General features: G+C 39.1%; 1 protein-coding gene across 8 annotated transcripts; it reads right to left on the minus strand.

Moving 5' to 3' along the window:
- Positions 1-7545: 7545 nt before the first annotated feature.
- On the minus strand, positions 7546-117148 carry LOC135262957 (NALCN channel auxiliary factor 2-like). Of its 8 annotated transcripts, none has more exons than XR_010332359.1 (4): positions 115964-116104; positions 68092-68161; positions 67925-67977; positions 64312-65317 (listed from the first exon to the last, which is right to left on the minus strand). XR_010332359.1 is itself a non-coding variant. In XM_064350429.1 (3 exons), the coding sequence occupies exons 1-3, from the start codon at positions 116678-116680 to the stop codon at positions 10889-10891; spliced, it is 1182 nt and encodes a 393-aa protein (XP_064206499.1). In that variant the 5' UTR covers positions 116681-117148; the 3' UTR covers positions 7546-10888. The 8 variants fall into 8 exon arrangements, 1 of the variants encoding a protein (XP_064206499.1); XR_010332361.1 differs by lacking the exon at positions 115964-116104 and adding an exon at positions 69914-70191; XR_010332360.1 differs by lacking the exon at positions 115964-116104 and adding an exon at positions 68271-68377.
- Between the last annotated feature and the right edge of the window lie 27031 nt (positions 117149-144179).

A 144179-nucleotide genomic window follows, 5' to 3' on the forward strand; every position in this document is an offset into this window, starting at 1 on the left:
GGACACTGATGATAACAGGTAAACTATAGGGCCCTGGTGAGCAGCTAGGGGACACTGATGATAACAGGTAACTATAGGGCCCTGGAGAGCAGCTAGGGGGCACTGATGCAGCAGTAACTGAACCTTACTGAATGTAGCCCATTCTGCACCATTGGAATGAAACTAATCACTCCACAGCCATGAATAATCCTGATGATTGATGGCTAATTGCATCGTTAGGACTAGGCTTGAAGCCTCTGCTTTGCCATCAGGAGTGCAAAATATTATTTGTTTTATGTAATATTACTTTTAAGTTAAAATTTTTTTTGTGATCATCAGAACTCTATTTATTTTTTATTTTAAAACAGATATTTTGTGATTTGTATTTATGCTTCTATACACACATCGTCCATATTCATTTTTAACTAAATTAGCACATATTGATTAAATTAGCACACCAAGACACATGAGTGGCCAATATGTTTATAATAATAATGAGCTCACACGTGAACACATTGTTTCTGTGTAATTGAATGTTTTCTCAAGTCATGTTCATGATTTCACTTTCCAAATGTCCCTGATTCTTCCATTTCTTTTATGACTAACTAGTTACATGCTATCTGAGATCATGTCTCCAGCTGAAGAAATACCAACACTTTTAACACCATATGGGACTTTACATCTTTAAAACATCTGAATTAAAAGCATTAAAGCATGATGCTGACACATGTAGCTCAATATGTTTGCATGTGGTCTGTTCTGTCACTTAAAAGAAAGAGACATATGTGAATCATATGTCAAATAACTTAATGATACACAAATACACACAATGAAGATCTCTTTACAGGCAAATAAATTTCACAGGACTCTCACCATAAATGATGATCGTAACTCCTGACAGAGACTTGCTCTATCGCATGTAATGTCATAAGAGGCGTGTAATTTTATTGTTGATGTATTTGAACCATGTGTGCCATTCAGACACATGGGCCAAGTTGTTTGGACTCTGAGAAATCTATTATCTATCTTCAAATTATGACACTGAATGAGGATTGCTGACTTTTCAAAATAGCTGATGTGCTGTGACTCAGAACTTTCAGTCAAGGCATAATAATGTTTCATCTCCAATATATTGTACTGAGTCAATATTATGGACCTTTCTTTTAAACTCTATGGGGAGGTTGCAGCAGTATGCTCTGTTTGAAACTAGCCTCATACCTTCCACTATGAAATTTATCATATTTTTAAGTACCCAACAGGGAATACATACCACAAGACATACTATTTTTGTGTGTGTATTGCATGTTTATTATTTCAATAGCTGCACACTTGAATTTAACACAAACAGATGCCCACTAAGATCACATTAAGTGCCACTTGCTGAGTGATCACACTGTCTGAGTGACTGAAACTGTAACCCCACACTTTAAGAAGTCATCTCTCTCAGATACTGAAGTCTCACAACTGTTGTATGTCAATTGCATGCTGATAAAGATATACTCTTCCAAAGTGAGATGATTCTGGATTGCAGCACGAGACCTCTTGGAGGGGGGTGGGGGGTGGGGGTGAGAGAAGAAGCCATGGCCACTTTTTCGTTCACATGTGCTGAGCCATTCCTCCGTAGTCCTCAAAGTGTCAAGCTTCCTTTGAAACAACGGGATCTGTCAGCACTTGGCACAGCTCACTCCTGTCTGTGCATCTGTCACAAGGCTGGGAGACTTTAATATCACGGAATGTGTTCGGGGATAAATTGGAAAAGTATGATTAAAATAGAGGGGACTAATAATTTCCTCATGTTTCTTAAAGAAATAAATAAAAAATAAAAAAAAAACTTTTATGGTTTGCCCGTCTGAACCCGCACTTCTGAGGCATTCCCTAAGAGGCTCCTGGCACACACATTGGCAGCCCATTGTCTGCTCCACACTCTTGTGGCCTTAATTATCCAATTGGATAAGCACCGCAAACAAACCAGTGGTGATAACGATCACATTTATGTGCACATATTTATGTTGTTTCCTTCTCTCTGGGAGTGGTAGCTGGTTTACTACTCAGGGCCGCTCCGGCCAACATGCTGCTCTCTTGGCTGTCACCATCTGGCTGAGAGAGGCGTGTGTTTGTTTGTGCGTCCTCAGTGGCCCAATGGGCTCATTAAAACCAGCACAACCAGGGCCAGCCCCTCCTACCGTGTCCAGCTTGAGGGAAAAATGTTTTCCCAAACCGTTACTTTCTAAGAGTATCTGGACAGCACGTTATTCACGGCACTGACTCCCTCCCTGTCTGCCAGCCAAGCTGAATATACGACCAGATGAATCAGCTTTGTGTCCTGCTTCCTGCCAAACAGGCTTTGGCTTTAGGGTTAGGTTTAGAGGAAACTCGCAAAACCCCATTTACCCAACTGCTGCATTACTTGCTTTGTAAAAACACTTACAATATACTCTGAGATGCCAATCCCGGTTTTGGGCTGGAATGACCGGTTTTCAAATCATTTGCCCATTTGAAAAATTGATTGAAATCTGATCGGTAATTTGTAATGAATTTCTTCCGAGTCCATTGTTACAATTTTTTAAATACAGCTATGTTACATAGCCTAGGTATGTGCTTCCTCTGTAACATTAATTGAAAATGAGCATAATTTAAATGAGACTGTAATAATTACTGCATAATTGGTAATTGATATTTGACCCAGGCTATGGTCCGAATGGCTGTCTTTAATTTATGGAAGATCTAGGGTCAATACTCTGCCACACACACAAGAGATTAGAACCATCAGGAGAGCATGGGGACATGTTAGTTTAGCCCTGTGTGATTGTCTGCTAAGGCTACTACTTTTAACATGGAATGCATTAAGTCATTTTCATAAATGAATTGGCATGTCTGTGAAACAAACATTAGTTGAATTGTATATCTTGTTGTGCAGTGAGGCCGTACTTTGAAACTTTGCATTAGACAGCAGGTGTAAGCCTGCCTCTGACCGCACACATCCTCCCATGATGAGTCCCTGGCAAGCTGTCCAACAGATGTACAGCGCCATCCTCTATCTACTCCCTTAAAGCATGGTCCTCTGAAGGGACTCACTGAAGCTGAACCATTCCAAGGGCAATAAAAATGATCTTAATACAAATTTTATCACTTTCCAATACTGAGCATGGAACTTGGTTTCAATTGTTTTGTTTTTTTTTTCTTTTCCCAAGAGAAGTTGTTTAAAGATGTTTAAGCTCTAAGAAGCTGCTCTGATTCACAATACAACAACGGGCAGCGCGTGCGTGCATGCATGCATACGTTTATACTGTGTGAGGACAGACATTAGAAGACATTCCACAAAGATGTGTGGCACACTACACACATTCCTTGGGAATAATTCAACACCCAGAAACCACAGACCTGTTCCAAAGATTTACTAAAGTTGTCAGTGACTTGCTCATGTCCATTATGCGATCGCTTTCTTCATTAACATAACTGTCATATGATGTGCCAGTTTGAAAGAATAAGAGATGTATGCAAGAAAATAATCAAATGAAAACTCACAAAAGAATAAACTACTTGATCTTTTTGTCTGTGGGTAAGAAGTCATTCAAATCACTGTGAGAATAAACAAGGAGAAGAGGAATGATAATTTAATTCACTTGTTCTACAAACAAAACGTGAACATTTGGACATGATCAGAAACAAACTGTAGATCTGGTAACTATGATACAACACAAACTTACTGACATGGGTACTGTGGAGGAAATTTAGTTCCATAACGTCAGGTGTCCTCTGCTCTAGCCTTCATCAATGGTGCCCTCTGCTGGCAAAGTGACACTTATGTAACTACAAAACTTTAGTTTTTACAGTATAAGACGTCTATATAATGTCCTTTTGTCAATTGATCTACTATTGTGTAAGTGCTCTGTGCACGATTCACGACAGGTGACTGAAATAACTCAGGAACCACATTGCCTCATGGTGCATGCACAGCCTCACCACAGCGACTTACCACTGGTCAAAGAGAATGCAACAGGTTGCAAACCACTTGCAGGCTTTTGAAAGTGGTTCATCTGTCTGTCGAAATCTCCAAAACAAGATTTCATCTGGCAAATTAAATGGATGAAATGTTATTTATTGTGAGCAGAAAGGTATCTTTAAACTGCTTTGTAGAATTCACATTCACATGTAAGTCACATTCATCTGATTACTACTACACCAGCTGGCCAACATGTAGTACCATGTACCCTGTTCAATTGTGTGTTTCTATACATACTTTACATATACATACTCTACACATACTGTGAGGGAGTCCAGCGGCAGCTGGAGCAGCAAAAGAGTGGCAGGAGACAAAAACTTCTGTTCACCCAGGTTCAAACCCAGAACCGGTGCAGGTGACGACATGACAATATATATATACAACAAATACCATAAACAAAATAAAACAAAACAAAACAAAACAAAAAAGAGTAGGCCCTACTTGTTGGAGTAAGCTGTGGGTCTAGTATGACCACCCAGCACACACAGAAAATAAAAATCCCACCTCAGGAGGACTTTTCCTCTGGTTTATATAGCCCAAGCCCCTCCCCGGCAATCCTATTACAAAAAAAAATAAAGTTTCTTCCCTATATCGTTATGTCTTATTTTACATTTACATTTCAAGAACAAACAATAAATAATTACTATGCATAAACAAATGAATGTGAATAATGAATTTCCCATTACGGAAAACAAAAGCAAATGTATTCATCCTCCCCCCTTGGGATTTCACACATGACGTGTCCCAAACACCCCCATGAAAAAGCCCTATGGCATGGCCCGCGCTTCCTTGGAAGGCTTCCAGAAAAACCGGCTGTACGTTTGGTTGGTGTTTGCTAACTTTTAATATAATGCAAAATAAAACAGCGTTTAACATGAATGTTACATTTTACCTTCAATAATTGAACTTTTTTACCCCTACAAATTTACGACAAACAACGGTACCGCTACCAATTTCATTTAACAGAAATTGCGGTCGTTTAAAAAAAAAAAAACTATTTTAAATTCGCGGTAAAACGAACATTGTTTCTTTTTTGCCATATTTTCTCGTTCTCGTTCATTTATAATTCACCTTCGGAACACACAAACAATGGTAAGTACATTTTCCCCTCCTTCCTTCGCGTTACTTTATATGGTTGTTACGTTGCGCGCAATTAAAAAGAACACGAGCGGGTCTAAATGCATTCGACCATATGCGCATGCTTGGAACTGTAAATATCCACAGGTCATGGTTTCACTCCATGACACATACATTACATTACATTCACCTCCATTTTACCATTAGGCACAGAAGGCCCATTTATGATAGCAAAACTAAACAATAATTAGTCTTGAAAAAAAAGTGAATACCAGTGCACAGCTAACCTATCTTCATACTGCAATGTCTATAACATTATTATCCAAAAAGGAAAATAGGAAAAAAAGAAGGCCACCAATGAGTGACCAGAACAGACAGGAGACATGAGCAGGAAATAATAATTAACAGTAACCTATTAGTGTAAGTAGATTTACTCAAGTTTAGCAACCAGTTGGCCTTTGCTTAAACATGGAATTCTTTTTTTTTTCCCCAGAAAATATTGAAACACTAGGTGGCACAGTTTCTCTCAATGTGCATATACCTGTTGGCCATGACCTGCACCACAATGCAGAACCACTAGGTGGTGAATTATCTCTTTCAGCGTTTATAAAGTTGTTTGCCATAACATGCACTGATTCTGTGAGGTGCCATACACATTTTTGCCAGTTTCCTGTTTTAGTGTGGAGAGCTTATGGGGGTAAAGTTCTCTCACACACACACACACAGATTTAGAGACTGGGTGTACCACATTACAAGGTTCAATTTAATATTTTTTGGTGAATTGCCATGATATACTGAGGAGAGTAACATCATTATATCTTGAGTCGACCACCCTTATTTATACAGAGGATTTAATTCAAGGAGAAAGCATTTAATTTATTTAAAAGCAACATAACAGCTGCTGCAGCTGCATTCATAAGCATTTACCCTTTTCTATTTTCATTTTGCTAGAAATAACCTTTGTGTGCGCACACGTGCGTGTCCGTGTCAATATGTCGTGGCTGTTGGGCTAAAGTCTATGAGTTCCAGCTGAAGGAATCATTCAACATTATTTTCAACTGTAGAGTCTCTCCTGTGAAACCACCTTCTAAAGGTCAAATGTGTGAAGTTATTTGGGAGCAGGTGTTTTCACAAATTTTTACTTTGAGTGGCATAAAACACAGTCCTAATAAAGAGAACGTTCTCTTCAAAACCAGGAAGGAACAAATCTTACCCCAAACCCCTGGTTAATTTACTGTTTTTACATGACACTGTGTGTTTGAATATATTGCATTGCATTATATTCCTTCCACTTATTCAGAGTTCAGATTTATATTTATTAAGTGAGTCGATGAAGTTAAGAAGAACTTCATTCCTCATAATATACATGCCCTATGAAGGCTGCAATGTAATGATCTGAAAAGTAATCTGAAAATGTAAAAACTTCTTTAGAGCTGAATCAATGGCAATTTGTCAATATATTTTATGTATAGTATCATCACCAGCTATACCATTTAAAACAGTTTACTATTATTGCATTCAATTGGTTGTTGCATTCAAAAATGTGCGGGAAGATGGGGCATTATTAAAGTAAAAATGTATCTCTTTGTTATAGTGATATATGGGGATGCACTCAGCAGTTCAAAAAAACAAAACAAAATGGGACTGTCAGAAATTGAATATTTCGAGATCACAGTGAGTGGGAACCACAGCTTAACATCTTGTCACACCGCACAAATTATGTACTGTATGCATGTACGCATAATATACTTATACGTAACATACACTACATGTGGACATCTGACATCCAACATCTCATCCATAATTATGGGCATGGAGTTGGTCCACCTTTTGCTGCTAAAACAGCCTTCAATCTGCTGGGAACGCTTTATACTAGACTAGGCCAGGCACTGATTTGGTGATTAGGCCTGGCTCACAGTTGGCTTTCTAATTGATCCCAAAGGTGTTGGATGGGGTTGAGGTCAGGGATCTGTGCAGGCCAGTCAAGTTCTCCCACACCGTTCTTGACAAAACCATTTCTATATGGACCTCACTGTGTGCCTGGGGAGATTGTCATGCTGAAACAGGACAGATTGTTGCCACAAAGACAGAAGCACAGAATCATCTAAAATATCATTGCGTTAAGATTTGCCTTCACTGGAACTAGGGGCCATGAGAAACAGCCCCAGACCAAGGGGTGTCCAGATACTTCAGTTCATATAGTGTATATCCTGACATTGTTCACACTGAAACCTGACATAGTGATCTGACAAATTCTCTAGGCAGGTGGTATGCCACATCTCTTTTGCAAACAAATTTTATTCTCAATTAAACAATATTATTTTAAATAAAGATGATTTCCTTAAGTATACCTCCCTCTAAAAAATTAATATTGTTAGGTTCCAAGCTGGCTCGAAGTGTTTCTTTGCAAGGATTTGTTATATCAAGACCCAAAGTCACAAACTGTTGACACATGCCACATGCAAACAGAGACGACAGTAGAGGAGTCATTCTCATTCTAATTTTATTTCTAAATAAAAAGACTTTCAGAGCATTTGGATTTAATAGTGATATAAACAGGTAAAGTATAAACAGTAAAACATAGTTGAGCGTTTTCATCTTCTTTTTTCCTCGTCCTTTCACAAAACAAGAGGCTGCAGGTTAAGACAGAACGCTTGTATGTCTTTATTGGGGTTAAACATTGAGCAGGAACGGTTCTGCTCAAAATACAACAGAAACGGTAAAACATTACAGATACAGGTTAAGACTAGAAACACAGATATGATATAATATTTGTTATACAACTGAATTATATAGCACAGTTTCCAAACCATCTCCGAAAATAAATGTTATTAGAACTAGTGCAAAAAGTTCTAAACATTAAAGCACAGTGTATAAAATGGCATAAGAAGTATTCTCTTCAAAGAATACAGGCTTAGCAGAGATGTCTAAGTTTGTATCATTCTTGTCCCCTTAAGGTAGGCGTAACCCACTAGTTTTCTTATAAAGAAGGCTCTGCTATGCCATAGAATGAGTGACGCCTCTCAGTGACATACGAGAAAGCAGAGGGTACAACTGGCCTTTTGTAGCTGGAAAATACCCCAAGGAACAGCGCATACTGAAGGTAGCCATGCTCACATCTTTATCGTTTAGTTATGGGCGTGCTAATATCCGTCAGAGCAGTGCATTCAAAATTCATCTGTCTTTCTTGAAAATATGAAATTAACTTATTTCCAGTTACCAGTGGATGAAATTGAGGTCAAGGGATTTTTTTCTCCTATTGCTTAAAAAGGGTTATAACTCCTAGATTTGAGCAGCATTTCACTGCACTTATTTAATTATTTAATCATATAAAAATTGCAAATGTTATGAAGATAATTTCCCCTCAAGTCTGAATCGTGTGTGAATGGAATTATCCAAAATATTCTAAAATATTCATCTAACAACTTTCCACAACAAAAAGATATTCCAAAGACTCATTCGCTTATTTGGACTCATTCACATTTTTAACATTTCAAATTAGAGCTCTATGAAATTATAAACTCTTAAAAGACATAATGGTTTAAAAAAAAATCTAAACAAGAAAATCATACTTGCTCACTGAGCATAAATGCAGCATGGATAATTTCTTAAGAAATAACTCTCTTCATGTTTAATAAAACATGAAACCAGTCTGTTCACATAAAAACCCAGCCCTATAACTAACATAATAAAAGGCTCGTTTTGGAGTTTGTATGTGTGCATTTTAATTTTTGTATTGTTTGACACAAATTCCCAGTCGAGGGCATTGCTCAATGGAAATTCCACATTCGTATCTTGAGATTGTTCATTATGTGCATCACGCAATACAGATGTGAATTGTGTTGCGCTGCCAGACTGGATATATTTGGTATGAAGCAGTCCTTGGCACGAGGGAGGATATTCATCTGTATAAAAGATTGTAGGTTGTAAGTTTATAGCTTGTACATTTATTACCATTTATGAATTATAACATAATTTAATATATCAAATAAGCAAATGTAATGGACAGGTATGGATACTGGGTGGAAATTTAATTTGCCTATATCAAAGGGAATCTTTTGACCTTGTAACTGGACAAAAAATCGTGTTCATGTGTGACCTGGACATTTCCCTGTTTAATGAGGATCAGCAAGATATTTGTAGAACATCAGAGTGAACCACTGTGTGAAGCATGTTCATTACACGGCTTGACATCAGAAACAAGAAAATATTCTGTGACCTCATCCTTTCATATTGTGACTGGTGAAACTGTCACATTGATACTGGTGGTAACAGAGCAAAGTTCCTGTTGAGCTTAATCAAAATAATCAAAATTTTAATTATTCTTAGTTTTAATTATGCCTAGGTAAAGAATTTGAAAGAGGAGCGTGTAAGACATTTGCATATGACTGGCAGATTTAGAGACTGGAAACTTTTGTGAAATATGGATGGAATGAAGAGAATCAAAAAGTATGAAAGGACATAATAATAATATAACAAACATAATATTGAAGCCATTATTTTTAAGTATGGCATACTACTGATAATAATCATCATCATCATCCTCATCATCATAATCATTTTGTAACTGCAGCAGCTTCATGTCATGGCATTAGCTTTAATGACAATACAGATTATATCTGTATATTTAGAATGTATGAAACATTTAATCTTAAAGCAAAAGGAACCTGAAAATGCCAATAGAAGGTTGATTTGATTAATTTAAAATTCAGTCTGGGTATTATTTGTGATGGGAGGTATTTCTGCACTCACTTCAAACCCAATCTGAACGGGTCATGTCAGTAATAGAATAACAAACAGATCTCTAATGCATCATATTTCAGTTTCTAGAGGGAAAAACCTCCTTTGATCAGATTATTTAAATATCGGATTATTTCTGTGGGGGTGTTAATTTCATTCATTTGGAAGACAGCTTTTGGTTTTGTTCTCTTTTAACCAATCCATATGTCTGTCAGTCATATCACTGCTGGCAGCAAAAACAAACAAACAAAAAAACAGTCAAGTAAAACATTAGCTTTGTGGTATGAGAATATCAAAATGCATAACCTGCCATGCAGAAAAAAAGAAAAAAGAAAATGGATAAAATAATGCACGTCTGATTTTCAAGCTCTACTTTCCAATTATGAACCACTTCAACCGCGTAGTGTTTCATGCTACTTAACAATTTTGTATTTACCATGAAATCACATTATTCATTTTTTTAGTAAAATTATTTTGATTATCAGAGAACTTTGCCCTTTTCTTATGAGGCACACATTCAAACGGTTTCAATTCAGTTGCAAATTAATGGAGCTCCATTTGTTTAATATAACAATATCAGTGATAAATTGATGAAACTGAAATGATTGGATACTGTGAGTTTGAAAGTCTTCTTATCTGACCATGATGCAGGGAAGTAGGCAGAGAATTGGTATTCCTAAGTATAAATTCATATTTAAATATAATTCACTAGTATTACTGTGTATTGAAATATAATCCAATTGCAAAAAGGCATTCCACATCTCTGCCCTGCTTCACAGAGAGACCCTCACAACAATGTGGAATGTGATAAAGGCCAATTGTACCCAAACCTTTCCCGGAAGAAACACACGACACCTCTGCAGAGAGAAAAAATACAACTCTGGGGGCGAACAGGAAGTAGGACTTCCTCACTTCCTTTTTCTGTCCCTCCCCCTCCCCTCTCCCTATTTGACCACAAAGTCCGAACTGCTGGCTGGCAGGGGAGGGCGAGGGGGGCACGCACTTTGCCTCTTCCTTCCTATTATGACCACCTCAGCAGATTTATTGTATTTTATACTTTTTTTTTTTTTTGGGTGGAGAGATTCTGATTCACTCCTCTCTGGTGGAGGCCTCCTCCATAGGGGTGATGGTCTCCAGGGTCATCCCCCCACTGTTTTGTACCGTAGAAAAAGTGACGACAGTGTGCAGGAGGATGAGAACCAGCACACACAGTTTGAGTCTGCTGCTGTTGCAGAGCCGGGAGGCGGCCGACACGGGCCACGCCGAGGAGCCGGGGGGTTTGGCGGACGCGTTGCAGGCGCCCTCCGACGCTGGCTCGCAGCTGCTCCATCTCACATCGCAACATTCTGGCTCTACATTGGTTAAATGGTTTTCTAGTAGCCCTGCAGCACAGAGAGAGAGAGTGAGAGAGAGCGCAAGAAAGTAAAAGAAAACATAGGGAGTGAGAAAGAAGGTGTGAGAGAGAGAGAGAGAACATAATTCCCTCTCCACCTCAGCTGATGTGAAAGTTTTGGCACAAAATGGCTGGAATGGCTGGCTGCTCTATTTTTGTGGTGGCTGACGTGCACCTGGAAATTGTTAGACTCACATGTTAGATGAGTAACGTGTAAATTGCACTCTGTGCTTTTCTTCAAAACATATGCAAGCAATGCAAATAAAAAATAAAATAATAAAATAAAATAAATAAATGACACATGACATACATGCATTTATGCTTTCAAATCTATGTATGCATTTCTTTTGATCAGGTATTCAAACACTGAAAAAAAAAAGCATTAAGCATTAGTACTGTATATATTTGAAGTGCCATGTTGAACGATATACAGTGGACCTGTGTGTAGTAAAGATGTAAAGAGCTAACATAACAGGACGAGGAACGCAAAAACAAAGAAGACAGGAGAGGAAAGTCCTGATTGCCACATGTGCAGACAAAAAAAAATGCTGGTTGCCAGGAATCTCATTGTGCAGATAAGAAAAATATTGCCTTGACTTTTTTTTTTTAAACATTCTCCCTTGATAACCAAAGCTATAATGCAAGCTGTTCCTTTGTGCCAGCACTCTCTGTTGTAAACAGATAAGAGTGTGGAGGGAGCAGATGAGAAGAGAAGGATTTAATTGAATTAGGTACCTCTCCCTTCTCTCTGTTATTTCGCCAAAGGCCACCTGGGGGCTCATTTACCACACTTGATACACTTAATTGAAAACTGCTCCCCAAATGAGCTGATATCCTGCTTACACTGATAGTGTTAAGAAAGGTATTCCTCTTCCGGGTTTCTGCCTTCCAGTAAATCTGATGCATATTCTTTGAAAGCAATGAAAACAGCCCTACTCTTCATTTTGCATATTGTGGGTCTCCTTCGGTTGCCATGGATGAAACACAGGCTGACATACCGCAAACCGTGGTAGTGAATGATAACCTGGTGAGTTGCCAAGGGAAATAATGTATCATGCAACAGAAACAGCAATGTATCTACTGCACATCTGGCACAGTAACACTAGAGGACCACTTCATCATTTTCCTTCAGACTGTTTAAGGATTTAAATGCAAAACTTCTGGAGATTTGAATCAAGAAACAAAATAATAATAATAATTCAGTGAGTTGAGAGAGGGTATTGGAGATGAAAGTAATGTATAGTATTATATGTGCAAATTAAAAACATGTGTCTATGTATTAGCCTATGTAAAGAGACTCACTTTACCCTCAAAAAGAATAATATAAGGGAGTTTTGCCAGCCATGTTTCACTGTAAGCCTTCAGATGCTATGCATCTATGCCTTCCATTTGGTTTTCTGTGGTTATTGCTACTAGCAAAATTTTCCCTTTATTTTATAGGTAAACTCAGTTGAGTTATTCACCAGGATAACTACGTCCAACGTTTTCCTTAATGTGGCAGCAAGATCTCCAAGGAGCTTGAAAGTTGCATGCTGTATGCACATTTTTCTCACACAAAAGACCTCTGAAAAGCGATTGTAATGTAACAGACGAGCCTTGAACACACGTGAACAGAAATGGACTTCTCAAACTACAGTGAAGTAGTATGGAATATACAGGCACACTAAGCTGTCCAACCTACAATTGTCTATGTTACACCCATTCAAAATGAAGGAGACATGTTGATATCCTTGTCAAGTTGCAAGGTTATTAAACTAGAAAAGGAATCGACTTAAAATCCTCATTGAAAAAAAAAATCATGTTTCATGTTTAAACAATTTATATATATTCTTTATGTCTGGAATCAGTGACAGTACACCACATATCCTATTTGCCCTGGTTGTACATACAGATTTAATTGTATTTTCGGATTTCCAAGATGGTTTAGACGAGCCTTAAATTAACTGACCTATTGCATGCGAGAGAGCCATTTTTTGGATATACTTCTTAGAAAATATAATTTGGTGACGAACAAAATCTGTAATTTATTATGCTAAAATATATATTCTTTCTATAAAACTTGCTTAAAATGTGCAGTGCATCTTTAACACATATCCAAATTAAATGCATGCTGATGATTTACTGCACATTGCTTCTTCTCTGAAAATTGTATTCAAAATCATAATGTTATGCTCCTGAACATTTAGCCATCAGTCATATTTTCATGATTACAGAACCATGTCTCTAGGTAGACCTTCATCATTTGCAATGGTGCAAGAGAAAGATCTATTGATTGGTCACTGGTTACCTGTTTAATCCCTCTCATGCGCTCTTGAGTCCATTATATCAATTAGTCTCCTAACGTGCAACTAATCTAAAGGTCAGGGGGGATGATGCAGACAGAGTGATAACCTCTTTTATTGAGAAGGAAAGCCACTCACCTGTACAGATGAAGCTGGATAACCCCCCGTAGACCAAGTCGTCATTGTCTGGTAACACAAACGGGCATCTGGTCTGGACCTCCAGACAGTATTGCTTGCAGGGAATCCTGTAGTGACACTGGCTCTGGGTAGCATTGAAATATTCTGAGCATAACCAGGCTTTGTAGACTGACTGCAAAGAAGAGGAGAAAAATTGACATCAGACATCTGACCTAAATGTAACAGAGAGAGGCACTGCCGCAGCGCTCCCCTGTGAATACCATTGACCTTAACCAGCTTTGCCAGCAGGCCCCAGACCTGACCACAGAATTGGCTGGCAGTAGGAGTAGCATTCAGGGACGTGGATCCAGAGTTAAGTGGTTCCAGGTCTCAGTCCTGAGCATTGCACTGCTGTTGCTGCGTTTACTCAGCATAGTGTTTAAATCAAATTTTGCCTGTGAATTTCCCATTATACTGACGCATGTCACATTTTGTGAAAAATCTTTGGCCTTCGGTAAGGGCATCTACATTGCTTAAAAAGATAAAATCAACAATTCATAGAAGAGACTGCGTAGCAAACAGTTGCTTTTTGCACAGCAGATTCACCTTTCTCCTAGCTGTTATTAAACGCACATTATGTACACACTCGCAGGTCACTGAATTAGTTCCTCGAAGCAGGCCGTGTGTGTCAATAAGTGCCTCAAGCGTCTCGTGGCATACATCCTAAAGTGGCTGCCTGTGGTCCTGCCCTGCACTTCATTAAGGCGCAATGCTGCCTCTGAGCAAGACAAATACTGCCTTCCTCCTAGCTCCTGTCTGCTGTGATACATCGCTTGGGCTCGCGCGTCAGTACGGCCATGACGGGTTCACTCCGAACGTCATGCTTCTAAACGCGGGGAGCCAGTAGGGCGAGAACGGCCGTCGACGGCACGCTTCGATCAAATGGCGGTTGAATTTTACGTTGCGCCCCGATGCGGGCCAGGTGCTAGTCTGACTTCAGAATTCATCAGCTTCGTCTGAGCTGTGGCCCTCGACTGGACAAGGACGGATTGATGCAGGTTTGTTTTTGGCAGCGCGAAAGGCCCTTCAATACGGAATTTGCACGAGATGAGTGCCTGGCAGCTGAAATGCACCAGGGAGAAAGAAGGGGGAAAAAACCCATTCATTCAGTTCCCTGCAGAAACAAATGGTATGAAACGTAACATATGGAGCGTTATCAACGCTTTCAGTGTCGGGATGAGGAACCAGAGGAACACCTTGGGCTGGATTTGCACGAGCGCCTGCATGAGAACCTCAGATTGTGACATGGTGCAAGGAGGGGCTCGACGTCACCACACCACCGGGGCGTGCCTTAGCCTTAGCTGGGACACATCTAAAGACGCTCTCTCCTCGCGGCCACACACCATCACCTGGGGCCTGCCGTTCCATTTAGACAATTTCTTTACAAATTCCATTTTGCAAAACTGTCGGTCTGTATTACATCACCTGCATTTTAAATGCCTTTTTCTTTTTAAAAAAAGATCTGCATCCTAACGCTTTTGTCAGGACTGCTTACATCAGAATCGAAATAAGATCATAGAAGAACAGCTTTAAACTTCCAACAAAAATAAGCATATTCATAGTGTTAAATATTATTTACCACAAAATGCTAAACAGCAAATAATGAGCTCATAACTAATGGATTAGCAGCCTGTCCTGGGCTAAGCACCTTAATGCTCAGAGACAAACAGCCTCTCTGCCTCTCACCCCCTTGTCCATTCGTAAAGTGCCTACTCCCCTGACATCCATCAACCTGTAGAAGCTCGACTGTAAATACACGTTGCTGTAATGATAATGGCTCTGTAGCCTATAATGAAGTGATTACTAAACCATTCCTTTGGCTGCTCTAGAAGGCACACATTCTTTCCAATTAGAAGACTAGAACTAGCATATAATTTGCAGCTGTCTTTGTGTTATGTCATACACATGGTTTTGTATTTGTATTCCTGTTGATTGATGTACAACATTGGTATATTACTACACCTGTTATAATGGTTGTTATAACTAATAATATACCAATGTTATATAAACAGTATAATAGGTAAAACATGAAACTAGAACTCACAGGGGCCTGTTTTCAAACCTTCTATACATCTATTTATCTGCTTCCCTGCTTGTCAGTCTGTCTGTCTCTCAGTCACCCAGGAATAATAAAGTGCTAAAAGATTACCGATGGATTGATCATGCAGGCAAATTTCATCCCATTCATACTAAAATGAAACATAATTCACATTTTATGCAAAGCTCCTTCCACCACATTCACCGCCAAATCTTCTCAGGATGTTCAAATGTAAAATTAAGTTCAATCTTCAAAAAAGTCATCATGGTAAAAAAAATGGACAGATCAGAATGTTAACATAAAATGGGGGACAGCACGCATGTGAAAACAGAGGCTGCCGCAGATGTCTGCCTTATCCATTAAGTCAACAAGTAATGTTGAGATGTAGAGCCATGTATTAAAATGCTGCATGGGCTTGGGTACCTATAATTATGGCCAGCTTGGCTGCAAGAACAGACTAAGTGACTCTGAAAAAGGGGTGATGGGGCATGTTTAGAACTAAGGATATGAATGCCAGATCACCACAAATTTCAATCCAGGTAAACAATTAGTAGTTTGAATTAAACGAGAGGTGGACCAGCACCCTAAATGACTTTATTTTGGTGTTTTCATTTTTTTAAATGAGACAAAGCATCTTACTTATTTTAAAGAATACGCTTTCACTAGTTATTTTTATTTTTACATTTGTAATGCCAGTCTGTAGGCATTTCACATTTCTGAACTTTGCTCCTTCCTTCGCAGATCAGAGAACATGGAACCTGAAACCCATGCAGCTAAATGAAAATTACAGACTAACAGTATGGCTTACAGGAACCAGCCGATCATAAACAGATGTCACATGACATGCCCACAGTGAATGCCTTGGGAGGATTCATTTCTGGTGACAGCACTGCAAATGTATGTTTAGTACATATTTTGACATGACCTATTCATTATAAAAGTTAAAAGAATAGCACCAAATCATTGTTTATGCTCAGTCTTCCGAAATCATTGTGACATTTTTGATTAAACACATGAATCTTAAATAAAAAAATAAAAAAAATTATATAGAGATGCCTGTGATAATCAACATTATGATGATTATCATCATCATCATCAATCATTCTTATCATGAGTCGTCAGCTAGTACAGTTTTTATAATGCAGATGGGACTTTGATCTAGTGAAGGATCCCACTCTTTGAAGAGTTTATAAATGGCAGCAACAGAATCAGATATGAATACGAGTTCATTTGAAAGCTTCTCCGTCCCACCCTCACAGAGGAAACAATTTAAAATGTAAATTCACCTCTATAAAGCATAACCAGTAAATATTAAATTGGGATGGCAGGTATGCCATCCCGCCAAGTTACGCCTTGGCGGGGGCATGCCCCATACCTATACAGCACCGAGACTTTGGCACTTTTCAGGGTTCCCCACAGAAATAACCACAACAGCCACAGACACTCAGCCCTTAAAAACATTAAATTCTGTTCATTCTGACCCCATTTCAACAGACAGAATTCATAAACAACTTCACATGTCCACACAATAAAGCCCCAAACTAAGGGGATTTTGCGTTTTCTCCTTCTTCTTCTTCTTCTTCTTCTCTTTCTTCTTCTCATTCTTATTTTTCCTGCCGCCTATCCCACTAACAACATGTCTCCCCATTGGGCATTTCACTGACACCAGCCAAATCTGCACCTACACGACCCAATCAAAAATGCGCATACACACGCAAAATACCCATACATTTTTACTCTGAAACATTTCCCGTTCAAACAGCTAGTCCGCCTGTGGCCTAGTGGGTAAGGATACAGTCTTGGGAACAAGGGGTCGTACGTTCAAACCCAGCTTGGAACACGTTTCTTTAACCTGCTTCAACCCTCACTAATAATTGTCTACTAGCCTACTTATCAATTATTGCTTTTGCACCATATTTACCCGCCGTTCACCTTTCAGTTATTAACCGGCTACAATATTGCTAAGCCACATGGATTCAACGGGAGCTCTTCTGTGCTTACTGGCCTGTGTTCTTTAAAACCACCGGCAGGTTTGCTAATGATATTTCACGCATTGCATAGCTATGGCATGGTGCTGCACTAACGAAGTCACAGACTGGTAAACCTCCGGTACAAGGCTTGAACCCCGACTCGCCCTCAGGCAGAAAATTTCCTCTTTTACACTAACGTTTCTTACGCCTATATTTGCTTTACCAAAACTCACTCACGACCACCCATATGCATTTCATCACGGCAAATGTATTCCTTTTATTAAAAAGTTACACCAGTTCACCACTGTGCCATTTCTACTAACTATATTTCTTCACTTGGCTACGTACAAAACTTTCATATCAGCAAACGCCACTTTTCTATTTCTACATTCATGTTACCTCGCTCTGTTCTCTATCTAGCCACATACGCTACAAACAATTACTACTTCTCTACATTCTGCAACTCCGCAGTTTGAACAGCTAATCCGACCGTGGCCTAGTGGGTAAGGTTACAGGCTTGGGAACACTGGGTCGTATGTTCAAGCCCAGTTTGGAACACGTTTCTTTTACTTGCTTCGACCCTCACTAATAATTGTCTACTACTTCTTAATTATTGCTTTTGCACCATATCTACCCGCCGTTCACCGTTTAGTTATTAACCGGCTACAATATTGCTAAGATATATGCATTATGACTTACCGTCTGTACGTTCAGTTATTGACCGGCTACAATATTGCTAAGCCATATGGACTCAACGGAAGCTCTTCTGTGCTTACTGGCTTGTGTTCTTCTTTAAAACCACCGACAGGTTCGCTAATGATATTTCACGCATTGCATAGCTATGGCATTAGCTAACGAAGTCACAGACTGGTAAACCTCACTCACTCACGGCCACCCATATGCATTTCATGACGCAAATGTATTCATTTTATTTAAAAGTTACACCAGTTCACCACTGTGCCATTTCTACTAACTATATTTCTTCACTTGGCTACCGTACAAAACCTTAATATCAGCAAACGCCACGTTTCTACATTCATGTTACCTCGCCCTGTTCTCTATCTAGCCACATAGGCTACACACAATTACTACGTATGTACGTTCTGCAGCTCCGCATTAAAACATTACATTTAAAATCATGATTCACTCATAAGTATAACTACTAGCACTGAACATGAGAAAAACACATTCGTGCAATAGATTATATTACAGTACAGGCAAATAATGAGTGCAATGTTATTTAACCCTCCACTTCAACAACTAATGTTCAATACCGACTGTTATATATACCATTTGATAAGGAATATAAGCTCGCTCATGGCCACTCCATTTACTTCGCACTATACTCCGTGATCATGTCAGCCTTCACCTACATGCCCATTCTGCTAAAAACATATTGTTTCAACTACGGAATTTCGTAATTTCATTTTAATTTCTCTCACACTGTTGTTTTCTCTCATATGCAAAGCCTGCTGGGACATATGCGTCTGCTCCTACTCTCCACTATCATGTTTTCCGGTTCTCGTTTAGCAAAACAGCGAAGAGGATTCCTACCTGCAGATAAGCCTATCAAAATGCCTTATAAACCTTACAAACACTAAAAGTGCATCTCCACGAAATAACAGACAATGGACCAGGACAGAAAGATAAACCTTACAAACACTAAAAGTGCATCTCCACCAAATAACAGAAAACGGAGCAGGACAGAAGGCTACACAAGTTGCGACCTAGGGAGTTATAATTCTACGGGCGTGTTGATTATTTTGTCAGTCAAGGCTCGTTGGATGGACGTCAAATCCGTGAGTACATACCATATTCCATCTGCGTTCCTGATGCGTTTACGCTTACGCCACTGCATCCTTTCTCACAGCCACTGTTTTACATATATAGCAAACCGAAACTGCTGAACGGTACACGCTCATCAGACTGTACAGATTCAACAACGATAGCCATAATCCACAACCGTTTCTTGCAGGGTCGCATTTCTCACTCTCATAATAAAACGCTTTGCAAAAAGAACTGATATCTCATAAAAAACACGTTTTCAACGTACAAAAATGCCAAGTTACTAAAAAGTATTGATATCAAAATGACGCCAAGTTACGATACTACAAACAATATAGGCTATCTTGCCTCACCGAAATGACATAAGATGTATCTCAAAGCAATGCTACCCAATATTTCCTCAGTTCTTTCAAGTCACTTGGCCCTGTGTTTTCTAATCTTACCATTTCACAATGTCATGCAAACTTTCTGTCAGATCAAAGAGACAAATATTTCGAATTGCCTCATGGAACACATTGAACAGTGTACATTGAAATTAATGTATAAATTCATTAATGTACAGAACTGCTGCTGAGCAACGACAGGAAGCACATTTCTCCAGAAAACATGTTTATACTTGCTTCTGAACTGAATTTGAGTACATGTGCAAGTTATTGTATATTTGCTACGTACAATAAATACTGCATGTAAAACACATATTGTACATACATACATAGAGAACTTATTTATCCGCATGGGGACATTTCCCTGGCAACATCTTACATTCACATTCACGAACACACTTGTACCAAGAAACATACTATCATTCACGCAACAGAAAGCCTGGGCAGCGAAATACATAGGCCTACATACCAATACAAATTGGACATACACACACCTATTCAATCAATCTTGACTGTGAGAGAGCCATCCACACATATGTTTGGCCTGTCCATGTAGTGCATGCTTATACACAGGGCCAAGTGACTTGAAAGAACTGAGGAAATATTGGGTAGCATTGCTTTGAGATACATCTTATGTCATTTCGGTGAGGCAAGATAGCCTATATTGTTTGTAGTATCGTAACTTGGCGTCATTTTGATATCAATACTTTTTAGTAACTTGGCATTTTTGTACGTTGAAAACGTGTTTTTTATGAGATTATGATTACAATGCATGCTAATTTGGGACACATTGATTAACAGTAGGCTTACAACCAGAATTGTAAGATCAGGAACTACTCAAATGGACATGATGATTTAATTACTTTAGTGCTACCGAAACTGGTCTAATTAATAGCCGTCATAGATTTATCGCCACAATCTCTGTATTTACTTGTGTATCGGTCTTGTTCAAAGCTTACAATCTGTATCTATATCTAAAGTCATTTTGGTTTAAAAAGTATGAAAACCAACACATTTCTGGCTATGTTTGTTCACCTTATATTTCCTGACAGGCTTAGTGCCTCACTCAGCTCTTCAACAAACCGGCATATCTGACCAGCGCTCTTTCTGAACTTCATGAACAGCAACAAGGCTGTCTATAGTGTCAAAACCTTTTTCACAGGTTGAAGTTCACAGGTTGCACGATAATGCGCACAATGACAAGTGGCCCATTATGTGTGCAAACAATGTGTGTAGAGGGCTATTGGCTTCTGGGTGTGTACACATGCTTATCTAACATATCTTGCATTTGGGTTTTTTGGATTTCAGCGGGGAAATTCAATGCCCAGGTGTTTTACTGACCATACCTCAGCTGTTCTCATGACATCATGGCTCTGGTGGAGTATTATTGTGGCTATGAAAAGCCTCCCATTGGCATACTCAAGTTTACTGAATACATTTTTTTTGTAAACCCCCCTTTTTTTTTTTTTAAAGAAAACTGTCACAAATACACTTTACAGTAACTGAGCAAAAAGGGCGAAAAAATTTCCAGTTGCAAAAAAAAACCCCACAAACGGTAACACGAAAAAAATCCTCAATGGGAAGAAATCTTGGGAGGAACCTGGCTATCGAGGGGGAGCCTACCCTCTGCTGGCTGGCTCAGTGTAAAGGTAGAATGAATGTAATGGAAATAAATATCTGTAACCCCATAAATAGCTGAATCATTTCCTTCACTATCACATCCTCAAAAAATAAAAATAAAATAAATTTAAAAAAACTATTGATGTCTGGATGCTATCAAATACTAAAAGATTGTCGGCATACTGCTGTATACATACATCATTTTTAAAGCCTTACATGAAGTTCAAAGGATTTTACCATGTGAGAAAAACACTAGTAGTTTACAGAATGAGCACCAGTCCTGGCTTTTTTCACTTTGAAGGGAGCTTGGAAAAAGTAAATGCAACTTCACACTAACTTGAATGATTAGGAAATTATATCAGTCTTTTCCCGTTGTAGATTTAAATGATTTTGTACAATAGTGAGTGAGCTATGAATCATAATTTTACTGTATTCATTTAAGTAGCAGCACATGCTACTTAATTCATAGTGTTGAAATTCTTGCAGTTTTCTCACCAGCAGAGGTCATGATTCTCACACGAATTGCATGCACTTGATAGAGCGACAATGAGAGCAAGGGCAAGAGAGAGAGACTTTGATTTTTCTTCTTCTTTATTGCATAAAAACAGAAGAAAGAAAACTGGCATATTTACATATTACAGCAATACAAAAATATCCACTCACATTCACCCAGAGGAAGGAAACATACATGATCCCAAAATCCTGAAATAACCCCTCCAGTAAATTGAACAAACCTGTCATCCTTTGACACTGTACAAATAAGTGATGTAACCTTTGTGTAAATACAACCCTCCTCAACACTAGAGTCTATGTGTCTCACATTTCTGTTAATAGCTATTGTCCCATGCACAATCCTCCACTGGAGGTCAGCCATCCGATTGTCAACAGGGGGCTAGTACAAGGACCACCAACTGCCTTTTGGAGAATCTGGACCAAAATATGCAGTTCACCTGGACACCTTCAACCTTGCCAGAGAGCATAAGTGTCACGCTTTAACACTGGTGTGATAAAGAGCTTTCTTCCCAAGACCCTAACCTCTCCCAGCTCAGGGGTTATGAGAGACAGGAAGCCCCCCTGTTCCCCCCACCACTCCCCTACAGCAGGAGGGACAGTCAGAGAGGGGAAAGCATACTCACAATCATCATCCCATTGGTCAGACAGGAGTACGGTTTCCAGCAAACACTATGAGGGGCCCTGGCAGGGAAGCACAGACTGTGCACACCGGGAGACCAGATATCTGTCATCTCCCCCAGCCTTGACATAGATGTTTCCATCAAGTGCCTAAGTTTGACACAGCCTGCCTGCCGCAGGCTAGCCCTAAAGCTGGGAGCGGACAAACAGTTAGTTCTTATAAAATCGCTGAACTGCGATGGCTCGTCAAAGAACCACATGCCTAGTTCTGCCGTAGGGCCCCGCTGAACTTTAAAGATCCGCCACGGCTATAAAACTGACTGGTAAAATGGTGTGAGCTCTGACCAGTCAACATCTTCATACCGAAGCAGAAACAGCTGCTTGTCATAAGTGAGGCTAGCAGCCTTCAGCAACAGTTGAGCCGTATCCCACCAGTTTCGACCACAGCAGTAGAGCAGCCCGTGCGCAGCCTGAAGCTTGAAGGCTATGCTCCTGGCTGGAATGTCCACAAGGTCTTGCCCTCACTCCAGCACTGGTAGGTACAGTGCAGGTGCCCTCACCCAGTCCTTCCAGACCAAAATAAGTTCACAATCATCTGCTGCACCTGATTTACTAGGCCCCTTGGTGGAGGTAGAACAGTTAATTTGTGCCATAACATCAAGGCGACCGAGTTAATGGTATCCAGTACACTTCCCCTATAGAACAGGTGGTGTCGCAAACGTTTACATTTAAACAATCTGGCGGACACCTTCTCTACTGCACTCACACAATTCTGCTACTTAAATTCCTCAGTGTCATCCCTCTGCCCCCTACCTCAGACCCCCAGGCAGACTGGGAGCTGCCCCCTCCCACCCCTGCCCAGCACGCTCCATAGCCCCCAAGTGAGACAGGCCCTGGACTAGTTCCTTCTGTACACTCACTTGGTTGCAGTCCTCCACCCCATAGAGGGCGGTATGAATATACACTGAATGTCTCCTCATCTCAGCTGGCTCATCAGTCACCCAGCCAACAGGGAGCGAAAACAGGCCATCTGGTTCCTTTCGAAAACCACCTTCTCCTGATTAAAAAAGTAGGCACTAAGTGCATCCATGTCCCCAATGGCCTCACTATGGCCCCCTTCACCCTTTCCTGCAAAAGCAAACTTTGCTCATTCCTTTTCTCCTGCAGTAGTCTCTGCCCGGAATCACCAGGAGTTACCAAGTTGTCTTTAATATCTTGAGTCTCCTGCTCCAGCTTGTCCACTGTGGCTCTAACCCTGGCTGTTGAGTGGGAGGTGTATTGCTCACAAAAATACAAATCTGTGTCTTTCCAACCTCCCAACGCCAACTCCAAGAATCGCACTCTGCCCTTCTGCTCCTCCATACCTCCCAAAAGGCTTTAAACCTTTTTCAAAAACATTTTCCTGTAACAGTTTAATGTGGAAATGCCAGTATGAATTACATCTCATGCTAGGTGAAAGATATAAATCAATGGTGGCTAGACAATGAACCTGTGAAACCTATAGGATGAATAAACCTCCTCGCTAACTTTATGCTAAAAACCCGTGATATTTAAATCCTATCTAACCTTGCAGTGACCCTACCATCTGATACTCAAACCCATGTGTACTGCCTAACCTAACTCTCAGTGTTTAAAACTTCCATGTGTCTATTAAGTCTAGTAGGGTCATTATTCTGGACAAAATAATAGATGACTGCAGGTGTAGTTCTGTCAAATACAAACTGTACAGTGCAATTACAATCACCTCCTGATATTATACAATCTCTGTGATCACCCTGTGTTAAAGTGTACCTCAATCTCCTAAAGACCTCCACCCACTCTGAACCCTCATTAGGAACATAGATATTTTAAAAACAAAAAATGATTTCTCCTATTTGAGCGTTTAATAAGTGCACCCTACCCTGCACTATCTCTGTGGTGGATAAAATATTCATGCTTAAACCTGGAGAGCAAGGAATGGCTACCCCTGCGCTAACATTGTTCCTATGGCAAAGAAAGTACTGGCCCCTCCACCACAAGCCCCAGTCCACCACATCAGTTACATCGGAGTGTTTCCTGAAGAAAAACAATATCTAAGACTTTCGGCTTAAAGAGTTCTGACACCATCCTCTTCTGCCCATCCCTTCCACAGTCAATGTTTAAAGACCTAACCCTTAAAACTTGCATAAATAAATTAAAAGTAGATTTAGAAAAACACTAGAAAACAGACAGAAGAGGAGAGACATCCTGTGGTTCACATTCAGCCGCATTATTTAATGGTAATCAGTTTACATTTAGTTAAATTTTTTAGGCAATGGCTATTCTCAAAGCAGTAACTAGTGTTTTTTTTTTTTTTACTGATACATACAGATTTTTATAAAACCAAAACAGTTTTAATAACATTTTCAGTATTAGGCAAATAATCGTTTACTTTAACAGATTTTCCAAATGTTTTGTCAAGAGAAATTATTTATCTCATGCAGTGTATACACATCACCCCTCAGAGACGTACCATCCAAATTGAATTCACACTTCATTTCATCATCCTCCTCGTTTCTCTGGCTCTCTGTAACAGGCAGCTCGGCCCCCGCCCTCTCCCTGCTGGCCTGTTCATCCTGTCTGGCTTCAGTTACACCTATGACCAGACATACTTTGCTTGCAACCCACTATCAACAGCATCCTCACTTGAGGCTGCAGGTTTAACAAACTTTATCTGATTGTTGTTCTGAGACAACACTAATTACATTTGGGGAGGGTGCATTTTTAGAATTTTCCCTTTCGCTCTATCTACTTGTACTGTACCTTGTCCATCCTTAATATGCATCCTCATATTTAACCCTGAAAGAAATTCCCAAGGTCTGCGTAGGTGAATTCAAAAACAAGTAAAAACATGCTATTTATTCCAAAACACAAGCTCTCCTGATTTGGGATGAACAAGGGGACACCAAAAATCATTATCCTAGTTGAAGAAGCAATTACAGTAGTGGTGAGACATGAATAAAAATATCATCAAGATAAATGCCGCTCTCAATTCTGGAGGCATAAGTCAGGTTATCATGGCCAGTCTGAGAGAGAGAGAGAGAGAGAGAGAGAGAGAATTCTACAGTCATGGATAACAAGCTCATTCAGAGACTGATCACCTGATCACTCTAAATATGTCATTGTTCATTCACTCACAGAATTATTCAGCTATCCTAACACCTACTGATGGTTCATTTAGTTTTCAAACACACTTTCGCTATAAAAACTCAAACAATAAAACACTGAAATGGTGCCAACACCCTGAGTGCCAATAAACGTCCAGAGTGTAACTAAAATAAGCCTGATGCATGCTGATCACAAAAAAGAGCAAACGGCATTACAACACCACTACCATCACTTCGATTGCAAATAACGATTCAATAAAAATAGCTGGCACACATATTTAGCAGCATTTTGTAACAATGTCTTTTATCACAATGCTTTTCTTGTCCTGGTTAAACAAGGTTTATGAATGAATCAAGGGAGATATCTGACAGTAGAACATTAGTGTAATTACAGAGGACGGTAGCTTTATTTCAAAGCAAATGACATGACTGGCACAGCTATTCCTTACAGAAGGACTACTTCGCAACAGTCAGATGTTGTTGAAAACCAACCGAGAAAATTATCATAAGAATATTCCATGATCTGTATTATGCAGATAATAGACAAAGTCTTCCCAATACCCTGCGTGGCACTTATATAAAAAGAGATAAATACACACATAAGTGGACTAAAAAAATGAAAAAGACCTGTAGGGTAGAGCAGATTATCTGGCATTGAAAAGAAACGGGGACCCTGGGTCAGGCCTCCAAGGGCTGTAGCTGTTCATGACTTGGCAGCTAGGTCAGGCAGGGTCGAGCTTCCTTCGCTCGCTCCGACGAGGGAATTTCCAGCCACGCTTGGCTGAGAGATGAGCATGTGAAGTCCCAGACGCCGCTCTCCTCTAATTCCGGAGCTTTCCGGCGGCTCAGTCCTCGAGCCAGCACCTGAGGAGAGCTCACCGCACGGCATGCTGTGCTCTATGTTCTGCGCCAGAGCCAGGCTTTGCGACTAAAAGCGGTTCGATGGATTCATTACCAGAGAAAGAGGGAGGGAGCTCTTGAGTTTTAACAAAAATACATGAAATGCATGCCGCTAGTCTCAAACAGTCAGCCGCCAGGTTAGCCAGAGCCCCTAGTAGTAGCAAAAATAACAATAAAAAACATTAAATAAGCAACAAAAGCAAGACATAAAAACAAAAAACAAACAAACAAAAAAAAAATGAATTGAACAAAGCAAATAATGTAAACATTGACAAAATTATGACCTTTGACTTTGAATACATTCCTAATTTTTCATTTTTTGCATCTGAATCTTGGAGGACCAATGGACCTGCTGTATAGCTTCTTGCTGCAGATAATGCTAGTTTTTCTGCACACTTTGTCAAATGGAACATAAGGAACAACACCATGCCATTTCAAATGCAGAGTTGATTCAAGGTGTTTACACACATGCTGTGTAAGAAAATAATATGGGCCATTACTTGGGGTATAGAACAGAACTTAAAGTTCATTGTAACAGGTTCTGCAGTCTGTCTCCCACACAATCCTCAGTTCTGGGATGCACACGGGTTTTATTGTGTGCTGGTTACCTAAACACCGGTACACAAACAAAACACACGGTAAGGAAGGGGATTACACAGCACGTCTCTCCCATGTGCGTCTCCAATTTCAGCGCCCCGGTCTCACTGCAGGCAGAACATATAAACAATTACCAATCAATTGTAATTGCAAACAGCCGTGGTTGCCGACCAGCTAAACCGCTCCCTCTCCACCTGCAGATGGCGCCCTAACCACACCACCCCTCCACATTCATCCTATATTTAAGACATTGATTAAGTACCTATACTGTGAAGCCATCCATCATGAAAATCAAATGATAAGAAACTTTGCCAATCCATTGTTTTATTGAGCCTACATTCTGATCATGCATGCAGTCAGCAGTACTGTTGATCTGACAATGATAAACAATAGCTGCACAGCTGTTCTGATTTTGGCTTTAGCTTTCAGCTTTCTTCAGAAAGCTTGGGAAAAAATACAAACACTATCAAGGACAACACACGACTCTCAAACATCAAGTCCTATGGATACATGTAAATCTTTGGAGCCAGGCAAAAGTTAAATTGAACTCGAAATACACTGTTGACTTACAATTGAATGACATTAATTAGCCATTCCCTAGCGTTAGCCAAGTCTGATTACTTTTCTGTTTCAGAAAATGGCACGAAACAAAAAACGCTACATCATATCATGCATCAACAACAGAAGAAGAAAAAAAGACACAATTTCGGTTATGACATTAAACAAGAATACTTTATAACACGACTGCACCAGTTTTACATTTTATTGCAACTTGTCACCTTGGAGACTGCTAAAGTATGGTCTCCATCTGTAAAACTATGCCAATGGCAAACATGCTTGAACATGCAAAAGTTTTGTTTGGCAATCCAGCATTATAGCCAAATTGATATTGCTTATAGATACAGTATCTACTATGTCATATAGATATCTCTTATCTTTGGGATTCTGGAGGACAAACTAGTCCCAATATTTAACAAAATTTCACATTTTTACATAATTAGAATTTTGAAATTTAGGTAAATTATATATTTTATCTTCAGGAATGCAATTCTGGTATTAACTCAATTTTGACGAGAAAGTGTTTTTTTTTATGTTTCTCGCCTCGCCTGAGAAACGGTAGAGTGTGAGACGTGCATCAAGCTCTTGTTGGGTCACAATTAAGATATAACCATTCATCACCCCATCATCTTAGAATGCGGGTAAATGCTAATTCTTCTCTCTCCAGTCTACACACAGACTCCCCATGACAACACTTACCCTGAAATACCCCTAGGTCATGCAGTCTACATCAGCACTCAAAGAAACTCATAGAAACTCTTGACGTGACTAGAGACTGGAAACACAAGGGGGCTTGGGGGCATGGTCCCCCATGACAGACATTTTTCAAAAATCACTCATGAAATGGTTCGTTCTCATGACTTCTGACAGTTGAAAATGACTTTGTTCAACTATTACAAAACCAAGGATTGATGCATTTTCCCAGCCTTAAAACATATAAGTGACTGAAGACCTGTACACTAAAATGTCCTGGAATGATAAAAATTTATTTTATTTATTCAAACTGCTCAAAAATGTACATTTTCTTTTGCCATCCATTGTCCTTGACATAGCTAGCTAATTAATGTCAGCCAACTAATTTCAGTTTACTTAAAATAACTAATTCATGGAAATTAATAAAAATAAACATTAAATAACAAACTGCTGCTGTCTCCATAAAGCTGTCCATGGTCTGTCTTAATTATGTCTGAGTCAGTATGTTTGTTCAGATCAATTAATTGCACTTAGGTTTACAGTAACATAGCTATGCAAGAAACACAAAGACATAATCCAGTTTTCCCACAGGATTTTGGAAAACTGTGATGGGGGGAATCAAACCCTCTTTGGGGATCTGGGGGCCTGGCCCCCAAGGATAACATTTTGCACATTTAACCAGCTGATCACATCAATCTGGTGCATTTTGAGAGGAAAATTAAGAGGCTAGATCTGTGATGAATTCTGTACTTTTATATAAAAAAAAAAAAAAATCGGATCATGAACCTATGCAACTGCATGCTACGTCACATTTACAGATCACATTCAACTAAAATCGGGATGGAGAATGAAAGTTAACATCAAATAAAACATTCTTACACCAAAAAGACCCGTTTTTCTACTTTTTCAAACAACTAAAATGTTTAATCAACAGGTTTCAAGTAGAGATTCTCTTGATGGGAGATATTTGACTACATAAACATCTGTCATTACAATTCAACTTACAACAGTACTTGAACTTGATTAACACTCATCAGCTTTGAATAAATTTATGTAATTGTCACAATGTTTCATATCACAGTTGGAATACAGCTTTGCTAACATGATGCTGGAAATAATGTTGCCTACTAGTACAGTATAAGTGTATTCCTAACTTCGTTGTTTTAACTTGACAGACCATTGTAATCACATTCTTCACACTGATGTAAATGTAGTGAGAATTACCACAGAGAATAGGCTACTGTATCATACTTAGCCAGCCGCTAATAATTCATATCACAGTGCAAATATTCACAGTATTACTCCTTCACACAACAGACATAACAATAGGCTTTAAAGTTGGATACAGATGGCTTTGCTAACTTGATGCTGGAAATAATGTTTTAAGCCACTATAATCACATTCACATCAATATAGCTAGCGAATAATAACATACAGGCAATAAGTAACATAATTTTTTGATAGATGTGCCGCTCTCTCTTTCTCTCTCGCACCCTATCACTCTCTCACAATTATAATCCTTCTCAAATTTCTCCCCAGTCACACCGCACCCCCTAGCAAAGCTACCAACATAGCAAACTCATCCTTGCCACATTTTAAGATATAGGTTACTACATGTAGCATGCATGCAGGTAATTGCCAAATCCCAGACATATTTCTATGTAACCCCTCTTTCAACTCCAAGCTACAATGAATACTAGAGCAGCTGCTTTATTCAGGTAAGAACGTTCCCTTTTGCAGAATACATGCATTTCCGTGCATTCCCTCACGTTCAATGACATTTCTAACCCTGCCTCCGTTTCATCTGCAGTAGCAGGTCCCCACAGAAGTCTGCAAAACTGATCCCCAGTGCCTATGTCCCCATTGTCCCTCTCCCGCAATACCCTCAAGTAGTGTCTGTGGTCAAGGGACTCCCATACAGCTACAGCATCTGACCAGCCACCTGCGTTGACCTCATGCCCAGCTTTTCAACCACCCAGCCTCCTCAAGTTTGCTCCCTGCCAGCTCAACCAGGTGCCCTGGTTCATGTCTCATGAAATACAACCTTTTTATGATTTATGATTTAATGGTAGTTTATGTCTTCCTGTCTAATGAAAGATTGATAGTTTTATAAAACTTACTTGTACCTTACCAATAATTCTTACTCTGGATCAGTTTCCACCATTTAGTAGATGTTGATACATACAAGTGACACTGATCTGACCACAACCACCTACCACCACGCTCTTAGCAGACCTTTGTAGAAAGTGGCACATCATTAAGTGACAACACTCCGCGAAACCCAGTGATAACCTCCCCAGAAAAAAAAAGGAATCTTAGCTAACAGGCCAGCAGGTGGCACTAAACATTCTAACCCAAGCCATTGTTCTGAGGCCACTAGGCTCAGATTTGGATTTATTTGAAAACATTGTTGCATAAAATATGAATTAAGATGCTTTTTACAAGTTGATGAGGACCGCTTTGGCATAAGAACTAAAGGCTGTTTACAATGAGGGCATGCACTCTATGAGGCATGAATGTAACCAGTTTCACCTGTTTAAACAATCCTGGACAGCCTCCAGGACTCCCTCTCAGTTCTTCTGCATTACAGAGTCATTCCCCAGGCACATCCCCAGGTACTTGAGCCCTTCCATTTTCCACTTTCAGTTGCCTGGCAGCTAAGTCTCCCCATCAACCCATGTCCTCGTCACAGTTCCTGCTGTGGCTCGGCACCAACTTTGTCTCCCTTTGTTGCACGTCTGCTTCCTTTTGCTGTCATCTTTGATAATTGGCTTATTAGATTACTACTGCTTTGTAGCGTGACTTGTTTAGTTATTAGCTTTGCCTGTTTTGTTTGTCATTGTTGCATTAGTATTTACATTATCTTGCTCCTTGTGTCTCATTTAGTTTATTGATTTCACTTGTGCTTTTGCGCATCTAAGCTCTGTGTTCTCAGTTATTCAGTGCTTGGTATTTGTGTTTGTTTCACGTTTACCTCAGCTGTAGTTTCTCAGTGTCTAGTTATCATGTGGCTTCTCTTGTGCTTCTTCGGTTATTATGTTTGCTCTGTATGGTCATTTTGTACTGCACTTGGGTCCAACTGCATTTGACTTATTACAGTCCCCCAATGCTTTACATTTTGCAGAGTTCACCATTGCTGAGGACATCACTGCACTGTCTCACATTAAAACACTGTGTCCACATCTTTCTGTGTATCAGTCATGATAATCACATTGTGTGCATACGCTGATGGACAAACCCTATTTACTTAAAAACTCCCAATCCACTTTCAGTTCCTGCAGCCTATTCCTTCCCTGACATACAATTAATTCAATAGCCAAACAGTACAGCATCCCACAGAGTGACAGCCGCCTTGCCTGATACCTTCTTCAGTACACTCTCAAGGCCCCTATATCGTACCATAGCCACAAAAACAGGGCAGAAACCAAACACCTCAAATGTCTGCCGCCGAGATGTATTCAGCGCAGTCAAAGGCTTTCACCTGGTGATAGAAATAAAATACGTATTTAAACCCAATACCCCAGAGACATCAATGACATCACAATTAAAGAATATATGCATTCTCAACCTGCCGGGGACACAGTATGACTGTTCCCACACCTTCCTTAGTCTGTTAGCCAGCATTTTAGAAAAGATAATATAATCTGTGCACAGCAAAGCCACCGACCTCCAGTTCCTGATGTCCTGAAAATCTCCCTTCTTTAGAAGTAGGGTGTGAACTGCCCACCTTCAACTCAGTGGCCACAGCCAGACTTTGATTGAACTCTGCCAGGAGATCAGCATCCCACACCCCCCAAAATACCTTGAATAAATCCACAGGCAGGCCATCTATACCAAGAGCACGGCCATTCGCCTTACTCTGCAGCATGGTAGAGAGCTCTGTCAGAGCCAGTGGTTACTTCAGCTCTCTTTTAATCTCCACAGACACCTCTAATGGACCCTCATAGAACTGTTGTGCCACCTCATTAACTTCTTTATGCTCACAATCATAGAATTCCATATAGAACTCTATAGCCCTTCTCTGGATGGCAGTGGAGTTCATGAGCTCTTGACCAGTGGTTGAATGGAGGCTATAAATGCTTTTTCTTCTCCAGGCTAAAGAAATATCTGGTCTATGTATCCATTTCAGAAATACTCTGTGAAATCTGGATCTCGCAAACGCCTCCCTTCCCCCTTCCCTGCGCCTTAATGTCCAGCAGGTCTGCCAATGCAGCCTCTTTATCTTTGAGAGCACGAAAGCACTCTCTGTCTCCAGTACGAGCTTGGAGCTCCACAACATCTGTCTCTAGACCTGGAAATCTTTCTAGACACATTAAATGTGTACTGATTACAAAACTGTTGGATCTCTACCTTCCCCACATTCCACTACTGCTGGAAGAAAGCAAACTGGGCCTTTCCAAAAAAAGAAAAAGAAAAAAAAAAACATTTCTAAAATGAACATCATTCAACAATGTGTTGTTAAAATGCCAATAAGCATTTTCAGGTTCCACATTATTTATAAATGTGTTGGCTAACAGCAGACAATGGTTGGAAAAAGCCACTGGTACAATTATGCACGTTTTAATCTGTGAGTGATGCTTAAATGCTTGAATCCTATCCAACCTGGACTGAGAAATGTGCCCGTACATTGCCTGAAGCACCCGTGTACATCGCGCCAAACATCAACGGTTTATGAGTTTCAATCAATCTTGAAAAAATACAATGTAACATAATTTACATGATTCCTGTCTAATTCACTGGCTGTACAATTAAAATTGCCCCCACAATAAACAAGTACACATTCATATCACCTCTGAGAGTTTGTCAAGAAAAAGGTTTCACTCAGTTACTACCCCAGGTGCATAAACATGTATACACACAATCAAACTTAGCTGTTACTTTAAGGAGCTTCTCCTCAACCAGCTCTTCCACTTTATAAGAAAAGCATTTAAAACACTTAGAAAATAATATAGCTGCTCTTTCACGAGTGGAACTTTTATGGCTGAGGATAACATTCCACCCACTTACTCTGCCACTCTACAGCATTAGCTACATTACTATGCATTTCTTGGGCATCACATACAGTACAGATCTGTTTGAGCTGAAGAAACAAATAAAAACAATTCTGTTGGGGAATGTCAGATATGTAGCTTTTAGATTATTGCCTTTGAGAAAGTGACAACTTGCTCTGTGACCATAGGAAAGTGTTTGTCACTAACCCTGATACCCCTCCACAAACATCAAATGAAGCCTCCTAGTGACAATTACAGTCATGCTCCGTGGTCTGTATTTCCTCCCCTCCTTGTGACATACAAATCTGGAGTGTCCCAGAGTTTTCTCTCCCTTGAAAGTTTAATGACGTTATTCATTTCTTGAGGGAACACGGAGCACCTGTTCCTTTCAATTTAACGTTTGAATGCTATCTGAGATACTCAATTGAAATCACTGATTGAAAATATTAATTTATATATAGATAATGGTTGTCAAGGCCTGATAACTGAAATCAACGTTTTTTGGATTAATTGCAGCGTCAAGTGGAAACTAACGTGATGCGATTTGTTTTTGTTACATGGAAAATATTTTGACTTAAGCTGAAGATTATAACTGGCTGGCAAAATGATTTGTTGACAAACATCGCATCTATTGTTGGAAGCAGAAGTAAACGTCTTCTTTTTTTAGACATTCAGTAGCTGAGATTACCTCCTAACACATTCATGTTTGGTCTCTCTATAAACATGAATCTTTTGATAATAATATAATAATTCTGAGCCCTGCTCCCAACAACATAAGGCAACTTTAATACATAAATGTATTTACTGTCAGATAAAACAGCTCTCCACTTGTGTTTGGTATTCAGTGCTGGACATTAAAGAGGGTGTTAGCAGTTAAAACGGCTGGATTCAGAACATCAGAGATATTTTACTTGGTCCTCACTTCCCCAACAGGAAAAAAAAATCAATCATTTATCTTTCCTTTAGACAAATCACTTTCAGTGTCTGAAGATGCCCTATCGAACTCCTCAGACAGAGGAGCAGTGGCCCTTTTGCTTTTACAAGCCCTACTACTGTGCCTACCTCTTTGTCTCTTCACTGCTGGTGCTTTTAAAAGAGCATTGTCATTTTCAAAGTTATTTTCATCTCCAACAGTCTCTGTCGCCGCAGTCATGGTTTCCTAAGTCAAACACTCAGCCTCATCCGCAGCTGTGTGAGCTACTGATACTGAGGAGGGCGGCTGATCCCTGCCCTCTTCCCCTGCCTCAGGAGCCTTCTCTCCGCTAGCCTTTTCAGAGCACTGCAACATTGGTTCATTAAACACTGGTGTGTTTTATTTGTCTCTACTGGTCTGACCGCTAGTCTGCTCTGGACAGGCATGCACGTAACATCCCTCCTTCCCACAAAAAAACACTTCATAGACTAAGCAGTTACATGAACAGTGTAATCAAAATGATCAATCCTAAACACAAGCCTAAAATATAGTTGTGAACCACCCTGCATAATCAGCAGAACCTGACTCCTAAAAGAGACAACATGCTTCATTCTAGGATTTTTTGCGCAAGGATTTATTTTTTAAACCCCAAAACTATCTGCCCATTGCATTAAATCTCTCTTTCCAGTGCTTTGTCTCTCAAAAATGGAGGGGCATTTGAAATGATAACTTTCTTAGGATTGACTAAGGGGGAAATGTGCAATATCATGCAGCACAAAACCCCGCTTAACCAATGTATTGACCTTTTCCACCTAGTCGAGAGAGTACTATGGCACTATTCATTCTTGATGCTGATTTAATACTCGCATTGGCACACTATGTCTCCAACAGCCAAGACATACTCCAGAGAGTAGGCCACGACCATGGCAGCCATCACCCCGTGCCACCTAGCGAGCCATACAAACCCTGTATTCACTCCCTGAGCCCTCCCAGCCAGCAAAAGACACAGGCAGATGCCTGTTTCCCCACCGTAATTTCTATTAGTCTGCCTCTAAACCAAGAAATCCATGAAAGAGTGCTACAAAACAACAGAAAAAATTAAGTGAAATAACTCTCACCCAATCATGCGGGAAATAGATTGAAGGAACAAAGCTTAATGGGGAAACAGAAACTAGAACAGAATTCAAAATATGCCACTCTCACTCCACACCGCACATCACCTGTGCTCCCAGCATGCAGCACACCAATTTTAAAAACTCCCTTTATTTAACTAGTGTCAGGGCACGACATACACTCCCAACCAACCAATAAATAATGTACTAATTACAAAAATAACAATACAAACATAAACAAAATAAATAATAATGATAAAGAGTTTAACGGCAAAACAAAAAATGCTGTAGGAGTCACACAAAAGCATTCGTAAACATTAGCTTGCCATCCATGTCTGAGCATATTGCCTCTTGGTAGCACCAAATATGCAAAATCAGCTGATTCTACTCTGCACTATCCTTTTTAAATTTTAAATTGCCACTGCCTCTTGCTCTGCTCTCTGCTTCATTGTATTTTCTGGCTTGGCCCAAAATAAAATTAATTAGTTGACAGATGTTCTTTCTTTTGGTCCTTTGTTTGGGAAAAACCCAAGACAAAAACTTCTATTGAAAACACCTCCCTGACAAAAACAAAAAAAACAAAAACAACAAAACAAAAACATGAAATCCCTTTGATTACAAAATGGACTATCAGAGCTCACATCAGTGTTTATGACATAAACAATCACATTTACTGCCACTGTCCCATGGATATATCCTCCACTGCAAATCGCCAGCTTTTTATAGTCAATGGTGATTTATACAGAGCTCTCCATGCAGGTCTAGCACACTCTTGCACCTCCAACCTAGCCCTAAATGGAGAATCTGTCCTGCCGTTCAGCCTCTCTTTATTTAGCCCTTTGACCATCATCCTTTACAAAACCTTGCTATTCACACTGCACAAACCAATTCGCTAGCAAATAATTTCCCAACAGCATCCAGAAAGGCCAGTAAAACTCCGGAGTAAGCCCATCTATGCCAGGGGCCTTCACAAACTCTATGCCTAGCAGGGCAGTGTAGAGTTCTGTTAATGACAATGCGCCCTCAAGCACCTCTCTGGGCTCATCCGTGAGCTGAGGCAGGCCATGGAAACAAGCCGTTGCCACATCCTCTGCCTCCCCATACTCACTCTCATACAGCTCTGTATAAAACTCAGCTGCTCTTGTGGATCTCAGCAGGATTTGTGAGTTCCATCCCTACGGCAGAGTGAAGTGAGTGAATAAACATACTTTGGTATGTTTTCCTTTCCAGGCTGAAACAGAACTTAGATAGGGCATCCACCTGCGGAAAGCTATGGAAACGCCAACAGACCAGTGCCCCTTGTGTTTTTGTATGCAATAAATCTGCCGACACTGCTTTTTTGACTGGATCACTTCACTCTGTGCTCGATCTCCTGTGGCTTCCACCAAATTTTGGATGCCACCTATGTTGGTCTCCAGAGCTTCCATAGACCTAGTGATGTCTTTCGTGATATTAACAGTGTACTGCTGGCATAAAAGCTTTATTTGTATTTTGCCCACATCCCACTATTGTTGGAGTGACCAAAAAGAAGCCTTCTCTGATCAGAACCATTCCCATAAAAAACTGAAAATCTCTTTAAAATGAGCATCACCCAGCGCTGTGTTAAAATGCCAATATGCACTCCCCAGTTTCACTGTCTGGATCAAGACTGCACAAGACACCAGGCAAGGATCAGGAAAACTTACAGGAATCATACTGCATAATTTGACAGTGTTAGCATGGTCTAAAGCTATACAACCCATCCAACCTGGCCATAGAGATGAAACTATTTCCCTATAAACCCTTGCATGTGTCCAAGTGTACTGTCACCCTTCTGAGAGGCTATGTGAGGTTCTACATGGTTCATATCCAGCCAATATTTACCAGTGCAATTAAAGTCCCCTCCAATGAAAAGATTTCTGCTGATTGCCTCCATCTACCTGTGGTTCTACAAAAGTTCTGCTGCAGCTGAAGAAAAGACCATATCATGCCAAGCAGACTTTTGTGACTGGACCCTACATGTTGCTACATCCCCATATTATTGTAGTGCGGGTGGATTTTGGGACATACTGTAACAGTGAGAACAATAGCCATGAATGTAATTCAGTTTAGCAATATATAATCTGATTTTATGGAACCTGCAATACATATAAAACTGGCGGAAAAAACAGTGAGAGAAACTTACTCATGCAGGTACGACAGGCAATTTCACATGCACACTCCGCTCTCACTCGTGCACTCAGAGAGAGAGACCCTGCCACTGAGGGATTCCCATTAAAATGAGATACCAGATAACACAGCATCGTATTCCTTTTTAATCTCCTTCATCCATCTTTGCTGCGCCCACCACATTCCTAGAAGGCTGCGGCTTCACTTCTAAAAAGGAAACAAGACCAGGCCAAAACCTAGTACATGGCTGGACCGGCTGACCAATGGTGTGACGTCATAAGTCGGCCGGCCAATGGTGTAACTTCATCACTGGCTCAGTCACTCAGTCAGTCACAGACATTTGCATTTGTAGGCCTGGCCCCGCTGTTGCGGTCCACCCAATAGAAGAAGGGGGAAGAGACACAAGCCGATGCAAGTGTGCAGCATGGAGTGAATAAGCACTCCCCCCTCCCTCACAAAAGCAGCTTTATGAACCACGGCTCTGCATACGCCGATTCTGTGATAAACCTGCCCAGATAAGGTCACCCTTACTCGTTGATGTCTGAAGCAGGTGTTATCACCTTCGCCGGGCAATGTAGGTCAAGCAAATGGTACATTTAGTTCTGCCTCACAATTATATCAGGGATGCCACCGAGTAGGTTTTAAAAAAAAATAATAATCCTTATGCTTTTTCTCCTTTTTTTCTCTCACATTGCAAAGCTCATCACAACATCAGATATCGATTAGGGAGACTGCAAATAACCATGTGCCCTGGAGCAGGAAATTCTACCCACTGCTTCTCATCACACAGTAGTTCACAAGTTGGGGTCACACAGACATTCTGACGGAGTGACATGTTTCATGTGCAGCTTTGCAGGTAGACTTGTTAAAACATATAGTGTCATTTTTTTAAATTTAAAAAATAATTTTTAAGTGTAACAGCTTAATTGCTAATAGGATCACGCTGCTGGTGTTCACAGAACAATGGACTGGCCACCCCAGAGTCCATATCCCAACATTGAACATGTTTGGGATTACTCGGATTGAGAGAGGCAGAAAATGCAACCAGTCAAAAGGAGTGAACGAAGGCATTGTACAAGAAGCATGGAAAAAATATCTCTGCAAATTTCTTTAAAAAACACAAAGCAAGTCACACAAATTTAATGGAAGCTGTAATAAAGGCAAATGGACCACACTAAATACTGAAAGATTTGATATTTTATATAGTTGTGGAGGCTTTTGGTTAATTAAAGGGTCACTGCAAATGAATACAAAGTTATTCTGAGTGATCACCTTTATCCTGTGATGAAGAGTTCAATCTCATGGAAGTAGTATCTTCTAGAATGATAATGGTCTCATCCACAGGCAACGAGGGGTCACTGAATGGTTTAATGAGTAGGGAAATGCTGTGAGTCATATGCTATGGCCTTTACAGTCTCCAGATCTCAACCCAATTGAATACCCATGTAGTATGGATATGTTAGTCAGTGTTTTCCATCACCATCAACAAAACCCCTCCAGCAGAGTTCCAAATACTTGTTTTGAGTATTGAGTATCAGAGGTAAGGGATCCATTTACAATTGAAAGAATATGACCATCAAGGAGGTAGAACCTCCTTAAAAAAACTTTATTGGTATGGGATCAAGTAAGCAGGTCGAAGGCTTGGAGAACATTATCCATTTGTAGAGAGTTTCAGGGGAGACAGATTAAAAGATTCAGATGTGCTTCCCTGATAACCCTTGAGCCATGAGAGCATTTGGGCAGCCAGATAAATTAAACTTGTTAAGTACTGCGTCATCTTTCCTGATCTTGATATAGTATATCCTGTTTCTGCGAGAGAGACTATAGGAAACAAGATACCTATGATTCCAGGCCACACTTAACAAATAAATAAATAAATACATAAATAAAAACTACTGTTGAGAGCAGAACTCACTAAAGAATGCATAAGAAACAACCAAGGTGGTGATGGCACAGAGACAGAATTGTCTGATTTTGTGCAGTAACAGTATATACAACCACAGGCTATAATTGAATGTACTGTAAATGCCTGTGAAAACCACCTGCGATTGTAAACCTGTGTCAGTTGAACTCCCCTATATGAGATAACTATAACACCTTTTTCTGTGTCACTCGAATGCATAAACATTTTAGGAAGTGGAACAAGCACAAAGCAATTTCAGGAATTACAATTGAGACAGCCGATGTGTAATGGGAGTCAGTTTGGAGCTGAACTCCTTAAAATGATCCGATAGGACCACTACACTGCACAGCATTTCTTATTCAGATCCAGGCTAGGTCCAAGGCCAAAATATAGTGTCAGCAACATGCAGCCCCAGAGATCCATAATCCACTCAGAGTATTGGCATGAAGGCAGCTGGGGAGTTTTAGAAGTCATTCTCTTTTTCAACAAAACATTTTCAGTAGGGATGCATTTCCCACAGTAGTGCTGGCATCTGAAAGGATACACTCGAGCCAAGCGTTGCTATTTCTGTTTCGTCCCACGTACACACATTCATTATATATAGTCTACTATAAGTATACACAGTGTGTACATCTGATACAGATCTGCCTCCATATACCAACACACACAAGCCTTTATAGATGTTTTGAACACCATGGGACTGTCAAAGAGTACAAACATTTTTTAAAAGGAAAAATAAAACAACATTGACACCTCTGGGGCCTTGGCTTATTTTCTTCTCCCAAACATTGACTTCCATCGTTCCATCTAACAGATTCTCCCAGAAACTGGGGAAAAAATATCAAAGGCTGAATAGGGTACGGCAAGGACTTTGCTTGCTTGCGGCTATGCTCTCCAAAACATAATGCACAGCCTTTTGGTAAATTTCTAATTTAGACAAACATGCAAACTGAAAAAATAAAATAAGATCACGCTGCATCATAATGCAATACATTTGTAAAGGCTATATTTTTTAGAATGGTGGTCCTGCATTTTGAATAGACCTACTACATTCAGCCTGCCTTACATACATCTCGTGACATTTGTGCACTTGAGATAAATAGGCATTAACTTCCTTTAATTACACGGAGAATCATTACCTCTTAACCACTCGTCCTTTATGCAATGAGCGATACCTGTTGTGTGCCAACTGAGAAGGTGAATCACCCACTTACTCTGATCGGCTGACGACACTTGTGCATATACTATCTCAGTCAAGAGAAGCAGATAGATAAAAGCAGAAGATTGTGACTCTAATGACATGGGTCCAGTTCTTCATTGCCTAAATCCTTTGCATGTACTTACGTAATTCACTTTGGATAACTATTAAATGGCTAAATGTAAATGTGATGCAGGTATTTTAAATTCCTAAGTGTAAATGCAATGTGCATATGTTAAATGCCTAAATTAAAATGTATGGTAGATATGTTAACACTAGAAAGGCCGGAGCCAGTAAAATGTAAAAATTTACAGGATTTAACTTTTGTCTAAACACTGTCAAAGTCATGTAGAATAATGACAATAACTCATGTTATGCCCATCCAAAATAAAAGGATTTCACAATTAAACAGAATTGATACATTTTTTTTCCCGGCTGGTTTTTCAGTGGCGCCATTGTGCTGTTTTCTACTGGTTTTTATTTTTTACAGTGTAGTATGTAGTTGAGAGCTAATAATTCGCTGGAAAACAATACTGCACGCATGAGCAATGACTACCCACTTCTACACGGTGAGAGAGAAATGTTTACACTGCCAGAAACCTCAAACTGATTTATTTATTTATTTTTGCAGATAGACAGGGTCTTGAATTACTGTGACACTCTACGGTGTCAGAGTGAGAGGTGCAAAGCCTTTGGAAGCTGACCTGTCTCACTTACTCTGAGTGACTTCCTCCAAATCTCAGGTCTCTCACCTGTCAAGATGTATTATGGTTAAAGTTACACCAGGAGTGATCACTCTCTCTCTCCTCCACAATTTGGGGCAGAGCCCAACACCCGGTTTGGCACTTGTCCCATTCACAATTGGAAGACAATGTATTACTTACAATTCCCAATTAAGGCTTCAACTACAAGAGATAACTGTATTCACTGTTTTCATTAAAGGTGAGGCTTCCAGTTGGATGGTCTTCACTGATTAGTGTGTGTTCCCCGGTCCTGAAAGCAACACCATTAATTCTGCAGCAAGGGTGTCAAGCTCAATCCTGGAGGGCAACAGTTTCTGCGGGCATTTGTGGTTCCCATTCAATCATCAGCCAATTATGGCTGTGAGAACAAGAAGTGTGGATTTTTTAGCCAATCAATGACAATGAATCACAGGCACTGAAACACCTGGAAAACCAGCAGACACTGCGGCTGTGTTTTATGCATAAGAAGGAACATAACTTAAACAGAACATAAAAAGCTTTCATACTGAACCAGTCAGTAACTATCGGTGCCACTGTACAGTATTTGTCATTATGGCAAAAATGCAGGTTAAAAGCCTGTGATTCCACAATTCCCGCTGAGTTTCTGGCATGGTCATTTGTGCAAGCAACAAGTCTGTGAGCAAGTTCTTTAGAAATGTTCCTGTCTCTCAAAGGCCACTTAAGACCCAGTATTAAATCTAGTGCTGTGCATGCTTTTTCATACCCTGCTCTATCGGTTTGGAAATAGAGCGCTGGCCAATTGTACCCTTCTGTAGCGATTATTTCCTGTCCAATCAATAGGTGGCTTGTTGCTAAGGGGAGATTAGTTATCTGAACTGCAGAATCCAGAATTGATTGCACCATGAGACACCTTAGGAGTCAGATTGAGTTCACCAGCGAGACACACACCTCAAATCGAGCACTTAAAGGCACAGATGGTGTCTTCCCACTTAAATGGAATACAGGCTCTAATGAGCTCAATGAAATTAGAGACATTTGCAGATATTATCAAATAATCTTTGTCTACCGCTGAGATTTATCAGTTCTGTCCACTGTCCAGATCCATTTCACTTTGCACCCACATTTGAAACAAAGTGCATTTAGAGCCACTCAAACAGCAAATCGACCATCAACATTTGACTGCCCTTGTGTATCCCAAGACAAAGTGGTTACGCACATTCTGCAGAGTCTGGATTGTACTGCATGCTATTTATTTAAAGCACCATTAGACTCAAGGATTACAAAACAAAAGTAAACTAAAAGAAAATAATTATTCAAAATCAGAGTGGTCACAAATTCGTAATCACTTAAGATTTTCCTTAATGGTTTTAGCATCCAGGGTATAAAGGCTTCCACATGCTTCAAAAGAACTGGTGGACAGAATGTAGGAGAGCATCGGAAAGCTCCTTTCCGATGTTTGGATAGGGGGGTTCTGCATATGAATATTTTTGTAACTTTCCGAAACCGAAATTTCAAAGTCCTAGCCCACTTTCCACTGGAATTATTCAGGTGTGCAATGGGCAGGGTTTCAGGTGGTTGTTTGCAAATTCTAAAATGTTGCTTGCCAACCCCCAATAAGCACTGGAAGAAGAGGCGATGTATGATCATTGCCGCCAGCAATTATCACATTTAATGGTCGTTCGCAATGACAATTTGTCTTTGTCACTATCATTGTTGTATTCATCTCTGAGACTAAAATTGAAGTATTGAACTTTGACCCCATCGCCGGCTCAGTTGTCATGGCAATATTATAGAAAGTTCTCATATCCTGTCATCTTTAGCAAAGTGTAAAGTCATCAACTAGTCTAACCTTAAAATGAATAAAATAGAAGACCACACATTTGTTGAGAGTAAACACAATTACAATGTTACCATGCTTGTATGCTGCCGATTGGGCGGACTACAAAGATACTATTAATGACTCCATTATGACGATGCATTCTTATCAGTTACGTGTTCATGCAGTTTAACCCTTTTTTGCGCAAGCCCCCTATTGGTCTGCACACTGGCATGCCTAGATTGCTCAACTCTGACATTCATTGCTCCTGCAAATGTGGAGTTTACAAGTGCCAGCATTGTCATGCAGGTCGTCTATTTAACAAGCACCCCCTCCCTGCGGTCTCATCTGCAACCATACCCCCCAAGCACAACACACTCGGCAATAGTGTCCATCTGGTAGTTCTGCAAAATGTAATGGCACAATTAAAAAGAAGCAGTATTTTCTTGTCAAATGACCCTGATCTGTGTCAAAACTTCAATCAATGTTGGACTCTTGTACAGGGCCACCAGGGATTTAAAAGATCTTACAATAGACCCCAGTAGCAAAGCAAATCCTATGTCCTAATATTTTTTGAGGGCTCCTGTCAGTCAGGGCCCTTACAATCATCCTAACTCCCCCCCCCCACACACCCCCTTATATGGCACTGTATACAGGATATAATCGTACCAGCTGATTTGAGACTGTGAAAGGACCTGTGTTTTATTATTAAGGCTGCATATCTTCACTGTAACCTTGCCACTTGAAACAGCCACATGCAAAGACCCTTTCAGAGTGGATTCCTGCATATTAAAAAGGGAACTTCAGTTCATAAAGGACTCTGCACAGGACAGGCTACAATGCATTATAAATCATTGCACAAATTCAATAAATAAAAATACATGAAGATTAATCAAATATTGTGAAATGTAGTACAGTGGTTCACTATATTCCATAGGCTTAAAAAAAGCTGTGAAGAAAAACCACAAACTGGTTCAAGAATCAAGAACTCTGCAGAAACTGTCTGAATGGTAATACTCGTATATCTAATTGCAAACTATAAGTTACCTATTGTATGCCTAGTTAATAAGTGTACAGTGCATTAGACAGGTTACGTCCAAACTCTTACTACTGGAATGGATTATACTTGTAGCTGGAAAGACTGAACATGCCCTGACACAGCCCATTTAATATGCCCAGTTTTGCTAGTCATATTTTAAATCTCACCGGCTCATTCGTTTGTAATTATACTCTGTGATCGTACATGCTAAATCATGAAAAGGTGGGTGTTACCCTGTTCTTAGAACAGACTGCCCAAAGGCAGATTTATGTGAATGACAGTTAAAAATACTTGGCTGTTTTCACCCATTTGGGACATAGAAACTAGGGCAAATTCTGTACCGACCGTTTAGCCTGGTGATTTATTTCTTATGTAACAAAAAAATGTAAAGCAGAACCGCTTTCATGTTTTACCAGCACAATAAGTATTATACCACCCTGCACAATCAATGCCAAAACTAGGTGAATGATTTTTAAAAATATGAAACCTTTAATAATGTACCAAGCAGCAGACTTTGACACACCAAATGTTTTGGCTATGCCTGTTCAATTTATTTAGATTTTTCAGCCTCATAACGGCCTGCTTTGCAGACACTTCTTTGGTCCTCATGTTGAGACACAACAGCAACAGACTCCAATTATAAATAGGGTGGTACTCTATTGTTATGACCAGAGGCGAGGAGCTCACCTCTCAAAGTGCTCAGCACAGGTGGAAAATGGGCTGGATTCGGCTAAATATTGTAGAGATACGTTCTTGAGGCTGCCTAACTGCTCCCCTAACGGTATATTAATTTTTAGTGTGGTGGTTAGTGCAGCCTCCTCTTTCCCTGAAGACCACAGTTTGAGCCTCGGCAGATCCCTGCTGCTACATTGGTCTCTCATTGAAGAGGAACTTGCATGCCTACACAAGAAATGGCCAGATGTGATGAGTGGTGCAGTGGACATAAAGGTTTGCAGCTAGGCAGTACTGAGACAAAGTTCCATCAACAAAGATTCCACAAGCAAAAGTTGCATGAGCTTAAAATTTCCTGCTGCAACCTTCCTAGAGTTAGGGCTGTCATTATTTTCCAAAAATTGAGTTCAAATGAAACTATTAAATAAAATTAATTTCATTTAATTTAATTCAGTTAAATACTGCCACAATGTATAATTATTATGGCCCAGTTTTAATTTACCATTAAACTAACAAATAATGAGAACAATATCTTCAAGTTTTATGAAACAAAATAAAACCGGGGAAGATAATTACAATTCCAATAATTCCAATGATGCTATTCACAGCAATAAAATGGCTTGGTAGATCAACTGTTGCTCAAAATAAATAAATAAATAAATGAGTAGGGTGACCATGTATTGGATTTCAAAGAGGACAGAGGTGGGCAGGCACATTATGAGCATAATACTAGTGTATTTGTTTACATATGGTCTATGGAATGCACAAAACATAAAGTGGCAATTTAGGAATTTAGAAATCCACACTGGACAGATATTTTCAGTCCCAAAAAGAGGATGGCGTGGTCAGACTACACACAAGTCCATAATTAATTCACAACAATGGCTTAAACTGAACGACTTAAATAAAAAGACTGATTTCCTCCGGAAGCATATTTAATGACAATGGAACTACATTTCCATACATTCCACAGGAAATAGAAATGATGTCTATAACTCTGCCCCCAGCATGACATTTGGTTACAGTGAGCCAATCCTGTAACGCCAGAAACACGGAATAGGCCATAAAACATATAAAGTTGGGGACAACTCGTTGACTCACTTTATCCTTGCCCATTTTTTTCCATGTTACTTCAGGCACTTGGACATTGTTTCCACGCTCTGTAGAGATTCCATAGGCCTAGTTTGAGAGTTCTCACAACTCTGTGGAGCTCTCCTAAATTATGTACTCCAATCCACGTGGAACCTAGTGTGTGCCCAGTGCTCTGTTAGTTCACCACAAGAAACTGCACTGAAACAAACTTTTTTTCAAGCAGCATAATGAACAGAAGGGGTCTGTTTTGATGCTGCATGGACATGAGAGCCAAGTCAAATTAGTCCTTCCAAGAACTCCATCCTTCAGGTTATCTTATACATCTTTGATTTAATTGTTTGACCATTAGTATTGGTCATTTTAATTATTAACTGAAATTTCAAATTTATGGTTAGATCTTTTAGATAATAGTAATTTCATAAGATTGATTACTTGCAATTACACTGCTACACCTACATAATTGGTGTCGTGTGAGGACTGATAAAATAGACACGTTCTAATTATCTATCTTCACTATTCTATAATTCGTTTCAGCTTGCATGTGTCACAGGTGACTTTCTCTTTGTTATTATTTTGTCTTTGATGGCACAGAACCCGTAATATTTCCAAATGGCACTCTTGAGGTGCGATGGAGTTATAATCTTCCTTGGCTGTTCCATTCGAATGAATAGCCTACAGGCTACGTGGATAACTGCCCATCCCTACGCTTATGCAGTATCTGCCCAGAAGATTGCCTCGTCAGGTCATCCTTGTAAATAAGAATTTATTTTTGAGTGACCTGCCTGGTTAAATAAAGGTAAAATTTAAAATAATAATAATAATAAAATGACATGATATTACTTTTATTGTGAGGCTAGCTTCCTTGCATATGAACGAATGATGCAACAACACACAGCTGGCCAATAAATGGCTGAGCAGCCAATTGTCCATTTACTTTTGGTCCTTAAAAAGGGGAAATTACGTCAAAACAAAGGGCCATAATTCCTGCACAGATCACCCCATATGGATCTAAAGTGGTCTAATTAAAACTGACAGTCTCCACTCGAAACAAGTTAATTTCAAGTCAAGTTAATTTAAAATCCAATCTGCTGGAGTACAGTGCCAAAACAACAAAAAATGTCTTACTGTCTGTGTGTGTGTGTGCTATTATTTGCATATCTTTAAAATCTGGATTGGACAGAAGCACATGCAGCTTGGACGAACATATAGCATATCCTGGTCTACCGAGCAAATACGTGTTCCTATTTTTAGCAAATGCCCTCATCCAAGTCAACTATCTGGCTGATATGTCATATATTTCTTACTGTACTGTACCATTCACTGGAAGAGCTTGCATCTAAATGATTGAAAACAACTTATCAAAGACATAAAAGCATTTCAGTGTTGCGATTCAAACGCTGAACCGTCTAGTCACTTTGCTTTGCCACTTTATCAAACATCTCTGCAAGTACAGAAGTAAATTCCTGTCTTCCCCCTTTAAATTAATCTCTAGCAACTGAGCCAGACTGTGTGTTCAAACTAAGTGGGCTGAGCAGGGGTAATAATTCAGTCCCTTCCTGGGAAAACCATTAGGCTTCTGCCAGTGATAATGCTGAACCACGAGGGGGCAGTGTTCCTTCTGGACCAAGTAAAAGACCAGCACTCAAGTTCAGCAATAGAGCTCCTGTGTTTTTAAAGATACCATTTTAATGAAGACAGACATTAAGTAGAGGTCCCGACTCACTGTGGTTGTTTAAGATCCACTAGCACTTACAGCACTGGGCAGGGGGTTTCCCAGTGCCCTGGCAAAATTCCCAGTCTGGCTGCATTCAGCCTGTTTAATTGTCCCCCAGCTGGCTAAATAAATCTCTCCTTCACCATTGTGCTGTGAGCACAACTCAATGGCTTGAATGGCTGACAGACATCACCTAGGTGAGGCCTTCATGTGAGGCAACTACACACCTCCTACTAACTGAACAGTAGGGCTGGATATTGTATGACAGGCCGTTATTGTGAAAGCAACTAAAACATGTAATGCCATCCAGAAAAAAATCCTTTGATCCAAACAGCTCCCTTACAACACATCATTAGAAATAAAAATTATTCATGCTTAGTTTTGGACACAAAACAGTATTTCAACATAACGGTTATATTCTTGAGCCTCATTGATAATACAAGTGCACATGGTTCATGGGGGGAAAAAAATTAAAAACTACAAACATATAACAGCCCAGCTGTACAGTACTGTCACATCTGCAGCAAGCCACACATAAATGTAATTTTCAACCCTTTTTACTGCATACACACACATCTCAAGGTTCACAGAACTCCCCCATGCTCCACTGTTTACTTGACAGAGCAGGCAACCCTGCCTGATTGTGATTTCTTCAATCCACGTTCAGGGAAAAAAAAAGCCAGGTACTACTCTGTCAGCACTTCATCAATGCACTACCAGCCAGAAGAATAACATCTCCCGCTCTCTCTTGATTTCCCATTCAGGCCTTTGTATGTCATTTCTTATCTTTTGGCCTTTTGTTGCACATGAATGTGATCTGTTGATTTGGAATCATCTACTTGAAGCTGTCACAGGGGAGTAGTTGAAGGGGTACTTGATGGCAAAACCATTTTGTAGTGGGGCATGCATTCTCTCCTGGACCTTTCACAATGCAATACAACATAATTCCTAGATATTATTACTCGTCGTTAGAAATTGAGACGTTTCATATGTTAATAAACATATTTCAAGCGTACCTAGGTTCTGTTCCAGCAAAAAAGTTAATCCTGCATTCACAAGCAGGATGAATGGTACAAGTCAGAAATTAATTCAGTTCTACATTGAACCTCGCTCGATATCTGACAGTGGAAGGTGCCTTCAGACTGGCCAGGGAAGTTCCAATACCAAGAATGTCTATCTCCAGGCAGACCAATCACAAAGTGATTAGGGAGGGACCTACCCTTCCCTTATAACCATGTGTATCACCTGGGAATGACAGTCTTGCTATCTTCCTCATGAAGATCACAGCTCCTCAGTACACTGGTGTGAACCCACTAAACTGCTCATAACATGCTCCATCTGGGTAAACAACACCTAACATGGACCTATCTCTGGTCCATCTGTACACAGTACCTCAAAAAAAGTACTAGGTTAGCTGAGCTCACAACCTAACCAGTCACATTGCTGCGAGCCAACTAGCCCCTAGATACTTTTTGTTTTTCAATTGTAAAGGTTTTCAACATTTAAGCCGCCACAGCTTACAACAATTTGGCATCTAGTGGTCCTCCACAGGGGAGCGGTAGCATGGGTGACAAGGAGAGTGAGTCAGTGACCTGTTGTCCATGCCCTCCCTCATGCGGCTCCACCTCCACCTGTCCCACTTTTTTTTAGAGACTATCAGCAGGGCCAACGATTCCAAGGTGTTGAAGTTTTAAATGTATGTCTCAATGTAAACAATGTAAGTATTTGCTGATTTTGTAAAATGCGAAACAAATCTTCATGTGAATGGTGAGATAATGTCAAGGACAGATACTGACAGAATCCAGGCCAAAGGAACGAGGGGTCTTAATTTCAAATATGAATTTCTATTTGACCTTTGTTTTGGATCTCCATGAAGACTGGTTTCAGCTTGTGGTGAGAGAAAAAGACTATGTCCCACTAATGGCCTGGGGATCTCCTAATACGGGGGTGTCAAATTCATTGAAAAGCAGCAGACATCGTTGTCCTCCAGGACTGGATTTTGACATCCTTACCGTAATGCAATTGACTAACAAAAGAAAGTTTGCAGATAGAAGTTGTTTCTTCAAATGCAAAATAACAAATAAAGGGCATCAAATATGAAAATCTCCTGAACTGAAATCTCAATAACTATTCTAGAATCCAAATGTAATATGCATCACCTCCTATGAAACAAACGCTAACAATTGCTTTGACACATGATGACATACAGTAGCCTACTGCATATGTCACATGCAGTACAGAAGTTAGTGGTGCCAATTGATGCTATCTGATGTTAGTGCACTTTTAGAAGCTTTATAATCTCAAAGAGGGAAGCTGTATTGTTGCATTCTACTCTAGGACGCAAAAAGGTTTGTTTAAAAAAAATTCTGCAACATTTGATTTAATTTCCAATATTGGTTCAGCAGTGCACATTCTGAAGTTTTGTAATGCTTACCACTTTTTTTCTAGCTGCTTCAACACTCCTTTTTACTACATCTACCTGTAATGAATGAATGAATGAACGAATAAATAAATAAATACATAGAATTTTCCTTACTATGTGTGCAATAACAAGACTCCTGCAATGATAAAAATCATATTCATTTGATTATTGTTCTTACAAAAGCTCTTGAAAGATTAACTTGCCAGAAGTAAATAATGCTGTGCATTAAATAATAAGGATGATTCCTGTATTAAACAACATCTGTCCCAGGCTTTGACTTCTAAATAAATACAATTAATGCAGAGGTGTAAAGTTCAAGGGTCAAAGAGTAAAAGTCCCACCATGTCTTTTTTCTACCCATGAATACAGCCAGCTGATTTCACAAATTATTTCTACTCTACCTCCTGGGCCATGTCCAAAGCAGCTTACTTGCTTACTGTTGAGTATACAAGCTGTATACAACTTGTATGCAACTTGTATATTGAATAGTAGGCAAGTAAGTGATGTTGGACACAGCCCTAGCTGAAGAGTTGTGCTAATTAACTAAGCTAATTGTGAACAATACTTGGGACTTTTACATTCTGAACTAAATGTAAAATACCAAGATGCATCCAATTCTTGTAGCAATAGCGAAGCAGGTCTGAATAATATAACTGTAACAGTATGCGTATCAATATTCTCAGTGGTGGAAGCAGTGAAAATACACAAAAACCTGAAAATAAAGACTTTTCTTTAAAGGCTGTTCCAATTTGTGTACTTTTTTTTCTTATCAAACCGATGGGAGAGTGACAGATACTGCATTTTCACATCAGGTAGTGATTGTAAAGTGCTTTGTGAGATGGATAACAACAGTGACATCCAGCATTCAGTGCCTAATTACTGTGTTACAGAGAAGAGTGAGGGACAGGAACAGTAACAAAGACCTGATTGGGATAATGATCAACACCCATCTGTCACTACAGACCCAGACATTAGTCACACCCACACATTAACGTCCACACACAAAATCAGTGCTTAGCATAGTTTTCAATCTAGACTATAGAAATTATACTAGACCAGGGGTTTACAACGGAAGACTACACTGTGTATGCTGGTTTTTTTCAGAAAGCGAAAAGCTGGTGAATCTCTGTCTAAGCATTCAAGTGAAAACCTGGCTGCATTTGATTAAAAAGTGAAAGTTTTCTAGCCAGCTAGGACACAGCCAGGCTATATCTGGGTAAAATATGAGCTATGCTGGGGTTAACTAAGTCTGTTTACAGTATGTAAAAATGTCTCATAGATTTATTCCCCTCTAAACATCTAAATTCCAGTTTATGATCAAGGTTAAAGTGTATTTTTTGGATTTATCAAAGAGGCGTTTACTGATTTTTTTTTTTTTTTTTACCAGCATCAAACACCTGTGCCAAATAACTGCAGGCATTCCTAAGAGTGCTCAGTGTGTGGCCCAGCTAAAAGTGCACTCAATACAAATGTAATGAATCAAGTATTGCTTCTTAATATCGTAGGCACATTCTTCTCCTAAATTAATCTCAATATGAGTAAATAAATGCAGCAATTATCCCAATAATGCTTTATAGGTCTGTGACAGTTCTGTAAAGCAGTGGGTGTAACACTTGGCAAGAAATCTATATATTTTAGAAAAAAAGTCTATAAGGGGTGGCTGAATTACAGTGTGGACCTTTCAGGCTAACCCAGGTATTAGCACTTCTGGGATTGCCAATGTCACCTTTCTGACCAGTGAGGGAAAATAGTGGATGTTTTTTTTTTCTTTACCCAATATAACTTAATATTCAATTCAGTTTCATTTCTGCAAGCCCACTAAACAGTTGGTTAAAATGTAAAGCATCATACTACTAAATCATCATACATCATCATACTAAACCCTCCTAGAGGGCAGTATAAGAACTATGTCTCCATCAGGACAGGAAGAAATAAAAAAAACATTTAATATCTCAACAAAAACAGGCTTAGTATCATTTTTTATTTTCTTGTGGGCTTTTTAAATTATTATAATTATTTAAATTACTACTAGCTATTTCTGTTGCTCATCTAGATAAGACACATTTAATAATTTATGTTCATATCTTTTGGTCTGCAATATTTCAAAAGGATGTGCACAATAGCTCAAACGGCTTTGGCTTTGAAACAAATGGTTGGTGCACCTAACACTGTTGTACGTCGCTCTGGATAAGAACGTCTGCCAAATGCCTGTAATGTAATGTGAAAACCTGCAATCTTCTGGAATATTTTCACAGTTAATGCTAAAATTAGTTTTATTAAATATCTGAGATTAGTATTCCAAGAAAACACCTGCTCCATCAGCATGGAGCCTCAATCCCATCCAACACCTTTGGGATCAATTGGAAAGCCAGGCGAGCCAGGCCTAATCGCCCAATCAGTGCCCGACCTCACCTCTTCTGGCTGAATGGAAGCAAGTGCTCTAACATCTAGTATAAATGTGGCTGCAGCAGTGCTCCAACATCCAGTATAAAAGTATTCCCAGAAGAGTGGAGGTTATAGCAGCAAAGAGTAGTAGTAAACTCCATAATAATGCCCATAATCTTGGATGAGATGTATTTTAGCTTTTTACCATCCTGTTAATTAAATAAAGAACTAAATTAAATGTATTTTTATTCATTGGTTTCATTATATAAAACATCACTAGGACAGGGTCAACTCTGGTTGTGTTAGAAACATATGTAGAGTTATGTTTTTTTGATTTAACTGTAACACAGCTTACACAGTTTTTTTTTTAACAGTTTCATTTAATTCCTGAAAGCTATTTAAGCTGTTAATGACAGACCTGCACCTGCATCTACAGTATGCAGGCAAAGTTGTTTAATTGGAGATGCATTATACTGTAATAAGGAAGAAACCTTGGTGTGAACGTTTGGAGGGAAAATTTCTCGTAGTTTCAGATTTAAGAATTAAATCCGCATGGACTCTACAGCAACATGCAGATGTATGCGTGTTTGAGTGAATGGAGGGGTACTATCAATTCGCTCAGTGTTTTCATGGTTTACTCCTCTTGGAAGCCTTACTTTCACCATACAGATTAATTTTTTGTGCAGAACTTGACACCAGAGCGCCTGTTTCACATTCTTCCACTGTAGATGGAGAGTTTCTTAAAATCAGAGTTGAAAAGAACATGGACGAGCAAAATTTGACATCACAAATATGTAAAATCTATCATTGTCTAATATGCAGAGATATGAAAATTACAGGAGAGCAATGTAATAAACTGAAGCTTTACTGCACAGAAACTAGACTAGTAACATTATTTTAAGATGCAATCAAAAGGTAGGAACACGGTTCCACTAGTTACCAAAGGATCTCACTCTAAAAAATGGGTGGAATTTGTTCATAAAAATCGCATGGATGATACCTGACTGCATACAGGGAATCCGTGTTTATAGCACACATTTTACAGACTACTGCCTCGAGAACCTCATGCAAAAGTCAATTGATTTTGCGAAAAAATAGGTTTTGAAACCGGATGCTGTGTCTACGTTATATCCTGAGACCAAGTAAGAGTCAACCTTTCAGTATTTATGTTTTATTGATTGATAGGGTTAAGTTGTCATCGGCTGGTTGTCTAAATCTGTCAGTGTGTATTTACAATAGTACAGAGATCTAGTACAAGGAAAATAATTTGGCAAATGTAATTTAGTCTTGCATGATTATAAATGTATCAAGTATAACTCCAACTACAGAGTCCCTGAAGGGACTTGAAGGAAGAAAAAAATGTAAATACATTTTTGTTCTCTTGCAAAAAATTTTGCGACACCTCCAGAAAAAATAATATCACTATAACAGCGCATGTGTACTTCCATGTCACGGTGCCATAATTTCCTGGGGAACTGTAAACATGGAGGAGCAGCTGCTTGCGTTTTGCTTTTAACTTGATTTTACACTCCTCTGTCATTCCTGTCACACACAGGAGTAAATAAATGCTGTGTATGTATTAACGTTAGCCGGTTAACTGTCTCTGGCTTGCTAGCAAGCTATCTAGCTATCTCGCTAGATAGACAGATTGAGATCTATCTCGCTAGCTGGCTAGCAATCTACCTAGCTAGTGAGAGAGATATAGAGCTGGCTATCGTTCGCTAGGTATATCTTGTCCTGTTTAATATAACACAGGTATAAATACATGCATATTCCTAGGTTCTCTCAGAATTAGCAGGGTTGATAAACCGCCTTCATGGCTGTCTCCTGGAATGATGGCAGAAGCTGGAAAAAAGCATCATTATTTTGATCCAGCACTCAAGCTTTTGCTTAACTTTTTATTCATTATTCAGCTGCTGATAGCCACATTACACACAAACTATATAGTCAAGAACAGCTTTGTTTAAAAACCTAAATGCCTCTCAGCATAAAATATCTTCTGCAATGATAAAGAATTTAAAAGTTTATTGTTATTTAATTTGTTCAGTTTTAAGAATGGGGATTCACAGGTCAGATAAATCAGCAGAAAGCAAAAAAAAACTATAGAAGAAAATAATCCATTCAGACATTTTTTTCTGGTCTGTGTGTTTCTCTGCTGTTTTTAGCCTGTAACAGGGTCCATGCTGTGGTGATGTTCCCTGGCAATTAAAATGAAGAACTTAGGGGCCTCACTGATTTTGTTTATGATGGCAGCTTAGAAAACGGACAATTTCAAACTCTGGCAATATGGTAATATGTGTATAATTGCTAGATGTCCTCATAATAGCAGGGGAGCACAGTTGCAAGACTTCTAATGTCATGTTGTTGATCCTATAACCCTGTATGTCTGAATGCCTTCCTGATTTATATCCATTGGGGTCAGCACCAACTCTTAACTTTCTTTCACTGAGGACATTCCACTGCAGTTTAATTGATTTACATTTTATCATGGACCAATCACCTGGTGATCTGACCCTACTGTCTTTAACATTTTTGTCCAACACCCAGGCTGGCAAATACCAATTTGTTTATCTTTTGTTTTATGGGTCAAATCTTATGAAACAAATTGGTTATTGCTATTTAAAGCAATGTCACCCCATATTAAATAGACAAGAAAGTGTCCTTTAAATGAATGGCACATGCCACATCAGAGTATCTTTGTCTCTTGACCGTAATGCTTTTTCATAAAATACCTCAACTGATGTGTCACAGCACCAGGGATATTCTCCCGTGCACTTAAAATTCTTTTTAGCCACAGTATACAATGAATATGTGTGGATGGAATGATCTATGGATGGATGTGCTCAGCATTCAGTTTGTTCCCCCTTATGGGAAAACAAAGCTCTAAGTGTGAGATGTTTTCATTGTTTTCTTTGATGTGGAATGTAATTCAGTGTGGAGCCAAAATAAAAAAGAAAAATAAAAACATTTAAGTGCATACATTATACATTTTGTATAAAACTACCCAAAGGTTATACACACATGTGAAATGTTGAATTAAATATCTAAAAATGTGGAGTCAAATCAAGAAAAAATATGTTGTCCCAAACATTATGGAGCTCAATGTAGGCTTTACATGATTTATCAGTCAATCTCATGCATATTTCCATATGCTTCATCGAGTGTGCTGTTTGCTAAGTGCAGAATATGGTAGCCACAAATATGATATATACAGTACACATTGGGTGGGACTCAGTCACACACACTAAGGCCTATATGAAACAGCTGCTTCAGGAAATGTATTGAACAGAGCAGAGGGCCGGCATAGCCAGGCTTCACCGTCCAGCGGTGCTCTGTGGCTGGTCTCAGAAGAGGACCATTGAGCTGCCATTACAAGAGCAGCGCTCTAATGCCAAATGACAGCGGGCAGGAAGGTCTGGACTCGCAGGTAATGAGGTTAGCAACCGTCCTCCAGGGAGGTCGGGCAACAGAATCTCAGCAGCTCTCACTTCATCAGTTTTATGACCCCAGCTTTCATGGGATGCAGTGCTTTAAGGGGGTGAATTATTGGTTGTAGTGAAGGGCCAAGTCATTCCAGTGGGGATCTTGGCATTGTTGTGAAGCAAACGGAATTGTATGGAGCTGGCCATTTTCAAATATTACTCAGATGTAAAACTGTCCATTTCCATACCTCTCTGGGACATTGAAACAATCTGAGAAAAACACTAGGAAGGATTGCCAGTAACATTACTGGTTATTTTTTATAAATATATATAAACATATAAGACTAGCATATCCTGAATGTTATTATTTTATGGAAGATCATACACGGAGTTAGAAAACAAAAGCAGAACCATTTAAGTCATATAAGTCCTAGTACAATTTTGTATTAGGTTTTTAGAGATAGTATTTTATATAATAAAATGTATAGTGCTTCTTACTTATTCAAGCTCAGACGTAAAAAAAAACATAATTATGGGTTAATATAAGTGAATAAGTGCTACAAGGCGCTGAGGTGCTTCTTGTTCCCTCAGATAGAGCTTCTGTGCAAGGAGTACCAAGTGTTACAGCTGTGCTAAATGAGCAATAGAGAGTCAAGATGTTTGCTGAGACAAATGGGCAGCCTGCCAGCCAACCAGCTGCACAGTTGCAGAAATTAGAAGCCCATGTTTGCCCTCCGCACACCCTGACTGCGTAACCCTCCCCAGGGTTATGTGAGAGTGCGCTGTTCATGTGTGAGCACCATTTTCCCAGCGGTACAAGACAGAGAATTACTTTGATGCGGGTTCTTTAAAAGCAACAGAAGCATGGGCCAAATGGCTAGCGCACAGGGATTAGAACTCTCTAAGAACAGCTCCAAGGAAGGGGCCAGGAATCAGAATGTCTGGATCCACTGGGGATGAGACTATTCGAGTCTGTGTGAGCTAGCGGAAAAAGATGAACAATAAGTGACCTCATCTGATGAACAAAGCCCTAATTAGATCCTAAGAGAACTGTTCTGCACAGCAAATTATCCTAATTGACTCATGGGCACTATGAAAACAAACAACACCAGGCTAATCAGAACAGCAGAAATTAAGTCATTTCAGTTTCAGAAAAAGAGCAACCGACTTCATTGATCAGACTTCCAGGCACTGTTTTTTGGTTGTGGGTTTCGTAAAACATAACTATAATATTTGCTATGGTGATGCTTTACTTTGGTTTCCATGGTGAAAAGCACTGACCCAATGACCTCAGATCAGTCATCTGTTATCTGACTTCCTGTGAAATTCAACAGTAGGCGATTTTAAATCAGCATATTATGCAGCTCTGTAGAACCAGCATTGGTCTCCCTGTTCAAAAGGGTTCTATCTCAATTCTCAATCAATCTGGCCTCTTTCCTTTATGTTCGGACTGATATAATTGTGGAAAATTGGAGAGGCAGCATTACTTAGTTACAAACTGTCTGTAATATATTATTTCTGTCAGCCCTGGTCTTCAATGAATACAGACTGTTGCCCTACTTTTTTCCACTCTCCTTGTGGTTTTTTTCCCCCCCACTTTATCCAGTTAGGAGGGGAGGTTCCAAAAAAGGTTACAGATAGAGCTAGGATCTTCTAGCACAGACCACGATCAGCAATCAAACCTCCAGCCACATGGCGGGGAATTTTATGTGGGTTCGAGGGTTGGCTGCCCTATGGACTGTGCCACATGGTCTCGCCTCGTTGCCCAACTTTCTGAGACCTCTCTCCATCTGAACCACCTCTAGAATACACATCTAATTTGCTGGTGGTCCACTCCAAACAAATCCACTTATTGTATGTGTGAGGAGCGGGCATGCACATGCTGTATAACCAGTGTGAAAGAGCCACAGATAATAACAACAACATACATTATATGCTTAAAATTGGATTTCCCAGTTATATTAAAAGACGAATACATGTCATGTGCATCTTCGTCATATGTCGTGACATTGCCAGACTGAAGGCATTTTACTAGGTACAATCTCATAGATATTCAGGCTTAATTAAGCCATTGTGCACTGTCACAGTGGAATGTGGGGATGTCAGTAAAAACAATTTTTTTCTCTGAAACGCCACTCACACAGACAAGATAGAATAAAATAAAAAAAACTTAATAAGCCAAATTGTTCTTAGATGTTAATGGATAGAGAGCTGTATAAACTTTTGTCAGACTAATGTTTAATAACTGTCCAATATCTGTTGAAAAAATGAAGTACTTGGAATTACTACGGTGAAGTTCTTTTATTTTTGTATTATTTTTACTGCATATATAAGAATAAAGTTTGTAAGACAATGTTGTTTTAGTGGATCAAATTACAGCCTAAGACTGTTTTATGTGTATTGTTTCATTTACCACTGGTAATAACTGTTCTTAAGAAATTACAAGACATTGAACAAAGCAACACCTCTTAATTCAAGGTTTATGAAAATAGTTACTGGACACAAGAAACATGGTTGCACTTGATCCGATATCTACAGTATGGCAGTATGGCTAAACAATGTTAAAATAGCAGGGGCCTAGAAAACTTAAACACTGAACAGCTGGTCAAGTAAAGCCTTACAGTTAGTACTTTAGGCAGAAGGCAGCGTTATCCTTCAGTGCTATGTTGTGAGAGAACATAAAAAGAAACGGAACTGTAATAATCTAGTTCAGGGGTTTTCAGACTCAGTTCTGGGGTCCACTTTTCATCCTGGTTTTTTGTTTCACCCTAGCTCTTGATCAATTAAGGTTGTTGAAAATATGTTCCCACATATTGTTGGACTTTCACATATTCACACACAATGCAGGTTTTTCTCATTTACTATGTCATGTAAAAATGTACAAATGAATTGTTTGTTTGTGCAGTGCAGAATGTGCTGTTTCTTGTCAAACAATCATATTTACACTATATATTTAATTTTACTGTAATTTCATAATTATATTATTTTAGAAATGTATATATTCAAAAAAACGTTGTAAATGGTGTAGGGAAAACCATAAGTTAGTTCTTCATCATTACCTGTTAATGCCAGCGAGAGGGTGGTGTTTTCACCAGGATTCTTATCTGACAGCTATCCTATCTGACGTAAATCGCTACAGCCTCAAAGCCAACAGCAAATCAATAGAGAAAGTTGTCAAACTTTGGCCCTTCTTCTACTTTGGCCTTCTGGTCACAGGAATCCAGCCTGGAAAGGATGTGTTATCATTAATGTATTAACAGGCATTCTCAACCCTGGTCCTGGCCAGCTCCAAGGTCTGCTTGGTTTTGTTGTTACTCAGCACTTAGTTTATCAAGCAGTTTATTGCACAGTTAAATGTGCCGAACCTGGTTTCATTGGTATGAACTGGTGAAAATGTGGAAAAAATCCAGCAGAACCTATGGTCGTCCAGGATCAGGGTTATGGATCTGTCGTTTAAAAGTTCCTTCTGCAACCATGAATAAAATTCTAAAAAATTAAAGAGAAATTTATCAAATGGGGAAACATTAAGCAAAACATAACTTCTAAACTGAAATGGAGAAAATATTTGTCTGATGCTGCACTGCAAATAATAGCAAACTAAGCTAGGGGCTCACAAACTTATGCCTAGGTGGTACTGTCAAACTGTTACCATGGTTATGGTAAAGATTTTCAACAGCACCTTAAGTGATACAATACCAGTTGCCGTACAGACATCTGTGCAGTGAATAATATCCAAATAGCTGAGAATACAAACTACTAGGAAATTCTACAGGCTTGTATAAATTGAAATAAATCCTTTCTAATTGTGACTGTTCTCTTCACTCTCAGAGGGAAGGTTGCTAGGCACGGACCCTGGTATCTATGGCAACCGCAAACTCCCCCTGAACCGAAGTCCCAAGGGAAGCTGAGGGCACACGCTCTGCCAACTCTTCTGGACGTGAGTCAGCTACGTTGCACTTTAATTAAAGAGAGAGGAAACCGATCGTGCTGTCTGGGGACTCTCCTACACACCATAAAGAGCTTAGACACTGTCTCCATTTCACCAACACGAGGCTCAAAACACCCGGCATGCCTTGCATGACAACAAACGCAGTTAGATTCCATCAATACTATTACATTTGGCATTCAGCAGGCACACTTAATCAGAGTCACTTACAGATGTACACACAAGAAGGTTTAAGCAGTGAATAGCTGATACCACAGGGTCAGAACCGATAGTAGCCGTTAATATCTAATACCGAACTTACTTATCCTATTCTATTATTAGTGATTATTTAGCAAGTCAGAGTTCTGAGAAGTTCAGTTTTTTAAAATATATTCTTTGTTTCAATGACAAAAAAAATGTAGATATTTATTTTATCTTTGGGTGAATTACATCTGGGAACAGTCCGATTCATAATGGCCAAAATATCTTACAAATAAACAGAAAGGTACTTTAAAATGGTCAAATGCAAATTTGCATTTGACATAATATTATCTCTTGCTTTATCACAAAAATACTCTTTGATTTTTTACTGAAGTGCATTTGATCCTTAAACTGTATTTCATAGTATATTTCATATTATATTTGCTTGAAATACTTTTGACCCAAAGTAAGTTTGGAACATTGCAGCAGCACTAGTCCAACAGATTTCTGGATGGACAGTGCACAAATTAATGGCTTTTCGACGGGAACTCACATAGTTAGCTTCATTTGTTAAAATTAGTTAATAATTTCACAAAAGCGACCACTCGGATTCCTACGACAAAAAAAAAAAAACGTTAAAAAAACCTTTGGCACAATAATGCACAAATCAGAATAATTAACTGATAGATTAGCTCAGGTTGAAGATTAGGTGTCTGCAATTAGCTGATCGCTCCTGAGGTTGTCTCACGGTGTATGGGGAGAGTGCACGAACAGCGGAAATGGACGTGGGGTTAATTTGCGCTGGCTATTTTGCTATTTAGCTGCAGCAGGCTCTTTCCTCCCTGCAGCCCTATGTGTCTTCCGGGCCCTGCTGATTGGGACATGATCACGTTGCCTGAAGTGCCCATTATCACCATCACCTCTTAACACGACACGCTGGGCAGCCACTTTGGCAGGAAAAAAGTGTGGCAGGAAACATCACAGAGGTCTGATTATTACAGCCTTTTCAACAGCACAGAAAGCCTGTGATACAACAGGAGGGATCATCAGCCAGGGGAACCCTCGCTGGCGAGGCCCACAGAGCCCTGATTAAATCTGAGGCTGGGATCTCTTCAGCTCCATCTCTAATTTAATAGTGCAGCATAACACTGGTAGGCACAATTGCGTTTTAACAGATAACTCATCTTTTAAAAACTGCTGGTTGTAGCAGTGGTGATTCACTCATAAGAGGCCAAATTTAACCGACGTGTTGAAACAAGGGCTGTTATAAATCATTTATTCATACATACATACATACAAATGTGCATGCACGCGCACGTGCGTCCATAAGCACACACATACACAGAAACAAAGGGAATAAACAAATGTTTATTTAACTTGGCGGGTGATAATGAACTCGCAAGCCAAAGACGATGACACACCACAAATGCAGACCAAGAAGACTGCAAGAGTAAGCGTGGTAGTGTGAACAGATACAGTTAGCTACATCACACCACATAATTTATCAGACAGGTACGGTCTGCATTAATACAAAAACAAACTAAAACAAGTCTGCACCATCATGGGTTCATGATGGGCTCCAATGTTACTCTTGGCTTGGTCATGGGAGCCAGGGCCCGGAATGACCAAGTCTTTTGAGACACTGTTCCATTGAGAAAAGTTTTCAAATTGTGCTGAATCGTTGTTATGATATTCTGCAGTAATGCAAATGCACCAGTTTTTGTATGTAATACCGAATGTGTGAGGAGGGTGAATGGGTGAGTGACAGGCACTGGGATGGAGGGAGTTAACTGAGGGAAGGAATATCACTCCTGCTGATGCATTTTGCCAGAGGGGTGTTTACCACAAATTTCCTGTTCTATCACGCAACAACCATTTAAGATGCTTTTCATTATTGTAATAAAAGCCATTTTTCTTTCATTACACAGGAAGTGCTTTTTTCAATGGCTCCTTTGTCTAATTTGCATCTCTATTCTGTCAATAATATATTCACTGGGGAAGCGGCTGCGTCTATTATCCAGCATTATACCTAAAATGCAGAGATAAATGTGCTCATGAGTGGGGTAGGCACCTGTCCACTTTCTCAGTACAACAGTGAGGTGGAAAAAAAAGGCAGATGAGGATCTGAAATCAGCTCAGTTCACAGGCTGACCAGTAGTTGACCAGTCAGAGATGACAGCCTGACCCATTTACCACCAAAATACACTGTAAATCCAAATGAGTTGACTCTACTCAAAATTCTTGTGGAAACTGATCACCTCAAAAAAATTATGTAAGCAAACTTAATTGCCTTGTGTACACAATACTTAATAACACGTTTAAATAACTTTCAATTCAAGCTTTTTGTTCACTCAAATACGAAAATAAGCCAACTTATTTATCTTACTTAACTTAAAACAATATTGCAATAAATAATTTTAATTGAATTCTGTATACTTCATTCATATGATCTACATGGAGGTACAGACATTTAGCATAATCTTATCCAGGGCAACTTACACAATGTCTCTACACAGTATTCATTTATACAACACGGCATAGCCAAAATGTATGTGGGCACCTGACATCCTACATCTCATCAACAATTATGGGCATTAATATGGAGTTGGTCCACCCTTTGCTGCTTTAACAACCTCCACTCTTCTGGAAAGGCTTTGTACTCAATGTTGGGATTTGCTTTCATTCAACCAGAAGAGCATTAGTGAGGTTGGACACTGATTGGGCGATTAGGCCTGGCTAGCAGTTGGCTTGCCAACTGATTCCCACTTTGCACAGATTGGTGGAGAACATATCTGCTAATTTAATGTACTGTATGTGGCCTACAGTCAAAACTCCAAGCTTGGCAGAGAGCAGTGGTAAGTGATAAAAGCTTGGCTCTTTGGGGTGACACTGCGGCAAAGGAGAGAGAGCAAAGATCCAGGCCTTTAAAGAGCAGTGGAAGCTTGGGGAACAGAAGGCATGCTGGTGAAGTTCCAGATCCTTCCTTTGGGAACCAGTCAGAAAGGCACCCAGGAGCTCTGGGGAACCGTGTGAGCTGTGGGCAGAAAATTCCACCATTCAGCAAGCTCTGCATGCAGAGAGGGCCCCTTCCCTGGAGCTCAACTCCAGGGAGATGGTGCCAAGATTAAAATAATAGAAAAAGGTTATTAAAAAATCACGTAGAGCAGAATAAAATCTGCACAAAAACAGGCCCTTATTAGCTTGGGAATGTTTTTAGATAGGCAATTACAAACCAACTGGAAACATGGTGCAGAGGATGAGGGGAGAAACCTCAATCACTGCTGATTAAACAAAAAAATAAAAAATGTTTTTCAAGTCATTTCCAAAACATTGCACTTTATGGTCTGGCTATTCAGGGGCTCATTTCATAAAAGTTGTGATGTGCAAGCTGAGATCTGTGAGATGCTATAGATTTCTCCCACTCTTTTTGGAGTGTTTCACATATAAATCGCAATCCACGGACATATGTCACAAGCACTTTCATGAAAGCAATCAGTAAATCAGCTATGGTTCTCATCCACCTGCCTCATTTTAGTGTTGTATCGTCCTTTTGCTTTTGTGACCAGCATTGAACACTCCTCAGCTCTATGTCGGCTGGCTATGGTGTCAGATTCTAGTATTTTGCATATGAAGCAAGTTAAACTGACAAGCCTGTGGGTTTCTTTGATCAGTATGGTCCCCTTTCTTATATATTGGTATTATATTATCTTGCTTGCAATTACCCGTTATTTCTTTAAAGATCATCTAAAAATACCTGCCAGTGGTTTAAAGATGATCTCACCCAACTCTTTGAGTACCCTTGTGTATATGCGATTAAGGCCTACTGCCTTATTGGTCTGTAGTTTATGTAATTTTTCTAGTACTTCTTTATCCCCTATCCCAATATCAGCAAAGAAAATCTGAGTACTCAATATGCCTTCTGTCCTATTAGTAACCTCCGCTCAACTCTCAACAAAGGCATCAGCGGTATCCTTATTCTTATAAAGCAATGCTCCTTCTTCAGACTTTTCCTACTGCAGTATTGAAAGAACTTTTTAGGATTCCTTTTTGCATCTAGGGAAATTTGCCTATTCAAAGTGTTACCCTTTTAGCTACCCTTAGTTCTTGTTTAACCTTAGTTCTTGGTTAAGGTTTACATACACCTAGGCTAAAGACATTCAAGCTCAAATTTTCACAACTCCACACATTTCATGTTACGATACATTTCCTGTGTTAAGTCAAGTCTACTTTATTTCCATAAGAGCTCATTTAAAAATAATACCATTGACAAAGGGGCAAAAAGTTTGAATGACACAATACATTCCCTGATAGCACTGACCCATATCCATCAGCACAACATCATGTTCAAATCGTTTGCACATCGACAAAACATTAAGACGTAAATTAAGCTATAAGTACGAGTAAGAAATAAAACTCACAAAACATTTTAAAAGCACCAAATATTACATTTATAAACATTAGAAATAAATAGACTAAAGCTATACTAAACAAAATCTATAGTAAAACCTTAAGAGCACATGCATAACACTGATAATCACAGGACTATCAGAACACAAAATAATAAATGAAAGTTACATTTCACTTTGATGGAGCATTTGAATTTTTATTTTTTAACTTAGTGCCCAAAGCTATACAATTCCAAAGGTGAAAATATTTGACCAGTGTGTAATGTCCAAAATAATGAAGATAGATATTGGGCTTACGTTACATTAGTTGATCAAGATGTTTTACTTTAAATGTTTAATACATTGCATCAGTCACACATTAATCACAAAAGCAATAATACCAATTTCAAACAAAATTTGCGAAGTTATTTAAAAAACAAAAATTTCATTCAAAATGAGATATCCCAAGCAATTTTTCTTGCAATTGAACTCATTAATACTGAATATAGTATGTTTTCTAAAGACCTAAAAAAGTAAGCTATTTCAGAATCATAACATCCATCTGTAACAATATATACAATTTTGAAATGACACAAAACCATTACATTTAAACCAATGGATTAACATTTTACTCTTTGCATTCTGTTTTCCATTTAGGGTTTGTCTTTCCCTAAATTCAGTGTTGTTTAACCTTGCTGGGCTATTTGGTAGGTAAAATATTCCAACTGTGATATCCTGACCAATGTGACATGAGTTATTCTTATTGTGCATGTTGCCTTCGAAGTTCAGTGCTGCTTTAGTCTTGAACCAGGGAACAAATGACTCTAGGAGAGAAAAGATAGCATAAATGAATACATTGCTAAAAGTGCTGTAGGTAACATTTAATAATATTAATTTAAAAAAATAAATTAAAAAAAAATAGAAGACATCCACAGAGCTTGCAGAAAGATGTACAATAAAATAATAAAATTTCCTTAAAAGAATTATACTGACTATGAATTTCTAATTTCAAATATATTTTATGGTCTGTATGCCATGCTGTGTTTGTAAGACATCAGATACTGTGTATAGTGCTCTTTTACAATGACCACTGCTGCAAGTAAATGCGAGTTCAGCCTCAGGACTTCATTTGGGTATGGCAGATGAAAAAAACAACAAAAAAGATTAATAAAAAGTTAAATGTTAAACGTTTTCTGGATCAAAATAATGCTTTCATTTGCTAGTCACTAGTTAAAACTAGTTTCCTAGCATGGTGCTCTAAGTAGAGTTGCCAACCATTACATAAAAACAGGTTACACTATGGAATCATCCTGTAATTAGAAAGTAAAAAACATATTCCTTATATGGGTCGTGAGGGCCCGTATTCCCATCAAAACAGCAGGCACTAGCAATACTTTACCCTGCACGGGGTCTCCACAGCCAAACGCAGATTTAGCACAAGTTTATAATCTAATATGCAAATCACTAATGGCATGTGTTTTACATACCTTTTGAATTACATATCAGCTTCATGGTGACTCACGTTTAAAAAAAAATTGGAATAGCCTCTGAACATGTCAAATTTACGCAGTCCTATTTTAACAGGACTGACCACATTTTATCAAAATACGGGACATACAGAGCCAAAAATTTCCTTATGAAAAAAAATAAAATAAAAATACCGACTGGGAACTAAAACCACAAGCTAGCTAACATTTGCAGCTACAGTTGACACCAGTTTGCTACTTCTGTACCTGCAGTGCTAACATTATCTAACATGTGGTACTATAACTGCTTAGCCCCATTATGTGAGAGCAATTGAAATAGGCTGCACTAAATCTGTCTATTATGTCACATAATGGGGCTACCTAACTGTTATGTGTGCTTAGCTAGCCAGCAGAACAATTGATGCATGCAGTAAACATACTTGTTCAACCTGTTTTTATACTAATACGAATAATGATAATAATGAAATGTAAAGCCTCTTTGAGTTAAATGAGACGCATTAAAATCACACACCAAATGTCTTCTCCAAAATGGACACTTAGATTACAGGCTGAAGTGGCCCAAATCCAACATTTTTGCCTACATGTGACAAAGATCAGATTTTTTTTCCTGAGCTATGTGAACAAAAAAAATCTGATATGTTCATATCAGATTTGGGCCACTTTCATGTGGACCTAGATCGGATATATATTCTATCTGTAGACATCTCTCACTACTGTGAGAACTGTCAGATCAGAATTCATGTTTTGTTTTTTTTTCATTTAATCCACTATCTCGCCCTCATCCTCAACAGCTCATAAAGCGTCATCTGTCCTCCACATAAAATAATCTTGGGCCATATCCACAACGTCTTACTTGCTTACTATTGAGTATATAAGTTACACTTGAATTGATTAAAAGTTTTGAAAGCTGAATCGAATTAGCCACGTTTACATGTCATTTTGTTTGCATTTTTGCATTTGATTGAACATTTTATTTGATTGCATGTTATTTGATTCAACATTTAATTTAATTGCAATTCAATCGATTTAGCGTTCATTTAATAATTTTTGTTCTTTCCACTCCTCATAATGCTAAAGCTACTGCAATTCGAGATCAATGCTGCCACATAATTCCACTAAATAACATTTACATTTATGAGTAAATATGTCAAACTGAACGACACATTAGTCAGTAGAAATAGCAATGAAGGATCAAGCTTTAAGGCACAAGCAAGCATCGGTACAAAAATGAATGAATGATAAAACTGTCATGTGAGTTATTGATCAGCAAGTTTCAGTAGAGAAAATATGGTTGTAATGTTAGTTATTTATAAGAAAAATTTGGTACCAAAATTAATGATCAACCCAGATGGTAAAAACATCTCTTTCTCTTAGACTTGGATAAGACTTCTTTTAGGCTATTAGCCTGTTTGAGCAAGTAACATATCAATCATCTGGCCTGAGCCAATCTCATAGTGAACCTGGGCCAGCACACATTCTTCATTGCCAAGCCCTGTGTACCATCATTTAAACATATAATACACTTGTTCTTCGATCTAGTGGCCCCTTTCCACTGGAGGAACCATCTCCAGAACTCAGGAACCAGACCAATTTTGGTTCCTGGTTATGGTTCCTTTTCTATCCCCCTTTAGTCCCTGCTCGCGAGGTAGTACTTTTTGGTGGACTGCAAATTATTGAGGTGGAATATCGCTGATTGTTCAAATGCAAGGTAGGTAGGTATGGACTTATTCCCCTCTACTTTTCAGTAAGTGTAGTGGGATCTTTCATGGCCACCTAAATGTAGGACCTTGGTTTAGCATGTCATCTGAAGGACAACACCTTTTTTTTTATAGTGCAGCACCTTTGTATTATAGTCAAATGGAAACAATTGTACTTGGCTTAATGAAATGACACACACTGACAGCACAATATAGAAAATGTTTTAGTTTGTGTACCTTTACTTACTCTGTTCAAGGGGTAGCTGGGTGGGTTTGGGCTCTGTTGAGCAGTGTAGAGTTCTGAAAGAGAGGGAGAAAACACCATGTCACAATGTATGCACATTCAGATGTTGTACCAGAGGCCTGTTTTAATTTAGCTTTCGCATCAAGGCAGTATGGAGCCTTCAAACTTACACTGTTCAAGGATGAGCAGGAGTGGGGGGCTAGCCAGGTGGCATGTGGCTCTGTCCAGCAGTGTTGAGGTCTGAGAGAGAGAGAGGTAACACCATGTCCCAATCTGTGCACATCCAGATAATGTACCAGCTTGTTTAGATTGTGATTTTGCGTCAAGGCAGTTTGAAGCCTTCACTTACAATGTTCAGGGGTTGCGCAGGTGCTTAGGATTGAATCTGATGAAAGTGGTGAAGGCATGTGCAAGAGATATGAGAAAAAAACATCCCAATGACCTGCACCCTTTCAAAAAAAAAAATTGCATGTGTGTTTTCAAGGCATTTATCATATATTTATGGCACAAATAAGGATGAGACTCATTCTTGGTCTAGTTAAAGGAATGAAATAGAAGGGTCAGTGCATTAATCCTAACAAGCGATGAGAGCAATGGCATATGCATTTTCTATTAGTTCAGTAGTTGATTACATATTAAACAAGACCAGGTTAAAACCTAGTATATGGCTGGACCTAACACACGTGATCTGGCCGACCAATTCTGTAACTTTATAACTCGGCCAACCAATGGTGTAACTTCATCACTCACTCAGTCACTCAGTCACTGAGTCACAGACATTCGCGTTTGTAGGGCTGGCCCCGCTGTTGCGGTCCAGCCAAAAAAAACATCTTGTTATTTTCACCACATGTATGACTGGCTATGTACATGCATGAATCGGAATGGAAAATACTTGTAAATGATCATTTTGAATATTAATTGATGGCATCAATAATAGATTGGTGTGAGAGATTATCATGGCTGGGCATTTGTCACGGATGTTGCGAGTGTCACAGATGCCTAGAGTTTTGCCATTTTTTGACAGTTGCGTGACTTTACCCATTTTTACCCATTTCTGCATAACATCAGCTAAAGTAAATTAAAACGATCAGTTTGAGACCTGTATTCATTAATATTATCCCCCTTTACTTCTTTAACGTTATTTTAATTATTTCTAAAGGACTGAGGACCAGTACTCCAGCATCACAACTAGGCTGACTGACTCAGTCTAAAATGAACAGGATGCTCTTTCAGATAACATACCTTAATTAATGTTAGTTAGCAATCGCAGGAAGCCTTGCGCTTTTAAAACAGCTTTAAACATTAGGTGAGCTACATTTGAGAAACCCCGCAATAAAAAAATATGTTGCAACAATACATGGATCGTATCAAAACCTAACATGACTTCCAAAACTTAGCCTATGTTGGGTTGTTTCTACCGAAAAGGTCCACTGCTTTACACATTTACCACTGCTTATGTAAGTGACAGCATCCAGATTGATATACCTTATGCAAAAGTGAAGCTAGCTAGGTATACTGTTTTTATATTTTTGTAATTTTATGATTTTTGAGTCATGCCAAAATCGGAACGATCCATTCCATAACCAGCAAGCCTAACGTGTTTGGTTAACGGGTCTTGACAGCTGAGGGAAGATAGCTAGCTAGCCAGCTGTCAACAGCTGCTAGCCATCTTTTGTTGGCTGGCTCGCCAACTCTAACAAGCTACCATTTATGTAAAGAAAATATGGCCAGATTGAACATTGTCTTTGATTACAATTAGCGTCATGTGAAAGGTATACATCTTTGCAATAATTAGAAAACTATGGGGTCAGATTTTTTATCTCAGGAACAGGTAGCCAAACCTAGCTAACATTAACTTAGCTATTTAATTTAGTGAACAGTATTGAACAAAAACTTGAAGTATAAAGATTCGGTTAATATGACTAACAAGCATATGTCAAGCAGCTAACATTTAGAAGACACTTAACTAATTAACTGGTTTAAGTTACTTACCTAACAATACACCTTCTCTTCTCTGGATGAGACTGAGAGACTCTCGCAATTTCAGTTGCACTTCAAAATTATGGAATATTTTGGACAAAATTAATTAAATAAATAAATAAATACATCATGAAATGTGAGCATAAATAATTAACTGTGGCACGATATGTACGTATGTATTTATTTAATTATTTATTTATTTCAATGACGCTACATGCTGTCATGGTTTTGGCTGATGCCACCATTTCTTTTCCTTCTGCGCATTTTCTTCAGTTATTACGGCCATTGGTTTTTTTTATGCGCCTTTTCTTCAGTTATTATGGCCATTGAGTTGATTGAATTATACACGTGCAAATTTCCTTTTACAATTTGCACCTGTTGGTTTTCTATTTAAACCCTGAGCAAGCCGATAAGCTTTGCTTCAGTGTCACTTATGTTGCACGAAAGCCGGTATTCTGTCAAGCGAGGTAAAGGTATAGGATTGAGCTGCGATATTGGATTGTTGTGGCTATAAAATTAGCACAACAGTCTTTAGCTTTTTTAGATTGTTGGCAACAAGTTCGTGCCACAATCTAAGCTCAGTATTCTTTCTTTAGGGTTTTACTTTTTCAGCCTCGGTTCGAGGTCTGTTTTCTTTGAGTTGCCCCGTTTTCTGCTCCGGCAGTTTTGTTTTATTTTCATACTCCTTAAGCTTTAGTTCTTTTCTACCCAGTACGTGGGTTGTGTAGAGCTTTTCTTTAGGATACTCTCCCTAAGGGTATTGTTTTCCTTTCCCTTGTCTCTTGAGACTTTGTGGCTATTTTACCTCTGGTTAATAGCTTAAAGAACCCCCCTGTTCCGTCGCGGTTGGTCTCCTAAAACTCCAACTCCCTCACACATGCGACATGAAATAGGCCTCAGAAGTCTGACGTAACACAGAGCAAAAACCTTGTCCATACATGGAATTACAGTTCAAAGGGAAATTTCTCTCTGGAAATAATGAATGGATTTTCACATAACCGTTCCTGTCACAGTCTGTGATTTAAGCTGGTGTTTAAAACTTGAACGTTTTTCAGGACACACTTCTCTTAAATGGCACTGGATCCGCTGAATTCCGATTTCGTTTTTCAACCGAAACAATTATTTTGCTAGCAAAAAGCTAACACTGCTGCACATGTTATTTATGTCACAGCTCTTGCAGTTCCCTGCCAAGGCTTGGAATTAAAAACCGTCATTTTTATTTCAACGATGCTACGTGTGCAACATGAAATAAGGCTTGAAATTAAAACCGTCACTTTCACCCATCAAAGTTGGGAGAAGTCTGATAGGTCTGGCTTGTGTGGAGAGTGTAATACCAAAAAAATAAGTATGTTGAGTATATATTTATATAAATAAATAAAATGGCTTGCTATCTAGAAGTGTGCACAATTACCCAAAAGATACTTTCAATTAAGCTGGGCCTAGCTGGTATTTGTTGATCAAAACATGATTACTTGTCCAGGTAATTGCAGATGGCTACAATGCTGACGCATTATGCTTTTAATTGTAGGCTACTGCTAACCACTTCACGAAGGATACAAATGTCCATTTTGGTGAAGTTGCAATCTCTTGGCATGTATTTCAGGATAAAAAATAAAAATAAAAAACAAACAGACAAAAAGCATAATTGATTGGGACATTATTTAAGTGATGGGGTACATTTATCAACACTAGTAAGGCATGGCATCTTCTTGAATAATTTCCATAATTATTATGGAAATTCCATAAAGAGTTCAGGATAGTAACAACATTACTGTACAGCAAATCGTATAAAAAGATTGTCTGTGTCCATATTTTACTTATTCTTGTAATTAATACAAATGAGCCAATATTGCATTGACATGACAAGTTATTATTTATTACTACAGACTTTTATATATATGTCGCCAAAAATGTAAAGCACACAGTATGCTTCCATTTGAAAAAAATGAATGTAATACTATGCATGATTTTTTTTATATATATATATATATATAAATGCACTGGCAATCTCAGTCTTTACACACTATAGCCGATTTTGTGCACCTTTTACCTGCATTTGTTATGCTAAACGTGTTTGGGATGTTTCTGGGCATGGCAATATTTTCTGTGTGGGGAGGGCTGGGCATGACTGCAGAGCCTGTGGTTTGGGGTCAGATTCCAACAAAGCGTTTGTTGATAGCCAGCTGTTGCAATGGTAGATGCTAAGAAGTCTAGATACAGTGAAGCAAAAAGACAAGCCAACAGGGCTCATTAAAAAAACTAGTCAACCTTGGAATTACTTTTCTTTGGTGGCCTCATGAATCAATTTTACTTCCGGTGTTCAGTCTGAATTTATACACACAGATCTTGTTTTTTTTTTTTTTTACTCAGATTCATTAAAGCAGTGTCTTTTGCCCTGAGCAAAGTATGCTCCTCTGTTCCTAATTTTGAGTCAGTCCTCGTGAAGTCTCCAGGTAAGGAGTTTAAAAATATTTTTTTATTTACTCTAGTTTGAACATACTGGCTTTTGAGCACCTATCCAGTGCTCTTATTTAGCTGGCTTGAAGCACAAGAGGCATCATCTTTCATATAACATTCCTATGCCCTTTGAGCTAGGTCGTGGGTTTCACGCATTGAACCAATTGTCTAGGTTTGCTTTTATGCTGGACATTTCTCAGATTGAAGGATGCAGGTTAATAGGCCTTTAAAATGTGGGTTGTCTTCTTGGCCCCTACAAACCTTTCCTGCAAAGTATTTATTTTGCAGCCTTTCATAATAGTCGCAAGGGCACTCCGAATGACAGTGTTTACCTCATAAGTTGCCTTTATTGCAGACATGGGGTCAGCCCAAATGGGGAAAAAAAAAAAAAAAAGATTGCGGTAACTTTCTCTGATCAGAGAGGGCTGTTCTATGAAGTTGTGAACTGCTCTGACACTTGTTATCCATATGAGGAAAACCTTCTCTTTAGAGGTTGCATCAGGCATGAAAGAGGGCATAATCAACTTCATGAAGGTAGCTCTCAATACTACTATTGAGAGTGGTTGAGTCAAACTGTTCAATGTTGGGAGTGGGTGAACGTGCAGCTGGATGCAGGTTTTAAGGGAAATGGCTAACAAGGGACAAGGGAAATGAAAAAGGTGCTAACATCTTTTCACTGAGAAGAGCTAGGACTCGAGTGCCGAGAACTCTTCTAAGGTGCCTGCTCACCTTGGCAAAGGTCTTATTCCAGTCAGTAGGCATGTCTTTCTGTAAATTCAGTGCCAAAACTACATACAAGGCAATGTGAAGGATCTCTTTCTCCTGTATCCCCTACCCCATCCCTTAAACCGCCACTTGTATAAATTACACAAAATTACTTTTACATTCTTAGTCCTGAACAAAATTGAATTTTTATGCTATTAAAAAAATGATATTTGTTTGTAAAAGTATGTGCAAGACAAATCATAAGAACTTATGTTGTTCAGTTCGTTGTGCCCTCTTGGTATTTATACATAAATGCTATTCACTACAAATAGTTTGTGGGCATGGAAGGAGAAATATAGCATATGATTGGCCAGGTATGTATGTATGACCATCTGGCCAATCCAGTGATGCCACAGCAAACATCATGTTGCCTGCCAGAGCACAGCTTAGGACACCATAACCGGCATACAATAACAAAAATTTATGGAAGCATACATTAAAAATAAACGAGAGATTTTGAAAACATAACAGCTTAGAAAGAACTGGAGAAATACCAAACAACAACTACCATTGGGTATGATGCAGTACATATGTATATTACATTACATTACAGGCATTTAGCAGATGCTCTTATCCAGAGCGACTTACACAACTTTTTTACATTTTACATTGTATCCAGTTATAAAGTGAAGCAACGCAGGTAAAGTACCTTGCTCTAGGGTGCAATGGTGGTGTCCTCCCAGGGAATTGAACCTGTGACCTTTAGGTTACAAGACCAGTTCCTTACCCCCCTTAAGCATTCACTGCCTCAGTAACTTTTTTTCTTCACTCCACATTTTTTTTTTTTTTTGTTTGACACAATACTACTCGGGCTCCAAAAGAAAATTTAAACTTCACCAGAAAGGACAGAGCCGACACCATCAGGTGTTTGGACTTTAAAATGCGACTCCAACACGTCAAATGTAATGCACTCCTATGACTTTTCCCAAATAGCTGGGCTTAAAATAACTTTGTAGTTAAAATAAAAAAAAAAAAAAAAATCAACTCATTAAATAATTACATTACATTTTACATTACAGGCATTTAGCAGACGCTCTTATCCAGAGCGACGTACAACAAGTGCATCAGTTCAATAATACTGGCATTTTGTGCCCTTTTCTTAATCGCTCTGCCAGACAATAGGTAATGAGCTGATACCCAGGTGTGAATGAGTTTCTATATCCTCTGGCACACTATTCAGCAACTGAATGACTGACACTTTGATACACATTGCTGGGTCAAGCGCTATCAAAACTAATTTTGCACATATAATCACACAAAATTAATTAACTGCAGTTGTTTGAAAATGACTTATTTGATTATTGGCTTCAGTGTAGGAATCAATACTTGTGGGCATTGTAGTCATAGAAAGGATGGATTCATAACTCCGTTGAGGTGGCCCCTCTGACATAGTTTCATTTTTTCACTGAATGGCGACTTTGGATAAAATCTTAATAGACTATAGGATGGCAAAATCACGCAAGTGAATGGGACCAGAAGAAACACTGGTATTACTGATGAATGCGAGCTGCAGGGAAATTACATGAAGTCGAAGATAGAAGCAGAAGCTTCCAAAGCAGCCATGGTCACAGTACCAGCTAGGACACCCATCACTCTTGGAAAACCAGGTGCAGTGCCAGGTGGGCAAATGCAGTCGGAATAAGGCTAAAAACAACTGCATGAAATGCAATCGATTTGTGTGCGGTCCCTGCTCACACAAACAACCAAAGCTGTGCGTTCCCCTGTGTGCGATGAGTAATAGGAGAGAGACACTAGTTATGTTAAGTATATTGAGTCATAACACATTTCGGAATTTGTTGTGACTTCAAAAAATACTTTAAAAAATATACTGCACAATTTCTTTAAATACTATATCGATTTCATTTTGCTTGTTTTGCACATTTTCTCGATATGCCTGCGGAACACCTTGGGACATTAACCCTTGCCTATACAACAAAACTGATATAAATTAGAAATAAAAATGCTTAAAAAATGATACAGCTTTATTTCAAGAAAATAGTTTTGCAAGATAATGTTTCATAATCTTTATGAAATTGGGTCGCTGTGAGTGCTGAAATCGATTCCAAATTTGCTTGAAAAAACTGCCAATTTTTTTGGCTTATTTTGTTTTTAAATCTGGTGTTTTGAAAATATAACTAGTGACTTTTTTCAAGGACATTAGCTAGCTTTTATCTTATCAGTTTAGCTATCAAATTAGCTAATAATTTAGCTATTTGGACACTCTCCTCCCACCCCCAAGTCTGCAGTAATTCTACTCCTTGCTTATTCAAGCTTGTTTTTGACTGTGAGGTTACATGCTTATTTGTGCCCCAAAAACACTGGGTTCCACAGTAGCCCATTTTTATTTGTAATTCGCAAAACCATGTAAACGTCCAGACCTTGGATTTTCTTTTCGATGAATGCTGGCCAACTTCATACTCCCCTGACAATAACTTTTTTTTTACTAGCTCTGAGGCCTCCTTTCAGTGTCTTGTACAGCTTTTTAGATGGTTTAGATGGTCTAGCTTGCCTACAATTTCCATGCAGTACACACGGTGCTTTGAGCTCAAAATTTGGGCTTGACCCGAACTGAGCCCAATATGAAATAATAGAATTAGCACCGGAACTGACCGAAACTGTCAGGTCGCGTTTTATCAGGCTCAGGTGAACATTCTGACTGATATCTGATTGTAAATATAATTTTTACTAGAAACACTGCACACAATGAACATGCTTAAAAACTGTTTTATATGGCCATGGCAATGTGAGAACATTGATAGAGTGTTACAGAAAAAGGAAAAGGTATGCATTATCCATAAAATAACTTTTTGGTTTGCTGTAGTTTGCTGTGATAGTCTTGAATGTTCCCTCCTTTCCTCCAATCAGGGAGCAGGAAGTATGAATGTGATTGAGGGTAGATGGACTGGCAGATGTCATGATCAGCTTCCTCTCATGAACCACTCTTTGTAATGCAACATGGGTCGTCACGCACACCAAATGGCCTGTCTGTGAGTGGGAAATTGCATTTGCCATTCTCAAATGACTATCCTTGTGATACTGCTGATTCACACGTCTGCCAATTCCTCAGCTTGCAAACGCAAATTAAATGCATGTGTGTCAACATGTCAGGAAGGGAATGAGTCCATTAATGTGTGTGGCTTTGCATGGATTGCTGGGTACTGTAAAAGGGATAATGACTGGGTTTGGTTGAATGCTTTTTTTGTATCCTAGAGCTACATTGCATTCTTTGAATAGGATAGTGAGAGGCAAGAAGAAACTGAACTGCTGGAAATGCATTTTTCACAAGACTAGCTAAGGCGTCAACTAACAGCGCTATTCAAATAAATCCAAGCCAGGTTTATAAAGAAAACCTAATCCCAATATTTTGCAGCTATACACAGTGTATATTTTATCTACATTGTTTGTGTACAAAGATCAGGAGTGTATAGAGGCAGGTTAGATACAGGTCCTATCAGCTATGTGTCCCAAAAATTCCAATGCACACGGATGTATAATTGGTCTATGATGTGTACTCAAACTGCAAAAGAAACTAGATATCTCAAAGCATCTCTCTCCGCTCCACACAACACTGCTTTCATTTTTATTTTTTCAAGAAATCTGTAGACAATGAATGAGTTTCATTTTTCAGGAATGTATGATGGCCACACAGCTTTGCATTGAAGAGCTCTGATTTGTGTCAGGATGAGTCGAGAGGACAGTGCTGTTGACAGCAAGAAAAGGGAATAAAATCATTAGAATAAACTTTTTTGGAAACAAAAGAATGGAAAGCATGCACCTTAGGTTATAACCCTGTAGTTACAGTACACCAGAGCCAGAACAACAACAATCCAGTACCATGGAAACGGCATCCTTCCCATCTAAAAAAATAGATAAGCAGGCACAGGTGTGCATGGTGTCCCTCACTGAAAGCACAGCGTAGCACATGCCACCCACATGCCTTTCTTTCCCTTTTTTTTCTTTCGTAACCTGTTGTATAACTGCATTGTGCTTGACACAGAAACTCAAGCCTTGGTGAAAGAATACAACGGCCTTGTCTGATAATGCTGACACTTGGAGGGGAGAATCAAGATTGCAGACTTGGATTGAGTCCATTTTAGAAGGTTGTAAAACCTCAGCTGTCAATTGTTAAACCTTAACTGAAAAGTTACTATTCCTCAGACTGTAATGCATCAATAAATGTGTTTACCATTATTATGAAAAAAATAAATACAGTTTCTGGTGAGAGGTGCAGAGTCAAATGTCACTTTGGTAATTTTAGAATGAAAACTGACACATACTCGAAAGAAAGTGATACTTTGATTAACCTTTTGACCCATCTCCATACTGCACAGGACAGAAATGGGGTGAAGCTTTAACATAACTAAGCATGGTAAAGTGAATTTTCATCATTCAGTGTGTTTTCATTGAATTTAGATTCATGTCTGAACTCAGTAGAACAAAACTTTAAACTATTAAACTGTGAGACAGAATGGTTTTATCAAAATGTTAAGAGCACAACGAACTGTGGGTAATGTAGTGCTAATGCATAGGTCAAAGAAGCATGCTTATGAAGCAAGGAACATACAACTGAGAGAGTATGATTTTTGTTAATCTTCCTGTAGACATGTCCAGAAATAAATTCCAGACTGTACACGATGCAGTGTCAGACCCTAACTTATGTAAAGCTCTTATAATTTTAATCAAATTGTCATTAGCAATACAAAATATAAAGTGGAACCCTTACAGGATAAAGACAAATTTTAAGGCTCAAAAACCATCTCACTAAATTGAAACGAGCCTCCAAGTGGTTAAATAGTGAGGGACATTACTCGTTGGTGGCAAATATGAGTCAAGCACCTTCACAAATGAACAAATGAGTTTCTAAATAAAAATGACCATCCATACCAGCGCACCAGCAGAGCCACATTGTGACAAATCAATTGGTAGGTTTTCAAGATCAATCTGGAAACACCAAACTCAATTTGGACACAGACCACTGACCCCTTAGGGGACAGAATGGTGCATCAGTCTACTCAATGATAGACTGGCTAAGAGCGTAAATCCAGGCAAAGCCAATGAAACTTAAGGGGGATTATGAACTAGACCAATGATCCTAGAGATCAAAATTCCTTATTTATATTGGACAAAAAATACACCCATTCTTCAGATCTGCAGATGGCATGAGAGTTCTGCAACCCTTGTGACATAATAAACATCAACCAATGACAGAATCTTCCTTAAGTCAACACAGTTACAAAGTATAAATTCCTGCTTCATTTCTTTTCGTTTTTTTGTCTGTTTCAGTTTGACAGTCTTTTCAGAAACAACAACAAAAAATACGCACTCACAATCACAAGTACATTGATCACATGCAGTGATGCAGAAAGGAAACCACATCATGACAGACATGGGGTTCTGGAGAGAACTAAAGAGGCAGAAAAACAGCAGGTGAAGGAACCAGGTGCAGGAAAGGGATACCATGCATCAGGAAGCTCAGACAACATGTTCTTTCAGAGTTTAAAAAAGAACAGCGATAAACTTAAACACAAGTGCTCGGTAGGACTGAACCACGATAAAAAGAAGAGATATCAATGATATGATCTTAAATTCCACAGAATAATAGACATCTTTAATGTGAGCAGAAATGGAGCCTTGCACAGATCGTACATCTAAGTCCAAAAAATAGAAACACTTTGGATTTATGAATGATGTTCAGAACTGTTTTGTTGCCGCTTCTGATATTTGTGAAATCCATTTCCCGAAAGTAGCACCATTTTAGTTTTAACATATTATGCCAAATGCAAGGCACTTTCCTTTTCCTTTTCTTTTTCTTTTCACCAACATATTTGCATTACAAATGTAGGCTGATGTTCTGCAATGACCTGGAATTCAAATAAAAGCTTTCAGACAAACTGGTACAATGGGTATTGGTGAGTAGCTAGAATTTCATTGCATAGGATAAGTGAGACCCAGCAATAATGTGGATAAGCTGAAAACAAAACCGCAACGGTAGAACTTTGCAAGAAGGGACTGAAGGGAAGGGACTTTACCTTCTATCAACGTAAACATGGCTGGCTGATCAAAAATTATCTTTAGACTGACTTATGTTTGTTTTGATAATACACAGCGCCTTGTGGCCCGTGTAAGCATATTTACCTTCAACACCACCACACAAATCTGTCAATGCCCATTGGACCAATATTTTAATCACATTTAATAAAACTGTTCTGAACCATTTTCTCACTCCTCAATGAAGAAAGGATACAAGCAGCAGTAGAAGAGAGGAACATGGTTTGAAGCTAGCGCGGATGACCTTACCTGGCCTCTAAGGTGGGTCTCTGAGATATAAAAACCAGGATCAAAGGACTGGACTTACTGTATGGAGTATTTACCGTATAGAATAACCGTAAGGACCACTAACTCAAAGCAAATCCAAGTATGATTCTTCACCTTCAAACAAAACATCTTTCACAGGCTCATATCTAGCCTTCAAAGTGTTTTTTTTCTAAAACTTTAAAACACATCAAGCTCCACTTCAGTATTTATTTTAAATAACTATAAAGCTAAACCATTACTAGTACATTAATAGACCTGTCACTTCTGCCATTTAATGGAGAGCTGTAATAGTGAATTTGTTTAGGGGCAGATTTTATAAGGTGTACTCTGAGTGTTTCTTTTCCGATAAAGAAGGGTTTTCTTTGTCGCAGTTCAACCGTATTTTAAAGCTGAAATGAAAATGGTACTTAAGTGGGCAGCCGAGGTGGCAACATTGGATGAGCTGCCAGCCCTCTTCTCTATTCAGGCCTGCCACAGTGCTTCCCTGCTGTGCAGTCACAGCTCCAACCAAAAAGTCATGTTCTCCCCTCTGTCAGAGCCAACCCCCCACCAGCACAACTGTCAACTCCATTCCCCATTCACTGTACTGGTGGACACAGTAACCTCACCGTGTGCATTTCAAATATGTCAGCACCACTTGCATTCAAAAAGATGCAGTGGATTAATCTCATAAAAATAACTGTTTGGGGGTCAATAGGACTTCTACTTGCAAAGAATGGTAGTAAGTCACCTGGATAAAAGCAAAACTGCTTATGTGATATTTCATTTAGCAGCAATTATAGCAGCATTATAGCAATTAATATGCACTCAAAATCAAATATGAAGAACATGAGGTAGACCAGAACCCTGCATCCAGAACTGCTGTATTGTCAAAATCAATTTGGAGTTTAAAGTTGCTTTAGTGACTAGACACTTGCCTTTTAAGAGCATTAGACATGGGCATCTTGACAAATGGAGAATAACCCTGAATATGCCTTCATTAGAGAACCGCATAAACACTTAAGTGATAAATTACAGTGTAACCAATATACACAGATACACAGTGTGACAGATGAAGTAAGTCCATTTTCCATATGTCAGCCTTGGGCAAAATCAAGAGTGACAGTCGGGGGCAAAGGCACATCAGAGTAGGAGGAGAATGCAGTGCCAGCGAACAGGGTAAGTTCACTTCCACTAACCCAGTGCCCTTATCAGGCCGGGGACAAACCAAACCTGCTCACCCTCCCCATACATGCCGCAATAGTGTTGCACATGCCTTTACCACATTCCTTGATGTTACTGTTTTTTTTTTTTTAATGGAATCATTTAAAGGCAATATTTCATTCAAATGCAAATGTTCTCTCATTCTGAAATTAGACACTGATTAATGGAAAAGTTAGCAATTCATTATGGAAAATCAAATCCAAATTGGAGAAAACAATGAATTACAATGAATTGTTTTAGTAGTATTACACATTCGTAACCTTAAAGAATTCAAGTAAAAATTACATGCTAAAACATTTGTGCCAAGTTTTCATCTCCACTTTACACACACACACACACACACCTCATGGCTGTCGACTACTTCATTCATTTGAGTTCTAAAGAGGAGACAGTATCTTGTCCCTGAACTGTGCTTCTGTGAGTGCTGCAATTATGCCCCCCCCCCCTCCTTAATGAGCCATCTGTGTCTGTCTGCATTTTTTTTTTCTGTGGGGCTGTCATATCCTTCAGCTTAATTTATTCTTCAAATCCTCCAGTTCCTTTTCATTTTTTGACTCAGTACATCATAATTGTATATCAATTACTTTATGATGATTCCCAACGCAACACAGCTCTTTCCAACAAAATGCCACAAACCGCATATTATGGAGAGCAAAGACCAGTAAAGAGAAAAATCCAAGCGACTGAAAAGTACCATACCGTAAAGCCCAAAGGATGTCCATCAATGCTAGTGAATGATAGCATACAACATTCGGACACTTGAACTTGGCAGGAAAAATCATTAAGCTTGTTTAATGATCATAGTTTTCTATAAGCTTTAAATAAACAAAAAAAGAACTACCAGGGACCTACAATTTAATTCACTGACTGCTGTATCTGCTGGGAAGTGAAGTGAAACTCTGACAGCTGTGGCGTCATGTGATGAAGGACAAAGTGGTGCCCCAAGAGCCAGACACCATGGTTTGAGTCAGATTGAAGCTGGCAGGAGTGACAGCCATTATTTTTAGGCAGCTAGAGGGAGACTCTAATGTATTGAAGGAAGAACAATGGTGGGTGCTCCCCATGTCTTACCAGAATGTTGCCTTGCCTCAGCCCTCAGCCTTTTACTACAGATGGCAGTGAAGAGAAGACCCAGCTCTGTTCATACGGTGACTCATTTGATGTATTATCAGTCGTAAAACCCACGTGCATAATTGTATGTTTTCTCTGTTATCCAGCCTACTCTTGCATTGATTGGATATATGTGTGTGTGAGAGAGAGAGAGAGAGAGGCCGACTAACAAGTGGTTTATACATGCATCAGCAATGAGGCATGTGGGAAAGTGGGGAAAACATCTATTGACCAAATGAATTGAAGTGAGAGAGGCTTTGGGCCAGCAACAAACATTCTTCATTTGATTTTAACCGTGGTAAACCAAGTAGTCAGTAATCCAGAAGTACAAGACTCCTGCATTGATATGAAATCACATGAATTCAGAGGTAAAGCAACTAATCAGTCAATGCCTGAAATGTACAACATATATCTTGGAAACTTTGAACAAAGGACTGAACACAAACAGCCAGAAAATAGCTTTGCAGCAACATCCATGTTCAGATTGAGGGGCTGACCAGTGGAAAAATGGTTTAGCCTTTCTCACAATGCCAAAAGGGGGCATATCTGTGGGGTCTTCATAGATCCCTAAAGAGGAAGTGACTGGGTCCAGTGGAACTAGATTCTTTTATCTGTGCTATAATATACTTCAGCAATGAAAATGTACCTAAAAATAATAAATTCAAAACTATTTGACCACATAATGACATGTGCCAGAGCAGGCCTGTTGTTCAGACAAGCTTTTTGGCCATGGGTTTTCTGCCATTAATGAGTAATGAGATTTTGACAATGTGTAAAACAGGCCACAGGAGCTACAAAAAAAAAGGAGAAAATCTACCCACTGAGCTACGCAGTCATCATACAGTGATAAGGAAAACCCTAGCCAGTGTGACTGCCAGCCGATTTACTAACCATGCAGAATTCATAAAATGTTGCATAAAGGCAGTGAATGCCAGTCCATGCAAATGAAGAAAGGGACATAAAAACACCTAATAGATAATCTAATATTTGGTGTTATTCCACTTCCACTGCAGAGTGATGGCTCAAGTCAACCACGATTACGCCTCAATTGGCACCTCGTAATACCCATGTAGTACAGTCAGTTCGGGGTAGCGGCAGTGGCAGTTATAACAAGTAACGGCATTTGCCACAGTATAATGGCGTTAAGGAACTGGTCTTGTAACCTAAAAATTTTTTGGCCAGGGTCTCGGATTCTAAAAGATCTTAAGGTGTAATCGTATCTAAACCAATACTTTTATGACTAAACAATTTATGAAAAAAGAAAGAAGAAGTGGCTTCTGTGCTGTGTGTTGTGGATGTGCAAGACATGTTTTACCTTGTGTTAAACGTGACAAACTTATTAACATCACGTTTAACAGAAGGTAAAACATGTTTAACAGATAAGCATGAAAACTCAAATATGGCTGTATTAATTTTGTGGTTGAGCATAATGGTACACTACATTAACTACAAGCTTTGCTTTTTTTTTGCTTTGCTGTCAATCATTGTTAACAGATGGCGGAGGTTTTGCTCCCTCCACCCCGTTCCGGAATTCCAAGCACTTTTACTTGCAGCTTTCCTGTGGGAAACACTGCATTATTTTCTATTGTGCTGTGTGGTGTAATTGGCTTGTTATTTTGGCAATCAGGCTCTATCAGGTTCCGGCTTCAAATTTGGCTAGTGCTTGTCAGACTGGTTCAGGTCAGGCCGTAAATATGACAGAATTAGTTGCACTCGGTCCTCATTTTCGGCCCGATTCAGACCTCTATCTTTCACTAAAACAGAATTGTTGCTTAGAATCACCATCAGTGATTTTTTTAAAATACTGATACAAAACACCACAGACGCACAGAAAATGGTGTCATGATGCTAATGACACTTGACAGAATGGCAAGACCTCTCAGAAATAATTCAGTCAAATCAATCACAGTAGAATTTTTTTTTCAACCAAATACATAATTTTAGCAAAATTACCAATGCACTGTATATGAGCATTAGATCCCTTCCTGTCTTAAGCACTTCCTCACATTCAAGGTTTTTAATAGGATGACTCTGACACAGTTGGTCTTGAAGGCACATCCCACTGAATGCATTGCAATCTGAGTAAACAGAGGAAGTGAAACAGTCAGTGTTTCAGCTGGCTGGGATGACGATGACTTATCGCACACCAGCAATCCTACGGTGGTTGATCGAGCACGTGCAGTTCACCTGCTGAGCCACACATGAAGCATCATTCTATGACTCATTTCTGCGTGAGCCAGACTTTTCGACCGCTGTGTAATAAGACATCATGTGCTTTGGAGAAGATCACATGCCTGTCTGCCGTCTCCGAATCGGCAATGGATGACGCGATAAGTGATGCAGTATGAGCTTTATTTGGGCATTCCAAACTGGAGAGGAAAAAAAGGGGGAATGAATGAATGGACGAATAAATAGATAAAACCCCCACCCTTGAAAAATCGGGACCAGAAGCACAGCTGCTGGGGATCAAACCAGAAATGGAAGCATATACAAAAAAAAATCATTTCTGCAAGAAGACATGAATTAAATGAGATACAAAGGCCCAATCAATCTCCAGAATGAAAAAGACATTAATTTTTTGTTAATGATGATCATTGTTGTCTCAGTCAACTCATGTTACAAGATGAACAGTATCCTACCCTCTTAAAAATTTCTTGCACCATTAAGCGCTTCAAAACAAACACTTTCTGACAAATGAGGAAGTCAATGAACGGCTCCAAATTAAATATTCAAGTTTAGAGTAAAATTATTCACAAGGTCTCTATTGCTCTATTGCCAAGTGTTTAATTTTACTTGGCTTCTGTTGTGTCAAGTGTTGTGTATGTCAGTTAAAATAAAACAAGCAAAAAAAGAGTAAAACTTAAAGAGTTAGTGCATTTGTTGATGAAGAACAAATGAACACACTGGTGTCCTTTTACTCATGATTGGATAATGCAACTATTGATCTGATGAGATGTTGTGGGTGGCTTTTAAAAAAAAATATTTGCAGGTCTGTGTTTGAATACTCGGAGCTTCCATTGTGAGTTTGCCCCCACCCTTTCTCCAAATGCCCCTTCAGTTATCTCGGGTTATCTGTTATCTTGCCTCGTACAAACTTTTACAAAACAAATTTTCTACACATGAGTTGAGTTGTAACAGAGTTCAGTGCTCACTTGATCGCAGAGCACTTCAGTTAGGAGTTTCTGGTTAATGTGGGCTATAAGCTTTTCCAACAAGTCTGAAATCCTGCTCAGATGAATCAGTTTGCTAAGCAAACGTTCACAGTCAGAGCTCTAGCAAATTGGCTCTTGACAGAAAGTTCTTCAGGTCATATGAAGCTGAATTACACGCAGTAGTCCACTGGTTCACGGATGCTCCTGTTTTGTGGGTCCAGTAAGTATGGCTGCTCCAAGTGAAAAAAAGTTACAGATAAAATGAACATCCCTGCTTCTCTGTCGGGGTCTCTTGGCAGAGACCTATGCAAACCTAAGTTGAAGAAATTAGCCAAGAGGCTGTACTACAAAGCTAATAGAAGACATGCAATACATCACTTTACAACCACACAGTCTAGTCAAGCTGAGGGTCTTTCAAAGTGAACTGCCACCTGTTGCTAAGCAATGGCACACACTCAAAATTTCATGTTAATGTTAGTAAAGGGGGAAAACATTTTTTTAAATGCTTCTATATTGTTCGAGTACTATATTCAACTGATTAATACAATTCAGGTTAGATATAGTAACTTCCTATGACTTGGCCAAGTATGGTGCATCTCCAAAATTATTGAAGATAATATATTAATATATTGATTTGTAATACTGATGGTCTTGGCATGTTGTCATACAGACTTACTGTTCAAATGAAGGATCCATATATGAATCGGGCTCCAATGATTTATCTGAAGGTCTGAATTATAGTTATAGAGTTTGCGCTCTACACTGAAATGTATGGTAATTGATTTATTTGAGGGCCTGAATCTATTGTTTGAAGCCACATATTTTTAGGTTCAAAAGTATTATTTGTTTCTTGAAATCGTCCATGACCAACATACTTAATGTTGTTGTGTAATAAAAAAATCACAAAGAGAAACATACGTGCCCCTGGTTCATTTGTATAATACTTATGTGGGGGACTATTTATACTCCTCAGTTATTAGCCTAGATATTATCACATTGACTTGATAATGCTCTTGAGCTTCAAATTCTAAATTCTTTATCTATAATGCAATATGTACATTACATTTTTTATACTGATTACACCTCTAAAATTTCCACATTGCAATGTCTGTCTATAAATAAAGACTAGACCGACAAGGAGATTTAAATGGAACTATCAGTAAATTTGGATATCATATCAAAAAAACATTTGAAAATAATTAATTTCCAGATGTTCATTTGTTCATAAAATACCAAAATGTTTGCTTTGCTGATATAATTACTTAGCTTGCAATTTCTGCCACTTGCGAATCATCAGCAGAATTTATGACTTTTTCCATTTTGTTTACCTGACAATTGTGTTCTCTTGATGGGATTCCCCTCTGCTGCTGTGGTTCTTTGGTGTTACTGAAAGGCTGGCACAAATAAAAAGCCTGACACAGTTTCCAAGGAAACCCAGAGAAATGAGGCCCAGTCTTTTGTTACCGAACATCACCTGCATTGACTCTCAATTAGTTTTGCTGAAGTACAGACAATGCTCAGAGAAGAGAGGTGTTTTAACATGGCTTCTTCTTGTAAATACGGTGGCAATCATGAACCTGGCTGTGCTTTGATTAATTTGCATGCTTACAACCATCATGGAAATGATCACCCCAATGATTCAGGGGCATTTTTGTTTTCTTTAATATTGCTAGGAGAATTATGAACTTAATATGTGGGTCAAAGGCGACATGGAAAATATTTAGCTTCTTTACAGTACACCATAAATAGGTGGGTGCAAGAAAAAAAACGAGAGGCTTTGTCAGATAAGCCATATATTAGATGCATTACAAACATCTACAAACAACAGTTTTTCTCTGCTGCTTCTTATCGGTCTAACTAGGTATAGAAATATTCCTGAGCTGAATATCACTGGCTCACTCTTTCTAAGAGTCATTGAGCGAAAAGGTTAATTGGCAACTTTCCATAAACCTATGCATTTTAAGTACAGTTTTATGCTTATTAATCTTAACCCATAATGTATGTCTGGTGCTTAAGGGTAGGAGGGTATAATCATTTGTTAGTGAGTGAGACAACTCACTGTGCCTTCAATCAATTTTTAAAACCCACATGCCAGCCAGATGTCAGCTCTGTTCTACAACCTTAAGGAGACTGGGGGTTATTTTTTCTTCTTCTTCTTCTTCTTCGAGGACTGAGGCCTTCTCAGTCCTCACATGACCCAGAAATTGATTGAGGTCCCCATCTGTAAGGACATTCCAATTCGTTAAACACTCCTTGGAGGAGCGAGGAGGCTCCCGGCTGGGATACACGAGTGCAGCCTTTGTGGAAGTCTTTTTTTCAGAACATGTGGTGTGTAAGTGATCCACCTGTCCACGTCTGCCACGATTTGAAACATGGCAGAAACACCCCTACGCAAATGTAAGTGTTTACCGGCCTCTTCCATTTATTATAAATAAATTTAATCCATAATGACACTCATTCTTTATGACTAATAAAAGCCACATTTATTCATACTGAAGTGTAAGCATAATGTTTTTTTTCCCCAAATAGGCATGATATTTCACATTTTATTGTTGTATCTGTCATGTTCCATGGGAGGGAATCATTGAAAATAATGGTGATAACATTTCAGTGAAATTCATCCAATAAAATATCACATCCCATTTTTTGTGCAAAAACGAGCTGAGACAACAAGACAATACAGAACAATCCATTAAGCCCATTGACAGGTAATACAGCTGTGCAACATGTCATTAATAATAACTTATATTGCTTCTAACTGATGCTAGACTGAGCAAAGACGTGATGTGATATTTGTAGAGGAATAATGGTTAAATACAGCCAATTGAAATCTCCACCTTCAATCAAAATATTTTCCATGTAAGAACTAAATCACAGTGTTGGTTTTTGCTTGAAACTAGAACCGCTTCTATAAATGTAGATTACAACAATCAGGCCTCAACAACCGTTATCTGCATCAACATTTAAAAAAAAAAATTTCTGTGATTAAAAAAAAAATTGCATTTAAACTCTTAAAGGAACATGATTCTTGTGCCATTCTCTGGCCCTCAATAGTTTAAGTGTTCTTTAGGTTTCTTAGGTTTCCTCCATTATGTAATGAAGTAATCTAACTTTCAAAGGAGAGAACTCCAGGACACTCCGGGATGTTTCCTTTGATGGAGGGGCGAGCAAGGATAGAGAGAGAGAGAGATAATATTCCTGTGGTCAAACAGAGCATGCCACTCAATCACAAGTGACACTTCATAAACTATGAGCCTTTGACAGATCTAATTATATTGTCTGTCTCTCAGAGAGGATCATCTAAAAACTAGATATCCAACAATGGATTTGTTTATCTTCTCATGGATGGTTATGGATGCAACCTATTTGGTTCAGTATTTACTGGTTTGGAAATTATAGCCAGGTCTGGCACTATTGCTCAAGTAAATCTGTTGAATATACTTGTTTCTTTGTTAGCCATTCTGGATAACAGCATCTTCCAATTTAATGCAGTGGCAATCAACAAATCATCAGGAACCTTCAGAACCTGCTATACAGCTGTCTGGAGTTTACAGGACTGCAGCTGCTATACTAAAAAAACAGAAAAATAATAAAAATAAAAGCTATTCTACATGCCATATCCTAGCGGATATACAGGCAATACAATGTTTTAAAGCTAAAGAATATTAACTATGTCTGTATGTTCTAAAATTTGCAACCATACCAATGCAGGGAAGGCAGGTATGATGACAAACATTCAGCGCATGAATGCATTAATGCAGTTATACATGCATCAGCAGTCGGCCACCTTGACAGACTACTGACTAAATGAGACAGTACTCTCTCAAAATTATTACAAGCAGAATGGTCTGACCTGCACCTTCTACAACTGAAGATGCTGTAAGTTAACTAATTTAGCTAGAATTTAAAAAAAATTTAAAAAAACACTTCATAAGTTCAAAAAGGGCAAAACAATCAATCAAATAGGAAGATCTCATCACTTAAATGTGCCAAATATATACACACAGACCTCATCAGTATTTTCCTATATGATTTTGACAACAGAATGTTGTAACAATCCCACTGTCAACATGGTCACACTGGATCAATCCCAGGCCTGTGCCATGAGATGGGAACAATGAGCCCCTGAAAGACTATTTCCTGCATCTTGGTAGTCAGTCAGCTAATTACCCTGAACACCAAGTCTTACGGAACACACCCTCTGCTAAGCAGCTCTTTAATTCAAAGATAAATTACTGAAGACTGCCAAACAAAGTCTAACAAAAGGAAGCACTGGCACACAAATGACACCGCATTTAATTACAAATATCACAACTAAAGGATCCTGTAGTGCCCTGAAATAGCCCATGGAACCCATGCAGCATGTATGAGTATATTCATACAATTATTAAAGATGATGGCAGGGCATGACTCCAAAAAACTAACTAGATGTGGGGAATTATGTTATGTTCTGTAAATAAATAAAATGCTTGAAACTTAGTTTTAGAGAAAACCTTTTGATAAACAAATGCTCAGTTGCCAATATAGGTACGAGCAGTAAATGAGCATTTTAATAGTTTCATTTTCAAGTAAGACCACCTTTAAATTAGTCAAAATATTTGGAAAATAACCAGCCACATTGATGACTGGTCTCCAGAAAAGGGACAACTGGATGAACACAAGTGCACAGGACCTTATTGCAGTAAGATCCCATAAACACTGTTGTTTAAATATGTCAAGATGATTATAATTGTTGGGTTTTCATCATTAATTACTAGTTATCATTATTTGCATTTCAGTACAGAGTGACATTTCCACAGGACCTGTAACAAGAGAATATAATTCACTGACACCATGCAATTGTTCAGTTAATTTATCATTTTTCCAGCATTTCCCCTGCTTGCTGTGCCTGCATAAATTCATCAATAATAAAATTAAAATGCAATCCAAAAATATAATGACAATGTTACAAGGTTGCACCAGCCTACAATGTTATATTAAGCAGCAATATTTGCTCTATTTGGCATCACAACCACCATTTAGTAATACAGGTTTCATTACGAATGTAGTTTTTCATATGGTGAAATCTGCATGGCCATTTAAATGGTTTACTTTTACAATTTACAAAATGTTTTGGCTTTGCATTGTTGCTAAATGGATTCTGTACTGTGGCTCTGTGGAAGAAAAAGAAAGGATTACATGCAAGGAATGCCACAGAACAAGAGTAATACAAATGGGAAATGCCTTTAGCGTGAAAAGCCTTGTGCAGGAATGGAAGCATAGTTTCACTTAAGCATTTCTAAATCTATACGTGCGTAAAATACATAGATACAATTCAGAGATTTAAAGAATGTTTTGGCTGTTCATCCCCTGATTAATGGAATGCCTTTTCATCCACAAAGATGAGATTCACTTTTTTGATAGGATGAGCTCATGTTTGGACTTTGCACGTTTGGACTTAGTAGAATGAAAAAAAAAGATTTGCAATTTTATTTGCACACAACACCAAATATTACTCTGTCTGTCTTTAAGCACATACACATGTCTCAAGCCATATGCAGAAGTATGAATAAAAAAAGGAAAAATAGCTTTCCTGAACAGCCTTTTTTATCCAAGGGTGACATGGAAAAATTCTGCTAGAAAAAAAGACTACATATATTTTTAGTTTACAAAGGCAAAGAGACACTGAAAAGTTTTCCACCTGTATATTTTATGAATTTTCCAACCGCAAGCAGGTGCAATGGTAAAATCTGCAGATGTTATAACTAATACCTTTGCATGCCATTAATATCCTGTTTAGACAACCTAATTATTCAACATTTGCAGACAAACCCTTTAAAGAGATGGCAGCAAGTCAAATGGAAATGAAACACAGGCACAAGAGAAATTGAACCTGCTGCTATTCTACGTTGATGGCTGCTTCAAACGCCAGAATTCTCTGAAAGCTCAATCCTGATTAAAGGCTATCAATCTAATCAGTGGGGGAGCTGCTATCAGTCGGCTGTCTGTGAAGACACTCTTTCTACAGCACCAGAAGCTAGCATGCAGCCCTTCTAACCTTGAGCCAAAGCCATATATCCATCCATCCATTATCTATACCCGCTTATCATGGTCAGGGTCACAGGGGGTGCAGGAGCCCATCCCAGCGTGCATTGGGCGAGAGGCAGGAATACACCCTGGACAGTTTGCCAGTCTATTGCAGGGCAATAACCATATATGGAGATCCGATATATGGGCATCTTTGACTTATGTTTTGTCGTAAAGGAATTGTGTTCTGATATATTACTGATGTGTAGTTAATTGTTCATGTTAAATACACACACCATTTACTTTGAGAGACAAAACAGATTCGGAAAATGATTCTTTCTGTATGCGCAATTACAGTGTACAGTATATGGTAATGTACAGTGAGAGGGGCATTTAATAATATATTGAATTATATTGCAAAATCTATCAAATGCTACTGTTCTTGTATCATCAAACGCTGAATTTGCAACACTGAAAATAAGCAAAACAAAGAGCATTCATTCCAAAAATCCATCAGAACAGGTGAAGTTGCAACCAGTGCATAGCTGAGGATGCTAGTCAGTCGGTCACTTTGCAAAATGGCAAGTGCGCCAAGAGCAGCCTCAGTTAAAGGAACCTACAATATTGTTCAAGTCTGCTGTTTGGGAACATTATGGATTTAGTGTTAACAATGTTAGTGATGGGGGAAAAGGTGGAGGAGAAAACAATGTTTGCATGGCAACATTGCTTCTCAAGGGTGCCATATGCTACCAGTAGAAAAAAGAATTGACTGTCTTTAATCTTAGGTGAGTTATTTAATGGGATCTTTCTTGTATTGTTTACATAGTCTAATGTTGGTCATCTGTATGCTGTGTTCTATGGTGATGGCCTCAGCCTAAAATGTGGGTATTATTTTCTATTTCAAAATAACAAAATGGCTTTTTTTATTTTGAAAGAAAACCTACGTAAACCTGTTCATTCACAAGCTTTTGATGATCTGTTCACATGTGTAATAGCATTTCCTCTCAAATAAATGAAAACTACATTGACATTGGCAACGGTACTTTATTTCTCTGCTTTAACAAAAACATAAAGAATCGAATCAAACTGAAATGTGAGTTTTGTAAACCGTTGGTCCCCTAATGGCCATGCATTGCATAAGGGCAACTTCTTGTAGCAATGGGACAGGCCCACAGTTGTTATTATGTGGTTCAAATCACTGCGAAGAATGCAGTAAAAACAAAAGAAGTATTTTTAAAAAAGAAAATAGGGCAATTCCGTTTTCTGCTTCCTTCCTGCAGCTGCATTTATTTGGTTTCTTGTCATTATTATTCAAAGTAATTGAAAGAATGCCTATATTTGAGTACCCTCTCAAAGACTTGACCGGATTACATATTGGTGCAGCTCTTTGTGTACTATATTTAAGACAGGTCATTTATGCATTGCCATAATGATACTGTAAATAGTTATTCTAATGATCAATGTATACAGTACATGAACACTATTCTAAAAACCTATTCTAAAAAGGAATGAAGCTTAAACAGATCAATAGTGCTCTACATGCAGTTCGATAAGAAAAAAAAGCCAATCAATAGGCATGATACCACACAACTACAATTCAGCATTTAACCCAGAAAAAAACGTATTCTTTTCACTCTGCAATTCAATTGAGCAGTCTGCTCTGGAACACTGTGCAATAGGTGCAGCTGGCACAGGTAAACTACACACACAGTTCACCAGAGGAGTTAACTGTTGAAACATGGGATGCCTTGCCAATAGAAGCTATGTGTGAGGTGACGACACAAATTTACATGGCCCGAGACATTCATTACGGTCTTGCTCTGCCCCATAAATATTTCAACCCTGATTATAAATCTTTTAAAAATGGAAACTGGTGCCCCCTTATTAGTGTGCATCTGTTTTATGCAGGTCATAAATGGAATAAAATAACTGTTTTTATTATCGTAGCATTCGGTCCACCGGGGAAGCAGATTGGTCTCGGTAATGCCGACTGGTGGAGAGAGCATACGCACCTGGGTTGTGTTAATTAAATCAGCCCATGTGCTTAAAGGTGTGCTCCTATCTACAGTTTGGGCTCTGAGACCGGGAGTACACACAGAGAGAGCAAGTCATTTAGTTTTGTTTGTCAGAGCATGACAGACAACCACCGCTGAAAAGCTGGAGGAGCTGGTCAGCTATGTGCAGCGAGGTGAAAAGCTGCTGCTCAGTTTTGCTTTCTTTGTCTTTGTTATTTTAGTTTGTTGGTTTAGTTTATTGTTTTTGCCCAGAACCTGTGAGGGGTGTCACATTCATGTAAAAATGCTAATGCTAGTGCCCAGCTGGATATAAAAGGATAAAGCCAAGGTCTTTCTGACAATCAGATAAATGAGATGAAGCCACAGCGAAGTTCATCCGATGATGATGAGGGATTGTCTTAGCAGGCCGAAAGTGCGCCCAACCGCAAAACAAAGGCCGCCCACACTGTTGACTCTGATCAATAGCACCCTTGGGAATGAACTATACTCAAGAGTCTGACAGCCTCCTGCTCCACTCTCACTTGGAGTGAAGCAATTGCATGATCAGTGCAGTGGTTCCCAAACTATTCAGGCTCAAGCACCCCTGTAAATTATTTATAGTTCCGGGGCACCCCAAAATGAACTATATAAATGAACTATATAATTACATAATCAAAACAAGTCCAACAGAAGTGGCTGGGGGAAGGGGGGGGGGGGGGGTAGGGGTAGGAAATCTTAAGTGTCTCTCATTTTCCCTATTTAATCTTACTTTCTGTGGTGAAATCTACAAAACCACCACATCGCTAGTCATGCGAAACAGACTGTAAAAACAGATTGTTTCGTTTTAGAGGACAATATTTACATCATGATGAGAGAACAGTCTGTGCAGATAGAGGTTGAATGCATGGAGGACCAAGTTGAGACAAGTTCTAATTTGTCCAGTATGAGCTTACAAATGATCCATTGTGAATTGAAATCATTTTGGCTTTTAAATGGCCCATTGTGAACTGAAATCTGTTTTTTTAAATTCACAGTATGATTTATTACTTTTGTCATAATGTTTTAATTTTCAACATTCCAAGGCACCCCTAGAGGGATCACATGGCACCATCTCCAGTTCTAACCCACTTTGGTTAGAGGGGCAAAGAGATACTTTGGAGAGGAAAACAAATGTTGGCCTTCAGTATTCCTGTAAAAGGCACATTTTCAAAGTAGGCTTTATCTTTGATGTAATGTAAGGAGCATGAGGAGGAGCGGAGATTCCTCCTTAACTGCTGTCAGCTTTGCCCGTTCCCTCCCATAGCCAGGAAGGCCGACAGGACCTTGGATAGCAGCTGTGCCTGTTCCCTCCTACAACCAGGGAGGCCCACAAGCCCATGGAGAGCAGCTGTGTCCCTTCCCTCTCACAGCCAAGCAGACCTACAGGACCTTGGATAGCAGCAGCCTCACCTGAAACTGATCGGCTATCAGCTACCAGTGCCTTCATCAGGCCTGTTATAAAGGTGAAGTTTCCAGACCCTTGAGGGACAGACCTTGTAGGAGCACAGCTCCTTAAGTGGTTCTTCTTAAGTTTGGGTCCCTATAATGCCAGTGATTTCATGAGAGGGGTTTTATTTTTCTATTTGTTTTGATTTCTGGTCCCTGAAATGGGATATTTTTGTTTGGTTGCAATATTCTTTCTTTGATATTATAGAAATAAATGGCCTGAAGCCACTGGTTGTTTTCTTGCCCAGTCACCATCGCACATTGCGGCTCCACCTGACACCTTGCCACAGGCCTATATTCAATCAACATTTACCCTTAAAGGATTTTACCCATTTAATTTTTTTTCTCCTTTGGTCTTGTTGTACAAAAACAGAGTATACATTATTTGCAGATATAAGCTAAAACAATTTCAAACTTCCTGTTCAGCTTACTGAAAATAAAATACAACCACAATGCACTTCTTTCTTTCTTGCCACAACAATAAAACACTCATTACAGTCTTGAAAAACAATGAATCACTCACTTGTTGTGATATAAAAGAAAGGCCTTCACACATGTAGGGAAAGTGTGAATGTGTCCTGCAACCCCACATTGAAAATACCTCAGTATGACTTCATAAAAATAAAAAAAAATAAAAATGCAGGTATTCTTGCTGAATCTTTACTGAATAACTTTCACAATTTACATAATTTGTGAATAATGCCCTTTGTTTCTGGAACAAGACATAGGCTACAATGATTTTTTTTTTTCCTGAGTATAAATTATTGAAAGATGGACAAGACAATTTTAGGTGAACAGAAAAGCAACATGCATACTGATTGTTCTGTGCATTTCTCCCATGGCAGGCGTAGGACTGGGCCATTGGCCATTTCATACTGTAGGTCGTTGCTAGAGGCGTTTCTGCAACATACATGGAGAAACAGTGAGGTGTGTAAAGGTCAGGTGGGGGCTTGGTCAATGTTGGGCCATATGGAAGGAAGACAGTGCACAATCTAACGCTGTCTGATGCAGCCGACTTGCCATAAATCATGTCTGTGACCGTGAACTCCCACTGAAACTGCAAACCGCACAGATTGTGCTTTTCCGCAGTTTCACTGAGTGATCTTGTAGGTAGAATGACCAAATGACAAGAGAAAAAATAGGGACCATCCCTTTTGGTGAGATTTTTTAAAAATGCTCATAAATCACACATGCTCAGAAATCGGGACATTTGGTCATCCTAACTGTAAGCACAGTGGGATGCCTTTGATTTTAGGCCATTGGCCAAATCTTGCTGTTTCTGCTGAGTTGTATTAGCAAGGCAATATGGTTAACACAAGAGGTGTGACCAAGAGCATAGGCAGGCTGGAAGAACATTTTTAATGAGACTGAAACAGTACACTGAATGCAGAGCTCAGAAAAGATTGACCAATGCTGTCTGAGAAATGCTTCTGGTCATAATTATAATAGGGCTCCAGTTTTAGTAACTTTAATTTACTTAAAGGCATGATTACATAGCAAGAAATCAACAACTTGGAAAAGTTTTTGATGGATATGCTTACTCTACCAATCGTCAACAAATCTCCCCTGCATAGGTTACTGACTTTGTTTTTCTCTAAATGGATGTATGGATGTTTTCTCCAAACTCCAATGTACGTTTACAAATGATAATGCACAAACTGATATTTTTTCCACATTTTTCCATATTTTTCATGATTTTTCACATTCCCTTTAAGTCTTTAATGACTTCACTGTTTAGGGTGTTAAGAAAGAAAGGAGATCTAGTTCACTAATGATCCCCGAAGCAAAATACAAGGCATTATTTAACATATTCAGAACTTATCAAGGGCAATTTAGAGCAAATGATTATGTAATGCATTTTATGGCTTGCTTTAAGGTTAACAACATACAGTAAATGAAACAAATTGTCACAAGTACTCCTTTTTCCCATCCCTGATGAAACTTTTGCATGCTTAATTTGTGTAAACATTTCCCCAGGCACATGTCCATGAGTCAAATTTCAAAATTACCTGAGCACATATTTCTTAAATGCACAATATTAAATATGTAAATCTGCTGCACAGAAATCACAATGTGCCAATATATATACAATTAAACCCTGCCTGCACCCATTATTTTGATGCACAAGATTAAAGGTGAGTGTACATTGATCCCTAATAAGATAAATAATATCTAACTTTCCTTCTTTTTTCTCCTAAATTCATAATGCACCATTATCTGTGTGCGTGTGTGTATACAGTGCCCTCCAAAAGTATGGTAAAGGTAGAGTGAAATTTGTATTTTTGCTATATACGTTTTTGAGATCAAAAGATGAATATGAGACAAAAGTACAGCCAATTAGCTTGTATTTAATGGTATTTACATGCATACAGTAGGCCTACATGTTTCACCATTTACAGAAAATGCTGTTTTTGTGTTGAGGCCTCCCATTTCAACATAACATGGATGACTGACAGGTGTTGACTGTTGACCAGGTGTTTCCTTTGGTATGGACTGCTCACAAAAGTGCGTGTCTAGTCTTGGTTTTAGTCTTTGTTTTCATTTGTGTAGATTGCATTCAGAGTCAGAAGGTATGAACCATCATGAAGACCAATGGTTAAAAAAACAACTGAACTATGCATAAAAAGTGCCGTAATTTCTATATATTGAAACCAAAATGTATTAAAATATCCTTTAATAAAAGCCGAGAATCTGCACTTTAACCATATTTTATTACAAATATAAAATTGTGAAGTACAAAGCCAACTCAAGAAAAAATATGGCTTTGTCCCAAATATTATGGACCTCACTGTATATATACATAAAATGGTAAAATATGTACACATGTAAATACCATGAAATAAAAACAAACTAATTGCAAATGCAAAAAGTATATAGCAAAAACAACAAAACTCCCTCTACCATGACCATACTATTGGAAGGCACTATACACACACACACACACACACACACACACGACATATCAGCAACCCAAATATTTCTAACTGTCAAACATCCTTTCCCTCAGTAGGAGTGAACAGCCTCATACGTATGCAGCGTGATATTCTGCACTTGCAGGCTAAAGCTGACCATAGCAACTTCTTACCCTCCGAGGATGAAGTGATCTATCTCTAGTGACGAGGGGAAGATTCAAAAGACATGGGTGGACTGTCTCAAGTGGAAGGAGCAAACGTCTAGGGACATCTATAAATGGTTCCATATGACCGGTAAATGTAAAAGACAAAACACGTATGCATATTTCATGGTGTCCATCCCATGTGTATTAAAGGTCCTTTGGCTAGAATTTAATTTAAAGAGTAAACATTTGCGCTCTGACAATATTTACTTTCATGGTTACCTTAGGTAGGGTCTTACTTGATTAGAACAGGAATTACAACCTCACATAGAGCGAGGATTGTGGTTCCCCACAACTGGAATGAAAAAAAAAATGTTTTTTAAATTTCCCCTAGAAAACATACATTTGCACAGTGCATGTTGTGACCTTGTTGGTGAATGGCACTATATGGATGAGAGACTGAATGAATAACACTCCAGATATATTTTTTAAGTAGGTGTACTGCACACACCAATACGTTTAGCCATTTTCTTAGCAGTAACAGCACACTGACATTGTTAGTTAGTGGATAGCATAGTGGGTGACAACAAGCTAATCATTTCACAAATACATACTTTACAAGCTTCAGTAAACAAACTGTTTGACATTATATTTGGGAGATTAGCCATGGCAGTTCAAGAACAGTGAGCTATTTAACCACTTTACATCATTTTTCTAATAAACATACCCTATATAACCAAACTGATCTGAAAACCCCTTGGTCTGGGGCTGTTTTTAATCGTTTGGGCTAGGCCCCATAGTTCTGGCCTGTACCAAGCCCTGACCTCAACCCCATCCAACAGATTTGGGATCAATTGAACAGCCAACAGTGAGCCAGGCCTAATCGCCCAATCAGTGCCCAACATTCTCTAATGCTCTTCTGGCTGAATGGAAGCAAATCTGCATTGCATTACCTACAGTAATGCTTTAACATCTACTACATAGCCTTCCCAGAAGAGTGGAGGTTGTACATAGTGGCAAAGGGAAGACAAACTCCATATTAATGCCCATAATTAATGCCCAATGAGATGTTGGATGTCTGGAGTCCACATACTTTTGGCCATGTAGTGTATTTCCAAAGACTGAACTATGTTACTGATCACTTATTCAGGACTCAGGACATCTGGTCTTTCATTGCCAATGATTCTGCCTTTGTAAAGGAACATGTGTCAGTAAGCAAAGGGACTCCACACAAACATAGACAGTGTAGGAAGAGGGTTGCATTTCTACTGTATTCCAACTGACTGTGATGCTGACAATTATATGTGAGATGCAAGCATGCACTGAACATGAGATGGAAGAATGCAAAGTGTAGGGTCATAATTCAACTGAATTTACATTGAAAGGGGACATTTTAACCAACACATGCCACGGTGTCTAAAATTTCCGTTGTACGTGCATTTTCTCACCAAATTTATTACTATTGTAATGTGACATTTTATATTTAAATTGGGCAACATTTCCTAAAATCCTGAGCTTAACTTCCCATGGAAAGTTTCTGGAATGTTTCTGGGAATTTACTGGAAATTTCCCAACCGTTTGCACACCTAATCATAAAAGCCCCCTTTACTGTAGAGCACGAATGAGGCTGGCAGTAGCTACAACCAAGCTTCCTGACCTGATGCATCAAGATTGATTTTCAGTTGCATTATCTGTAGACGGAGCTATAAAAGCTGATGTCAGGCTGAATCCTGGCAGATAAAGGTTATTGGCTATGATCAGGCATTTAACCACTTGACATTTGGAATGGTGGCACAGTGGTTAGCATTATTGTCTTGCAAGAGGGAGGTTCTGGGTTCAGTTTTCATTATTTCTTAGTTACAGCGTGTTGAAGCTATTTATCCATAGGTTTAATGTGAAATTAAAACTGGCCTATGGTAAATATTTAGGATTGTTTTGCAATGTTTTCTTGAAATTCTGATGGAAGAAAATTTGAACAAATTACTTATGAGATTTATTTGAACTGAATTTTTGAAAAAACTGACAGCCCAACTCTGCACCTCCCGCAAAAGAATGTCTTGGGAGAAACATCTGATTAGCATATCCTTATTCTCCGCTTCCATTGCAGTGGTAGACAACGAAAATGTGCAGGACGCCCTGCACAATGTGCTCTGAAAGGGAATGAAAAGAGGTAATTCGATTGGCTATGAATGAATCCAGCTGCAACACACCCAATGATAATTTATTCATCATAAACCAGCCCATTTTCTACATACACCGCGTACATTGGCTGTGCGCTCCTCAACTATGGTGACATTTAATGGCTACACCCTGTGCACCCACACGATGCGTAATCGATTGCACCCATACACCGTGCAACATTGATTCTGGAAAATACAGAACCTTAGACTTTGTTATGCATCTTCAAAACATATTCTATTGACATAATACAAAACAAACTGCAATAAAGCTGCTAAGAGACCTATTATGTTTGAATAGGCACAGTGAACAAAAACATATCAAGCGACAGATCTTAAAAATATGATTTATTTACTTTTTGCTGCAGCTCCTTTAGCAGGCCGCAAACATTTAAAAACGTTATCCCAGCTAATTACTGAAACTGGTTCAAGGCAAGATTTAGCTTCTGAAAATAAATCTGATTGCCCTAATTACTCTCTTTTTAAAAAAAGAACACCATATTTTCAGAAGGAAGCAGATTTTCATGCTCAAGTGTTGTAAATTTTGTTGAGACAATGAAACTTTATCCATGCACGTTCCCCTCCACAAGGTAATTGTCATACTATGAATACAAATGTACAAGCTTTACTGACATTTGTGGATTAGCAATAGAATACCACACAATTTATCATTTTATAACGGTCTCTCTGTTCTTGTTATTGCGGGAGTAGTTTGTCCCCAGTGCTGCTGCTTTCATCCCTAAATGCATTTATTAAATTGACATCTTGGAAAAAGAGGGGTCCACATTACACAGATGATTGGATCGTTTCATCTCGGTGTCAAGCAGATGCTGTGGCAAGGCCCCAATCACTCATCAGGTTGAGGTCCTCCAAGGCTGTAATGATCCCTGCGTTCTTACAGCTCTCAGGAACAGCCTGCTTTAATAAGCCATCCTTGTGTTGCTTCAACAAACTTTCTTACTGCTGCACCTGTTAATACTTCCAAGCTTTCTACCAATGCTACTGCTACTGTTCACTGAGGACAACTATCCAATGACACTCCACCGTCTTGTAGGAATAGTACTAGTTCTACTCCCATTGGTACTACTGCTGCCTTTGCACATAATTACAATCACCAGTACTACTGGGACTAATAATGATAAGACATATAAAGCCTAATTCGATCTTGCAATTCAATTCTCTTGCCCTGGGACCTCTGTATCACGTTAAAACCTTTATGGCAATTCATTACAAAGGAACACTATCAAATACAATTAGATTTTTTTTTTTTTTTAAACAACTTTTGTGGGGTTTATCATAGCACATTTATTCTATTAGTTAAATGGATGGGGCTCTGGGGACACTGGCTGTTATGAGCAGGAATGAAGAATCAATATGAATGCGCTTAGGGCAGGTTCACAGACACCTAATCTGAAACAGAAGCTTTGGGGAGAGAGTGTGGCACGGAGTAAGGGAATTTATGGCTGTGTGAAATTTGAGTGGTTCTAGCAAATTACAGCCAGTATTACTTTACAAGTCATTGGTTAGTTGCCATGATTTTCCACCTCCAAATATTTGTCAGAAGTAGCTATTGCTTTAGAATAGAAAATGAACCTTTGGCCTTCACATTGTGTAATTTCGCATCAGAGAGTCAAACTTTCCAGGCACCTAGTACAATAAAGTTGTATTCATCAGTCTTCCCACTCATTGGTGTCTCTTGTATGACATACTGTAGCAACGAGAACAAGTAAACCTTGCAAAGCATGCAGAGTACAACATTCAGCACATTAAGTCATCAGAAGAGTGTGAACTGACTGGATTGTTCAGTGACCTCGCAAATGTGATATTAAATTATGGATGTGTATGTGTACAAACAGTACAGGCCAAAAGTATAAGGTCACCTTTAAACAAAAAAAAAGAAAAGAAAACTTTAGATCCAGTGAATCCATACACATTTATTGAATAACAAACCAATCAATTTCAATTTCTACCATCAATAACACAAAAAGATGAGTGTTATGTCCCCATAAAAGTAATCTTAGAGTTAATCATAGACTTTCCTCAGGATAGCCTCCTTGGGCTTTAATTGTCTATCCAATGATTTTGGGAGGCAGAGGGGTAATTAAATTGAGTGAAATCTTATCTACCTTAAGTTTAAAAAAAAAAAAAAAAAAGAAAAAAAAAAACCCTGTCAGCCTGTAGCGCAAGTAAAATAAGCAATAAAGTTGCAAGAAATAAGGTGAAGGAGGAGGAATTAGGCTTAAACGTGCGGGCCAAGTAAACATGGTTATTCACAGTGAGAAATTGCAGAGGACCTTAAGATTTCCAGGTGCGGTGTTCAGTACACACTCAGAGGGGTCCAGCTGATGGGCAGTAATGTTTACAGGAGAAGACCAGGAAGACCAAGAGGCAGAAGACAAATATCTTGTGTTGTCTAGCAAGAAAAACAGTCATGAAACTGTATCACAACTACAGGATGAATTCAATGCTACTAGAAAGAAACCAGTTCCCTGAACTACAGTGAAACGGCAACTATGACCTGCTGGTCTAAAAGGACATATCTGCGAAAAAGCCCTTTATATGTGCTATTTACAAGAAACAAATACTCCAATGGCCCAAGCACCATTAACACTGGACCAACAGGATTAGGAAAAGGCAGATGCACATCCTTTTAGACCAGTAAATCATAGTTGCTGCTTCACTGTAGTCAGGGAAACTGGTTTCTCTCTAGCTGCATCAAGTTCTTTCTGTAGTTGTGCAATTTTACAACAATTAATTTTGCTAGATGCCCATCAACTGGACCCTTCGGAGTGTGTACTGAACACTACACCTGGAAATCATAAACTTCTTACAGGGAAGAAGGGAATAACCTTGCAGCAATACATTTACCTGGCCCCAGACATCTAAGCCCAACACCTTCTTCTTAGCCTTATTTCTTGCAGCTTTAGTGCCTATTTTACTTACACTACAAGCCAATGGTATTAGGCTACCTGTGGTTTTAAAAAAACTTAAGGTAGGTAAGATTTAAGTCAATATATTTACCCCTCCATCTCCCTCCCACCGCCCATTTGCAAAACATTTGGATAGAATTTCAATAATTTAATTGTAAGTAAAGCCAAAGGAGGCAATTTTGAGCAAAGCCGCATCAAAGATTATTTTTAAGTAAAACTCTTCTGTGTTTTTTTGTTTTGTAGATAGAAATTGAAAGAATGTTCATACTTTGGTTTGTTATTCAATACATGTGCAAATATTAACTGAATTATTTTTTACCTAAGGCTTTTTTAAATTAAAAAAAAAAAAAAAAAACACATGTGGCCAAATACCTTTGGCCAGTGCTTTATATAGAGTCACTGGATGCACAATAAATATTCTGGAAATCGGTTTCCTGGGGGTAAAACTTACATATGCAAGTACTGCTTTTAATGTTTTAGAGATTAGTGTCATAGGTTCAGAACATACTGGGCATGTTCATTAAGCCAAGAAAATCTGCCATAGTTTTTTTATTATTATTTTTTTTTTTTTACATTTGTTTGGGAATGTGAGGGAGAGAGAGAGAGAGAGAGAAGTTGCAAAAAGAAAAATTCTTCACCTGTTTGCTGTAGCATTCTAGGTTTCAAGTGGGACCATTGAGGAATGATTTCCTTAAATCTTTCAAATGTAATGCAAGTAGATTTATTTTTTCATTAAGCTCTCGTGAGTTTTCCCATAAGTGCCCTTTGAAGATTTGATTCTTTTCACATTTCAAATGCTTGTGACCCCCAGTAAAAGAAAGGAACAATGACTATTCACTTGCTCTATCTATAGATATCTATCCTCTGCATAGTGGGAATCATATTGCTTTCACTAAGGTAGAACTGAAGATGAGGACAAAGAAACAGTGGGTCAGAAATAAAAATAAATAAAAAAATCCAGGGGCATGAGCAGATTTCTTGCTTTCAATATCATCTTTTCAATATTATCTTTGATCTGGCTGCACATAAGTATTGGTAAACACCCAACTCACCCCTCTTTGAAATCACAAGACTCCCTGCGGTGTGCTGTTACTCACACATCCCATGTGTTGAGAAACATTATGGAATTCTTGGATCACTTGTAATTATTTATGGATTTACTGCCCCATTTCAATAGCATTTGCAATTCCAATGTAAACCTGCTCATTGTGAAATAGCTTTTTGTGGCTTTTGTTTCTAAAGAGTAAATGAGTAAATACAATAATGCACAATGTAGGCAGAAGCAGTTTTAATTAAGGATTCCTTAGGGCTGTTGACTGAAATCCCTCTACCACTGCCAGAGAAGTATTTGAGTCATGCAGTGCCCAAAAGTTCACTGCAAGAGAAATAAGCCATCACTGCCCTTAAACATAAAAAGACATTCACTAGAGTTAAACACTGCAAAGGTTCTGGCTAAAGACACTCTAGTAACAGTATCTTTACATATACTTCAGAATGTTTGTTTTTCCCCCCCTTAGTCACTGTCCTTCAGTTGACAGCTGAGGTATCCCACCTACCTCCAAACATGTATAGCATCCTAATGGCTACTGAATGACAGGACACTCTGAAACGAGAGGCAGGGCAAAGCTTCACTCATATCCATTGGCCAGGTGACACAAAGCCCCACCAGCCAATGGTCTACGCTGGGAGGCGGAGCAATGTTCCATTTCCTGTTGTGGATGTTACAGGAATACTAAGCAGAGCCACATTGATATTCTAGTACACAGCGTGCCAGCTGAGCTATACCCCCGATTGACTTGTGGTGCTTGTGTCCTCACCTTTCACATCCTTCCTCAAAGGTTCTTTCCCTCTGAAAAAAATAAAGCACTACATGTCACATTCACTCAATTGTTCCCCTTGGCAACAACAGTTGTGTTTGTGTTGCATTCATTTTGAGCTTCTTTCCCAACACTCAACCTAAATGATTATCGCACGCTCCAACTGAACACCAGTCGTGCGACTGTTTTCATCCAGCTCCACAATGCGTTTGTTTAACTGTGGATTTCATCATCCATTTAAAAAGAAAAAAATATACAAAAGCATAAAAATGGTGATTACTACATGCCCTGGTTTGAAACTGAATACAAAATATTTTTCACACAGAGATGCTGCTGCTGACAATACTGTTAAAAATTAAAATATTGACACTCAAGAAATTAGTACAAATTCCTACAAAACCACAAGCACATAAATGACAGGTACTGCCTTCTTCACAAATCAAAAGGATACTGTCAGTAACTGATATTATATGGTATTTCAAATTGCATCTTTTTTTGTATTTTTTAAAAACTTACTGTCACTCACAGTTGCTCATTTGATGGTACTAAAGTTACTTCAAGCTATCCAGCTAGATACATTAGGTGGGCACTCAGGATGAGTGGGCAGGGTTCAAGACTGAAGATACGTATTTGATTGTAAAGATTGAGATTCTGTGGTCATTTTGGTTATTTATGTAGGAAACCCTGAGTGCCAAACTCTCTGTGCTGTATTGGTAAGGGGCATGCTCCTCCAAGGTGTACTGCATACGTGTATTGCACACCTGGCATCTCAGTTTACTTTTAATACAGGGTTAACAAGAACAAAAAATCACAATTCCCCACAAGTTCATAGCTGGAAAGCCCATGCTGATGTAATGCAGTCCTTAATTTTTGTACTTTATGTACTGCAGCACCTTTCTACATTCAATCCAGGTTTCACATCTAAACCAATGATACTGAGCATGGTATTGAAAATATAAGCTTTCTCCAAAGGTCTCATACTTAAAAGCTTCTAGTGGCTAATAAAGACAAAGCTTAATAAAAAGCCAGTGAAGAAGGAGGAGAAGGGCAGCAGTTTATCCTCAGGAAAAGCAGTGGATGTATACCGAGTGGGCACAGTCTTTGAACATTTTTGGTAGAGGGCCTGAAGAGTTTAATCTGAAATAACCTCACTGCCTCCCCCTTGCCTGACTCAAGAGTTGTTGACAAAGGAATAAAATATTGCCTGCATGGACTGTCATCTCCAATCTGTCTCCACCTTTTAGCCACACAGACGAACACAAGCCCTCTTTGGCCCATAAAAAGGTATATCCAAAGTAAATGAGAAAGGATGTGTGGAAACTAATGGGCTTTGACGGCAGAATTTATATTTAAAGCGACACTGTTGGCTCTGATCCTGCAAATATTAATACTATGGTTTACACTGTACAGTGAGTAGTAGAAGCAGCCAGTGTGTTTTTTTTTTTGAATCCACAAATGTTCACTGTGTTTAATTTCATTGTAATAATTTCCACTGTAAATATCAGGAACTGGCCTAGAATCCTTGTGCCTGCACCAGCCAAGAAATGTACAATCACACTGAATGGTTTTGCAAATATTTACATGTGATCATACTGTGTTCACCCTTTATATGCACACACACACGCACACATGCACACACGAACACACATAAAATAGTACCATGCAACATAGCACCTATTTCCGATAGTTTCAGGTATACATAAGCATTTTATACTCATGTGGGAACTAATGTCTTCAGGGAGGAAAAAACTAATTCCCTACCTAACCTGTAGCCACATTTCAGCGGTTATGCAATATCATAAGCAGACAGTCCCTTCACCTTTGTCATTTTTTTCTTTATATTGATTTGTCTGATTGATTAAACTTGAAATATAAACATTTTTGCATATTATTTGGCATCATTGCCCCGATTTGGACTTTTTGATTTTGCTGGAGGGAGTTTGGATTTACAAGCTGCTCCTCCTGAATTACATTGTGAGGACTGCCAGTGTTCCAGCCATCTTGTTTGCTAGGTCACTGTGGCTTTATGACATAATGACTGAGGCCATTGTCTGAGGCCGCCTTTCAGTCCCCCTGGAGCGATCGTGTTGAGATTTTCTTTTGTGTACGTGCATAATTTGCCCTTGCGGGATCCAAGGGGTGGGTGGGTGAGGAGGTCGGGGGTTTAAGAGCTGATGGTTACAACCGTCGTTGGGAGGAAATGCAATTTGATTAATGGTCAGTGCACTTTTCCAGAAATCCCACTCCATTCGAGCATTGTTATTACAGTCTCCATTTGTGGTCATGAAATTACTGTCATTGGGGAAAGCTTTTTTTTTTTTTTTTTAATGCTGGTCCAGTAACCTAGATAGATCAATAACACTATATAGAGGAAGGGTCATCAGGTGCTATAGACACCATAATTGTAGAGCACATTCTGTCAAAATGATCAATATTATACAAGACATTTATTTTTCCATTTTAAAATAATTTTCCAAACTTTCTAAACCAGTTAAAAAAAATTCATATTTGTTGATTATCAGGAATACAGGAAAGAGTTCACTTTTGTCAGGCACTTGAATGACTGTGCTTTTGGAACAACTGCAAAGAATATCTTGTGACATGCTATGGGTGGCGATAGACATAATCAGCTATTGTGGTAGATCCAAGCCTGGGGTGTCTAATCAAAAATGGCAGGTATGGGTGCAGGTTTTTGTTGTAAACAAATGAACTAATCATCATTTTCAATGATAAATTGATAAAACAAATCAATGTCAGGGCTGGGCTATAACAAAAACCTGCACCCACACTTGCCCTTTTCAGATACAATGAGACACTCCTGATTGAAGCCATTGATATCATAATAACATGATATAACTTTAATATTAACTTTTATTAAAAAGTTTTTGATTTAAACATAAATGCTGGGTGGAAGAAACTTAACATAAGAATGATAAAGATACAAACACCACACGCAGCAAGTTCCTGCATGAAAAGCATAGCCAAACAATGCAAAGACAAAGATATTTATTATAAATAATTATAAATACTTCAGATACATTGGCCTTAAACCCATATAATAGAAATACTACAGTATACCATGTGCTAAAGGCTATACATTTTGTCATTCCATCAATATAAAAGTCTCTTTTTGCCGTCACTCGTTCCTGGTTTCAATGATAATAATGACAATTGTGTTCAGGTTTTCCAAAATAATTACTCAAGCTTCCAAAATGTCTTTATTTTCACTTGTTTCCAAATATTCTATAACTGTTTGGTAGGCACTGGTGTGTAAAAGTTGTTCACAATCAGAAAGCATCACTTTTTTGACACATATTTTCCATTTCTTTAAGTTAATTGCAATGATTGAAAATCACTGCTTGATAAGGAAATGTCCAATGATCCTGTTCCTTGATCTCATTATTAGTATTTGGACACAGCAATGCAAGAATCCGAAGCCGCATTGTAATGATAATTTTACAAGTGCCTAGCAGGATGTTAAATTACAAGTAGCAAGCTATTTCCATTCAGATTCTGTCAACCTGCAGTGAGGTCTACAGATGAACTGCTGGCTGACCGCACGCTGCGGTAAAAAGGCTATTTTACAAGAAGCTCCTTTGTCATGTAAAAACAACTCAAACGGTGCTAGGGAAACCGAGCTTCCGTGCTCGTCTTGGTTTGATCTGCTAAGGCCGCTGATCCTGGCGCTGGGTCTGGAGCCTTGTGTAAAAGCACCCCAGGCCTCCGAATTCCTTCAAAAAAAAAAACCCCAGAGCAATTTGCACTGGTGTCAGGGAGCACGCATTCTGCGGTCCTGCTATGCCCGCTAGCCACCCACACCAGGGAAAACTAATTTGCCGTAACACCAGGAGTCCCTGCGAACAACAGGAAGGGAAAGGCATCGGCTCTCGAGGCGCCTGAGCACGCCGGCGCAAGCGGAAAGCTGTGTGTGAACGGGCACGGCTACACACATCTCAACTGGAAACTCTTGGGAAAAAAAACTAATTTCCCATGCGTTTAAAGCCCGCAAAGCAAAGCAAAGCCTAGTTTGCCGTTCAGCAAGGAGTACAGTCTGGGATGTCATCAATCTGAACTGAAGAACTAAACTGTGAGGCCTCAAAATCCTATTGGTGCTCTCTGGAAGACAACAGCTGTGTGGGATCAGGAGTTCGTTTGACTTTAGCTTTCGGTCCCTGAGCCTCCTTCGTCTATGATGCTTTCATTTTTATCATTTGTGCACAAGATGCAAGTGAGGACGCCCTACCTATACATTTATCACATTTTTGCTGATTTAGAAAGGCTTTGTCCAAATCAACTCTTTAATCATAATGATAATGCTGAACAATATTTAAAGAAGAGATGAGCCTTGTTTGGTCCTGCCACTTCTTGGACAAGACAATTTCAAATATATTCCATTCAACCATGCGTTCAACAGGGTTAATTTCCTTAATCCCTTCCAGCAACTGTCAAGAGATACAGAAGCATTTAACTGCTTGAGATCTATGGAGCATTCAAACTGGTTGTACTGATATTTAAAAGGCAATTATTTTGCCTTTTAAATATTAGTATTTTTTAATTATTCACATTGCACTCAGAAATTGACTTAATAAAAATTTTACTCAGAAATTGACATAAAAAAAGAACATAATGCCTTCAGCAATGAGTATCTAAACACCATCTTCCTAACCATTACATAAACATGAATTCTCATGTAAATTGACAGACCATAATGGGAAAGTGCATACCACCACCAGTGCTTTAAGAGTCAACTAATGGACATACTTTACCAAATCACAATTTCATACTGCTACTTTTACTATATACAGTACATGCTATCCAGGGATGAAAATGAAGTATACTTTTTATACACTCAAGTACACTCAAATGCCACTATAAGTACATGTAATTTAGTACATTTATCCTAAGAACACTGGAGTACAACTTATCAACAGTTTTGTATACATGAATTTTATTTTTTATATACTTAAGTACACGTTCTTCTAATTTATTTATTTATTTATTGCTTGGGCCCTCCCCTTTATGTTTATGGGGAATTTTGTTTCCTTAAATAACTGAAAAATGGCAGGGGTGGATGGAGGTATTTGTTGCATCCCAGCATTAGGACACCTGATTCAACCAATTAACTAATCATCGTCTTCAATGATGAAGATAACTGAATAACGTAAATGACTGAAAAACTGCATTTGTTTTTTCTTTTGTGCTAAACAGTGTGCTGATAACAATGCCTATTTGAATACAGAGCAGGACACATGCTTACCTACGATGAAAAGAACATCTTCAGCCAGAAACACGGTTTCCTGCCTCGGTGTCATTGTTGTTGTTGTTGCAATAACTAGAGATAGGCTATTTCTTCAAACTACTCTTATGCAATTTGACTTTCTCACCAATGATTACTCTAGTTCTACTATTTGCTTGTATCACTGTCTTTGAGACATATGGGATGAAGCATTACCATGTCTTATATTGACTTTTCAATTTAGATGAATCCCTACTGGAACAAGGACTGTGGGTGCATACGCAAAGTGTTTCTAAAGCTAATGTAGTATGTGTGCAATTACAATACGGACAGCACTACTTTATTTGATGTATGCCATGTGAACAATGTGGCTTGTATATATACCCATACAGTCTGCACACAGCCCTGTGACTGTACTGTGATTTTCACAAAGCACAGATTGGTATGGTCTCAACTGTATCATAAGCTGACTACGATCAGTAGTCCACAGCAGAACATCAAATGGAAGACACAACTGGTATTTTACATTTAAAATAAGGCAAGACACTTATCCAGAGCTACTTACAGAGTTTGTATTCATTTCATATAATCCATTTATACAGCTGGATATTTACTAAAGCTATTCTGCTCAAGGACCTTGCTCAAAGTTGCAACGGCAGTGCCTCATTTGGGAATTGAGCCCACAAGCCCAGTTCTCTAGCCATTATACTACACCGCCTCCTCCCACAAGTGCTATAGCAGAATTAGATTGGTGAGGTTTTCTTTGGTTACCAATACACTAGTTCCTGCCAACAATGCACAAGGTGTGCCCACCAACAATGTACAAGGGTACCACCCATGTACAGTGAGGGATGAACTTCAAATCTAATTAGAGGTAATTCCCTCTGCAGTAAAGTACAGTCTGAAGTTTAAGTTCACAAGTTTAATTTCACATATAGTACACTTAAATATTTGAGTAAATTAATATATTACTGTTAATGTTGGGAAATTGCATAGTACGAGCTGCATTGATATACCACAGTAAACAACAACTTGCATCTTAGGTTTGTTTACTGTCTGCACACCAACAAAATGATAATTCAGCCCCACAATTAATCTTGTTGGTAAAGGGGCTCTTGGCCTTGCAGAATGAGTAAAATAATAGGTGGTTCGGTTACAAATATAATTTACCTGAGTAGCTTTACTTTTAATCACAAACAATCTCAACATGAATTTGTGCTTTTTGTCAGAGGACAAAACTGGACCTGTATCATGGAAAAAGTACACTTGATTACTGGTCACTTGAGCTGCGTGTTCACATTACCATTCAGAGCCGTTCCAAGCCAGATTATTAAAAACACATAGCGTTAATGCTGTGGACACCATTTAGGGACAGCAAATTCCTTTTCTCTCTTCGGACATTCTCTTAGTCCATTCTCTCCCTTAATCCATTTTGACCTGCTATTTTGCATAATTATCTTGGCTGATCATAAGTGAGTGTAATAGAAAATACTTTGCAGAACGAAAAGCAGAATGCTCCTTTAAAAAAAAAAAAGAAAACACTGATCCATATTTATTCCTGTTCTGTTCATAACTATACGTGTGCAACCCATGCACGCAAGACAAAACTTTATTGCCCCAAGCAACAGCACATGAAGAATGAACTGCTATGGGAGATTCCGGATACTGATGAAGGCAATTGCTGAGGCAGCTGTTGCAATGTCTGCTCAAAAATCATGATTCGTCTCCCTTTTCCGCTTTAACTAGGCTTCAGGATTTTAGTCTGACATTTACTTTCCGATTCCTTCAAGTAGAAGGGACACTTTTTCACACTCTATTGACCTCTCACTCAAGTGTTTCACTTTCCTACTTGTTCCTAGCAAAACAAAACATATTTCTCATTTTACACATTAAATGGTAGTTCCTCTTCTACGGTAGGGTTATTCCATATGCCGGTCACATATAATGCTTGTCTTGGCTGGATATCTTCTTCAGCTAACAGAGGATTCCACTTCTTGGTTTGACCTCTCCTCCCCATTTCTCTGTTGCCCTCTGTTATGGTTCAAATTTCCTTTATGTACTTCTGCTTCCCACTCAGATTTTTTCTTTTTCCAGGGCTGTTCTTCCTCTTCTCTAGCTGCACAATGTTTTAACAAACCTTACAGGCTGTGTTTCCTAATTCTCTTAGCTCACTCATTTTCTTTCTTTCTTTCTTCTGAACATGTCACAAGAAAACAAGGAAGGGATAGAGGAGAAAAGATAAAGAAAGGAGAAGAGAGGAAAGACTTCCCCTCGAGTATTAGTGTCTTAGTTTGTGAGGAATGAGTGTATGAGTGAACACACCATTCACTCATACACTCATACCCACGGCCAATGTAACTTAACATTAATGATATTAAATTAGCTTGTTATGGGTTATCACCTCTCAATTCCCATTGTGGATGTATCCCTAACTACCAACTAGCAGGCAGACATTACTTTGTAAGCTCAGCTTAAACGATTTAATTTAAATTTATGCAGCCCTGGCACCAGTTAACCCCTTCTGTATCATAAGAAGACAAGGGCACAAGGAAGGTTGTGTTTGAACAGATACAGAGTCTAATAACCCTTAGCAAACAAAATGTAATAACTGGATTTTATTTTTTATTTTATTTTTTTTACAAGGTAAAATACTGTATCCTCAATTGGCTTTAGTTAGTTTTTGCTTTTCTTAAAATCTTAAATTAATTTCGATGATCGCCCATAAGCTTAACAGTCCAGTCTGACTTTTGTCTATAGCATTGCATCTGCGGCTCTAGATTAGCGAACTGATCTGGGAAATATGACAGCTAATCCTTGGCCTGGACACCATGAGAAGAGCAGCTGAGTTCAGTGGCCCAGTCCCCATGCTGATTCACACTGATTCAGGAGGGCAGCCTGTATCAATCCCAAATCAAACTGTGCATCGCGGCAGATCTTCGCTGCATGCCTGTGCATTATCCCGCTGTCTAGGTCCTGCCAAAGTAATGAAGAGGCACTAAACCACTCAGTGACCATTTGTTCTGTGCCGCTTTGTATCCAAATTAAACTTTCTGATAATACGCTTAAAAAAAAAAAAAAAAACATACCTTAAAACATCCACATATTGCAGTTTTTATTATCATAATTCACATAGCTGGTTAGATGGATATATGGATCCAATAAGTGACTTTAAAAAATTACAATGATTTTTATCAATATCACAGCTCACTAGTCCTGTATTATGCATTTTGAGATTACACCTCAGCTACACATTTGGCTGCAAACCACCATACTGACAGCAGACCATTTCCTCCTGTTCAAACAGCTCATTTCATTTCGTATTCGCAAGCTGGTCTGTGATCCCCGAAAACAGCAGGAAACTTGCACATACGACACTGCGTGATGAACATTTAGAACATTGCCTCATGTACTTAGGGTCTGGAATGGCTTATTAGTGTTGCATTTGCATGGTCTGCTTTTCAGTTGAGTGTGAAAAATGGTATCACATTCTACACTATCAATTCAGTACATGCATCCTTCTAATGGACAGTAAACACATTTTATTGGCAAACCACAGATATGACTTGTACAATGGTTCTTGCATTTCCTCCGTTTTGTTTTATTCATTTTTGTCAGATAAACTAACCTGAAGATGATCGTTATTCTCCAGTCCGCAAAGCCATATTAGCAGCTGAAACAACAGTTATGTTGCGATTACACCCCATCTTCAGACACGAGGGAGTGGGAAGAAGTCGGCATTATTTAACCATTATTGTACCTGTCATCTTCCTAGGTCACTGTGTGTCACACCTTTTCTCTGCCCGGGTATAATACCCCAGGACTTAAAAGCTTGAAGCAGCAATGCCGCTTGGCTGCTTAAGCTCTCATTAAAGATACAGAACAGCACCTGAAACTTGATAGCACTGCTAACGACCACGTAGGGCTGCAGAGTTCAGCTCAAGTCCACAACCGCAGGCTCCTTAATGAGCTGTAAATGCTTCGTTGCCAGAGAGGGCTTCCTTTGGAAGTGGAACATCAAAGGATATGCCAGATAGCCTTGACGAGCTTCCGAAAAGGTGACATCACCAGTGCCTGACGTTCGTGGCGAGATGCCAGAGCTGACATGAGACTTAAAACAACCAACGTGAAATCTTGCCTTTCCTCACAAGTCCACGGGAAGACACGTGACCTGCTTGGGAGAGACTGCATCAAAGGCTCATTAGGTTTATAAGGGAAGCCCTGCCAATCTGTGGAAGAGAAAGGGATTTTTTAAATGAGAAATGTGAATTAGACGCAGTAAATACTGCAAATTGCTGATGTACCTTCAATAGTACAGTTGGAGGTGTTGATTGTGTGATTCTGGTGATACCCACAATTTCATGAATTTGTAGGCCTCCTTCATCACAGATATAATCTTCTAAGAAACAATGCTGCATATGATGAATCTCTTTTATCAAACACATTTTCACACTTTTTCTGTTTTGATAATGCTCCTGACAACATCTTGGCAGTGATAATAGAGGGAGATTGACTTCTATATTTAGCTGATCTATTTTCAGTGACACTGACAGCCCAGGGCACATCCACAGAATCCATGAACTAGTAGGAGTCATCAATTGAAAGGTTTTCATTTTTCCCATAATTAAATTGTGCAAGACCCCTTATCCTTAAGGCACAGCCAAAGGAAATGTATGCACATAACCAGCTGCCAATCAGATTTTAGCCACTGGTAAACAACACTATACACCAGGCAACAAACAAAAAACATGTTCCTGTTTGTCATCTGTTGTTCTCCATCCCTTCTTGTGGCCCATTAATAAAGACAGAGATGCAATCTTACACCAGCAAAACAGCTGAAAGCTTCAAAAAAAAAGCTTTGCCTTATGATACTGTGCCCCCATGGACTACAACTGGTTTAATCGAAAATAGCACATTTTGTTTGTATATGCTTGGGATGAACAGGTCTTTGACACTTTTGTTGCTCGTGATTGGCAGAAGGCACATTCAAAGTAACCATTTTTAGACAGTACTTGGTTATTTCTCTTGTTTCGCACATCTTAACACACAATTTACATGTTTAATGAGATGTCACTTGGATTTTTGATGACATCAAGCTCATCACACTTGATACACTTCATGAATATTGACAAACTTTATGTATAGCTGACTATCCCTATAGTTCATAGGGATGGTTAAGGACAATTTATGTTAAGAATAACATACCACCATTTACTGTTCTTCACAAAATGTCAGTCATCCCTTACATCAAAATTATTTTTTCATGCAAATCCCAATAACCCAGAAGCATATAACATCCTCAAAGTGCCCATATCACACTGAGACAAACTGTTCAATATACTACCAGTTTCAAAGTGGAGGTATGAGAGTTGCTTAGTTAGCATTGTGGTGGTCTCCAGATGAATCTTCGAATACAATCAACTACTTTTTAGTCAATGTACCATTTATTCATTTATGCATTCTTGCAGTGCATTGAAATACCCAGAGCAGCGAAATCCCATTGCAGAAATTTTAATTCAACAAAGACAGAAGACCAGTGCTTTCAAATTCAAATTCATCCCATACAATTTACAACAGAGTGCATGCTTCTAAAGGCGAGCAGCAGAGCACTCACAAATCTAGAGAGGTGAATTGAAGTTTGGGAACCAGCGCTCTGTTGCACTCAGTGTTGGAGAATTGGAGATTTAACGCACTTCCTGGATATTATGGCACCGCGAATGCTTTGCAAAGTTCCAAGCACTAATCTGCCTAAATGTCCATTCCGAAATATTTCTCTGAAGTCAAGTTGGCTGTTAACACACTGGCTCTCGAAAAAGATACACGTAACTTCAGTTTTAAATGTCATATACCAATTTCTTCAGCAGCGAGCATTAGTTTAATTCTATTAAGATGACATTGACACTTTCAGAAAGTGCCCCAGTTGTCTACATGACTGATCTGTAACATGTCATAACGGATCATAATCGGCTGCTTTAAATGCAAGAAAAAGCGCGTCAAAATATGATTGACTCGGCCTCAGAGACATTTCATCTACAAAGACAATGAATCTATGCCATAGAAAAATACATTTATTTCCGAACAGACAAATTTTACACAGCTAAGGCAACAGATACCTTTAATACTAAAATGACGTCATGAAACACCATTGGTTGTCTCGACAGACCCTGTAAAGTTACAACCGCAAGACATGAAGCGAACACCTTCGCCAGCATTGGATAAATAAGATTACGTTAACACACGAGTGCACAGAATAACAAAAAGACCTCTCATTTATCTAGACAGTTGATGCTTAAAGAAATAACCCAGCACATGGCGGCAATACGTGCGTCTTATTCGAGCAACGAGTGAATAGACAAGCCTTACCTTACAGTCCTCTGTACTTGATCTTACTGAATAATCCTCTGATAAATACTTGAGAAAGAGGAAGTCAAACTCCTCATATTTTTCCTGAGCGTGTTGGTCCAGCCTCATGTATGCCTGGATGCAGGTGCTGCAGACGTCCTCGTCCTCCACAGCGCCGCTACCCAAATCCCAAATCATGTTCTGAAGACTGCAATTCAAATTGTCTGGGTTGGCCATCCCCAACAGCAGGTCGGAGATAGAGTATGAGTCACAAAAGGAAAGGCTGAAATTCCTAAAATAAGTCAAAATCAACTGTGTCGATAATGATGGAGTTGAAAATGTGGAACCAAGGCCCGTTTTCTGCCGATGCAAGGTGGTGCAGGCTGACTCCAGATGTTGGTTGTTTTGAGCATCAGTGCAATGAGGACTTGGAGCAGCGGATTTGGTCAGATTGCTTAGAAAAATACCACACTTTTCGCCCTGTACTGGATGGTCCCCGTCAGTTGCGTTGCTCCAGGGTTTGCGGTAGTTCCTCTCCTTGGACCTAAGCTTAACTCCAGCACACAACCAGAGGTGATCAGAGAGAAGGACGGTGAAAAATAACAGGGATGCCAAAGACATTCGCCATTTCTGTGCCCTCTCGGAATCGGCGCAGGGTTTGTCGTTTTGTTTGGGTGCACAACATATTTTCAACACGGCATCATCTTCCCTTCGATACATCCAAGCACCCCTGATCATATTTTAGGGGGAGACAAAATCAATCTCCAGTGGGTTATTCTCCTCTCCAGTTTTTTCCCCCAAACAATGTCACCTACCTCCTTTGCAACATGATGATGGGCTGCATATTTTCCGGCGTTGAATTAAAAAATCAATCCACTTCCTCACCTCTGCGTCTAATTTTTTGAACGATCCATTGCAAAGAAAAACAGCCAGACAAAATCTCCCCTATACACCCATAATTTTAGCATGCTGCAAAATCCTACCAGCATCCTCAGCGCCCCTTCGCCAGTACTCAGGAAACGCATATCACGCATGAAGAGGAAATCTTACTTAAAAACTGTCATCCTTGAGCAAATGTGTTTTCTTTTATTTTTTCTTCCGTTTCTGGTGCAGAAAGCTGTATTTTCTGCTCATCGTCCTGATATCCCCCTTATGCTCCTCTTCTCAGTCTGTCGCCATCTTCGGCTTTATAGAGAACACCTTGAGATTTTTTTTCCTTTTTTTAATTGAGGGGGGTGGGGCGCGTGCGCGCTCGCTCGATTCCCGAGCTAGGTCTCCCCCTTCACTACCCATTAACGCCAGCTTCATTCATCGTCCAACTTTCATTCATTTTTTTTGCCAGGGGGGTAACCCGATGTATGCGAGTGGTTTCTGATCAAATAAATCGCCACCAAATCAATTACTGAACCCTGAGAGATTCAGAACCACGTTGTGAAATGTGCTTCTTAGTAATGTTAACCTCGGTGCTACATTCCTTCCTGTCAGTACATCCATGCTGAATGCAACGCTCTCTCTCTCTCTCTCTCTCGCTCTCTCTCGCTCTCTCTCTCTCTCTCTCTCTGCTGGTTTGCAGAAAATATTGTGTGAATAATGTTACAATGTCAGTGCATATCACGGTGGATAGTTAGACCGATGTTTTATGGACAAAATAATTACTTTCGATTACAGTATTAAATGGAGCCCGTTCTTTCTCTGTTATCAGAATAAATATAATATCTGGTTTTGTCCAATAAAATGGTACAAGATAGAAAGAGAGCTTCTGTGCTACCATCTTGCTAACACCTAGCACAGTCTGTGCCTTTGGGGGCACACGTAATTTGTTTGTTTGTTGTTAGTTTGTTTGATTCTCTATGTCAGTCTGCTTAAGCAAAGTGTGGGCATCTGGATATTCAAAAGGTTCAAAAGCTAATATATATTACAAAACTTGAAGCGATTTTATTTTTCCATCATTCAACTGAATAAAATACATGTTAATTTACTTCTAACAGTTGCAATATGAAACACAATCAAGAACTGAGTATTGCCTTTAATTTCTTGCACTTAAAGTTTTTTGGTACCACTTTTGTATGTAAGGATTATGATGTGATTGATTTAACTTACGTGCAGTTTATACAGCCTCCATAATATTTTTATTGGTTTGTTTCCCAGGATTGATTATTTGATATGTTGGCAGGCATCCAGTGATAAAATATTTTAATTTGTACTTATAGGACAGAATAATGAGTCAAATAGTAAGCCTTTAGATTCAGCCAAAGTCCGAATCAAATACTGCTTTGCACATTTGATGAATGCAATCATCAAAAATAATTTAAAAAATGGTTGCTTTGCTGTCTCTAAATACAATGTGTACAGTAGCTTACGTAAATTCTCTTTATTGCTGGCCACAAATCTGTGGTGTATGCTGTGTGACTACCCTCAGAAGATGCATACTTTACAGTTATAATCTGTAGTATACATGAATGTATACATATTGCCCACAAATGTTAATGTTGATTTCTATGTTCATATCAGTTAATGTTTCAGACACTGATATTTTTGAAATGGCAATGATATTTACCATTGCTAAGTTACTAATAACAATCCTACAATGCAAGTCCCACAAAATTTCCTTACTAGGTGTTTATTGGCATCTCTGCACATTAATCAACTTTAATATCTTATCTAACAATGACTTGTTAACATGCTTAGACATACTGTGTGTACATTTATTCTTAATACATTTGTATTAAGAAGGCTATATAAGAACTAGCATTAAAAAAGCATTTGTTCTCAACAAATATGGACCAAATTCAGCATTCAGTTTCAGATTCAACCAGTTGGTCAGTGATATACATTTATTGTGTGCGTTGAGTTACAAGGAGGTTCCAGGGCCTTCCTTGAAACTAATCTATGGGCTAAGGACTCATTTCAGAAACTGCCGATTTCCAAACTAAATGTGATAGAAGTTATGAACATGAACAACATGCAGTATGTTGTGTAAGGAACACCCAGGCCTTGAGTTGTAAAAATCGCAGGCTTGGATATTACAGATGTAACTGCCAAGTAGCCGACGGGTGTTAGGAGGCAAAGCAGGATTAAAAAGAAAAAAAAAATAAATAAGGAAATGCAAGCTAGTTGCAGCCAAAAAAAAAAGAAAGCAACCCCTCACAAATTATTCTCACCAAATTATAATTATGTGACAATAGAAATAAACTAAACTAAAGAAATAGGTGGATATGTGTTCTGTTTCATTATAAAGCCCAGTATATTTGCACAGTCTAGCTGTAGGGTACTTTTCCCTTAAGGCTCAGTAAGTAAAACTTACTTGGCCTCTTAAACTGTATTCATTTATTGATTTCAGCCCCTGCAGAGCTGATTATGTTGCACATTAAAAATGCAACATCTGTTTGAAATCATTAATCAAAATTAAGGAACAAGAGTGCAATGTTTGGATGTAATCTAAACCTAAAGGTTTAGATTAAACTATATACCAAATTCTGATGTGGTGGGACAGTAACAGGTGTCTCATCAAACTGACAGAATAAAATCAGAACCGATTTGTTCCTGATTGTTGATGAGAGAATTTGTCCTTAATGCATTCGTTTTATCCAAAAATACAGTTCTGAGGTAATAAGCCATTCAAAGACAGCTGGTAAACCTTCCTTTAAATTTAATATTACTGAGATGTGACAGATCATGCGACAGTGTTGCTGAATGGACAGCTACCAGACATTATACAGGGTGGTAGCAATGAATAGCTGGAATATTATTTGATCTAGTGAAGTGAGATGAAAATTAAAATGTAGTTTATAAAAAAAATGTATATAAAAAAGATCTGTTTAGGAGAATCAGAAAGGCAAAGTTGTGACTTTGAAAAGCTGTGATACAGTGATCACAATGGTAGCACAGCTGCAAAACAATGGCGTGTGTCTGAAGATACACGGAGCATCATTATATGCTGTAATTACACAGGTGTGAAAAGCGGTTACATGGCCACTACAGGTCACCCAGTTATGGAATTTCAAGATGTGAGCTACCATTTTTGAGATGCCACTGCAGACACAGAAATGTCAACATGTGACTAGAATCCTGTGACAGGGGAAAGAGAAGACAGCAAGAAGGTTTTTTTTTCTTTGAATAGGCAGCAGGAAAGGGAATAATTGAGAAAAAAATCTGCCTTTAGAAAGGAAAAACTTTATGGGTGAAAGCACATCGCCTGAACAAGTGAAAGGAAAATTCATGGTTAGGAGTCCTGGTGAACTCAGCTATATTATTGTATTGGAGGTCTCTATAATGGGATTATGTGAAAGAGGTTATAGTCCTCCTGGAGCTGATGGAGCCTGATCTCAGTCTGATAGCAGTGAAAACGTTGGTAATAATATAAAATACCGCATGCTGAAAGAGAAGGAACATCTGCGAGGAGAAAGCCAGGTTTCAGAGGGAGGTAAGCAAAAAGGCAGAAGATGATTGATACACACGAGAAGACGTGTGAGAATACTGAAAATAGCAACAGAACAGCAACACAGAGGAAGGCACAGATTGCAGATGATACGCTACGGAAAAGGGATGGATACAGCAAGCAGATGAGTATGTTACAAACGGCGTGGGATGAAACTGGAATTGTTGACTTATTCACCTGGTTTACTTCATACTCAAACACATAGTGTGTCACATCAATCATGTTGACATACAAACAATGCATACCATATGTTGATATTCTGACAGAACAAACACGAGTTATGCTAGGGGGAAGAGTCAGAGCCATATAGAGACAGCAGAATGCAATGTGGCATAATGAAAAAGTGGACAGAGGAGTTCCAGCCTGATGTATAATATGGTTTCACAGATCATTAGCCAGAGAGCTATGACCAAGCAGATTGTAACATCTAAGACAGGTACATAATGTAACTCTGAAACAATAAAAAATCTCTAAATAAGTGGTATAAGTGAGGGAAAGGACAATGGATGGGATGAAATATCAAACAAGAGGGTGGAGAGGTGGACGTTAAAAATATGGAACTAGAACTATAAAGGCAAATGTCCAAGTAATTATGAATGAATTCTTCTAGGAAGTACAAATAATAATGAAATCAGTGGTATAAATATGAAGAAGTGGATTACAAAACAGAATGCAAAAGGAACAAAAAGCCATAACAAAAAGAGAAATGTGTGAGGCAGTTTGCAATTACCACTATGGATCCTCTCAGGACACACTCAACACACTGAATAGCTCTGTTAGTTCATGGACCAATGCTGGCATGTTATTTCAGGATCGCTTTTAAAATTGGAAACACAGAAGGATAATGTAGAAATCACAATCACAGAACTGGATTGAGACATAACGAAGGATTTCTCTGTGATACTTTTGTGGTTCTCAGACTCTGCAGAGAAAATGATGAAAGGGTGAGGAATGAAGCCAATGTGAATGCTAATAAGCAAAAATATAAATAAGACATGTCAGGTGTGCTGATGGTCATGTCATGTAGTACTGAACAGGGGCTTGACAGTGAGACGTGTGAGCACCGAGACAGCACGGAAAGGTGATATGGAGATCACAGCAAAGAGAAAGACAAAAGTGTCAAGGAAAGGAGAGGGAGGACCTACATTCATCCTTAGATGTAGCAAATGATTGATTATGAAAACTGAGAGAATAAAACATTGGAATGGCAAAGGAAATGCTTAATAATACAATAGAGGTATTGGCTACAGTCTTAGGTGGACAGTTGAAAAAGGGGATTCAATAACATACTGGGATACATCGTTATGCAGAGAGCAGATATTCAGTAATTGAAAAAAGTCTAAATGTCTGACTACTTTGAAACGAGAAGTTGAAGCTGGATTTTGAGGGATGGGTTAGGTCTCAGCTGAACAGATGGTTGAAGGGACAGGAAAACTGAGAAGGCAATGGGACATGGGAAATGATGTCAAGAGAAGGGTAGGGTTGGGTATGTGCTTCATGGTAAGGACTGATGTAAAGTGACACTGTATTACTATTAATTAATACATTTAATTTAAATTGAATTCAAATTAATTTAAGTGGGGCTGTTGAAGTACATGACAGCAGTAGAGGCCTGCGTAATCACGGTCAGTGTCATCGAGGGTGCTAGAGCCTATCCCTGGCTGCCAGTCTATTGCAGGTCTATGCACTTATGTTATTCTTGCAATCACAGAGAACATAACATAATGAAAAATGTAACCAAAAACACTGAGGAATGTAAGGGTCTTTAATCAGGAGGAGCTCAGAGAAGGGATATGTGTAGAAATAAGGGTCTCTCTGGTGGAGAAGGAAGATACCTAGTACTTGCAAATATATCCATGATGATTATATTATCTGTCATGATTATGAAAAAGAGATGAAGATGATGATGATGATGATGACATCAATGATTATATATATGATGATAATAATGATCATCGCCATTATCATCATGCACATTAGGGTGATGATGATGATGGTGGTGGCAGTAGTGGTGGTGACGATGATGACAATAAGCTTGAAGATGGAAACGATGCTGAAGATTATGCCACCACAGGTGATTACACCTGCTTCAGGTTCATTCTGTTAAGAAAAAAAATATATATATATATATATGACTACTATAATGCTAGTGCAAATAATTTTACCCACTTTCAGCTTGTTCTCTTGCTATGACCTCGTCCACATTTTATATCTGTCGTACAAGCCAAGCTCTTGTCCATATACTTTGGAAGTGAACAAATAATACTCTACTACATCATCTCTAATTCATATTGCAGTCATATTTTTTCACAGGATGACATTTATGTCAATTGGGCCCCTTTTTTCTTCATATTTTACAGCAATAAATATACTATATTCTATATGTTGAATGTGTATCTATATGTTTACGAAGAAATGTATGCTATTCTTGCTATTCATAAGGTTCACCTTTGAAAAACAATAGAGCAGCTAATGAATCCTAAAAGTTTACCACTAGTGTTGCATAAACACGGCCATATGCCAAGGGGCTGGCAGCTGTTGTAGTCCAGAAAGTTATGTGCTAATAAACACCATCTTTTGCTCTGCTCATTTAAAATAACTGCTTGACAAATACCGGTGTCAGGCCTCAATTTGGCCTCATTGTTAACAAGTTATCCATGTGTGATTAATGCAGCGGTGTTCATAGTCCATCTATTGTCGCTTGTAGTGAGCATACAGCCTTTTGCTGTTGCATGTGTACACGCCACATTTATCTTCACATTTGAAATTATTCTCAAAGCACAGTCTTCACTCACATTTATCAAGTGTCCACCAAATGTTTTTCATCCCAATGCACAAATTTAGGGCAGAATGACCACAATCATATCATTTTAACATTGTACAACATATTAGGCTACATTATATAAAAAGGAATAGGTTTTTGGTTCCTGTAAATCAGACAGACAGGAAATGCAATGACAGGTTGAGTAAATGCAGTTTTGGTCACAGGGGTCATCTGCTTTAAACATATGGTTCTTTTCAAAACAGTTGCTCAGCATTAGACACATGGCTCAAGTGGGTTTCCACCAGCACCACTCGATTTTGAATGACGTACCAGAAACAACATGTCACATGTTCTTTTGACACATTTTTTCATTACTGTCATAATGTCCTCAAATACAACTATAAATTGGCATCTGTATTTCCAAAGATTCAGAGGATTTCTTTATTTATTTTTATTTATTTTGCCATTATTGCTCAAGCAGAATAGAGAGAGTTGAACCACCAAGCTGAAATGCAAAACTAACAGTACTGTACAGCCATCTAATGTGGACATCTACAATGTCACCCAACCACATCACTGTCACAAAGCTGTGCATGTTTGCAGTCAGCTCTAATAATAGATCTCATAGCGAAGGATCGACAACAGGATGTGACCAGTGATTTATTCTCATGAAGGTCCCCATGAACATTTATAAGCCAGAGCAAATAATAACCAAGTTTCATAGCTAAGCATTTCATCATCATTCTATATTAAAATGGGGAAATTTTCATTGAAGATTGGTCTGTACAAAACATATTGGTCTTAATGAATAATGAAAGAATGGTGGAATAAAGGGTAAATAAACATGCACAATTTAAAACGAGGTGAATACATTAAAACCACTAACAGTCATATGCTTAGAGAAACATTATTAAAAGCAAATCATGAAGCCTGATTCAAGGTTTCATTTTACTTTAATACAGTAAAACGTTTGTGCCACTTTGTGCTGAGGTATCCAATATTCTACAAATAGTGGCATATTATTCAGTGCCATAGTGGGTCAGAGCAAACATAAAATCACCTGTTCAGAGAGTGTTCTGGAGTCTCTTTTTAAAGCTTTGATCGATATCAAATCTTTAGGACACAAGTGTTTATTTATTTGTTTATTTATTCATTTATTTATTTATTTATTTTTGTGCGTACAGCTCATAGTCTCTACTGCATTACAGTGACACCTGCTGGCAGGGCTGTATTGGTACAGAGGCAGATATGTGGAATCAAATCAGGACCAGAACAGGTTTACGGATTATATTGATTTGAAGGAATGTATGGCTTGTGGTCATATGGCTGTTTTTCTGTATTTAATGGAACTAGCATCTGTACAGTAATAGGCAGACTATTTTAAAAGCATTTTATGGGAGTCTTTGTGGGTAGTCTGTTTGGATTCATTGTAACATTTAGTCCTATATATCAGGGATTATATTATGTGATTGGTTGATTTCTTGATTCCTGTTTGCCATAGAAAGAATCCTGGTACACACATGATCTCATATTGTGGTTGAATATTTGCTCAAATGAACTTTGCCCCTTTAAAAGCATTGAGATTCCTGATTTTTATTAAAAGTATTTATTTTTATTTCTGTGTTTTCAGTATTTAAATGCCCAGTGCTGTATTGGCTTTTGTAAAAGTGTGCAATGTGAGCATTTCAGAGCCATTTTTGTGTTCGCTGATAAGAAATGTTGAAGTAAAACTTCTCATTTGCTTGATACAGGTTGTGGAGACTAGTGAGAAACTCATTGTCCTTGCAGAGAGAGAAGTCGAAGAGAAGCATTCATTGAAGATATAGACAATTGTTTTAAAAAGCAAATCTGAAAATGGCAGGTCTCGCCAATGAAATAAGATAAGGCCAGGTGCAATGCACTTTTCCATTAACTTGCTTCTGAGTAAATTTCCCTGTTTTACATTAAATTTCAAACTCTGCAAAATGGAAAGGAAGCAATTCTCCATACAAACAGCTATGCTGGGTTTTCATTTTCATAGTACTGTAGCTGTGAGATTTTATAAGTAAATGCAACAAGGCAGACGGCAAATTCTATTTTGAATGTCATGCACTTTTGATGCAGTCATTTGATGTGGTCTGATGTGTCTGTAGGGGGTCACTATTAGATCACAGGAATTTCAATGACTCTACTTATAAGCCTGTAAGTCTGTGTTTATATGACTCCATAGACAGTGGAAACCTGCTGACCATGGTTGAACACAACATCTTGATCAACAGACTTCTCCATATTGGCTTGTCTAAGGAAATACCTGGTAACATGTTTGCCTCGGCTTGATTATGGTGATCTGCTTTATATGAATGTGTCAGCCTAATGCTTAAGGATGTTGCATGCTGTCTATCATTGTGCCTTATTGTTTATTATTGACAGTGAAGTTCTTGTGCACCACTGTGCCCTGCATGCCAGAGCTGAGTGACCTTCTCTGTACTTGTTTAGGCATATCCACTGGCACAGTTACATTTATAAGTGCATCCTTGGGATGCACGTCTTATCTGTGTACGTATTTGCGAAGAAACCGTGGCCATCATGGCCTACGCTCACAGGATGTTTTGCAGATGTCTGTTCCCCATGTTGGGACAGAACTGGGCAACTGCTTATTTTATTTGATTGATGTTATGGATTTAGATTGTATTTTTGATATTGTATAACTTGTGTCACACACTGCACTTTGCAACTTGAACTCACACACACATGTGATGGAGGTATATGCTTCATGTGCAACTCAACAGGAGAACTTTCAGAGGCCTGCTTAACCAGTGAGAGTCACTGGTGCACAATAAGATGCTGTCATACAAGCAGATTGATACCCTCCCATCCCTGGGTGATGTATGGACCTATTGTGTCACCCTGGGGGACTGCTGACCAATCAACGTGGCTGAACTCCGACCACGGGGAAAGCTTGGTTTAATAGAAAAATAGCTTTACATATTACATAGAGGAAAAGCCGCCTGGCTCCATTTCCTGTTATGCTTGATTGGCGGATTAGTTCAGGCTTTGAAGTCAGCCCTGGAGTGTGCATGACATCATAGCAAATCATGAACATGCCATTGAAAATAGTAAGCATAAAGGTGTTTTCTGAACATTAACGCTGGGTCAGTGGTACAAGTTCCACACAGATATTCAAAGAAATAAGTCCCTCTTCGTGTGGATGGTGAAAAATGCACTGACAGCAGTTAGAAAATGACGATCGCGACCTTTGGGAGGTCCAGCGTTAATTGATTACCTCAGTGAAGATGCAGCTGTCTGTCTTTCCACGTACAGTGACACATGCAATGAAGTCTGGCAGCTGCAGTCGCTGTCGCTGAATGCTAAGCATTGCTCCAGCTGGGAGACTCACTGTTTGGAATCTTAAAGTGGCAGCTTAGGGCCTGGCATTGTATCAGTACAGAGAGGGTGTGTGTGTGTGTATGTGTGTGTGTGTGTGTTCTTCAAAATATTACAAGACTGCCATCAGCATACAACACCATTTCACTCACAAAGGCAACTTTTTAATCTTTGAGCTTCATCCTGACTAAAAATGTTGTGTTGATTTTTTCCAGAATGTAATTCATTCTTGAGATATGTACTTCTGCTTTTAAACATACGGACTGAAATAAGAGCACAATCTATTTATATTTAAATTCTATGGCTTTACTTTTTGGATTTGCTGCCATGAATTAAGTCTTCATTTATAATGTACCTGAAAATGGATGCTTTCATTGGTAGTTCCTCTTTAATGAGCTCAGTACACATGTGGTGACACTTGACTCATTCAATTTATACTAAAGCAAACAACATGAACAGCTTGCTGAACAAACCTATAAGATTATCTTGCGTTTACATTCTGTTATCTTTACAACTTCTACCAAGTTCACCCCCACTACTGTGAGAGGAGTATCTGCACTTATAAATGTGGCAGCCATTGCTTCGAGTGGACGTGCCAATGGAAGGAAGGTTGTGTTCCTTTCCCCGTGTTCCTCCCCTTTGTAAGGGAAAAATGAGAAATTACTGTTTATGTATTTACTCACTTTTATATAACCTTAAGAAATCATTTAAAATTTATTTTCTGTCTAACTGAGAGTTATTGGGAATGCATAGCCCCTCCTGTGCATGTTCCTATTTTCCCCAGAAAACTGTCTCTGTATTTCTCCATTGTTTTTAGTCACTGTGACATGATAGCCTTGAAGAAGTCAGAACGTCTAAACACTCTGTATCTCAGAAATCCAATGTTTTTAACCAATCAAAGACAAGCTGCAAAACAGTTTGAGACAGACAGGTTTTGGGAAAATTCCAGAACCCGCCTTTCACCTACTTTTAAGTGTATAAAATTAATATTGTGTGTAAGTCTGTTGGACTCTTCTCACCGAACGGGGGGAAATTGAGGTAATTTCCACCACACCTTCCAGTCCCTTTAGCTCTGAATTTTTGCAGTGATGGCAAAAGGGCAGTAGAAGGTCAGGCTTGGTTGGGGAAGACACAATGTTCTATAGGCCACGCCATTCTGTTATAAGTTGTGTCGTCATTCCCTTCAGGTCCGAAACTTCAAGAAATAGACGGCCTATGGGACAAATAAATAGGGCAAATAGGGTTTCTTAATTCCTAAGCGTGATGACCTCTCCCACAATTACGTCACACAAAATGTTGTATGTGTGTAAACTGTTTGCTGTCACTTGTTATAATGTAATTCATTATAATTTTTCAATTTTGTACAGTTGTACATATTGTAGTAAATATCTTTATTGTTGCGATTGTTATTGTTGCTCTGCAAAATTATACTAGAATCATGAGGGCTTCATAAAAAACACTCTTTTACACTGCTACACTTTTTAAAGGAGATAAACCCTTTTACAACCCTGCCGTTTTTGAGGAGATAAAGTGCAGCTTTAACCCTGCTCTTTTTAAAAGTGATAAAGGACACTTTTTTACAACCCTGGTTCTTCTAAAAGACCTGCAGCCTAAAACACACTCTTTTAAAACCCTCCACTTTTTAACGAATCCTCAACCTAAAACAAACTCTTTTTAAATGAGCTTCAACCCAAAGCTTCAGCTTCATCAGGAGGACACTACAAGAGTGTTATGATAGTTTTAGCGGTTTATTTTGGTATATATATGTTCTGTCTAAACAGTCAAACCCCCTTTGTTCAGAGAGCTGTGTATGCTGGGAAGGCAGTGGGGTTGGCATGCGGAGTTGGCATGTGGAGTTCATGTGCCGGAATCCCTGACGAAACATTTGCATAGTTCTGTGGTCGCCACAATGCAATTTTCCTGTTGTCACAGCAAGTATCACATTGCTAATCTAGCAATCTCATGGTGGCACTCCTGGTCTGGCATTGCTTGCTGTGCATTTGGTGGGCTGCCCTCTATCGGCAGATTTGTCCAGAGGAGAAGAGAAGAGTTGATTTAATTCAGTTCAGTTCATCTGCAAACTTGCAAACTGTAGGTTTCCTCTGGACATGCAAGTTTTTCTCTGCCTTCCATGTTTAGCTACGAAAGCAGTATAAATGAGACACATTGTTTCTCCTATTACTAATTGGCTGGACTACAAAAAATAACTTGAATAAAAATGCTAGAAATAAATGAAGATTGGTTCTGTGGTTTAAGACATTATTGAGTTTGGTTAGGACTGCCACCACTGTGACAGTTTTATTTCCAGTTTAGTGTCAGCTTAACCCAGTGTGATAAGTCACAGACTGTCCTAACACTGTTTTATTAACAGACCCAGTAGAGCTTCGAACTTTGTTTGGCACAGTATACTTGTCTGAGACCGTGTCCTCCACTCCATATGAAATTGGATCACCTCCTGCCATGCAGCAACAGATTTGGGCAGGAGACTTAATTCAAGCAGGCATCCGAATGAAATGAAGTGGAAGAACGAATGAGTGATTGAAAGTGGCCTCCCGGAAGGTGAATGCTCACAGCTGACTTTATCTGTAGATATTCAAAGCCAAGCTCAGTCATCATTGTAATAACCAACAGACAGTCTGTGGCATCTGTGGCAGATTCACAAATATATTAAAGGCTTTTGGGAAAAAGCATGATAGCATAAGAGTGGCCCTGCACCTATTCACCTATAATCAACTGGTTACAAATGTACTGTATTGCTAAGTAGAGTACATATTGTAAGTGCAATATTTATAACAATGACCACTGCATGTAAGCATATTGGTATAATTTTGTAGAAACTAAACATGAGTACCAGAAAATTATAATATTATTATTGAAGAAATTGTTCAAATGTTCAAGAAAAGCCACTAAAATTATTACAGAAGCTAAGTACTTTTAACAGCACTCACATTACACTCGAAGAGGACTGAAATTACCTAATCATATGAAGGACTAAGACAATGAATATCGCTAGCATTGGTATTGCATAACATTTATACAGCTGTGTATCTATTCATTTTAATGATTGTCGTTCTGCTGTGGGAGTCATTGTGATTTTGCCTTTTGTGAAAGATGTGCATTAGTATACATTTCATAGTTGCCTGAGGATTCAGAGAGAGAGAGAGAGCTGATATATGAATACTGCATATTCTGCATTAATATTCTTGGGGTCTCAACACTGTCCTCCCTTATCTCTGCCTGACATCACCTCAACTGTAACCAGCTGCTGAGACAGAGCCCACATTAAACACACACACACACACATCCATATATGCTTGCTCATCTTTCAATATGTTATATAAATGTTTTCTCATTTATTTAACACTTTTCAAGCAGGTTTTTCAAATTTGGCCTCTGGACACACAGGACTTAGGTGAAATAAATACATTCGAGACCTGGGCCTTATGTACTGGTCCTGTCATGTAATCACAGCTTCCTCGTGTCTCATTAAAATGAGACCGCCTATTAGCCCAGGCTTCCATTGTACAAAGCATGATCCTTTCAAATTCATCTTGCTGGTTTTTAAGACCTTTGTCAGACAATTATCTGCACAAGCAGGAAATGCTGGTACAAGTGTATTATAGCTATTCGTTATTCCGGTCTCCTAAAGTGGATAACTATTTCCTTTCCCAGACTGGCTCTGTCACCCAGTTATTCAGGTTTGGTGGGTATTCATAATGACTTTATTATCACTCATAGAAAGCTAAATACGCTTCAAAACACCAAGCTCTAAGTCATATTTAGGAGAACATCCTGCTGCCATTTTACCTGAAGGAATTTTCTGGCCTGAATATTGCTAACATTGGCACTGCATAAATTTAATGTATCTGTGACTGTATTAATTGTCGTGGTCATTGTGATACTATGCTGAACATTTTCAATGTGTGCCCTTTTGTGGCATTATCAAATCAGTGCACATTTCATGCTTGACTGGAACAGAAATCAGGTTTGTTCTGTTTGTGTCCTATTCAATGTAGCTAAATGTGTGCATTTAGGGTTCACCCTGTAAATTACATACAGGGTCTAATCTTCCAATGCTCCACAGTTCATTGGTGACTCATGTTGATGATGTGGCTATTTCCAGTTGACAGACCGCGAATGCTGCGGGCGGGGGGGTTAGTGCACGCTGGGAAAATGGCAATCAAGCCCATCAACGTGCGCAGACAGGTGCCAAATTACAGCGCTCACTACTGGCGCAGACACGGCAGGTTCCTCCCTGGGTGCCGGGCTCCTCCTCTCAAATCGCGATGGGCGATGGCGACTTAACGCACGGACCGTGGCAGGGGGAAAACTTGGCACTACCCAGGCCCGCGTCCAGGAAGTGCACGCTGTTCCAAACACAAAGGCTTGCTGCTCGCGCACAAAACCCACCCTGAATGCCCTGGAAGCCCCGCCCACAGACAGCTCCTGTCACCTGACCTGGCCCCGTCTAGCATTATTTCACTGGCTGGGATTAAATCTGGCTGAAACATGTTGGGCTGGGAAAATTAAGGCCTGAGGTGCAAAAATTCAGAAGGCAAGGCAAATCCCATTTTCCACAAAGAAGCAATATCTGAAACCTTTCTTTTTTCAAAGTGAGCTCTGTAAAAAAAATTAAATTAAATAAAAAAGACCTCCTGAGAACTCTGGTTATTACGTACTGCAGGAGCACCCTGAGGGTAATGACTACTGAAAGCTGGATTACTGGAACATATTTGGCTAAAGACAAAATGAAAGGCAAAAATACGCCTCGAGGTTCATCTTTCAGGTTCATTAAAGGTCAGGTAAAGCAAAAGGACCTTCCAGGTCTGTCCCCAGTTTGCCTTAAGAGGAGACAGCTGGTCCATTCGACAGAAACTTCCAGCATGACCAAATAAAGTAATACTTGGCCTCTGCGGAAAGCTTGGCCCATCACAAGGCCCAGCATTATACATTCTTCATTCACCATCTGTATTGAACCCCCAAGGCCAGCTGGGGATCTCAAAACCAGGGCTATCGCCTCACCAGGAACAGGGACTAAAAACACGCTTGATTTCAAACCTTCCACTGCTTGTTTTCAGATCCTCAAGTGGTCAGATTGCAGACACACAGTCCAGAAGCTCTAAATTGAGGACCAGGCCTCTGACTACGGTCTTCCCCACCTACCTTCACCCCCACCCCCAAAGCCCTGTCTTCGCTTCACACAGAAGTGTGTGCACACCACACCTGTGTGATCAACTGTTTTGCCCTAGCAAACACAGGCCCTCCATGCAGGCTTTGTCGCTAGCAGACAGCAAAGATTGCTTCCTTTGTGTTGAGCTTTGGCAAGCAGATCAAAGGTTCCATTAGGAACATCTGCTCCAATGGGCTTGCCAGCATAGCTCCCTGTGGTATCAGGATGGACCACAGCTGCAAACATTGCCTACACTTTATTACATATTTGGATGAGGGGGTTAACCTGGAAATCATTAGACATCATTATTATTTTGTCCTCCTCCCCATTTTTCCGCTTTCTTGTTCTGTGAAGCAGTTATCTGTCATCTCAGAGGCAAAGGGAATGCATGATTTTGGGTGGAGATCAGAGATGATGGTGGTGCACATTTGCATATCAGTGCTGACAGTTCCACCTGCTAAAGCCTACATATCTCCAGTTATATACATATATCCATGTGTTCATGGTATTTCTGGCTATGGCTGCACTTGGTATGAACAGAAACTGCAGCTTTAGCATGTGTGTGATTGTGTAGGTACAACAGGCATAGAATGGGCTATAGGCTATCAGGCACAGATAAGCGGTCTGCGACAGCCTGATGTTTTCACCCATAAATGTCCCAAATCGACGTAACGTTTGCAGTCCTATAGTTGTGTTTTCAGATGTAGTCTTTATTATTTACCCATTCTTAATTGCCTTATACCAGTATCTGTTATCTCTTCTTTGTGTTTTCACGGTTCACTGCTGTGATCCAATCAGCGATGCCCCTGAGCCAATTTTGTAATCAATGAAATCTCGATCGCAGGCTTATCTATTGACAAAATAGTAAGAAAATTCAAACCACCGTTTGACAGACAGCTCTGTAATCATGAACAGGCAGCGCTACAAGGAGATGAAAGCGGAGTGCTTTGTGCTAAATGCAAGAGTGGAGATCAATGATACTTTGCTTTAATGAAACCATTAAAGGGGCTTCATTCATGATGACTCTCACAGGCTGAATTAGAGCACGCCTGTTTATGATGTCAGCACTTTTTCATGCAGTGGCAACTGGATCTGAGGTGATGCGTGCCTACTTATTTAACCTCCTTGACTCATCAGAGACTTTGACTCACAATTAAAGACAAGTGTTATTTTGATAACAAGTGCAATCACAGCCCACACAGACTTTCATTTAATTTCAGTCAAAACAAAGAGAAAATGTGGATTGAGGAAGATTGTGGATTGAGAGATAAAGAAAACATACAGGACATACAGAAACCATGACAGATAATTTAAAGATTGTGTGAATTCCATGATTGAATATAAGGAATTTTTATTAAATTAATTTAAAAAATCAGAGATCAGAGAACCAGTTCCAAAAGGTAATAGTTAATTTTCACATTGGGTGAAGGATTTAAAAACGTAGCTAAAGGTACATTTAATGAGCTCTGATTGACACTCACCTTGCTGCAATTCATTACCTCTTTATTTGACAAATGTAAGCCAGATCAAATCATTTCTAATTTCAGGGTCATAGTTCAAAGTTGTACTCACACATGCACGCACACACACATACTACCTTCCAACAAAGCTCAGAAACCAAAAACATTACTTTGCCTCGTCCTAAAGCTCATCAGTGGTGAAAGGGCTCCTCCTATGGGTGTACACTGAGAATGCACTCAGAAATGACACTGTCGGCCTCATGTTCATACATTGTATAGTCTGCCTGAGATTGTGCTATAAACACCCATATGCGATGCTCTGTTAAGTCTGCAGTGTATCTCTGTAAGAAAAAGGGATAAGGTGCAGGTTTGCATCCATTATTTTGCATCAAATGAAATAAATAACCATACAACAAGGTGTGTGTGTGTGTGTGTGTGTGTGTGTGTGTGTCTGTATGCGTGTGCATATCTATACAGCGAGGCCCATAATGTTTGGGACAAAGTTTTTTTTTATTTTTGGTTCCTGTGGGAGGATTGTGCCTGCTCTAACATTCTGTGCATTCCTGCAGGGTTACCTCTGATCTGTTTCACCTGTGGGTTGATCTTCCGCTGATTACCAGCCACACCTGTGGCTGGGTATTTAAAGCATCAGCAGGCAGTGGAATGGTACTTGAGTGTAACGTGTTTTGCTCTAGCCAGTTCCCTGTCGCTTTTCTGAGCAAGGTGTAAGGATTTTAGGAACCAAGAAATTTAAAAGAATTCTGACTTCAGTTTGTTTGTTTTTTGGGAAAAAGGTATTAGGACAGTATATGTCCAGATTTTGAGGTTGGCGGTTTTAAGGGGTTATTGTGTCGCCGTTGGGGCACAAACCTTTCTGCCTCTTACTAACCAGTTTCCCCCCTGGTTTTAGTTGGCCTCAGAACTTCTTCTGTTTGTTTTTTGAAAAGACATTTTCTTTCTCTCTGCTTCGGGTCGAAGTCGTTTTTTCTTTTCTTTTCCCTGTTCCTTTATTTTCTTTATATACTCCTTCTTCCTCAGTTACCCGTTTAGGGGTTTATTCATTTTTTGGGATACGTCCCTTAGGAGTATAGCACCCCCTTCTTATTTCGTCTCTCACGAGACTCAGTGGTTACTGGAGTGCCCCTTTGGTAACTTATAGATCCCCTGTTTGGTCGCGTCTGGTCTTCACACTTCCCCTCCCTCACATTTTGATTTCACCATGTAGAAATTACAGCACTTTTTACATGGTGTCCCCCCCACCATTTTAGGGTTATAAAGTTTGGGACAAATGGCTGTTTCTGATTAGTTAGGTGTGTTCAATTGCTTCCTTAACGCAGGTGTAAGAGCTTTCAATATCCAGTCTTGATTCTAGGCTTTTGATTGCCTTTGGAGTCTGTTATTGGCATTTGTCAACATGAGGACCAGAGCTGTACCAATGAAAGTCATGAAAACCACTATGAGGCTGAGAAATAAGAAAAAAAAAATAGTCATAGGCTTAAACTTTGGCTTACCATAATCAACTGTTTGTCATTTCAAAACGAAGAAAGATGACGGGTGAGCCCAGAAATTCTTGACCCCCACAGTAAGGGGGTCTGGTGGCTCTGTTATGCTGTGTAGGGTATTCTCTTAGCATGGTTTGGGTCCTCTTGTCCCCTTAGAGGGAGAGGTCACTGCAAATCAATACAAAGTTATTCTGAGTGGTCACCTTTATCCTATGGTGAAACATTTCTATCCTGATGGGAGTGGTTTGTCCCAGGATGACAACTGCCTCCATCCATACGGTACAGGAGGTCACTGAATGGTTTGATGAGTATGGAAATGATGTGAATCATATGCTATGGCCTTCTCAGCCATCAGATCTCAGCCCAATCGAACACTTATGGGAGATTTTGGACCGATGTGTCAGACAGCGCTCTCTATCACCATGGTCATCAAAACACCAAATGAGGGAATATCTTTTGGAAGAATGGTTCCAGGCAGTGACTTGTAGAATCTATGCCAAGGCGCATTGAAGCTCTTCTGGTGGCTTGTGATTGGCTAACACCTTGCTAAGACAATTTATGTTTTGTTTTTCCTTTAATTTGTCACCCGTCTATACATATATATATATGTATATATATATATATATATATTGCAATGGCATAAATGCAACTTCCAATAATAAGAAAAATATATAATAAGAAATAAAATTTATAATAAAAAGAAAAATACCTTTCCTTGCTCTATAGTGACTCAGTTTGTCAATGTCCAATCAATCAGAGATCAGAACTCACTATAATACCATGGAGTCCTCTGTGTGGGAGTCGGTGGTTAAGAGGTGACTGGAGGGAAAGAGCTGCTCATTCGAAATGGAAAAGAATGGAATGGAAAAGCAAGAAAAAGTAATAAAAGCCTTTCTTTATCGCATGGCATAAGGATTTCCAATAAAAGCCACGACAATGAATAAGAGTAAGGCATGGGATGTGCTTCATGGAAATGACAGATGTAAAATAACCAAATACACACATATTTGTGAATTTCCAGGGTCTTGGAAAGTAGCCTAATTACTTTTTTTAAAATATTTTTTTTTTTATCTTTTATTTATATTTATTGTGTAAGTGTGCAGTACTGACAGTGTGTCTCGCCATGCATATTACATGCATTCTTTATCCCTTGAAAATCCATAGGTAACAAAGAATAGCCAGTAGATGGCGATATACATTTACTTTTAAATTATACTGTATTGCTGTATTGTACTCTATTCACTGGATATTTGTGTTATGCTTCAGAATGACCTGTGGACAATATACAATTTTCATCATGTTTTAAATGTTCATGAGTGATACAATAGGTGGAGCCAAATTACTTTTTCACAAGTAATTCAGTACAATTTTTTGTATTGTATTTTTATTGTTTTTTTTTTGTTCACAGTGTATTTCCCAACCTTAAAATATTCATGTTGGCATAATATAAATGTTATATTTTAATATTGTTTAAATATCTAACATCAAAATGTACTATAATGAAAACTGTCAAATTGAAATTGTGATCATATTATCTTAATACAAACAAAAATGCTGAGCTACCGAAGTTTTGACAGATAATTTGACATGAAACATTTAAGTCTACGTGTGTAAAACATACCCTCATTTTCATAATAAAAGAGAATAAAGGTAATTGGAGCAAGGACAGAATTAGAACAGCTTTCCTATATTTACATAAGTAGAAGTATTGCTTCTGTGACATCATTCCTTCAAAGACTGACCCGTGTCCTTCCTGAAGACCCTGTGGTCACCCGCGGTTTGAGTGGGTGGAGTTCCTGAGGACGACATGTGGAAAAGAGCCTTAGTAAACTGAGGTCTTCTAAACATAAATCCCAGCAGGAGAGGGTGGGTGGAAAAGAGGAGGCGGGGGGAAGGTGGAGCGCCTCTATTGCCACAAAGTTACAGGACGTTTTTGTGAAAAATGAAATTAACATACAGCACATACTGTACGGGCTCTTTGTATCATCCTCCACATGGAGAGAATTGGAAACTAAAAAGGCTATTTCTGAATTATGTCCTCCCTCCAAATAAAAAAATAAATAAATTCAATAAAAGATTAAAAAATACAATTTTAACAATTTGGTAATTAAATAAATAAATACATAATTGCAGTTCTTAAATCCCATTTTTCATGCTAGTACCTGTAATGTCATGAAACCATAAAGTCAAAAAGTGTCATGGTTCTGGGGTGCAGTGGCCTTGTGCTGCCACTAGAAAGCACCCGGCGTCTGGGAATTGCTTAATTTGATCCAGGTGTCTGATTCCCTATTATTTTCACCTGGGGAGGTGCCTTTATAAGCACTGACAGAACAGCAATCAGGGGTTTCTGTGTTAAACCCCTTTTTCACTAAGCCGGTAAGGTATAGGTGCTCGATGGACGGTGTACAGAATTGTGTTCGTGGGTGATTCTGTGTCCTCTTTTAAGGCGTTCAGTCTCTTAGTGCAGTGAGCACATTCTGACGCCTTAGGGTATTTGTACTTTTATTTTGAGCTCGTGTGAGCCGTTGGGTATTGGGACGTTGTCCCTGGTATTGTATTTTGTTTGTGTCTTTCTGAGCTGCGTCTCAGGTTTTTTCTTTTCGCTGAGTAATTTTGCTACTCAGTTGTCTTTATTTTTTTTAAGACCAGTTCTGGGTTTGGTACCAGAGCTTCGCCTCTGTACCACTGGTCCCTTTCTTTTTTCGCCCTGGTTTTCACGGGTAGTTTTTGGTTTCGCGAGGCAGTTTTACGGCTGGACAATGTTGTCCTTCGGAGTTGTTTTTTACTCCGTGTTTTCTTTTTTTGTTTATGATCCTGCGTGCGCGGGAGTTGCTCTCCCAAGGATCTTATTTTTGTGTTTTAGTTTCTGGTGTCCCCTTTCCTTTGTCCTTCGGGACTTTGTGGTTAACGCTTCCTGTAGCGTTAGCTTTTCGTTCCCCTGTATTAGTCGCTTCTGGTTCTCCAACACCCCCCCCCCCCACCATTATAAAAAGACTTAAAGACATAATCTATGTGAAACAGTTTTGTGTTGTTGTATGTAAAAACCTTTTAAGCTCAATATCACAGAATTCAAAAAAGTAAATTGTGATTCTGAAGTCTCATCTAATCACCATCACGATGTAATGTTTTGAATAATGTCCTTTGGACCTCGTCTTTGCTAAAAAATAAACTGTTGACCTCTGCTAGAAGACTCTCCTGTGACCTTCAGCCCATTGTCTGTGCAAGCCGAAAAGACACGGAGGGGGAAAGTTCCCCCCCCCCCCACCCCCACCCCCAAAGAAAGCCCTTTGATACAGGCGCAACCAGCAGGATGGAGATCCTTAGCGGAGGAGCGAGCCCAAGCTCTGGCGTCCTTCTTGAAGCAGGGAACAGAAAACAAACGCGTGTGTTGTGGTCAGTCGGCATCCCTTTCCGCCCCCTCTCTCCCCTCCAGTCGCCACCCGGCGGGGTCCGTATATCACTGCGCTATCAGCTGTCTGGCTGACCAGAGCCGGGGGGATGCGTCCATGTTTAGCTCGGAGAGCCGCGGGGAACAAACCGGCCATTATGTGGGGTGGCGTGTAAAGACCGCCGAGCGGCTATTTCCAGCGCTTTTTCGGTCCCTCCTGGTCATAAGGGACGGTTTATAAATCACAGGCCGGGTAAACATCGGCCTTATGCGGGGAAGCGGAGGAATTCAAAGAAAGAAGAGCTGCCGAAAACCTTAAAGAGCATTTTTTTATCAGAGGGGTTCCAAAAGTGGACCCGTCGTTAAGGAAATAGGCAGTTAATCACTCAACCTTATGTCCCTGATTAAGGAGGCAGGCATAATTAGATGAGTCATTATCTGTTCCCCCAGCGCACAGACCGCAGCATTATGAGTTTTTCCACATCAAAAGCACATTTGTGATGTTTCCTTCATTATTTAATGGGAAGGACAGTACAGTGTGAATACAGCTGTCCAGCATACCAAAGCTGAAAATGCTACATTTCAATTTTTTGCACTGTATGACATGGAATCGACCAACTCCTAAATTCCAAATTACAAAATTTTTTAAATAAGATTTCAGACCCTCCGCAGGTGCGAAATGTTAACTGCATATAGATTACATAGCTAGACATTGAGAACATAGATAACATAGCTTTAATCTTGGATTTGTCTGGAGATTATACATTAGAAAACTTGGCAATTTGCACGTAACCTGCCAGAACTGTAAGATAATAATTTGTTAGGATTGAATGATGCTTCCATATAACCTTGGATTAACAGACTTCTAGCAGATAGTCATTCGTTTTCATTGGAAAGAGGGATGTAAGGCCAGATGTTGAGCTTTTTGCTGGCTTCGGCATGCGTTAAAGTACAGAATATTTAAACTTTTGTGACAGTTGCCTGTGTGCTGAGCACACCAACCAGTCGCATTAAAGGAACAGGCACAAGGACAACCTGTTGAGGATAGAAACCCCTCCACAATGTGTGTGCATTTTCTGTGAGCCAAGTCTATCAACAGTACATGCACAAAATGTGCAATGTCATAGTTATAAATGTATTTAAAAAATCTTCCTGAGATAGTTCTGCTGCTGCAGGAAACCCCCCCCCCCCACAATCCCCCACCTCCTTTCATAAGATATTTTCATATAATTATATTTTTTGCAAATCAACAGCCACAAGAAACATAGAGATGAAAGCCAGATGTAATGCGCACACCTGAAATTAATCAGATTGTCTCCGTGCTCAAGCGTCACTCAATCTCAAAAGGCTTTAGAAGATATCTGCTTTAAGGCACAAAGAGAACTTAATAGCCATTGGGCAACAGGTCATATTTTGTTGCACAAAACACAAAATGCATCACCTAGAGACAAAAAAAAAATAGAAATGACTAATGTTGGGGATAAATGCTGCCAATTTTCTGTCGCTTTGAGGAAGGTGATACATCTTGAATAGAACTGGAGTTCAGTAAGAAGCAGATGTTTGAACATTTTCATGTTTTTCATAAATGACAAAAGTTTGTGGCCGCTATGTAAATGTCAAATTATAGGTTATATAATTCAACTTTTTTATGTTTGGCAAGACAGTTTATTGAATTTTTGGTATCAAAATACGGAGGTAAGCATTTATCTGGATATGCAATATGGTTACTTATACGACTTGAATATGGATTGACTTGATTTCAAATGTCCTCTTCTCATCAATTATGAATGCACAGGATACAATGATCACTAAATAATTCAACATATTTACACTTGGCGTTATGAGTAGAGAGCATTCAAACCTGACACACTGAACGACAACAATGTGTAAAAATTGAGAAACGGTGTCATAGTTGCCTAAAAATCCCCTGTATAATACCCATTGTATGCCATGATTCTTCACAGTTTTTAGGAGTTTGGCACTTTTGATAAAATATTTACGTTGCTCCTTGAACAAGTTGAAGTTTGTTTATGATTTTTTGCAAGCCGCTAAGAGCTCTTAGGATGCAGGATACTGGAACCTGTAGGTGTTTGAGAACATTTACAGCGCCATGCAAATCAAGCCCTGAGGGGTGACAGATGCCATTGTTGGTGTCCTCACATTGGTATGTCCCCCAACAGGAAAAATGCCCCCCCCCCATCCTCCACCTTAGAGGAAACAGCCTGGGAAGTACCTGCTTGAACCACTTTACAACCCCCAACTCCTTCCTCCCACACCAACATACAAGGCCCCACCCATCTGTGTGATTGAGGCCATTAGCACCATTTCCATTAGGTGAGAACTGAAGGCCCAACGACAGAGGAGGGCGTGTACATACTGTAGCTGACATCACTCACTTGGGAGGAAAATAAGGATCTTATCAACACACGGTTCTCCATTGTTATATCCTGTTTGAGAACAATCACAATAAATACACGGCAGAACCGAAACTTCTGACTTTACAAAAAAGGAATTCACAAATGGTTTTACAACAGTAGCAAAGTTGGAAGGGAACCTTGAGGCACTTTCAGTGCAGTTACTTTAAAACTACCATTTTTTCTTATCTTACTAAACTATGTTCACTGCTACTTTAGGTGGAAACAAAGGACAAAAGACTCAATTGGATATCACTGACACAGCTACAGTGGCATTGTCATTGAATCCAGTGTTTGGCTAAAAAAAACAGGGCATGCACTCCTTTGATCAGCATCTTTATTGCAGGGGATTATAGAACCTCAGGTGAAATGTGACCAAAACCAAAAACTGCAGGTGATCAGATTTTATGGTGGTGAAATTTTGCAGTGTTCGCTGCAATCAACAGCACGCATTCAAAAGAGTAATTTACAGGGATGTTGACACATGCATGTCAACACCTCCCTGCCCTCTGTCAATGCTTGGCAAGCTCAGGTACCTGTGTCTTCATTATGAATTCATCACAGGCCGTTGTGGGTGTGGCACTCATAAACCCTGTAGCAGTGTGTTGCAACAGAAAGGTGGAAGAGTACGAAAGGTGATGGGGAATCACGGAGGGAGGGATAATGGAGAGAGAGAGAGAATGGCAGGATATCTTCATGTAAAAATCAAGTCTGTGTAGGTGCATTCCTTTTTCCATTGTTGAGGTTGTTAGCGTAAATCAATCTGACAGAGATAGAGAGGGAGATGTTGGGGGTGGGTGTGCGGGGAGCGCCGTCTCACCAGCGTCCCGTCGGGTGCGGACTGACAGGTTCTTTTGTGCTTTCGCAACCGGGTCCTGCTCAATCGATAGCACCTAGCGCGCCTCTCGAAAGCTGAGATGATTATCCCTAAGAGGCCGGACCAAGGGTCAGGCGGTGCTGTGGGGCTGGACGCTAAAGCCACAACTTCAGCTGGGGCATTAAGGATGGCCTAAGCTGCTAATGACAGCCCCAAGTGCCGAGTTTCTCAGGATGTCGGGGGCATTGTCTCTCAAGCAGGGGGTCCTGTCACTGTAAGGGGGGAGGGGTGGAGGAAACCTTCCTTGGACAGGTGTGAGATAAGATAATACTTCCTCTGAGAGGCCAGGGGGCTGCCATTGGTCTGTTTTGAGAGCTTTGTTGAAATGTGATAGGTTGCAGAAGCGAGATAGGGCATTACGGCATGGAGAGGGTTCTCGCAATATCTTTGTCCTCAAGCAGGATTAGAGCTCTCCATTTCCAACCATGAGGGCAGACTGAGCCCTTAGGACAATCAGCTACGCATCACCACCACCCCCCTGCTCACACCAACACAAACATGAACACCCACACACACATGCATACACACCTTCTTTCAATATCCTGTAAAACAGAAAATCTAACCTTGATACTGTTTTTAAAAGAATAGAATAGAGTTATGCTGAAAGCATAGACAGTTAGTTGTGATTTTACTCTTCTGAATAGATGGAGACAGGGCTTGCAAATCACACAACATCAGGAGCTACAGTACCTTTCACCACCTCACAATGTTTCCATAATTATTGTTCTTGCTAGCTTGCACAGTATACAAAAAGTACTGAAGATGAGTCACAATGACTTACAAAACCACTTGTAATACACCATGTCAATCAGGCTGCCTGCTTTTTTGTGTCTCTTTATTGTGTTTGTTTTTTTGTTTTTTTCATGGTGCTGCAGATCTGTGTGGGTGGATATCATAATCATTTGTTCTTCCCACAGGTAAATCAAGATCGATATTTGCTCTTATCCTTTATGTGTTTATTTTTCCTGGCTGACTCCCTGCATATTAAGTGCTGTTTTAAATGAAACATGCCACAATACTTTGTCAAATAGACACTTTTGTTTTTGCAAGTTAGCTTTCTTGATTATATAATTGTTATGTGAAACAAACTAAATCAAATCAAACACCGATTATCTTGTGAAAATCTTAACTTACCAGAATCCACATTTTGGTTCACAGTCTTTTGCTAACTCATGAGTATCTGAGACTCTACAAGTCACATGTATTTAGCAGATCTATGAATATGAGATTTCAGCAATACATATAACATCTACCAGAACATATTTAACAGTTATTATTGTGCCTTAAACTACAGTACTCTATAGTCTGTAATATACATTATAATACAGATTATATAATATAGTCTGATCACAAATAATTGCTGTTGTCACAATAATACCAGGATGTTCATATTAGTTGTAATTTAACATGTGAAATGTGAACAAAGGATTGAGCTGAATGTGTCAAAATGCTTTTAAGACAGATGTGCTTACAAATGTTTCATGATATCTTAAGCCTCTTTCACACATGCATCTTAACCAGTAAATGTTCCAGCAATTTTCCGTGTTGGCATCATGTTTGGACAGGAGCAGCAGTCGATTATCCGTGCAAGACGTTTCTTTAATTTGCCGGGTCAGGACCTAGTAAAACTTGCGGAAATGTTTCACTATGGCTCTAGTGTGAACAAAAAGCATGCCAAAGGTTATGACATTCTCACTTATACAATTTTGATGGAGCGAGTGATCCAATCACACGAGACTCAGAGGGTGACACATTTCATTCTGCAACTTGACCATGGCATGCATTTGTTTGTTCATTTATTTCTTTCCAAGCCTCTCTGTTTGCGAAACAAGAGAAACAAACCCTGTTGCCTTGAACTGCATGTAGTGTCTCAATCTTCAGAGCCAAGCTGCATCGCATTTAACGGCTACTCTTCAGTTTTTAGCCAAGCTTCTTTCAATGTCTCCAAGGCATCTTTGTGAATTGAGTACATTACACAAAAACATCACCTGTTTAGAAAATGTGCACATTATCTAACACCATACATCATATGAAACATCCTACTATTCCTAATCTATCTGCAACGGTCCTGTCACGTGTGAACAGACTTGAATTTTCCTTATGTGCAAACGGGAAAACCACTACCTGCCCACCAAGCTCTTATGGAACAAATGTGTTGATATTAAAGTTGTTCTTTTCAATAAAGAGAGATGTGTGATTTGGATTGCATAGTTTAATAGAAACATAAAGATGGGGTGTTTTATTTGTACAATGATGTTTCTGCATCTACATCATATTTTAACAAAATAAATTACATATAGTACATAGTACACATTGCTTTTATTTTTTCCGGTAGAATCTCAAGTTTTTTGGAATTCACACTGGATATTAGCATCTGCTAACTGAATTCAATGGAATGTTACAGGACAAATATTCACTTGATAGTTTCTTACAGTTTCTACTTACTGTGTGTTTGTCCAATTTTGATTCACACCATATCTACAAGTGGTCAGTAAAACAACCCCAAATGGTAAGTGAAACTGCTAGACTCGACTGTGATATCACAGTCTTGAACTGCTTGGTATTCTAAAGCTATTGAACAGAAGTGTAAAGCAAACCTGCGTAACCTTTGACCTCTCTGCATTAGCACTTTGATCCTGGTTGTGGCCACCTTAGCAGTGACCCTGTATAACACATTTAGCTGAGCATGAAGACTGCTGTGTTGTCCCTCAGTTCAGCTGGAAGGAGTGGGGGAGGGGGTGGAATGAGAATATAAGCCCCGTTGACACAATGTAGTAAAAATGTTAAAAAGTGAAATTTTAACTTAATACAACACAAGTCGAATATATTATGCCAAAAGTGGCGCAGAAAAAAAAAAAAAT

The sequence above is a fragment of the Anguilla rostrata genome, chromosome 9 (genome assembly GCF_018555375.3).
Source record: "Anguilla rostrata isolate EN2019 chromosome 9, ASM1855537v3, whole genome shotgun sequence".
Taxonomy (NCBI): domain Eukaryota; kingdom Metazoa; phylum Chordata; class Actinopteri; order Anguilliformes; family Anguillidae; genus Anguilla; species Anguilla rostrata.

What these genes read in the sequence shown, in the direction of transcription:
- LOC135262957 (XM_064350429.1), bottom strand. Translation starts at nt 116,680, where the DNA reads ATGATCAGGGGTGCTTGGATGTATCGAAGGGAAGATGATGCCGTGTTG. An exon ending in CAAGTACAGAGGACTGTAAG is followed by an intron (nt 13,785 to 115,963) that starts GTAAGGCTTGTC and finishes TCTTCTTTGCAG; the next exon opens with TCAGTCTACAAAGCCTGGTT. An exon ending in ATCCAGCTTCATCTGTACAG is followed by an intron (nt 11,182 to 13,612) that starts GTGAGTGGCTTT and finishes TCTGTGCTGCAG; the next exon opens with GGCTACTAGAAAACCATTTA.